General features: G+C 42.4%; 5 protein-coding genes across 5 annotated transcripts in view; 1 reads left to right on the top strand and 4 right to left on the bottom strand.

Annotated features, from left to right (window-relative positions):
* Positions 1-1312: 1312 nt before the first annotated feature.
* On the bottom strand, positions 1313-18607 carry MRPL1 (mitochondrial ribosomal protein L1). Its single transcript, XM_032224732.1, is given in 17 exon segments — positions 1313-1625; positions 1628-1678; positions 1680-1711; positions 3745-3826; positions 6055-6155; positions 7456-7567; positions 10138-10209; positions 12640-12695; positions 12698-12722; positions 13763-13812; positions 13815-13916; positions 13919-13957; positions 13960-14014; position 15205; positions 15955-15988; positions 15991-16059; positions 18556-18607. Coding segments are annotated over 17 exon segments (987 nt in total). The 5' UTR covers positions 18593-18607; the 3' UTR covers positions 1313-1556.
* Positions 18608-27145: 8538 nt separating this feature from the next.
* On the top strand, positions 27146-69302 carry CNOT6L (CCR4-NOT transcription complex subunit 6 like). Its single transcript, XM_032223795.1, has 12 exons — positions 27146-27516; positions 46707-46828; positions 48417-48603; positions 50014-50099; positions 52239-52328; positions 52611-52679; positions 52807-52964; positions 54664-54818; positions 55926-56077; positions 62332-62559; positions 63997-64199; positions 65763-69302. The coding sequence occupies exons 2-12, from the start codon at positions 46717-46719 to the stop codon at positions 65973-65975; spliced, it is 1653 nt and encodes a 550-aa protein (XP_032079686.1). The 5' UTR covers positions 27146-27516; positions 46707-46716; the 3' UTR covers positions 65976-69302.
* A 5572-nt stretch (positions 69303-74874) lies between these two features.
* On the bottom strand, positions 74875-83806 carry LOC116513299 (interleukin-8-like). The gene is made up of 4 exons (XM_032224317.1): positions 83743-83806; positions 79238-79376; positions 77991-78074; positions 74875-74902 (listed from the first exon to the last, which is right to left on the bottom strand). Exons 1-4 carry the CDS (start codon positions 83804-83806, stop codon positions 74875-74877), a joined length of 315 nt encoding a protein of 104 aa, XP_032080208.1.
* Positions 83807-92432: 8626 nt separating this feature from the next.
* Positions 92433-97702, bottom strand: CXCL13 (C-X-C motif chemokine ligand 13). The gene is made up of 4 exons (XM_032223630.1): positions 97606-97702; positions 96481-96607; positions 94400-94483; positions 92433-92688 (listed from the first exon to the last, which is right to left on the bottom strand). The coding sequence occupies exons 1-4, from the start codon at positions 97667-97669 to the stop codon at positions 92664-92666; spliced, it is 300 nt and encodes a 99-aa protein (XP_032079521.1). The 5' UTR covers positions 97670-97702; the 3' UTR covers positions 92433-92663.
* A 22736-nt stretch (positions 97703-120438) lies between these two features.
* Positions 120439-121896, bottom strand: part of CCNG2 (cyclin G2) — a 13840-nt gene continuing 12382 nt past the window's right edge. The window contains exon 8 of the mRNA XM_032224186.1: positions 120439-121119. Within this exon, the coding sequence (XP_032080077.1) occupies positions 120981-121119 (139 nt within the window). The 3' untranslated portion in view covers positions 120439-120980. The remainder of the gene's footprint in view (positions 121120-121896) is intronic.

Genomic DNA, 121896 nt, shown 5'->3' with positions numbered 1-121896 from the left:
CGAATGGCTTGCACCCATGCACGCAGCTTAGAAAAACGTGGCTAAAGAGTACAGCATAGAGACAGGTAGTCACTACCTGGGCCTGGAAGGCAAAATTGAAGCAAAAAAATGGCCCATTTTCCCACTCATTTCTGCCTTTCCCCGGCCGCCAGAAAGCTCTCTGAAAGCCTTCTACATGCTCTACACGGCCATTTTGGTGAAGGGTGGGGTTTCAGGAGACCAAAATACTGTATTCAGGTATAAGGCACACCCAGTTTTCAGCATCCTTTTTGAGGGAAAAAAAGATGCGTCTTATACTCCAAAAAATACAGTATATAGTGCAGGGTTAGCAAACCTGTGACTCTGGAGCCACATGTGGCTATTTCATCCCTCTGCTGCGGCTCCCTATCACCGGCCGGCTCCACAATGATAGGGCTTTTGGTTAGGACAGGTAGGAGGAAAAAGGACTCTGCGCTAGGAGGAGGACTCTATGGTGGGGGAACTGGACTTTCGCTCAGCTTCAGAATTGAATGGGGGGCTTCCGGTTAGGACCTTTGTGGCTCTTTTGAGTGTTTAAGGTTGCCGACCCCTGGCATAGCGCAATATTATGCAATATTAGGGTTTTTTAATTCAATTGTATAGAATGTGAAGGATGCTTGCTTGAGTTTGTTCTTTACGTATAATGGACACTGAAGATGGCATTTAATTTCACTGTACGAGGTGCAATAAACTAAAGATATATCGATGTGTCTGTGGATTGAAAACACACAACTAAAACAGAAACCAGAGGGACACGAGGCTTCCACGATTAATCAAAACTGTACACAAAGCTTTCATTTTTAATAAAACGTGCAATGACATCTTTTTTACAAACGGAGAATGGTTTGCACTGAAACATTAGTGTCAGCGCAGGCAGGCTCTCCAGACATGCTGAGCCTGTAATATTAGTACCACATTTTTGGAAGTATAAGACGCACCCTTTTCCCTCATAAAAGAGGATGAAAATCTGGGTGCGCTTCATCACTGAATATAGTTTTTTTACCTCAAGAAACGCTGCACCCTTCACCAAAATGGCTGTGCATAGCCTTTAGGAAGCTTCCAGAGTGCTCCTGGGGGCTGGAGAGGGCAAAAATGAGTGAAAAAACGGGCTGATTTTTGCCCCCCCCCCCCCCACCGGAGCACTCTGCAAGTCTCCTAAAGGCTACTTATGCCCTTTTTTGGGGGGGGGGAAAACAGGCCCATTTTCATGAAATACGGGCCGTTTTGGAGAGGTCTACAGATTGCCAAAACCTTTTTTTTTTAATTTGCCTCTTCAAAATCTTGGTGCATCTTATACTCGTGGTGTGTCTTATACTCCAAAAATACGGAAATTCTAAGATATTTCTAGGCCCCAAATTTTGGGGACTGATGATCTAACAGCGCTGAGGAGCTTTCATTTTGGGAGACAATTCAGTGATCTCCGGAATTGATGCAAACTTCCCATTCGGGACCAGAAGTTGAAGGAAACTCCTGGATGAAGCTACGAAGAACTGCCCTTTACCAATTTTTATAACAAGGGAATGTCATTTCTGCAGCTTCTAATCATCTGGTTCTCGCTTTTCTTCTTCGCTGAGCTTTTCAGCTTCTTCCGAGTTCTGTCCCAGAGCTCCTTTGGGGAGAAGAATTGTTCGACTTTCACATCTAAGGCTTCGCTGGTTGAAACTTCGAATGCTCATACTTGTTACAAAAGAACCTTAAATTTAAAAGAGAGAGAGAGAGAGAGTGCAAGCAAGAGGGAGAAGAAAGAATTCAGCTTAGTTTGGTACAATGATCTAACATGGACAACATTGTGCAGAATCATTGAAAATAGTGCTTAAAATGGCAACTCTAAGTAAGAGTATATTAGACTAGAATAGCAGAGTTGGAAGGGACATTGGAGGTCTTCTTGTCCAACCCCCTGTCTAGGCAGGAAACCCTATACCGTTTCAGACAAATGGTTATCCAATCTCTTCTTAAAGACTTCCAGTGTTGGGGCATCATAACTTCTGGAGGCAACTTCTGTTCCACTGATTAATTGTTCTAACTGTCAGGGAAATTTGTCCTCAGTTCTAAGTGCTTCTCTCCTTGATTAGTCTCCACCCATTGCTTCTTGTCCTGCCCTCAGGTGCCTTGGAGATAGTTGACTCCCTCTTCTTTTGTGGCAACCCTGAGATATTGGAAGACTGCTATCATGTCTCCCCTAGGTCCTTCTTTTCATTAAATTAGACATACCCAGTTCCTGCAACCGTTCTTCATATGTTTTAGCCTCCAGTCTCCTAATCATCTTTGTTGCTCTTCTCTACACTCTTTCTAGAGTCTCCACATCTTTTCTACATCGTGGCGACCAAAACTGAATGCAATATTTCAAGTGTGACCTTACCAAGGCATTATAAAGTGGTATTACCCCTTCACGTCAATCTTGATTCTATCCCTCTGTTTACGCAGCCTAGAACTGTGTTGGCTTTTTTGGCAGCTGCTGCACACGGCTGGCTCCTATTTAAACGGTTGTCCACTAAGACTCCAAGATCCCTCTCCACAGTTACTACTATTGAGTGAGGTACCACATATACTGTACCTATGCATTTTGAGCTTCTCATATGTCAGTGGAAGAGATTTAAGCAGGTACATATGTGTATCTTCCCAAGCTACTTACAATCCAGATTTGAAGTTCGGGCAGTGTCCCCTACCAGTCAAATAATCACATTTTGGGTGCTCAGCAACTGCCCTCATTTATATTCTCCCATAGCCACGTGACCATGATTTACAACTTAAAGCAACAACAACTAGAAACCAGGATTTAGTTCCAGTTTCTGGCAAGAAATACCCATTGGCGAAAATATATTTGCTTCACCCCCGCTTTGTTCACTTAACAACCTGCAGTGATTCAACAACTGTGACCAGAAAGGTCATAAAAGCGGGAACAACTCCCTTAGCAACTGTCTTGGTTAGCAACAGAATCTGAGGCTCATTGTGATCATAAATCAAGGACTACCTATACATGTTTGTCTTCCAGACTCTGCAAAAATAATAATAATAATAACCCACAAACCATTCTAATCCTGTGTGTTCCAGGAGTTGTCCTTGCAGGAGAAAAACAGCTTAACTGATACCTCAAAAGAGCTGGAACACTCAGTCAAGTCCTTGAAAACAGTCACAAATTGTTCTGACGCCAACATAAAAAATGATGCGGTGTGCCCTGACCTTAAAACAAAATTCTCAGAACCCCAAACATTTTACCTTGGAGTTCAAAACATCTGATAAGGGTCTTCAAGGCCCTTCCAACATTTCCAAGATAGGAACTTCCTGCACAAATGTTTTCCATCCTGGCAGGGAGAAATTATTATTTTTTTCTGAGTAATTCTGCAGGAAACAAAAAACAGGACTTTTCAGCATTAATAATTCGGCCACTTTAAAGCAGAAGGTTCTTCTCAAAACTCCCAAAACAACTTCTTTAAAAGAATGCAAAAGTGTGGGGTTTTTTTTAGAAATTTCCCTCTGAAGGGAGGGAGGAAGATGACTTGCAGATGTGAAGCAAAATAATTAGCAATAGCGCTTTTAAGCAATTTTGCGCTGATATTTTCCCTGTTATTGTTTTATTGTTTAGCATGGCAATGCATATTATTATTTATTTTTACTGTTTTCTCCTTGCAGCTAGCAAAATGGTACCCCCACTCCTCCAACTTATATTCATTTGGGCAATATCACTAGCTATCAGCATCGATTAAGAAATTTTCAAGAGCAGCTCACCATGTTTCAAAGTTTTGTGTTTGCAAATGTCCTTAATAATACTGTCCAGATTGGCAAGAATCTGATCATTAGGCATGTCCAGCTGAAAAAGGGAATGAAAAAAATAAACGAAAAAGTAAACAATAAATGCTGTCAGGGTTTATAAAAACTGCGGGGATCAGGGTCAATATTTTATCAATGCATTTTCTCATCAATTAAAGGCTGCAAGTGCTATTAATATCATTAGTGTCTTTAGCCCAGTAATAGCCTGGGTATGTTCTAATTTTCATTCAAATTCAATCACTGTAAATTATGTAGAGAGCAGTATTTCTCAATTTTGGAAACTTTTAAGGTGTGTGGGCTTCAACTCTCAGAATTCTCCAACCAAAGGGAAGTTGGACAACTGTCTTGGTTGTTGTTGTGATTAGTTGCGAAGTCATGTCCTATGGACAATGTTCCTCCAGCCTTCCTTTCCTCTACCATCCTCTGGAGTCCATTGAAGCTCACACCGACTGCTTCAGTGAATTGAATTGAATTGAATTGTTTATTATTTAGGCCGCCCTTTTCCCTGAGGGGACTCAGGGGCTTGCAATTCATGGGAAGGGGAGTGCAAGACAATATACACAATACGTGAATAAACAAAATAATAACAAAAACACAACAGTCATTCAACATTCGGTGGGGCGGCGTGATCCTTATCCCCAGGCCTGACGGGATAGCCAGATCTTAAGGGCTGTGCGGAAGGTCTGGACGGTGGTGAGGGTACGAATCTCCACGGGGAGATCGTTCCAAAGGGTCGGAGCTGCTACAGAGAAGGCCCTCCTCCGCATAGTCGCCAGTCGGCACTGACTGGCGGAGGAACTCTGGGAGGCCTAATCTATGCGATCTAATAGGTCGAAGGGAGGTAATTGGCAGAAGGCGGTCTCTCAAGTGACATCCATCCAGCACCCTCATTCTCTGTCGTCCCTTTCATCTCTGCCCTCCATCTTCCCCAGCATGAGGCTCTTCTCCAGGGAGCTCTTCCTTCTCATTAATAGGCCAAAGAATTTGGTTTAGTGGTTTATTCGACTGTATGCCGCCCTATTCCCGGAGGTACTCAGGGCGGCTCTGACAAACCAGAAGGAAGGGAGGATACAATACAAAAGTAAAAAGACAAAAACAACAACAATACAAACCAATTTAAAAAGTCACAACACGCACAACAATTTGAGTAGGGGTGGAACTCAGGAGCCCCAGGCCTGCTGGAACAGCCAGGTCTTAACAGTTTTTTAGAAAGCCTGAAGGGTGGTGAGGATCCGACTCTCCACGGGGAGATCATTCCAGAAGGGCCGGAGCAGCCACAGAGAAGGCCCTCCTCCGGGTGGTCGACAACCGGCATTGGCCTGCAGATGGAATTCGGGAGGAGGCCTAAACTGTGGGATCTGATGGGTCTATGGGAGGTAATTGGCAGAAGGCAGTCTCTCAAGTACCCAGGTCCAATACCATGTAGGGCTTTATAAGTGACGCTAGCGCCTTGAAGCGTATCGGAGACCAATAGGCAGCAGTGCAGCTCACGGAGGATAGATGTAACGTGGGTGTACCGAGGCGCACCCACAATCGCTCGTCGCGCTGCATTTGAGTTCTTCTTCAGGATCTGGCCTTCTAAAGAGCAGTCCGGGTTGGTCTCCTCTAAGACTGACCGTTGGATGGCCTTGCAGTCCAAGGGACTAAAGCAGGAGTCTTCTCCACCAACCCCAAGGGAAGTTGAACAACTGTCTTGGTTTGCTATGGAAATTCTGGGCTCAATTAAGTAAGTTGATGACTACCAGTAAAGATTTATTTAATGGCCGAACTTCAACCCTTTTACCAACCCAGAATGAGAAATGGGCAACTTGCTCAGATTTCAGGAAACAATAATAATAGCAAAAAATAATAAATAACAAAACATCATGATTTGCAAATTGAAGTGGAGCACCCATGGAGGAAGAAATCAATGGTTGTACCAACAGTAATAGGAGCTCAAAAACCTGTTTTTTTGGCTTTATTCTGGGCCATTTTTAGTCCAAAAGCACCCCCCAAAACAGCCTTTTTCCGGCCCGTTTTTAGGTTGCTCTGGTGCCCGCGAAGACCAGCTGCCTGGCGCAACATATGCGCACCAGAAGCCAGAAGAGCAGCGGCTACGGTGCACGTGCCCACAGAGAGGGCTCTACGTGCCAACTCTGGCACGTGTGCGATAGGTTTTGCCATCATGGCACTAACTACTATGTTCTGCTGAAGGACCCGTTTCAAAAAAAGCAGAAATGGAAACAAGTGTGTTTGGTGCTTATTTCATATATGCCTCGTAAAGCGTACCATTGCAAACGGGGTTTGAATGAGGTTGTCGTCGGTCACTGCATATTCATGGCAGACTTTGAAGAAATTAAGCGTCTCGGGGATATTGTAAGTAATAGTACCTATTCGAAAAAAAAGAAGAGAAGAAAACCCCACAAAGTAAAGTTAAATTCAATGTTCCCTACTGTATTTTTCGGAGTATAAGACGCACCTTTTCCCCCAAAAAAGAGGCTGAAAATAGGGGTGCGTCTTATACACCGAATACAGCATTTTGTTTGCCTCCCGAAACCCCACACCTTTCACCCAAATGGCCGTGCATACTCTTATGGAGCTTTCAGAGAGCTCCTGGGGGCTGGGGAGGGCAGAAATGAGTGAAAAACGGACCATTTTCTGCCCCCCAGCAGCATTCTATAAGCCTCCATAAGGCCATGCATGCAATTGTTTGACAAAAAAACCGGGGCCCGTTTCACGTAAAACGGCCGTTTTTTGCTCATTTTTGCCCACCCCCACCCCCCTAGGAGCACTCTGCAAGCCCCCCCAAGGCTATCATGCTTTTTTGGGGGGGGAAACGGGTCTGTTTCGTTTTTGGGAGGTTTGAAGCGTGCACAAACTTTTTCCCCCCTTTTGGAAAGCTCTTTAACTGATTGATGAGGAATTACATGAATCAATGTTGTACCAGCAAGAAACACATACCTATCTACTGTATTTCTCTCTCTATTTCTCTCTCTCTATCCCTCCACCTACCCTACCTACACACATTCACTCTCTCCCTACCTATCTACTGTATGTCTCTCTCTCTCTATTTCTCTCTCTATCCCTCTACCTACCTACACACTCTCTCTCTCCCTGCCTACCTACTGTATTCTCTATCTCTCTATCCCTTTAGCTACTAACTACTCCCTCTCTCCCTATCTACTGTATTTTTCTCTCTCTCTATCCCTTACCTACCAACCTACCTAATCTCTCTCTCTCTCCCTACCTACTGTATTTTCTCTCTCTATCCCTCTACCTACCTACCAACCTACCTACTTTATCTCCTACCTACCTATCTACCGTATTTCTCTATCTTTCTATTTCTCTCTCTCTATCCCTCTACCTACTTCCTACCTACACTCTCCTATCTCTATTTTTTTTTCTCTCTCTATCCCTTTATCTACCTATCTACCTAACCAAGTTTGGTTGAAATTGTTCGAGGCGTTCCAGAGTTATGCTAGAACCTAATACACACCAGCGCACACACTTTTTATATATATAGATAACAGCATCAGGATTTTTACATGCATAAAAGTGGAAAGATTTGATACCTTTTTTCTTCTCCCTTCTAACTCAGTTATTAGTTGTTATTATGTTTATCTCTTTCCTTTAAAATTTTAATAAAGTTCTTTTTTTTAAAAGAAAAAATAAATAAATATCCTTTCTTACCATTTTTGATGGAAGGGTACTTTTGTTTCAGAAAATTCCTTAAATGGGTAATTTTTGTTGTTATGTCAGGCACTGCGATATAAAAATCTGCCCTCAATGTCCTCATTAAAATCTGCAAGTCCACAAATAAAAAGATTGGCAAGATTTACCATTTTGTCAGTTATATATGCAACAGCAGTGCCTATTAAAAAATTTTTTTTTCCATATCCTCTTTCCGACAAATGTAGCATGAGCAGACATATAAAATTAACAGTAGTTTAGATTTTTTTTTCTTAAACACAACGCAATCTCTTTGCAACCCTTAAATTTGAAGGAACAGAATTATGAGCAAAAATTAAAAAAAAATAATGATCTTTCGGCTTCATTCTTCACATTTGTGGATTGCACATCAGTGTTCATCACCAACTGATATCCTCAAAGGTGCGCCAGGTACAGGCGTGATTTTCGGAAGCTGCAGAAGCCATGTGAGAATGAGGTACGCTCTCGTGTGGCCTCAAGAAGTTGTGCAAGGGAGCCAGAATGGAGCCTCCAAAATAGTGTGAAGAAATTGCGTAGCAATTCAGAGACACTAACACAGATACTGTGTTTCCCCCAAAATAAGACAGGGTCTTATTTTCTTTTGCCCCATGAATCTGGTCTTGGCTTATTATACGGGGAGGGCTTATTGTTTTTGGGGTTGCCGGACAGCTGCTCCCTTGCGAGCGGGGGGCACAGCCAAGGCATGTGGTGCTCTGCCCGCTCCCAGCTCCATGGCTTGGCAAATTAGGGATACCCCCTAGGTCAGTACATGGAGCTCTGCCGGCTGGAGAGGGCGGTTACGCGAGCGCCTGTTCCGCCCCCAGCAAGCATGCCTCCCACCCTCAACGTGCCCTGGCCCAGCCGCCGCTGTGACTCCGAGCGTAACCACTTCCTCCGGCTTCCAACACTTCCAAAACTCGGCTGCCGAGTCTTCCAGCAGCGGCCTGTTCTAGGACTGCGCTCTATGGTTGTGGGCTGGCTGCCGGAAGATTCCGTCTGTTGTAAGTTGAGGACTACCTCTACATAGGGAGTAGGTTAAACTATCCCCCCACTATTCAAAATCGGTCATTTTCCAACCTTAACCAAGAAACGTTTAACATTCTTCCTGAGTTATGCACAGGGGACATCCATTAGCAACAGAGAGTTCTAAAAAGGAAAGTGAATGTTTAAAATAAAACTCCACGCAGAGTTTTGCTCAGCAGCTTCAAACAATTCACGCCTATGGCTTGAGTCGAGTTGTGAGAGATGCTGCAAAGCAGAGAATAAAACTGCCTGTTTATGTTAAGACCTTCAAAAAACCAGAGAATTACGTTTTGGACACAGAAGTTAAATTCTTAAGTCTCTTAGCAGCTGTTGGTGTTTCTTTTTTTTTTTTCTCCTGAAAGAATAACTTATATTTATGGCTTACCGTATTTTTCGAAGTATAAGCGAATCTTTTTCCCTCAAAAAAGATGCTGAAAATCTGGGTGCGTCTTATACACTGAATACACCATTTTTTGCCTCCCAAAATTTGAATTATTGCATTTATATGCCGCCCTTTTCCCCGAAGGGGACTCAGGGCGGCTCACAATCCAAGTCAGGGAAGGGGGTACAGACAAGAAATAAAAGACGGAACATAACAATACACAATTTAAAACACACAGCAGTCATACCATTCGAGAGGGGGGCAAAAGCTCTTTAGCCCCAGGCCTGTCGGAACAGCCAGGTTTTAAGGGCTTTGCGGAAGGCCTGGAGGGTGGTGAGGGTTCGAATCTCCACGGGGAGTTCGTTCCAAGGGTCGGAGCAGCCACAGAGAAGGCTCTCCTGGGTAGTCGCCAGTCGGCATTGGCCGGCGGATGGAATTCGGAGGCCTAATCTGTGGGATCTAATCGGTCTATTGGAGGTAATTGGCAGCAGGCGGTTTCTCAAAACCCCGCCCCCTTCACCAATATGGCCATGCAGAGCCTTTAGGAGGCCTCCAGAGTGCTCTGGGGGCTGGGAAGGGCAAAAATGGGTGAAAAATGGGCGGTTTTTACTCCCCTCCCCCAGTCCCCAGGAGCACTCTGCAAGCCTCCTAAAGGCTATGCATGCCCTTTTTTGTCAAAAAAAATGGGCCCATTTTCAAGACAAACAGGCTGTTTTGGGGAGGTCTGCAGTGTGCAAAAACTTTTTTTAAAAAAAATTTGCCTCTTCAAAATCTTGGTGCATCTTACACTCCAGTGCATCTTATACTCTGAAAAATAGGTACATCCCTTGTCAAATGTATGCAGGATCTGGGGAATTTCCTAAGAAGCCAAAGGGGGAAAAAATCCAAATAAGATTTCTAAAAGTCAGAACAAACAGATTTTCGGTGATTTATAGGCGTCTTAGACCCCCCACCCCCACCCCCATCTAGAACTAGACAAAACAAAGTCATTCTTGGCTGCAAATAGGGAGAAATAATGTCAATTGCTGAAACCAGCAGCTGTAGAACTCAAACTTTCATTTCAGCAGAATTTATGCTTTCCAGAGGCCAGGCTTTTGACACATCTGCAGTTTTCTGGACAGAGCCCACCCAGGGTCTTGCCTATGGTAGAAGGGATGAGCCAGTCCTAACCTCTGACCCCAGAAAAACATACGAAGAAATCAGAAGAGCTGATTTCAATTGTGATTTTTAAAAAAATGCATATACGTATTTTCAAATACCGGCTTAACTAACTCGGGTCCTCCTACAATGGTGGCTCCGTTTTCTGTTGCTAGCTCTGCTTCTTTTGGGTCCTGGAAGGGAAAATAAAAATGATTTTAGCTAGAAGACGCCGGGGAGGCTCGACTGACAATGGCAACGGAAGCCAAAATTTCTGCCGCTAAGCGAGACAGTTACGTGCGTTTTGCACCATTTTACGATTTTTCTTGCTAAGAGTTGTTTAAGCGGATCCCTGCCGTTTATTAAGTTAGCAACAGATCTGTTTAAGCATCTGGTTTCCCTGTTGAGTTTGCTCATGGGGTCGCAAAAGGGGGATCACGTGACCCCCCCCAGGACATTGCAACCGTCATGCTACTGTATTTATCAGAGTATAAACACACCTTTCCCCCCTAAAAGAGGGTGAAAATTTGGGTGTCGTCTTATACACCGAATGTAGTCCCATCCACCCACTGTCCCCCACCCTTTGGCTCCTTCACGCCCAGCAATTTACCTCCTTGCGGCAAACGGAAATGGGGCTTGCGGAGGCGCAATAGGCTATGGCAATCCCTGCAGCCTGAAACAGCTGATCATGGGGAGGCCCCTGCTGAAACTGAAATTGAAATGAAACTTGCTGTTTGCTGCAAGGAGGCAAATTGCTGGGAGAGAGAGGCAGATTTCCCCCCCTTCTAATCAGGCTAAACTGAAACAGGCTGTTTGCTGCAAGGAGGTAAGTCCATAACTATCAATGCCTATAGAAGTTCAAATTATTAGATTTATTTTTTTAAAGACTGCTTTATTATTGTTCTAGACAACTTAGCAAAATGAAGAAGCTTTTTGAAACAAAAGTTTGATCCGAAGAGGCCCAGTGCTATTGTACCTTCTTTTAAATATTAGAGAATAATGTATACTTCCAGAAAGCCACATCAATTTTAACATGTACAAGGATAGTCTGAAATGTAACACCATAAACAGTGTATATCTTCTGTACTGTTTGCTGTTTGTTGCAAGGAGGCAAATTGCTGGGAGGCGGAGGCAGATTTTTCTCCCTTGTTTTCCTCCCCAAAAGCTAGGTGCGTCTTATACTTCGGAGTGTCTTATACTCCAAAAATATGGTAGGTCGCACATGGCTCTTAGGAGCTCAGTTTTCGCTGGCAGAGCGCTGCAGGAAGCCATTGTGCTCGAAAACAGTGTGCGGCCCTCCCGAGCTCCGTTTTCACTGGCAGAGGCACTGCGGGTTCATCCTTTGCTGTCTCCAGAGCGGATCCGCAGGTCAGATCTAACTACCCAGTGAGCCAGATTGGCCCCAGGGCCTCGAGTTTGACACCCCTGCTCTAAGAATTTCTATCACCCATATCTAAGGATACATTAACGCAGCCTGGGTATTTCATGGCCCGAGGGCCACATCCTGTCCTTGGGTGGTACCAGCCCAGCCATCATGGGGGGAGTGTGGGACATCAGCAGCAGTGGGATGGGGCATTGGCAGCAGGGGGTGAGGCAATAGTATGGTGTCATGAAGAGAGTGGAGCTGTGTCGACGGTGGGCGAGTGGTGAGTAGGCAGTGTTGGCATTGTTATGTTATGTATGTTTATTTCATTTGTATGCCCCCCTTTTCCCCGAGGGGGACTCGGGCGGCTCACAATCAAAACAAGGGGAAGGGGGGATACAAAAATTTGACAACAACACAAAAAATAAATAATTAAAAGCGCAACAATCATACCATTCCAGATAGGGGCCGGTTCTTTAGCCCCAGGCCTGTTGGAACAGCCAGGTTTTAAGGGCTTGCGGAAGGCCGGAGGTGGTGAGGGTGCGAATCTCCACGGGGAGTTCGTTCCAGAGGGTCGGAGCAGCCACAGAGAAGGCTCTCCACCGGGTAGTCGCCAGTCGACACTGGCCAGCGGATGGAATTCGGAGGAGGCCTAGTCTGTGGGATCTAATCAGTCTGGTGGAGGTAATTGGCAGCAGGCGGTCTCTCAAGTACCCAGGTCCAATACCATGAAGGGCTTTATAAGTGACGACTAGCGCCTTGAAGCGTATCCGGAGACCAATAGGCAGCCAGTGCAGCTCGCGGAGGATAGGTGTTACGTGGGTGAACCGAGGTGCACCCACGATCGCTCGCGCGGCTGCATTCTGGACAAGCTGAAGTCGCCGAATGCTCTTCAAGGGCTGCCCCATGTAGAGCACGTTGGGGTGGTAAAACATTAGGGGGTGGGATGGCATCAGGGGCAGGACAGTGGCAGCCCTCCATAACCGTCCCAGTTTCTCATCTGACCCCTTGGGGAAAATTAATTGCCCAGCTCTGTATGGAGGGATACCCAAGATCACTTTTCTGCTTTCACTAAAGTGCTTTTCTTGCTGTTCACACATTAAAATCAAATAAATTGAGTCTCTACACATAAAGTAAATTTCTGACACCTTAAGCAAACCTCATCCACTCTCCTCATGTCTCGTGCGAACAGAGGGATGCGGTATGCCAATGTAACATGCACGTGACTGAAGTACTTTTGGCTCAATGCTCAACAGCTCACCTGTGTGAATAGTAAAATCTTGGGGATGGCATCTGTGAAACGGTAAGGCAACAAAGTGTACTAATGAATGGTCCCATAGTTTTCTGGAAGTATAAAGAAAGAAAGAAAATCCACATTATCTAATTCAACAGAACAAATACGGATTTGATACATGAGACATTTATATAGTAGTATAGCCTGTTTGTCATTGTACAATATGTGTATATGTATTGGTCTTTTTGTTAATACAACTTTTTCTTTTTTAATGTTTTGTGTTTGGGGATTTTTTTTTACTCTTTGGATTTTTTAAAAAGAGTTTTGTATTTTAACTTGTTTGTTGTTTGTTTGTTTGTTTGTTTGTTGTTTGTATGTATGTATGTATGTATGTATGTATGTATGTTGCAGAGTAACTCTGGAACGCCTCGAGCAATTTCAAAAAGTTGGTACATAGCTGACTTACTCTCTGGAAACAAATACTGAGGGGGGTAGGATACCCTTTGTGTGTGTTCCAGTATAACTCTGAAATGCCTGGCCGTTAAGGAGAGCGAGCATGGAGTCCTAGAGCGGCAATTGTTTGTGATGTCATGGGAGGGAGAAGGGAGAGTGGGCCGTTAAGGAGAACGAGTGCGACGTCCTAGAGAGGCAATCATTTGTGATGTCAGTTCCTTCGCAGCTTCCTCTGGAAAGCCAGCCCTCCACTGGACCAATGGTGAAGCGCCGGATGGATTTGGGGCAAAATCCCAGGATCGTACATAGGGCGGGAAAGAGGAGTGCATGGGACGGGGAAGGGCGGATGAGGGATGGGCATGGGTGTAGGGAGGAGAAAGACCCTTCTCGATGGCTCCCTGTCAGAAAACACTTCGATGTCTATAAATATGGGAGAGAGAATTATTTTATAGATAGATAGATGGTAGATGATAGTAGATAGATAGATAGATAGATAGATAGATAGATAGATAGAGATAGAAAGATAGATAGATAGATAGAGAGAGAGAGGGAGGGAGGGAGGAGGAGGGAGGGAGAGGAGAGAGAGAGAGAAAGAGAGGAGAGAGGGAGAGAGAGAGAGAGAGAGAGAGAGAGAGAGAAAATAATTCCAGTTACCAACTAAGGCTGTAAAAAGAGAATGCTACATACAAGCCAATACCTTCCTTTCCGATTCCATATCCAAGGTGATGTGTGCGTACAATTCCTGGTGGGAGGTGTAAAATCCAGTGTTTGAAATTTCTTCAAAAGCTCTAAAGCTGCTTCTGTGTCATAAACCTGTTTTTGATAACACCAGGTCAAATAGACATCATCCTTGGTTCAAGCGGCAAAGGCAATTTATAACGGTCTTCCTTTCCTTAGGCTCCGATGCCTTCTTTTTTTCCTGAGAGGCTCTTCTATATTTCTAGGTAACCTTTAAGGAAATAAAAATAGATTGTTTTATGCAGCTTGGCCAAATGAATAATCACAGTATTTTTTTTTTAAATAGCATGAGCGTTGCTTTAATGCACACCAAAACTAAGAAGAAAAGGCAACAATATTGCAATATCTAGAAATCTGCTTAATTTGAGAAAACTTTGCTATATATCAAAATAGAGCCGAGGTGGCGCAGTGGCGGGTTAAATGCAGCACTGCAGCTACTTCAGCTGACTGCTAGTTCTGCAGTTTGGCTGTTCAAATCTCTCACTCTCGGTGTTGACTCAGCCTTCCATCCTTCCGAGGTGGGTAAAATGAGGACCCGGATTGTTGTTGGGGCAATATGACTTTGTAAACCGCTTAGAGGGGGCTAAAAGCCCTATGAAGCGGTATATAAGTCAATGCTATCGCTATTGCTAAAATAAACACTGGTGACTAGTTATCATTATTTTCAATTATGAGACATACAGGAAAAAGAGAAGGAGAGATAAGAAATTAAATATAAATTAAAAAGATTTTCACATTCGTGGATTAGAAAACTAGAAAACATTAAACAAAGTTCCAGATGAGCTGCTTTCATTTCTATTTTAATAAGCTCAGCTCTTTTCATGACAAACCTGGAACTACAGTAGAAATTTAAATTAAATTAATAATTTAATTGTTCCTAAAAATATAGATGATGCCATTAATATGAGTAGAAAATGAATTAAATTATTAAATTTTAAACTTTGATCATCCATCCTGAATGAATTCATCAGAATCAATAAAATCTGACTCCTTTAATATTTTTAATTATAACTAGTACTCCATGGAGCCAGCTTCTGAACATAATTAAAAGCACATCTATATTGTTTACAAAGTACAAAACATTATATTTATAAATGCTTACATAAGAAGCAAATGTTTCACAATTGGCTGTATACTGTAGAAAAACAGTGTCATAATCATTGAATCTGACAAATATTAGTATATTTATAATGGATAGTGTGCAGTACTTTATTAACAATAGATTAATATCTGAACTCAGATACTAATGAGTTTGAAGTTTGTCTGGCCCCACATGTTTATTTATGATACTATGTTCTTGTGGCCCAGCAGGAGCCGTTGGAGCTGCCACCAGACTCCAACAGCGAGGGGCCCTAGGAGTCGGCTCTGGAGGATGTGGAGGACCCTGGACAGGGTTCCAACTCTGAGCAGGGCGCAGAAAGGCTGGTTGGCCACCAGGAGGCGCCTGAGCCTTGGACCAGTGGGGAGGAGACAAGGGAGTGTGAGCCTGAGACCAGCAGTGAGTTGTTCCTGGATGCATCGAAGAGCTAATAGGCGTAAGGAACAGTTGCGCAGTTACAGGAGGTAATTGCACTCAGCTGGTGGTCATTAGGCTCCTCTCCAGACTATAAAAAGACTACCTGTGCACACGCCCCTCTTTGCAGAAGTCAATGCATTGACTAAAAGTTGGAGAACTTTGTAACTACCTTGGCAGGCTGGATTGCTGCCAAGGTTTGTCTGAGTTGCTGCCAAGGATCTTATCTGTGTGTTATGTTTGGCTTTCAGCCACCGAGGTTTGCTTTTGCTATTAAAGTACATTCCAGTTAAGCTTGTCTCGGCAGTCGTTACTGAACGGAGGAGGGGGTCAGAACACTATGTTAAGGGTAGTCCTCAACTTAACAACCACACTTGGAATAGGAACATCAGTTGCACCCAATTTTATGACCTTTTAGCTGCGATCATTAAGCAAACCACCATTGTTGTTAACATGATTGTTAAATGAATCTTTCCCAATAAGTTTGCTTTTCAGAAATCAGGGGAAAATCACAAATGGCAATCATGATCCCAGGACTACCTGTATGTATCTATGTATATGCATGTAATTTTGTTTGTTTGCTTGTGTGTGTGTGTAAATATTTCTGTTAACTATTCAAATTAATTCCACTTATTTACTTTGCAGCATACTTTCTACTGGGAACAAGTAAGTGGTAGAACAAGGAACCACTGCAGAATACTGAACAATTCTAGAGGAAATATGGTTAGGACTCTGAGCAAAAACTGTGGAAAGACAAAAAGAATAACAATCCAAAAATGAACTATACTGCTAGTTGTCACTTAACTGTTGGCTTTTCTAGACCCTTGTAACAGAAAAAGATCTATAGACAACACAGCTTCGATATTTGCAAGTATTGCAACATGGTTTGGCAGAACTAACTAGACTTTCCCGTTCTCAAATGTAAAATATATTTTGAATAACTGCTGGATGGTGGTGGTTTTTTAATTAAAAATTACAACTGTTTACCTTCATTTCATCTGCAGCCAAATGAGACACCGAAGAAATCAGCTTTCAATTTAGAATTGCTCTCAGAACTGGCTGTATTTTATATATGAGCATAACCTAAATGTCTGTTTCTTCAGAAGAAGTCATGGATGTTTCTTTAGAATTATTCACTCTTAACCAGCCTCTGTAATTTTTGATTGAGGAGAGAAGAGGGGAGGCTAACCAGCACTTTTAAAAAAAAAAATCAGGATTTGGAGAAATTTGCTGTATTTTAGATTTCACACAATTTCATCAACTTCCTTACTTCAAAATAGTTTATTTACTTCCATGCCCAAAGATACCCCTAAAGAGAGACTCTGTGAACAATTGACACACCGATTTATAATTAATCCAAAAACAATTAGCTTCTCATTCAATGAAAGAAAAACCCTCTGTCTGGGGATGTTTATTATTTAAACTGTATATTTGTTAATCACCCTTGCCAACAAAAGTGCATATAGTCAAAGCTATGGTTTTCCCAGTTGCAATGGATGGCTGTGAAAGTTGGACCATAAAAAGGCTGAGCGCCAAAGAATTGAGGCCTTTGAACTATGGTGCTGGAGAAGACTCCTGTGAGTCCCTTGGACTGCAAGGCGATCAAACCGGTAAGTGTGAGATGAGATCAACCTGACTGCTCTTTAGAAGGTCAGATCCTGAAGAGGAAACTCAAGTACTTTGGCCACCTAATGAGAAGGAAGATGGACTCACTGGAGAAGAGCCTAATGCTGGGAAAGATTGAGGGCAAAAGAAGGGGACGGCAGAATGAGGTGGCTGGATGGAGTCACCAAAGCAGTCGGGGTCAGCTTAAATGGACTCACTCCAGGTGATGGTAGAGGCCTGGAGGAACGTTGTCCATAGGGTCTTGATGGATCGAACACAACTTCGCAACTAGCAAGCAATAATTACTTGTAAGCTGCCCAAAATCATCTTATAGGAAGGTAAAAATTTAATAAATAAATATTGCACATTGTTATACAATATATACATTTATATAATCATAAATTATGATGGTAGGTTCAGCCAGCTATTAATTAGATCCATGAATTTGCTAAAGCTTTCAAGGAGATGACGTGTGTTTGTAGAATATTTATCCTGTAAACCTTATTAACACTATTAGATATTACCATTTTTCATGAAAAGCCTATTGTCAGAAAATTAAAAAAATGAAAAGAATGATTTTTGCAAACATCTTTAATATTTGGCAAGTGATTAAGAAATGCTGCTCTACAGCAACAGTCCATTCTTTCCCCCCCCACTAGAATTCAAATATTTTCTTTATTTGAAATACAAACATTGACAGCATGCAAAAGTAGTTAGCTATCCTTTCCAAGTCATTTATTTATTTTCATATATTGAGAATAAACCAATGTACCAATAAGCTAACTTTTTCATTTCATGTCTAAATTAGAGATAATTGTATCAGTAATGTAAGGTAGATTATTTAGTTCATCTCCATAAATAATGTCTTTCATGTTACTCAATCCTATCCTAAGCCATGTTTAGAAAATGGACATAGAGGAACAGAAGACTCAAGGACTATAAATGGAAACTTCAATGCATTTAACAATTCTTTTTTTTTCTCGATATCATTCATGTTGATCCAATTCACATTAACATTATTACTATCACATTAATCAAATTATATAGTCTTGTCTGTTAAAATATACACTCAAAGAAAAATACCTAAGATCTGTCAACTTCTAATCTACTATTTTCATTCATTCTTTTATGCATTTAAAATCCCAATGTAGACGGAAGATTTTAAATTTGCAAAGCCATCAATTGTCCTGTCGTGCAACATACCGTAGGAGATGCAAAGAATTAAAGAATTGAAAGTCTAAGTTGCAACTCTTAGTAAACTTCATATCGGATCAAATTTTTTAAAAAAACAACAACCTCTGGGAATTAAATATTGTACATTTTGAGGTACATGCTAGGTACAGTTTATTTAATTTACACAGCCATAACAGCACCAAAACCTGTGATACAATACTTACAGGAATGAAACTACCATAAACAACCATGAGAAAAATACCCTGCTTCATTTGAATATCCTGGCAAGAAACCATAGCCCCATGCTAAACCCACCGTTCTGTGGGAGTCGGGAGGGGAGGAGGCATATCCATATAATACATTATTATTAATAATGTAAAATCCCAAGATGAGACATTTGGAGAGAAATTAAGCTGGGAATGAGGAAAAGGGGCTTCTACGGATTTGATCCACACTCTCACCTCTCTGCAAGCAGCATCGGACTACAGGCAGCGCCATCTTGGCCAGCCCAAAAAAAAGCGCAGAGGTGCTTTACCAAAAGCGGTCCGGGCAGCCACGCGGAGTCGGCAAGAAAGGTTCCGCCTCAGGGGGAAGGAAAAAAAGGAACAGAGAGGTGGACAGCGAATTGTTGCATTAACGGGGTCGCTCAAGCAAAGGGTGTTCTGGTGCTTGTTTGCATGGGACTAAAGGCTTATAACAACAAGAGTAACAGAGTTGGAAGGGACCTAGAAGGTCTTCTAGCCCAACCCCCTGCTTAAGCAGGAAGCATGGCTTATTACTTGCAGTTTCAACTCCCTGTAGTTTGTAAACCATTATTTATGAACCAAGAGCAGTTTATTGATTGAAGTTGAACCATGGTTAAATCGTGGTTTAGTGTATGTAAACTCATTGGCTTTGCAGTGGGTATTGTTTTATAATTGATACATTTGTTAATGCTAATATGCTTTTCCATCTATCAGTTATTGTAAAGAACATTACAACATGAAAATATTAAGTTATTGTCCAGGAATTACATTTCATATTGTTTTCAACATTATTACAGGTATCCTAATGTTTACCAACGGTAATTGGTACTGGGAATTCTGTCACTAAACAATGTAGTCATAAGGAACAAGGTCATATGACTCTTGAGGCACATCAGTTCTGGCTGCTCTAGTTGCTGTTGTTAAATCCCACTATTTTTAAAAATGTTTTTTTTAATCTTGCTTTTTTGTTTTTTTTACAAATAACTCAAGGTGGCAAGCCTATTCAACACACTTTTCCTCCTATTTTCCCCCGCAACAGTGTGGGAAGAAACATCTATCTGGTTCAGTTCCAAGCCAGGTGAAAGGTACTGGAAACAAGATGGAGGCTGGAAGATGATTGGAAAAAGGGCCCATTTATTGATGAAGCAGAAGTTGTGTGATGCTGACCAGCTGACCATATTGAGTTGAGAATGGGGGGGGGGTGTATTTATACCTTCTCTTGGGCTTTGCACTTGAACTTCCTGTTCCTGTGCAAGAACATGTATTCTATTGGCTGTTGGCAGATTCCCGTGGTGCCATGTACAAATCCTAGGAGTTTGTCTGAGCTACGATTGGTTGAGGTTTGGGCCAGGCAATGAAGGGGCTTGTTGGGCATTTCTTATTGTGGCTGAGGGTTAACCCTATCTTTGTTCAGACCTTGCTGCAGGGAATTTGCTTATGAATAGAGCTATCTATCTATTTATCTCTTAAGTGCTGACATCTGCTGAGGGGTATTAAGAAAGGTGGGGGCTATTAAGGGTGAGTCTGTCCCCTGCCTCTTTAAAAAAACATTTCTCCATTTCTCATCCAGGGAAATATAATATTCTGCCTTTTTAATATTTCTCAAAATATTGCATTCTTCTAGGAGAAAGGCGGGTGCTAACTTTCTACACTAGCGACCCTGTGAAGGTAAATTAGGCAGAGGAAATGGCTGGTCCAAAGTCTTCCAGCTGGCTTTCATGTCTAAGAATCTTCAGTCTCTTGGCTTTTAGCCAGGTGCCTTAATTACTAGATCAAACTGAACTGCCACTTACAACGTCTTGTAAGTATAAGTGTACGAGAGCCGAGGTGGCGCAGTGGGTAGAGTGCCGTATTGCAGGCCACTTCAGCTGACTGCTATCAGCAGTTCAGCGGTTCAAATCTCACCGGCTCAAGGTTGACTCAGCCTTCCATCCTTCCGTGGTGGGTAAAATGAGGACCCAGATTGGTGGGGGGGGATATGCTGACTCTGTAAACCGCTTAGAGAGGGCTGAAAGCCCTATGAAGCGGTATATAAGTCTAACTGCTATTGCTATTGTTGATTCTCCATTGATTCTCCTTGTCAGAATTTTGATTTGCAAATCCTGAGGGACCTCCAGGAATCCTTGGGCCACACTTAAAAAAAAACTTTTCTAGAATAAGGGAGTCCCCGTTAATCGCTCTCAACTATCAACTCACAAAAACTCACAAAACTCTGTGCTGGACCAGTCACTGACTCTTGGCCCAACTCACAGGAGGAAAAACAACAACAAGAAGAGCAAATGCTTTTTGCTGCTGAATGAAAAGCAGAATATAAATGTAATATAGTCTAATTGACCAAGCCAGTCCTACCCTACCTTTTGATATAGCAACATGTCTTTATTGAGTTTTTGATTCTCTGAGCTTCATTGTTTGCTTATAGATATTTCATTACCCAACTAGATAACATTGTTAAGTCCAATTGAGGGGGAATTCACTATCTGTGGCTTCCTCTTTGATTATACAGTATTTTCCTGCCTGATTGATGTCTGGCATTGATCCTTGCTTATCTCAGCATTGGCTGCTGAGGTAACGTGTTTAGTCTTTTTGTGAAATACCAAAGAGGAAACCACAATACAGCAGGCAAACTATTATACAGATAATCTTTGACTTGCAACCACAATTGAGCCCAATTCAGTTGCTAAACAAAACGTTAACTAGGTTTTGCCCCATTTTATGATCTTCCTTGTCACAGTTATTAAGTAAATCTGGCTTCCCCATTGACTTTGCTAGTTAGGTCATAAAAGGTTATCACATGACCCGGGACATTGCAACCGTCATTACTGTTGTGGCCCAGCAGGAGCTGTTGGAGCTGCCACCAGACTCGACTCCGACAGCGAGGGGCCCTATGAGTCGGCCCTGGAGGATGTGGAGGACCCTGGACAGGGTTCCGACTCCGAGCAGGGCGCAGAGAGACTGGTTGGCCACCAGGAGGCACCTGAGCCTTGGATCAGTGGGGAAGAGACAAGGGAGTGTGATCCAGAAACCAACAGTGAGTTGTTCCTGGATGCATGCCATCGAAGAGCTACTCAGCATCAAGAGCAATTATAATTACAGGAGGTAATTACACTCAGCTGGTGGTCATTAGGCTCCTCTCCAGACTATAAAAAAGACTGCTTGTGCCACGCCCTTCTTGCAGAAGTCAACACTTTAACTAAAAAGAAACTAACTTGGCAGGCTGGATTGCTGCCAAGGTTTGTCAGACTTGCCGCCAAGGTCCTTATCTGTTTGTTTACTTGGCTTTCAGCCACCGAGATTCTGGTCTTGTTATTAAAGGACGTTCCATTTAAGCTTGTCTCGGCTTTGTTACTGGACAGAGGAGGGGGTCATAACACATTACTATGAGCCAGTTGCCAAGCATCTGAATTTTGATCACATGACCATAAGGATGCTGCAACAGTCCTAAGTGCCGTTTAACTTTGAATGGTCACTAAACAAATGGTTGTAAGTCAAGGACTACCTCTATATATGCAGGAAGCAAATCCCAGACTCACTGGCACTGATGTTGTTCCCTAGTTGGGCAATGAGACATCTGCAAGCAAACAACCAAGCTCAGAGAGCACCAAGGACACCACAATGCAACCCTGAGCTACAAATATTATTCACTGAAATATCTTTATGCCTGGATTAAATAAATGTTACTTCCACCAATTGTGCAGTAAACTAAGTGCTTTTTTTCATTAATTACTTTTTGGAGGAGGGAAGACCCATAACACTTGAACAACTAATCCCTTGAGGTTTGATAAAACACAACATCTAAGAAAGTTACAGAACTATCATTACAGATTAACAGGTTCAGCTCTCAGACCCTTAATGCTAGAATGTTGGTTTGGACAGAGAGGTCACCAATGTGAGATCTGCAGAGGCAGCATAAGTAGAAGAGCCCTATCATTTTACCCGAGTGGCTTAATGGGATTCTTGCGATGTCTTTTGTCGACAAGGGACACATTGGCCAGGTAATAAAAGACAATGTTAAAGTAGTAATTGCAGAAGTAAATCTTGATCTTTACTCCCTCAAGAGTCATGTATTCGCTTTTTTCCTCAGACGGACTGGGAAAAGGTATAATACAGCAGGATATTATGTTATCAGAGACAACCTAATAGATTGAAATCTAGCAAATGATCCCTGCGGAGGCAGACAGTGGATGGTGATTCTGTTGCAGCTTGTAGCAGAAAACCTATGATTATTAGGAGTTGGGAGTCATCCTGTCTGAAAGCAGCCTTGTCAGGTATCCTGAGATGAAGAAATTAATCATTAAGCTCCTGATTTTGTGAAATATCTGGACCACTAGTTTATTCCTAGTCAAGAAGTCGAGAGATCCAATCAGTTCAAATGTCTTCTCTGGCGCTTGGCACAACCACATGATGTTGCACTGGCATGCACACTGTCCAAACTGCCCAAGGAGCTGCTGATACAGTTCTACAAAGGAATTATTGAGTCTGTCATCTGCACCTCCATAACTGTCTGGTTTGGCTCTGCAACCTAGCAAGACAGACACAGACTTCAGAGGATAATCAGAACTGCAGAAAAAACAATGACTACCAACCTGCTTTCCATTGAGGACCTGTACACTGCACGAGTCAAAAAGAGGGCTGTGAAAATATTTATTGTACCCTCAAAACGACGCTATAGAGCACTGCACATCAAGACAACTAGACACAAGAAGAGTTTTTTTTCTTGAACACCATCACTCTGCTAAACAAATAATTCCCTCAACTGTCAAACTATTTACTAAGTCTGCATTACTATTATTATAAATCTTCTCATCGTACCTATCACCCATCTCCTCCCACTTATGACTGTATGACTTGTAACTGTTGTTTGTATCCTCACGATTTATACAGATTGTTTCCTAGTACGATTTGTAATGAATGTATCTTTTCTTTTATGCACACTGAGAGCATATGCGCTAAAAATTCCTTGTGTGTCCAATCATACTTGGCCAATAAAGAATTCAATTTATTCTATGTGTCATGGATGTTGAATTTCTGGCATGGATTTCCTTAACAACAGCAACCTGAGGTGCTGGAATTTCCATTGCTAAGCAATGCAGCCATGCGACGCCGCTGAGCTACAGGAATTCTGGTCTCGCTGTTAAGTGAGGACTAAATGTATTGCAAAATGTGGAACTCTAGGACAAAAAAATAAAATTACACAATTGGAATTCATGACAATTGTTTGACAATACAATAATTGCAATGTTAGGATTTTTAAAATTATTTTTTACAATGACTACTACACCATTTCTCTGTATGGGACAAAACACCTTTTTCTGGTATGGATAGAAGAATGTGGTGATCCAACACAATTTCTCAAACCATTAGCACACCTACTTCTCTTCTTTGACATATAATCTTGCAGATTTTAGATCTGATACAACTTATTGCCACAGGCTTCATTTGTCACCTACAGTATCACTGTGGGCTGCAGAAGTTGTGCACAAAAATAGTCAGACTACAAATATGACCCAAGATTGAAAAATTAATGCAAGAAAAGGTTTAAATTCATTTTGGAGGAGGAAAAGGGTGATCTGAGCAATATATTATTTGGAAGAAATAAATTACAGTGTGGATCCAATCAGGTTTCACGTAAGCCAAGATTCCCTCAAAATATGCCTGCAGAATCTTGAAGGTCAAAAAGAAACCCAGCCCAGCGTGAGTCATTTCCAGCTTTAATAATTATCTTAATTATAAGCGTTCAGATTTCACAGGTTACAATTATTTAGGACAGTTGCAATGATATCAGAATACAATTGTCAAACTCTGCTTGGTTTTGAATAAATTATCCGGCACTGCTCCAAATCAGGTTCAACATGATTTTGGAGTGGGTTTTTCCAGTTTTCAGGTGTATTTTGACAGCACTTTATTACCATTTGTTACAATCTGTGAATATTATACATAGAAAACTCCAATTACAAAAAGGCAAAACTATGTCTTAAAGGGCTGACCATCTATATCTCAACAGTAGGACTAAAGAGGGCCATTTAAGTCATGCAGATGTGGTTGAATTAAATAAATAAATCTGTTTCTTTTCTACCAGAGTTGAAGACTAAGAAACAAAGCCAAGGGTTATTATAAGCATAAAAGAGAAGGTGGGGATCACCAATGCTTTGACAATTATTGGATTCCAGACAGAAGAAGCAATTAGAAAAATATGATGGAAATAAAGAGGTTACTCCTTGACTAGCAATCACAATTGTGTCCACAATTTCTGGCATTTAAATGAACTTGGCCCCATTTTAAAATCTTTCTTAACAACCAGTTGTTAAGTGAATCACTGCAGTTGTTAAGTTAGTGACACGGTTATGAAGTGACAAGTGGCTTGGGTTTTTTTTGTCAAATTGCAAAAGGAGATCACATGATCCTTGGATACTGCAACGGTCATGAGTCAGTTGCTCAGCATCTGAATTTTGATTACATGACCACAAGTATGCTGTAACGGTTGTTAAGTGTGAAAAATGGTCGTCAATTTTTTCAGTGCCGTTGTAACTTTGAACGGTCACTTAATGAACTGTTTTGAGTCAAGGTCTACCTGCATCAGATATTGACTAAAAGAATTCAAACTTGCTTGGGATAAACGCGTCTATCATCTGACAAAAAGGTAAAAAATAAAATAAGAAATAAAGATACAACAAAAATAATGAAAAAGTAATAAATGAAAAAGGAAAACAAACAATTCTCAAAAGTGCAGTGTTAATGGACCACTCCTTCCTCTTCTGCATCAATTTTCTAAGTTTCTATAATTTTGGCAGTTCTAAAATAGAAATAGGCAAACGTATGGGTCTTGCTCAAATTCCTTCAAAATCCCAGTGTAACTAGGATTATTCTATCTGCCTCTTTCCTGCATTGCACTACTTAGAGAGACAAAAGGGGATATCAAAAAACAGCTTTCCCCAAATTACTTTTGGCTCGTCTACATCTTCCAGGCAGCATTCAACAGCTTATCTCTGGAAAGATTCTCTACTTCTGATCCTATAGCACCAGGCAGCTGGTCTTCAGGTTTCCGGCATGCGGATGCACACCCAACCAGCTGGTCTTCACATGCGCCAGAGCACTGGAAACCCCAAAGACCAGTTGGCCGCATATGCATGCCTATTTTTGGGCCATTTATGGCTGTTTTGGGGGCAGTTTCACACTGTTTTTCAGGGCTGTTTACACACAATACAATAGTAGTGTTGGAAGGGACCTTGGAGGTCTTCTAGTCCAACCCTGCTCAGGCAGGAAACCCTATACCGTTTCAGACAAATGGCTATCCAACATCTTCTTTAAAACTTGTGTTGGGGCATTCACAACTTCTGGAGCTGTTCCACTGATTAATAGTTCTAACTGTCAGGAGATTTCTCCTCAGTTCTAAGTTGCTTCTCTCCTTGATTAGTTTCCACCCATTGCTTCTGTTCTACACTCAGATGCCTTGGAGAATAGCTTGATTCCCTCTTCTTTGTGGCAACCCCTGAGATATCGGAACACTGCTATCATGTCTCCCCTAGTCCTTCTTTCTATTACACTAGTTCCTGCAACCGTTCTTCATACGTTTTAGCCTCCGGTCCCTTAATCCTCTTTGTTGCTCTTCTCTGCACTCTTTCCAGAGTCCCCACATCTTTTCTACATCGGCGACCAAAACTGAATGCAGGATTCCAAGTGTGGCCTTACCAAGGCATTATAAAGTGGTATTAACACTTCACGGGATCTTGATTCTGTCCCTCTGTTGATGCAGCCTAGAACTGTGTTGGCTTTTTTGGCAGCTGCTGCACACGGCTGGCTCCTGTTTAAATGATTGTCCACTAGGACTCCAAGATCCCTCTCACAGTTACTACTATTGAGCGAGGGTACCACCTATACTGTACATGTGCATTCGTTTTTCTTGCCTAAATGTAGAACCTTACTCTCTTCACCGTTGAATTTCATTTTGTCAAATAGTGCCCAATGTTAAAGTCTGTCCAGATCCTTCTGTATCTGAAGCCTGTCTTCTGGAGCGTTGCCTATTCCTGCCAGTTTGGTGTCATCTGCAAATTTCATGAGTCCCCCATTTATTCCCTCATCCAAATCATTGATGAAGATGTTGAAGAGTGCTAGGCCTAAAACAGAGCCTTGGGGTACTCCACTGCATACTGCCCTCCATGTAGATTTTCGGGCCATTTTCAAAAAACGTCCGAAAAGGCCTGTTTTTTTTGGGGGGGGGGGGCGTTTTCTGGCGCTCCAGCACCTGCAAAGACCAGCTGGCCAGCGCACTTGTCCACAGAGAGGGCTCTGCCGTGCCACCTCAGGCAGGCGTGCCATAGCTTCGCCATCAGCTCCCTATATCATTCCAGCCCAATGGCTCTTCAGTGGCACACACACACACACACACACACACACACACACGCCTCAGAAAGCGCGGGAAGGAGGGAGAGGAGGAGGGAGGGGGCGCGCACGAGGGACCCGCCGCGCGCCCCGCGGAACTGGCCCGGGCTGAGAATCTCGCGCGCGCGCGCGCTCCCCCCTCACGAAAGAGAGCGCGTTCTAAGAGGCGCGCGCGCGCCCCCCTCTCTGCCCCTCCCAGTTTGCCCTCGCCTTTCCACTGCGCGAGGGGGGGGGGAGAGGAGGGGGGGGGAGGAGGAAAGCGCGCGCGACGGGGGGGGGGCTTCGAGAGTTGGGGGCGAAGAGGGAAGGAACGCGCGCGCGCGCCATGGCGCGAATTGGGCCTGCGCGAGGCGCGGGAGGGGAGGAGGAGGAGGAGGAGGAGGACGGCGGCGAGGCGGGAAGAGAGGCGCCGCCGCAGGAGGAGGAGGAGGAGACGGCGGGGTCTGAAGCCCTCCTACTTCTTCTTCACGCCGCGGCGTCGAGGCAGGCCAGGCTCCACCTCCGGCAGTAATCCCCGCGTTGCCGTCGCTGCTGCTGCTCCTGCTGCGAGGCCTGAGGAGAAAAAGAAGAAGGAGGAGGAGGAGGAGGAGGGAAAGACGGGCCGGGAGGGTCTCCGCCTGCCCGCTTCACCGTCAACCTCCCCCTGCCGCCGCCGCCGCGTCAGGCCCGTGGCTTCTTCGAGCCCGCCCTGCGCTCGCCCCGGCCCGGCCGCTGCCTCCTGCATGTCTTTCTCGCCCTCAGCCCCGCCGCCTGAGCAGCCGCCTCAGCCCCGTCGAGAGACGCCCCGGGGGCTGGATGCAGGTGAGCGGCAGGCGGGCGACGGGGGCCTGCCTGGTCGGCGGCGAAGGAGGAGGCCGAGCCGGCCTTGCTAAGGCAACCCAGGCGTGAGAAGGGAGATCAGCGCGTGTTAGTCAGGCCGGGCGTGTTGGGGGGAAACACGCCGCCCGAGCACGCGGGGTTGGTTGGGTGTCAGCCGAGGTCCTGCGTGTGCAGGCCTGTGTGTGTGTGTGTGTGTGTATTTAGTGTGTTGCTGGTGTGTGTATCTTTACAACTTTTCTGCCTTTTCGTGATTGCGTTTGAGGGGGTTTTTGTTCCGCAACTTTACCCTTTTCGGTGTTTCCACGCGCGCGCTGGACGCGTGGAAGAGGCGCCTTTCGCTGGGGAGAAAAACGAGACACTTCTGGCTCTATCTATCTATCTATCTATCTATCTATCTATCTATCTATCTATCTATCTATCTATCTACATCTATCTATCTATCTACATCTATCTATCTATCTATCTCTATCTATCTATCTATCTATCTATCTATCTATCTATCTACATCTATCTATCTATCTATCTATCTACATCTATCTATCTATCTATCTACATCTATCTATCTCTATCTATCTATCTATCTATCTATCTATCTATCTATCTATCTACATCTACCTATCTCTATCTATCTATCTATCTATCTATCTATCTATCTATCTATCTACATCTATCTATCTACATCTATCTATATCTATCTATCTATCTATCTATCTATCTACATCTACCTATCTCTATCTATCTATCTATCTCTATCTATCTATCTATCTACATCTATCTATCTCTATCTATCTATCTATCACTATCACTATCACTCACTCCTTAAAAGTTACTCAGGCTGCACATGCGAACCAGAAATTGGAAAGCTTTCTGGTTTCACTAAATTTCACTTTTGCGCCCTAATGTGGTTTTGTTTCCCCCCCCCCCTTCCCTCCAGTTGCCGTTGCGAGCCTTTCCCTGCAACAGGATGGAAAAAACAAGGACGTAACTTTATTTCGAATAGACAATCTGGGCGAAACTTTATAGGTTTTAGGGGATTGTGAGTGTTGGGGGGGGGTTGTTAAAGGACGTTTCCTTACAAGGGATCTGGGACGTGTGCTTCACATTGCATGACATTGTCAACACTTGACATGTTTTCAACCAAAGCTGTTGTAAGATAGAAGGAAACAATGCTCACCTCTCTTTAAGACTTTGTGTAAGTGTGACATGTAAATATATCCACTAAAATGTGGTGTTCCGGGTTTTTATTTATATAGGCTTTTATATCTTTAAAGATTCATAGTTAATGTTTAGAGTGTTTGTATTCAATGGGGGGAAAAACTGAATAGTGTGGAATATCCTGTTCACTCCAGAGGAAGAATTTTGTGTTGGCACCTGTATTTTCTTCGGTATGCCTGTGGACTGAAACAAGTTGTGTAAAGGGTGACTGTGTGCACACATTTATCTTAAAGTGTTAAGCCAGATGTACAAATCCTGGGTGATGGGGCAGCTGTTTTGTGTACATATGTAAACCATTGCTTTTCTGTCCAGGGTAAACCAGTTCTATGTATTCAGTCAGTTTTTTCTGTCCTTGTCGTTGATTGACTAAGTGTAATTAATGTGTGTATGTGTTATCTCCTCGCCTTTATAAGAGCAGCATTTCAACTAGTCATTTTTAAAATTTTGCGGACAGTTGCCTTCACGTGGCAAATAAATTTAGTAATAAATTTATAAATAATAAATAATCACTCGTGAATAAGTTAGCATGCAAATACAGCTCTGTGACTTACAACCATTTCCTTAGGGGCCATTCAAAGTTACTGAAAGGCACTGAAAAAAGTGACTTATGACTGTTTTTCACACTTAACGACTGCTGCAGCAGCAGCCCCATGGGTTATGTTAACAAAATTCAGACACTTGACAACTGACATGTATTTATGACGGTTGCAGACACCCAAGTTACATGATCACCATTTGCGACCTTCTGACAAGCAAAGTCAGTGGGAAAACCAGATTCACTAAACAACCATGTTAATAACAACTGCAGTGATTCACTTAAGAACTGTGGTAAGAAAGGCCATAAAATGGGGCAAAACCCACTTAACAACTGCCTTAGCAATAGAAATGTTGGGCTCAGTTGTGATTGTAAGTCAAGGACTAACTGTATTTAGGATGGAGGATAGACTATTAAATAAGAATGTGATTTCTTGATGGGTTTGTCAAAACTAGGGGCTTTTGTCTTCTTAATTGTCTATTGTTACACATTTTTAATGGCAGCAAGTAAAATGAATTTTAACCTTTTGCATTTGCTTGCACTGAATGGTTTTCTTTCTATTGTTCATTATTGTATAGTCAATTGTCCAATTAGAATGTCAAACAATCTAGGTATGTTCTGTGATATTTCAGAATTGGCCTATTGGGAAATTTCAATAGTGTTCTTTAGGCTTTCTGGATGAATGGCAATTCAGCTGCTTACATTTCAAGTTCAATTCCAGTTTCATTTATTTATTTAATAACAACTCAAGCCAAAGAACATATATAATACTTCTTTCTCCTTCTATTTTCTCCACAACCACCCTATGAGCTGATATGGGCTGAGAGAAAGTGACTGGCCCAAAGACATCCAGCTGGCTTTCATGCCTAAGGCAGGATTAGAACTTGTGCTTTCCCACTTTCTACCTGGTGTCTTAACCACAAAACCAAACTGTCTCTCTAGCCTAGCCCTAAATTAGAGATGAAATGGAAAATAACATGAAAATCTACACTGATCTTGCTTTTTCTCAGTCTATGATCTGGAACATTCATGCTCAGCAGAGCATTTTTGTAGTTTAAATATCCAAATTAGCTAAAATTATCTTATCAAGAATATTCCATTCTGCTGTATTATTTTTCAGGTATCTGTATCCTGTTTTTACTGCGAATCGCTGCCGTTGTTAAGATAGTAACATGGTTGTTAAGTGAATCTGGCTTCCCCATTGACTTTACTTGTCAGAAGGTTGCAAAAGGTGATCACATGACCCTCGGACAGTGTAACCATCATAAATACAAGCCAGTTACCAAGCGTCCAAATTTTGATCACATGACCGGTCATAATTGTGAAAACCAATCATAAATCACTTTTTTCAGTGCTGTTGTAAGTCCCTAAACAAATGGATATAAGTCGAACACTGTATCTGTCTAAAAGGGACTGTTATATCTGTAGCTGACTTGAGATGTTTGTATAGAAGCCCTGTATTCTCCCTTTTATCTGATTTTTCTATACAATATGAAATAGCACTGAGTTATTTTGATCTTTCAAGAGAGAAAAATCAATATATATTCTGAGCTCAAAGTTGGTTTTGACTGATTAATCTTGACTGTTATTCAACTGCAGTTCAGTTTTTAAATTTTCCATAACCCCAGTGAAATTTCCTATGTAAACAAGTAAGAACTTAATAATATAGCAGACACAACTAAATGCACATGTTGCTCATAAAAAAACTTAAATAGTTTTCAAGGACTAATCATTTTAACCTGTATTGTGTCTTGCTCTTGACAAATTCAAGTGACACATTTACTTTATAAAGATTGCTATTTGGAGTTGATTTAGGAAAGGTTTTATTAAAAATAACATTATTGGTAGAAAAGTAACTGGTCCTCCAATAGAAACCTAACTGTCAAATAAATGAAGAGCAATTTGTTTTTCTGAAATCATTAACTATTGATTTCTAAAAGCCCTCTTTGAGGGAACCTTATCCTGTGAAATTAACAATAAAGTATTAATCTGATTTTTAAAAAAATAGAGTAATAATGGCTGAAAAACTTTTAACTATATGTCCAAAATACAGGTGGTCCTTGATTTACAACAGTTCATTTGAAATTACAAAGGCAATGACTGTTTTTCACACTTAACCACCACTCCATAGTTACATGATCTCCATAGTTACATGATCAAAATTCAGGCACTTGGCAACTGACTCATATTTATGATGGCTGCAGTGTCCCGGGGTCATGTGACCATCTTTTGCCATTTTCTGACAAGCAAAGTCAATGGGGAAGCTGGATTCATTTAACAACTGTGTTACTAACATAACAACTGCAGTGATTCTCTTAATAACTGTGGCATGAAAGGTCATAAAATGGAGCAAAATTCATTTAATACACAGCAGCAGAAATTTTGGGATCAATTATGGTTGTAAGTTGAGGAGTACTTTAACATAAAAATACACTTTACTATTTCTGTATGGGTTGTTTAATTGAGAGAGACTGTTTTGGTTGATTAGCTTTATTACAGTAAAACTTTAAAATAATCTGACAATAATGGTGGGATCTTGACATACATTATACAAGATTTTCTGCTCTCAGTTGAATCCTTTGACATACTAAGACTATACAACAGATGTTTTTGAGCAATTGGTGTTTTTCTTAGAATAAGGGTTGCAGACATTCAGGCTGCACATTAACTGCATTTCTTATATTAACTTATTTTTTCCAATTCTTTTATTTGATTTGGAAATAAATAAGCATTTACTAAATAACCAGGACTTATTTGCGCAAGTTAAGTTTCAAAATTAAATCTAGTGTTCAGTTTACTCAATTCTCTAGGGTTTTTTTTTTAGCGCATCATCATTCAAGGTTGCTCTAATCAGTACAGTACATGCATCAACAGATCATAGATTTCAACTTTTGTTTTGTACTCTTGGTGAGTTTTTTTTTCTCTTAGGGAAAAATGTGTTTAACTTTATGTTTTTACAATAATGGCTCGATGTCCCACAGTACATCATAACTAACCCTGTGGTGTAGATAAGTCTGTTTTGTATTCTTCAACTCTAGGGAGAAGTTAGAGATAGGGAATCCTATGTCCTTGCAGTGTATATGATAAACCTGTTTGGCTGACATCTAGAGCCATGGCAAGAAAAGCTTCTTGACCCATACTTCATTTTAGGTCTTATTTATAATTTTAATGATTTTTGAAGATGAATTATATGTCTAATTTACAAACCTGTTCTTTTAGATTTGATGTGGCTGACTTGCTGTGCTTAACTTTGTAGCATTAGTACAATATTATCTCTCTAGAAAAATTAAATAATGACTTTGAATGGTATCCTTGGTTACTGGAGCAAGAAAAGTGGACGCTGTGGTCAGTTTCTCCACAAACGTGGCACAGAATTGAGTGTGGTGTAAATCTATGAAATTATTTAGTCTGTTATTACTTGATTCATTTTCTAACACATCCTTCCAGAGTAAATCTGTTCTAAAAAATATGCTTCTGAGTCACTAGTTTGTTGCGTCAGTATTGCATAATGCTCAGTTTTTAGTTTAGTTTAGTTTATTGTCATTATTATCATGACTTAACAGTCCTGTTACTAATCAAACAAAATTCACTTACCGGTAACTGTTTTGTTTAGCAACAGAAATTTTGGGCTCAATTGTGGCTATAAGGTTAAAGGTTATAAACCTTTATAATGTTTAGAGGATTCTTTTTTTATTTCTTTAACTGCTTCATTCAATCTATAGATTGCAGTATAAATCCCCAATAGCAGCCAATAAATTATTTGAAGCATTTGGGTGGTAAATATTCCACAATACTTGATGAAAAGGAGTCTGATCTTATCTAAGTTCCTTAGATAACTTGGTTTAAACTAATTGACTTTGCCATGTTTACCTCCCTTAAAATGCTTCTCTAAATCAGTGTTTTTCAACCACTGTGCCGCGGCACACTAGTGTGCCGTGACATAGTGTAAGGTGTGCCGTGGGAAAATTACTTTATATATAGTCAATATAGGCACAGAGTTAAATTTTTTTAACATTTTCTAATGGTGGTGTGCCTCGTGATTTTTTTCATGAAAAAAGTGTGCCTTTGCACAAAAAAGGTTGAAAAACACTGCTCTAAATTATTTTAAAAGAGATCCAAGAAGTTTGATTAGTTTGCTTAATGTCTGTTTTGGGCACATTGCTAGCAGTCATAATAAAAATAAGCACATAGTCTTGCTGGCTAGCCTTGATGAAGGATGAAGGACAGTCTGCAGTCTCGCTTCACCAATCTTCTAGACATTTTAAGGGTGTCAGCAGACAGATGGATGAAGTTGATTATCAATTTTGGATGTCTGGGTTTTCAAAAAAGCCTTTGACAAAATTCCTCATCAAAGACTTTGAATAAATTACCTCCATTCTTCATACTTGGTATGAGGTCATTACCATAAAATGTAGTGCTCGATTTTTGTCATACTTAAAAGACATACATTTGATCTGGAAAATTCAATTACTTGATTCATCGGGTTCCTTTTTTGAAGGAAAACTCATACATGGGCTTTTTGGCAAACGCGAGACAATAATCAATGTTCTAGCTGAACATGGCTTCCATCTTCCTGTTTGCTCATGAATGCCATTTTTACCCAGTGATTTTCTTATGACGGGCCCATTAATGCTGACTTTGATTGAGGTAAAAGAGTCCCGGAGAGCTCTGAATGTTGTTCTGAGATTCTTTGTGACTTACTGAATAATTTTATGCTGCACTCAAGTTTCAAAGTTGTCCCCAATCTTCTCCATTTCAAGGCTGTGTCTCTAAATATAAATCAGTGAAGACTCAGGAGTTTTGCAAATGATTTTATAAACTTTTGTGGGCTCAAAAGCATGAATTACTTTCTAACAGAGGTGTTCAACCTTTAAAACTGTTATTTCCCAACCTTGGCAAAAATTTTTGGTGTATGGACTTCGATTCTCAGTATTCTCATTAATGCCAGGGCTACTGAATTTGGGGGTTTGAAGTTCCTATACCTAAAAATGGCTGAAATGGGGAAATACTGCTCCATATTAAGAAATTTACAAGAGGAGAGTAAAAGTTTGTGAAATTTATAGAGTTCGATTGTTAGGCTAGACATATGAATACTTCATTAAAATAAGTTCCTCCTTTAATAAAATTGATTGAACTAGGGGTCGATACATTTTTCACATTGGCATATCTCACAGTTTGTTTTTATTTATGTTTATATAATATATGCAACAAGTACCAAACACATAGATTATAGATAATAATCTGTGTTTGGTATCTAGCTCAATCCTCTGCTCAACTCAAGAGACTATATAATACAGCATTGTCAACAGATTTAGCCTATGTTGAATTGATGGAAAGACTCCATAGATGGAAATGCTAGTTCCTGCGGCAAGCTGCTTTTCTCTTTGCCTAGGTCCCACCACACATTGCTTCTTGTCCTGCCTTCAGTGCCTATCCATTGGCATTGACATTTTTTCTTCTTCTGACCCCTTATTATCTTGATTCCTTTGGACACAGTCCACTTTGTTAATGTCAATGTAAAATATTCTATCTGAAGCTTTATTTACTCAGACTTCCTTTATATATTTAGTAGGGTCTACCAGTAACACTACCAGTGGCAAAGATTTTAAAACAATTCCAAAAGGGCACAGATACTTCACACAGAATTAAATGGATTGCTATCTGTTTAATAACTAGAAAGCAAGGCTTAGAAATAAATGGGTAGCTTTCTCAGGGAAGAAAGAACTGGAATTTCTCAATTTCTCAATATTGAAACCAAGGATTTCCAACTTGTTCATAAATCATCTTGATTTGGGATAAGCAGTGAGTTTGGGGATGAAAACAAAAAATAATGGTAAAGAAGACTAGAAAAGTTTCAACTGAATAAATATTAACCAAATAGCAAATGCAATTCCGTTTAAATATAACATCAAGCACTTTTTGTGCGGGGTGGGGACCCAATTTACTTCGCACATAACATTAAAATGTTGCACTGGCATTGGAGAAATTCAGATTCGACCTACTGGCAGCTATGAAAACTCACTGGGTGACTTTGGGCCAATTGCTTTCTATCAGTTCGATGTACTGTATCTCACAGGATTGCTGTTGTGAGTTAAAATAGGAAGAGGGATGGTGTGTGTTCTAACCTGGGCTCCTGAACAAAAGATGTTCCATCATTTACATAAAAAAGATAATACACTGATTGGGGTCTGAAGATGCCTTTAACCATTGGCATCATGTCTATATAATTTTGCAATCTTGAATATTTAGGCCAGTTAACCCTGGAGAATGCCAAATCAATAGTAAAAAGAGAACCAGGGATATTGATTCGATGCCTTCTTCACCAAGTCCTATAGTTGCACAAAACTTTAATAGATATGCTGTACTATTGTCCTATTTTTTTCATTAGCAATAACAAATTATTGTGTCATACTGTTTCTCTTTTTTTACTGCAAAAGTTGGTCAAAGGCAATAATAAAGATTTAATGTAAAAATGTTTTACATTAGGATTGACCATTAGGAAAAGGACTGAAAACTATCAACAGTTATGCCTTTATACAAATTGATTGCCATGCCTTCATCTGGAATATTGTTTATCTAGTTGTGGTAGCAACATTTGAAAAACATTTGTGCTGGAAAAGTACCAAAAACTTCAACTTAAGTAACCATGGGGCTCAAACACTTTCCATACGAGAAAAGGCTAGAATATTTAAGTGTCTAGGTTGAAAAAATGGGGAAGATCTGACCAAAATGTATAAAATCATGCATGGACAGACAGCAGTTTTTCTTATTAGGAAACCATTAGGATCAGAAGTAATGAACCTGAAAGGAAGGAGTTTTAAAACCAACAATGTAAAGCAGGAGATTCCAACCTTGGCCACTTTAAGACTTGTAGACTTCAATTCCCAGAATTCCCCAATGAACCGTGCTCTTCAATTCTGAGAGTTAGAGCGAGAGAGAGATCCCCTTTTGCAATCTTCTGACAAGGAGAGTCAATGGGGAATCCAGATTCATTTAACCAGATTACTAATTTATCAACTACAGTGATTCACTTAACCGTGGTAAGAAAGTTCGTAAAATGGAGCAAAACTTGCTTAACAAATTTCTCACTTAACATAAATTTGGACTCAATTGTGGTTGTAAGTTGTAAGAGGACTGCCTGTATATCCCTTTCTTCTTGACTGCCTCTTTTGTGACCGAGGAGGATGGATTGGATTTATTATGAAGTCTCACTAGAAGATGGATCCAACAATTCCACCTTATTTAGACTAACACGAACGTCCAAGCTGCCCAAAATTTGAGATGGGGGCAATTTCACAGGAGCATGTTAGATGCTCCTCCCATCAGTTCTACAAGTTGCAAGTTTTAATAGGTCAACTACAATGCAGATTAGTAGGAATCGAAGCGCTTTGGGCTAAAGGGAGGAGTTTTGTTTGATAGGACATGAAGAAGCTTTTTAGGTCCTGCCTTTTCAACTTTCGATTTTACTTTTTCCAGTAGAAGCAACCCTTTCCTCTTGGATCCATCTTCGAGTGAAAAGTACTTTTCAGCTGGGTTGGTATGGCACAGAGGTTAGTTTGAGCAATCATCCTTTGCTGTGTGGGGGCATCAAGATAGTGAAAATTATAGGCAAAACAAGAGGGGATATTTGAAATCCTTTTGTGTTCCATCTTTGTAAAATACTTACCAAAAAAAAAAGAGTTTTATCAGCAGGAATACCGGATTAATTTTAGGAACCAGAGTTGATTATGTGACTAGTATGAACGTTTTAAATTTAGACACACATTTCATAATGTTTGTATCCTTTAAAAAGATGCTTTGTTTATTAAATTTGTTTGCTTTGAGGCATTTTTCTTTGTCATGTACACTTTTAACTTTTCAGCTCATCAGATGAATTTCTTAGTATGAGTTGTTTTTAAGCTAGATGTTATTCTATAGTGCAATAAGAAATCTTGCTCTAACTGAAATTGAATGTCAAAAGAAGTTTTGAATTATAAATTTGTGTCTGATCATTGCTGTTATGTATAATTCTAAAGCTGGGTTTCTGAGGTATGGCAGAATTTGGGATGGAGAATATTTTCTCAGAAATAGCATTATTCACAGGTCACAAAATATCTTCCAATAGCCTGATTAGAAATGGCAATAGTTGTTAATGGCAATATTTTAAAAAATGGTTTTTTGATTAAGGAAATGTATTAAGTTTGTTGCAGTTGGAACTTTCTGTCTTGTGACTGCAGGTATAAAATACAAGGCTTTTTCCTTGTTCAGAAATAGCTTTAAAAGCTTGCTTGAATATAGCATTGCTTTTCTCAACATAGCTGAGATGTTTGACAGTGTGAGATTTTGGGATGTTGGAGAAAGAGTTTTTGCAAAGCAAGTCAAAACCTGTTTATACGAAGGCTACTTGGATCGGGTCCAAGTTCTATGTGGATCTGTGACAGTGTAGAATGAATTATTATTACACACTTGTGTGAAAGTATCATATGATCCTGCCTTAAGTTGCTTTGCCATCTGCTTTAGAGTGTAATAAAATTAAATTTCTTTTTTTTTTCCTTTTTGGTTCTATAGTCTTTTTAAAGGGGAAGGAAAATTGAAATGGTGCATTTTGCAGATTTTCACTACGGCAGATTAACTGAATGGAGACTTGTTTGTGTGGACCTCATTTTGCTTCTCAGAATAAGCTGCTCCGGTTTCCCTGTTCGTTCCAAGAAATCTGAGTAAATGAAAAACAAATGAAAGAGCCGCTCAATTTTGTTCCTCTATAGATTCAATAGCTTCTACTTGGGTTAAGTAAAAAGAGGCTATAAAGTCATCAATTGAAGATATTTGATGACTAAGTTGTTGAGCAATTGTACGTAAGACTTATTATAGGCATCAATTCATATAGCAACCTAAACCTATCCTTATTTAAGTCAAAACAACAGATATTGTAGAAACTCTATTCTATAGTATATTAAAATAGTCATCCAATCTGTGCTTTCAAAGACCAATTTGCAGCTGAGAACCTTGTTTTGACCCAGGAAAAGCCTTGCACCACTTGGTGACCTGACACTGAATTAACAGAAGTATTTAATGTCTTTGGAACAGAAGACACCTCATATGTGGGCACAAAACCTTGATTTATAGACCAGCCAACTGCCAGCTAATTACCCTTATTGCTTTGCTGCTCTCCGTCTGATACGTGGATTAACAGTTCACTGTGTGATCTTTTTTGTAATCCCGTCCAGATTTCATGTTGTAAAAATCTGCTTACTGAAGCTGTTAACCTTGAGTAAAGTTTAAGCAGTCCTTTCAAAGTACTGAGAGCTTAAAAAGGGGGGGGGGGATTTGATGTCTGGGAAAAGTCCCAGGGGTTTATAAATGCCTTTTCCGCTCACAAACCAAAATAAACAGGATAGAACTAAATGACCACAACATAGAATTAATGCATGCCAGATTAATAATTGGAATAGCTGAGTGTGGAAGTAGATGACAAGGCAAGTCTTTCCAGTAGTTCATTTATTTAGATTAGTTGCTTTCACCCTGGCTTTTTGGATGTTGTCGAACTCTATTTTCTGCTGTGCTTCACCATTTATTTATGCTGTTTAGGGTTGCTTGGGGTTCTAGCTCCATAGCAACTGGATAGTCACAATTTCTCCTTCCTACACAGCATATATATTACCATATATAATTATACTTATTTCCCATTTCTGCCCCCCCCCCAAAAGTAACTATGCAGTTACTACACTGCATTCCTTGATGTTTGATCAGGTTGGCCAGGTAGATAATAAGGGAAATAAGCGTTCCCATAGGTAGCCAAGACCTATGCCATGTAGAATTTTATAGGCAATAACCAGGGCCTTGATTCTACATGGCACCCAATGCAGCTTGGGAAGCAGAAATGTTACATAGGCAAAGGGAAGATATGCCCATCGCTGTCTGCGCTGCTTCATTCTGGATCATTTGATGTTTCTGGATGGTCTTCAAGGGCAGCCCCATGTAGATAAGAAAGATTGTGGAGTTTAAGCCCGATTCTGTCATAATCAAGCTTCTGGGAACATTGTTTTCTCCAAGGAAGTGCAAAAACTTTAAGGAAAATGTCCGTTCATACACAAACACTATAAGTCAGTGTTTCTCAACCTTGGCAACTTGAAGACGTCTGGACTTCAACTCCCAGAATTAACCCGGCCAGCGAATGCTGGCTGGGGAATTCTGGGAGTTGAAGTCCAGACATCTTCAAGTTGCCAAGGTTGAGAAACACTGCTATAAGTTGACTAGTCCTAAACTCTTTCTTACGCATTATCAATGAGATGTGTTTTTCATAGTCTGTCACACTAATGTGCATTATAGCCTAAGCATGAATAACAACCGTTTGTGCCATAGATTTAAAACAGTGCTATCCAGAATTTCAAAACTGGATAGCACTGTTTTCAAAACTGGCCTTTTTCGGTGAACGCAAGCAGATGCTGTTATTGTGCAGATAGAAGAGAATATTTCTAGTTCATGGTTGAACTGTGGGGTCCTTGGTGCTCTCAGCAGAACATCTGCAAGATAACCAAGCTCAAAGCACCAAGGACCCCACACATGCTGATAATAAGGTTGGCTGGAGATTGCATAAAACATAAAACAGGATTGTGGGCTGAAGTTCACATCTCTATCTTACTGACCTAAGAGTTGTGCTAGAGGCATCTCAAGGCCAGTACAATGCACAGCATATTTCCTTAAGATAAATCATTACAGCTTGCTCTAAAATCAGGTAGGTTTCCAAACTGCGGCAGAACTAAGATAAGCTTCTAATACATTTTGGTCTTAGCAGATGTCAAGTTGCTCTTTGATGAAATGTATTCTTCACTGAGAAGTGAATTATAGTATATTTCCTCCCTTCCATTGAGTCCCTGTCTAGTGGTTGAGAAGTTACATACCAGAATAGCTCACATCCACAGTAACTTCTGACTGTTTACTCTGACTCAACAGGCTACATGGGCTTGTCCCCCCACCCAAAGGAACTATTTCTATATTCTTTATTATATTTGCTATAAATTGTTCAAGGTGGGCTTTCCACAAACATTGGTGGGGACAGTATCAAAGAAGAGAGAAAGTGTTTTAGACACTGGAATATATTTATAGCTACCTATCTATGATGAAGGAACAGACTGGCTACCCAGCTGGTTTCCCACATATTTTATTAACGTTTTAATTACAAGGTTTTGAACCACCCTTGTTTTCTAATGTAAAATGAAGGAGGCAGAGCCTACCTGTATTATAAATTCAATCCTTTTAGGAGCCGAGGTGGTGCAGTGGTTAGGGTGCAGTACTGCAGGCCACTTCAGCTGACTGTTATCTGCAGTTCAGCAGTTCTAATCTCACCGGCTCAAGGTTGACTCAGCCTTCCATCCTTCCGAGGTGGGTGAAATGAGGACCCAGACCGTGGGGGCAATATGCTGACTCTGTAAACCGCTTAGAGAGGGCTGAAAGCCCTATGAAGCGGTATATAAGTCCAACTGCTATTGCTATTGCTATTGCTTTTAGGTAAATATCAAATGTATGGCACAGCCTTAGGACTTCTTCATTTATACTTACAGTTTGAAATCTACAAATAGAAGCTACTGCACCATAGTTTTATTTGGAAGAGATACCACTGTGTCATTACAATTTTAAAAGTTTACATCAAGAGTAGAGAATAAAAATTAATATGTGGCCTAGTGTAAAATTGCTTAAAAAGAGTATTTCAATACATAGTCAAAGCTTGTTTTTAAAAAATGCAAGATGAAAACTTAGGAAGAAATTCTTTTAAGTCTTTAAGAACAGAATTCAATAATTAATTTTTTGGCAGCTTTTTCCATAGCTGAGCCTACTCTGTGGAAAAACCTCTTCCCAGTGGCTCATTTTCTAATAAGCATTGGAGCTACTCTCTAAAAAATCCCGTCCCTGGAAATATTCAATTTTTAGCTTTTGGGTTTAAACCAAGATATTAAATTCAATTTGGAAACAAGCTGCCTGCCCTATCTATCTATCTATCTATCTATCTATCTATCTATCTATCATCTATCATCTATCGTCTGTCTGTCTGTCTGTCTATCATCTATCTATCTATCTTTCTATCTTTCTATCTTCCTTCTTTGGTCGCCCATCTCAGTCAATGACTCTCTTGCCTATATAAAGCTAATATTAATATGTATTTGCTGTTCGGTTTATATCTTTGTAGTTTCTGGTCTCCATGTCACTTTAGACATCAATCCCTTTCACCCCAGTTGTTAGGATGTCTAGTAACAACTGGGGATCTAAGGTTGGAATAGTTCCAATGGTTGTGTGCTGTAGCAGTTGGAAATTTCCAAGTGGTCTTTAAAGGCAAGATGTCTTTATGCATTGTAACAAAGAGGTCTTTAAAGACATCTTGCCTTTAAAGACCATTTTCTTAACTGCTGGTTAAGAGCAAGATGAAGAAATCAGGTGGAGCTCTTAAAAATAGTAAAACTCCAGATCCAAATGCTTGTGCATCTGAATTTAATAGAAATCTGGTTTCACAGACAACAATTCTCCAGGCCATGTGAGATGGAAAGCCTTCTTAGACTTTCTACCCCAAATCATTTAATTTGAAAATCTTGGATTAACTAAAAAAAAATTTCATGCAGAGTGTATGCATTTCACATTGAGATGGTGTCATTTCTGTAAGCCATCAAAAATCTAATTACAATGGTACAGGTAGTCCTTGACTTATGACTGTCATTCAGAACTCAATTATGTATGTAAGTTTTTTCTGGTCGTTAAGCAGGTCAACACATCATATCTGTAATCACACCCAATTTTATATCCTTTTTAGTCATAGTCATTAAGTCTAGCCATTGTCCACAGTGGGTAAATGCTGGTTTCTTGCAAAAAAAAAAAAGTTGTAAATTGTGATTACATGACTGCTGTAAATGGTCATAAATACATCGTCTGTTGCCAAGAGCCCTAAATGGGATCACATGATCATGGAGAGGGTGTGGCCACTGAAGACTAGGTGTCCTCAAACTTTTTAACAGTGGGCTGATTCACGGTCCCTCAGACTGGGGGGGGGGGGCTGGACCGGCTAGGTGGGCGTTGCTAGACGATCATGTGACTGGGTGAGCGTGGCCAATTTAGCAGTCCATTTTGCCTTTGTCCTTGCTGTACTTGCCCCTTCCCTACTCACCCACCAGCATCCTGAAAGGCTGTTTTTAAAGCATTTTTAAAGACTTTAAAGCACTACTTTACAAGCTGGCAGCAGAGCTGGTTTTCAAGCCAGCAGCAACCCCTCCCCTAGTCACCCGCCGGCCCTGGATCACATGGCTGCACTGGTGAGAGCACCCCTCAGTCAGCTGGTCCTTCCCAGCACCCTTTGGCCTTATCTTCCGCAGCAGTAGTGTGATCAGAAGTGCAGCTCAACCGATGAAATAACTAACCAGAAATGCAGCTGGAGTGGATGCTCACTGGAAGATGATTAAGGCCAATGGCGAGGGGGGGGGGGGGCTGAATCCCACCACTCCGCGGGCCGGATACTTTGCATTGGCAGGCTGTATCCAGCCCGTGGGCTGTAGTTTGAGGATCAGTGCTTAAGATCGTCACAGCATCCTTATGGTGATGTGATGAAAATTCAGATGCTTGAGAGCTGACTCATATTTATGACGGTTGTAGTGTCCCAGGGTCATGTGATTCCCTTTTGCAACCTTTTGACAAGCAAAATCATTGGGGAAACCAGATTCATTTAACAGCCTTGTTCCTAACTTAACAACTGCGGTGATTCGCTTAACAACTGTGGCCAGAAAGGTCGTAAGATGAGACAAAACTCACTTCACAACTGCCTTGCTTAGGAACACAAATTTTAGGCTCCATTAATCGAGGACTGCCTGTAAAATGTTACCAGCTCATGGATTAAAGCGCAGTGTGATATTTGTGGCCAAGCGTTAAGGATGGATAGCACACGATAATTAAGCCAGGCTCAGTTGCAAGAATGGTTTTGTGTGTTCGTTTTTAAAATGAACGTTTTTTGTAAAGTTCACATTTGGGTGTTGTTCCTCTGAAGTTGTATGGAAAAGAGGATTTGACTGTAGTGATTATGGTTAGATCCAGAATGGTGGCTATTTTAAGAAAACAATCCACCCACTCCCTTTGTCCTTGATACAATTTGCTTCATTTGGGAATGCAACCCTTTGGCAGCTTGTGATTTCAAGGATGCCCTTGTAAATCTATAGCCTGGAGTGTCGCTTTGTCTTCACTGTGTACAAATGCCAGTTGCTAAGGTACATATTTTGTGCGCGTATATTTTTGTGTGTCAGCCAAATAGGGCCACTGTGCATAAAATTCTTTGAAAACTTTTGTGTTTGGACGTAGTAAGCATATATTGTTGACTAGGGCAAAGAACAATTTACCATTAGAAGTATATTTAAAAACAACAACAACACACATAGCAGCATATCCTAATTCTGAATGGAGCCTGACGATGCACAGCTGTTTGGAGCAGATGAGCTCAATCCAGCTATTGAGTTATAGAAAGTTAAATTTCATTTGCTTAAGGAGATCTATGTCTACAGTCGCCTGTGCATGTCTATACAGGTAGTCCTCAACTTACAACAGGTCATTTAGTGACCATTTGAAGTTACATTGGCACTGAAAACATTTACTTATGACCTGTTTTCACACTAATGACCATTACAGCACCCTCATGGTCACGTGATAAAAATTCAGACCGTTGCCAACTGACTCATACTCATAACGCTTGCAGTGTCCCGGGGTCACGCAATCACCTTTTGCAACCTTCTGACAAGCACAGTCAAGGTGGAAACCAGATTCAATCGTGCTGCTAACTTATCAATTGCAGTGATTCACTTAACCACTGTGTTAAAGAAATGTCATAAAATGGGGCAAAATCCATGTAACAAATGTCTCACTTAGCAACAGAAATGTTGGGCTCAATTGTGGTCGTAAGTCAAGGATGATCTGGATCTGATCCAGGATTAGGGCTCTGAGAAGAACACATCTAGAAGCTGACAATCTCTAGATTTCCTTTGCCACAGACAAATGTATAATCAAGCAAAATGATTCCTGATTTTGAATTTCGAAATTCCAAATTTCAGGTTTATTACTTTTTCCTAGTTTCTTCTCCAACTTAAATGCAGGAAAAAAAAATAGAAATTTCCTCTTCCAAAATTCCACATCATTGTTCTAAACATAAATGCCAGCTTTTGCCATTGTTATGCTAAGGAACAGTGTAATTAATTATGTGCTATATTTCATAATTGAAAGCCTTAATTTACCCTAAGTATTAATTTAGACCACTTCTGTGTGGCAAAATAAAAAATTAAAAGTCTCTAAGGAAAAAGTGGTTAGTATTTCTAGGAAATTAATGTTTCTATTTTGAGAAAAAAAACTTAATGACTCTAATTAAATTGCCACAGAATGGCATTTCTATAGAGATGGCAGATTTTTTAGAAAGTAAATTACCCATAAAAGTTACTTATAATAAATTTATCATTTTTGGTTCACATTACTCATCTTTTTGGCATGAGATAATAGCTTTTAAATTTGTTTGTAGGAGCATGGTTAGATACACAGTACAATAATACATACTTAGAGGAAGGTATTGAGCAAACTTTTTGTTTATTCTATTTTTACTTCAGAAGTATTTACTTAGTTAGATATGATGATAGTATTTTCACGTGAAGCAGATCCAGTGAATAGGTAATGTGTATAAAATTATGCCCATGCATTATTAAAATTATTTCTATATCATTTTTCTGTGCACTTAGGCTTTAGAGTGACATACTGTTTTTAAAATGCAGTAACAGTAATATCCTATAGAAGAGCACATACAGTGATATCATAATATTATAAAGGGAAAATATTTTAAATTAAAAAATCCAGTAGAAGCTACCAGATATAGGACATTCATTGAGACTTAGTTTGCAATGGTGTCTTCTTCCAAAATACTCTTTTGAACTGGTCACCAATTCCCCCCCCTTTTTTTTTTGATAAGTCCACCATCACCCTAAATTTATTCTTTGCCATTGGGGTATTTCTAGACACCTTCAGATCTGCCTGCTCCAAAATGAATCTTGTCTTGAACCATAAGATGGTTGCAGCAAATGAATTTGGTAAATAAATAAAATCTGTCTGACAGCGAAAGATAGAAACTACAGCTTGTAGAGGGTCTTGCTACCAAAGGAATTTCATCTGCTGGTACCCAGGACAGGACTTCCTCAGTGGTGGCCCCCTCTTTTATGGAACCGTTTGCTTTTACATAAAGATTGCTTCTTCCCTGCTGGGATTCAGAAGAGCCAATAAAAACATGGCTAATTGATAAGACCTTAACACTGTTGTTAGGTTGAGCAGTTCTTTCATTATAGCATAATTTCAGACTTCTGCTTTTGCTCTTTGTTTTTCATGCAAGTCTCTTTTTCGCAAGCTTTTCAAAGCCAGTCCAGAATGGATGGCACAGTACAGGTAATCCCCGATTTACGACCACAATTGAGCCCCAAATTTCTGTTGCCAAGTGAGACAGATGTGTAAGTGAATTTTGCCACTTTTTACAACCTTTCTTGCCACAGTTGTTAAGTGAATTGCTGCAGGGATTAAATTGGTAACCCAGTCGTTAAGTGAATCTGGCTTCCCCGTTGAAGGTAGCCAAAGGTGATCACACGGCTTCTTAACACTGCAACTGTCATAAATATGAGTCGGTTGACAAGCATCTTAATTTTGATCATATGACCTGTTGCTGTAACGGTCATAAATGTAAAAGAAAAAAGATCATAAATCACTTTTTTCAGTGCTGTTTCAACTTAATGGTCACTCAATGTACTGCTGTAAGTCGAGGGTATGTAGTAATAAATACAACATTTTAAGACTCTAGAGAGTGGCTCCCATTATGGCTAGCTTAATTTTCACTGCAGAATTTTACAGCAAACAAGCTGTCAGCGTTCCAAGTATCATGTAGAATTAAATCCGAGTCCAAGGCAAAATGATCCTTAAAAGTTCCAATTTAATAAATCAGACATCTTAGCACATCTGTGGAATCCCAATTATGGATGTTACATTGGATTTCACCCAGTTGAAAGTTCATGATCTTATCCACACACCCATAAATTCATCACATGATCCAATCATCTTCTTCCACGCTGGCATCTCCACCCAGCTGCTTCCGGTCAGGTGCAGAGGTGCGGAGACAAAAGATGACCTTGGGCTTCTAGAAAGGAATAACAACAACACATCCCACAATTCTACTCTTTTCTATTCCCCCCTCCCAACTCCTACACTAATGAAACAGCATAATGAAATAAGAGAGAGAGTGGCAGGCCAAAGATGCTTAAAGGGATATAACTGCAGGCCTGACACAAGCCTTTCGTGACATACTGTATGTACAACAGTTATCTTCCATGCTTATAAATCATTTAATGATGAGATGTGTTGTTATAACTTACAAGCTGTAGTAACGAGACACTGTTTCTTTCAGACTAACAGGGATGCCAAAGGAAAAATATGATCCTCCAGATCCTCGCAGAATATATACCATCATGTCAGCAGAAGAGGTAGCCAATGGGAAGAAGTCCCACTGGGCAGAGCTGGAAATCTCGGGTAAGGAATTCAATAAATGACCAGATCGAAAGAAAGTAGAACAATGTACTCCCTGTGATCTGGACTCTTATGCTCCTATTAAACCTCTTTATGGGATCGTGTATGTATTTAGTAGATCCTTTTTGTACAGGTAGTCCTTGACTTATGACCATAATTCAGGGGTGTCAAACTTGATTTCATTGAGGGGGGCATCAGGATTGTGCTTGACCTGTGGGTGGCGTGGCCAGCTCAACATCACTTGCTCCTGTGGTGGCCCGAGCACTCTGCCAGTGAAAACGGGCCCCCGAGCTCTGTTTTCGGCTGCGACAGCCTCCTGCAACCCCCTGCCAGTGAAAACAGAGCTCGTGAGGGGCGCATGCTGCCCTCCTGAGCTCTGTTTTCACTGGCAGAGGCACCGTGGGCTGGTCCTTCGCTGTTTCCAGGGAAGATCTAAGCATGCCACAAGCCTGATCCGGCCTGCGGGCCTTGAGTTTGACATTCCTGTCATAATTGAATTGGGAATTACTGTCGAAAATCATGCCGGTCATCCTGTGATTGACCTGATTTTATTACTTTTTTTTGCAGTGGTCATTAAGTGAATTGCCATGGTCTTTGAGCAAATCTGCAGTCATTAAAACATGCTGTGGTGGTTAAAAGAACCCATTGTCCACAATGTGTATTTTTTGTTGGAAACTGGAAATCAATACAGTCATGTGACTGTGGGATACTGCAGATAGGGATAAAGTTGGCTGGTAGCCGAGCACCCAAAATGCAATCATGTGACTTGGGTGGTGGCAGCCACCAGAACTTCAAATCCAAGTCATAAATACCTTTTCTTTGGTCCATCAGCATTTCAAAGCGACTAGTTGTAAATCTAGGATTACCTGTATTGGCAAGTAGGGTTTCCTTTATCCCGTATTTGTGACTTTCATTTTTTCCTACTCAGGAAATGTATCCTTGTTAAATACTTACTTTAATCCAAATGCACAGAGAAGAATTTTTTAAAAATAATGGGTTTTTTTGTAGAAGAGGCAATTGTTAATATTTAATTCTTTGGTCTTGACATCTATCTTCGCCTGGAAGAAATAACAGTTTTTGCCTCTTCTGTTAACCAATAGAAAATTCTGATACAGAATAATTCTTAATTATTTGTTTATATATATATCTTACTGATTTTGTCCACTGTGACCATATGTGCCTGTCAGTGGTGGGTTTCAAAAAATTTCGGAACCTCTTCTGTAGGTGTGGCCTGCTTTCCAGGTCCACTGGTGGAACCTCTTCTAACCGGTTCGGTAGATTTGACGAACCGGTTCTACCGGTGCGAACTGGTAGGAACCCACCTCTGGTGCCTATGTGAAAGAGTGTCAAACTAGCTAAAGAGACAATTAAGAATTATTCTTGAATCAGAATTTTCTATCTGTTAACTGAAGAGGGGTGTGTGTGTGTGTGTGTGTAGTAAGATGTTATTTTCACACTGAATAGGATAAATTCTGTTGGCTTGAAATCATTGTTTGGTACACGATTGGTATGTTTTGTTGCAAGATGAAGTATATTCGTTGAGCTTGTAGAAGAAAACTCTTTAACTCTCTCTACCTGTTTCTGATTTTAGGTAGAGTGCGCAATTTAAGTCCATCGCTTTGGTCACTAACACACTTGACAGCTCTCCACCTCAATGACAACTATTTAACTCGCATTCCACCTGATATTGCCAAGCTTCATAATTTGGTTTATCTGGATCTCTCATCCAACAAACTCCGTAGTTTACCAGCAGAACTAGGAAACATGGTTTCTCTCAGGTGAGGAGTCTCTAGTTCTCTTCCTAACTAATTTCAAATCTAGAAGTGTCTTTGCTGATGTTGTTTTGGCTACTGTAGTGAAACAAACAAAATGTTAAAAAAAATATGATATTTATGTAGTTATTTACCAAGCACATCTAAATTATATTAAAGTAACCAAAATATCTTTACAATCCCCAAGGCATGTAACAACTTTTTTTTTTGCAATTTGTTTTTATTTTTAAACATAAAAAAACAACATAAAAAAATTATCATCCATTACATACAGCATGTCGTTTGGTTACCAGTGTTTTTGCATCCATATTCTCAATTACATTTACAATCACAGATTTTTCATCTAATATAGCTAGATACCTCACTTTCATTGTACAACGTATATTCAATTACAGTTAATATTTTTTTTAAATAAACCTAATTCCCTTACATTCTTGATTGTCTGTTTAATAACAATATACCTTTATATAATCACATATCCCGATATGAAAAAGATTTACCAACCATTTATATTTGTATATCACTGTTTTCAATTATGTATAATCCCACCAATCAACTATCGAGTATGCTTATGTTCATTATTGTCCTTGTACATCATACATTCAAACAAAGATGAGCACCTTTTGAGCACCCCGAATGTTTGGAGATTGAAAGTTGAAAAAATTTGACACGCCCTACGTTACTGTATTGATGCAAGAATTTTTGTACTTTTCTTTTACATACTTTTGGGTGGGGTAGTAATATTTTTAAATTTGTGCTCTTTGGCATAAGATGAGCAAGAGCATTGGCGAAGGAGGATGATTCAAACTATGGATAAATGTCTTTACATATGGTAGAAAACTCAACATGGGACTCTTATTTTGGATAATAGTTTCTCTTCTAATGTGCCATTCTGGCATTTTTATGTACTTTGGAATGAGCCTAATATCTGCAAAACTACTTGTTCAAAATCTTTTAAGAATTTCTAAGCATCCTAGTCAGGATGTTTATGATCTTGAAAAACAAGCTCGGCTACTGTTCTAGAGCCAGAGGTATTTTTTACATTCCCCCCACCCTAAAAACTGGACAATACTTCTTCTAATGTTTTGTCCTACTTTATCTGATCCTTTATTTCAGATTGTTTAGTCAGTAGCCCTTAGCCTTGGTTACATTTGTGGGCTTCCTTCAGCTTTTGATTGATCCATTGTGATAGCAAATCGTAAATAGAAGTTGTTATTTTGTTAGTACACCTTACGATCCAGCACTCACTGTACACCTTTATCCTCAGAAATGGTTGGTTTAGAGGTTGGCTGAATATACTAACACAGATGCTCTGATGTGTTTTCCACCTCACTACTTAGAAAAGTATCCCAATGAATGCAGATGTGTAAAACCTCTTTTAAATTGTCTTTATTAAACAATTTGCTCTGGTTTTAGGGAATTGCTTTTAAACAACAATTTGTTACGAGTTTTGCCTTATGAACTTGGACGGCTCTTCCAGCTACAAAACCTGGGTCTGAAAGGTAAGGGGTAGTAATAAATATATTTTTATGTGCTTAAGTGGACACTTCATCACTGGAGGTTTTAAAGAAGGGACTAGAAAGTCACTTGTCTGAAATAGTATAAGTTTTCCTGCTTCAGCAGGGGGCTGGACTAGAAGACCTCCAAGGTCCCGTTCTGTTCTATTCTACTCTATTCCCCTTTTGTCTGACCTTTTTCCTCCTATGTTAACCTCTTCGAGGCAATATGGGTTGTCCTTGACTTACAACCGCAATTGAACCCAAAATTCCCATTTGCTAAGTAAGAGAGTCATTAAGTGACTCTCCATCCATCGAAATAAAAGGTTCCAAACAACCAAAAAAACACCTCAAGACTGATATCTAATTTGATTTTCCCCATCTTACGACCTTTCCTGCCACAGTTGCTAAGTGGATCCTTGCAGTTGTTAAATCAGTAACAGAGTTGTTAAATGAATCTGGCTTTGTTTATCAGAAGGTGGCAAAAGGTGATCCCCGTCGTAAATACATACCAGTACCATTGTTACTTTGAACGGTTGCTGAACCGGTTGCTTGTAATAAGTCGAGGACTACCTGTGTATATTGTATATATACTACATATCCTTAGCCTGATTCTTTATTTCTAACCTTTCTATATTTCTAACATCATCTCCCATCCTGCCTAGCCAAATCTGGGGAATTATGTCAGTTAAAATCAAATTAGATATTAGTCTTGAGGTGTTTTTTTGGTTGTTTGGAACCTTTTATTTCGATATGATTTACTTCTGCTGTTCTGCGTATAGAATTTTTGCACTAACCACTACAGATCTATATTGTTGCCCAAACCTCAACATGTGTCCATATAGTTTCCAGTAATCAAGGTTAACTCCGGAAACACTTGGATTAATCACATTTAGAGAGAGTTAGCAGAGCAGGCAGGGAAGGCTAAAGTTATTCTCCTGTTAGAAACAAGATCAGCCAGGTAGATTTTCCTTAAAAGAGCAAGTTCTGTTGGCAAATGGAATGCCTCTTTGAAGCCCACAAGCAGTCTTTGCTTTTGTTTCCAAGTTACATGTTTTATTGTACCGATAAAGTTTTTGACCTGTTTATCAGCCCTAAAAAAGAATCTAAGCCAAGAGGAATGTCTTCAAGGACAGAGCTGCCTTTGAATTATACTTTGAAAACTCCAGTTGCAGATAAAGATAGGAAAACATTGAACGCTGTGGTTTTTCATTAATCTACTTAAGATGATTTCTGCCCATATTGTTTTAGTTTCAGCCCCGTGAATTTAAAAAAAAAAAGTTCCAAATACTTCGCCAAATATTAAGAAAATAAATTTCATGAAGGACAAAAAGCAGAAAGGCTCTGTTTTGGAAGACAGAGCCAGATAAATAGAGTTTGAGATAAGCTCTTCATTTAATGGGGCGATGGCAAAATATTTTCCGACTGTCCTTCTGATTGTGTACCAAAACGGATTTCACAATAACTCCTGCTTTCCTCTCAGTACTACTTTATGCCTTGTTAAGACCATACTTGCATCCAGTTTTGGTCACCACAATGTAAAAAAGATGTTGAAACTCTGGAAAGAGTGCAGAGAAGAACAACAAAGATGATTAGGGGGATGAAGGCTAAAACATATGAAGAACAGTTTCAGGAATTGGGTATGTCTAGTCTGATGAAAAGAAGGACTAGGGGTGACATGATAACAGTGTTTCAATATTTGAGGGGCTGCCACAAAGAGGACCTATTCTCCAAAGCACCTGAGGACAGGACAAAAAGCCATGGATGGAAACTAATCGAGAGAAGTAACCTAGAACTGAGGAGAAATTTCCTGACAGTTAGAACAATTAATCAGTGGAACAACTTGCCTCCAGAAGTTGTGAATGCTCCAACACTGGAAGTTTTAAAGAAGAGACTGGACAGACATTTGTCTGAAATAGTTCAGGGTTTCCCGCCTTAGCAGGGTGTGGACTAGAAGACCTCTAAACTACCTTCCGAATCTGTTATTCTGTTGGTTTACTTGTGTCTTTATGAAGCATTTTCTCAGGGAATGAAAATGTTATCATTTTATAGTAAATGTTACAGGATTGTTGTAGTAATGTTACTTCATTCAAACAGAGAATATTGTGGAAGTCATTTCTTATAAAAATCTTGCTTTGATTCCAGGCAATCCTTTATCACAAGATATTCTCAGCCTCTACCAGGACCCAGATGGGACACGTAAATTGTTGAACTACATGCTTGACAATCTAGCAGGTAACAATTCTTTTTAAACGCTGATACCAGCAATCTTTCCTACTTAAGATATATAAGCTTTGTTAGGGGAATAATTTTATATTCGGAGTCCTCCTAAAAGGATATGTGTGCTCTCTGAACACACTATTTTATGCCGAATGCTCTTGCTAAGAAGAACTGGCTACTTGGTGCCACGCGGGTGCCATGTTTATGCCATGCATGATTATGACATTAAATTCCAGTTCTTCAAGGGATTTGGCTTGCAAACTCTCATTAACATTCAGTCTCTTATCGTTGTTTCAGTTCATCCAGAGCAGCTGCCTCCAAGGCCATGGATTACGTTAAAAGAGCGAGACCAAATTCTGCCCTCAGGTATTCCTTCACTCATCTTTGATTGCCAAGCTGTATTCTCTCTCTGCTCCAACTAACTCAACGCATCATTGTGCTTAACAGAAGAGCCCTTATACTTTTTTTTTTGTGTGTGCTTTCTTTTCTCCAGCTACGTTTACTGTCATGTGCTACAATGTATTGTGTGATAAATACGCTACCCGACAGCTCTACGGCTACTGTCCTTCCTGGGCTTTAAACTGGGAATATAGAAAAAAGGGAATCATGGAAGAAATTGTGAACTGGGATGCAGATATCATTAGCCTTCAGGTAATTACAACTAAAATAGGTCTATTCTAATGTAGCGCTTGACTCCCAAACACCTGTTTATACAGATATAAAATTGTTTTTAAAATTGTTTCTTGGAGGAAAGGGACAACAGTCCTTTGTGAGGGGAGGTTGGACCGAGAGAGGAGGAGGGCATCGCAGTGGACTGCTGTGATTAAAGGTGGATTTGAACCTGGGTGTCCTCAGCCATTTGTCTGAAATGGTATAGGGTCTCCTGCTTGTCCTCCTGTTGGACTAGAAGACCTCCAAGGTCCCTTCCAACTCCGTTATTCTATTCTGTTCAGTTCAGTTGTTCTCTATCGCCTTAACTATTACAATACATTGATTTCGGGTGGGTCTGGATCAGGGGTGTCAAACTGGATTTCTTCGAGGGCCAGATCAGCATTGTAGTTCTCTTCTGCGGGCCAGCTGGGGAGGGTTGGGGGGGGAAGGAGATGTGAGATGGAGGTTTTGGCTGGCAGCGCTGTAGGACGCCGTCCAGACAAAAAACTCGGCATGGAGGTCCCCTCCCCCTCGGCTTCCCATTTTGGCTGCTAGAAGGACCACAGGCTATCCTTTGCTATTTCCAGGCGAGCCCTGTGGGTCAGATTTAAGCACCCCGGGGGCTGGATCTGGCACGCGAGCCTTGAATTTGACACTCCTGGCCTAGACGGTTTCCTTGGATGCTTTTCAAACTTTTAAGATGTGTGGACATGCTGGCTGAAAATTCTGGGAGGTGATGCTTCTTACCCACCTTGCCTAAGAGCACATGTGTATGTGCTTGCCCACTTCCCGGGCAAGAAGGGGGTGCATGTCCACGCTCGCTTGCCCGGTTCCAATTGGCTCAAGGTCCGGTAGTGGGCTGCAGCCTGGGGGTTGGGGACCCCTGCGCTGGTCATTGCCAACTGTAGGGGGCGATACTTATCTCCACTTCAAGGGTCACTGAGCAAGGGCTGTAAGAGCATGACCTCCCAGAGTGCCGTTACCTTGCCTAAGGCGGAACTAGAACTCACCGTCTCCTGGCATCTTAACCACTTGTGAGCATCTTTGGAGCATCATGGTGGCCATTTGTTGGGTTCCTCCTCCTACTGAGGTTTTTGGAAATATCGTTCAAGGACAGGAGGGAAAATAGCTACCCAGGCATCAATCAGATAAGTTTCAGAGATGATCTCACACGAGCCCTTTCTAACTCACAGGGAGTGAGGGAGGCACATTCACACTTGCAAGATTCTGTTACAGGTAGTGCTCGGCTACAGAGGGAACCAGAACTTAAGTGAGTCACCACATGACCAGACTTTATTTTATGTCCATGGTGGTTAATTCATTAAGTGAATCTGCCTTCAAAGGTTTTTTGTGTCGTTGCTGTGAGTAACGAGAGATTGTCCTTTCTGTAGTCCCAAATGTGCTTTTTTTTCCCAAGAGGCAATTGGACTTCCTTGTTTTGCTCTGAAGAAGCTTCTTGGATGAGAAGCGAAATGTCTTCAGAGCAAAAACAGAAAGTCCAGCTGCCTCTTATAAAAAAGCCCCTTTGGGGCATCCATGACCTGGGATGACTGGGAATCTCCATAGACATTCCTTTCTGTAGATTCTCTGCATTCCAGCGTAAAAGGTTTTGAGAAACAAGTAGAAGCCAAAAGTCATTGCTCTTTTTTTGGCACAGTTTTCTCTTGGGCACCAGTAACCCTGCCGTATTCACTTCCAGGAAGTAGAAACCGAGCAATACTTCACCCTCTTTCTGCCAGCATTAAAAGAGCGTGGATACGACGGATTTTTTTCTCCAAAGTCACGTGCCAAAATCATGTCTGAGCATGAGCGAAAACATGTGGACGGTTGTGCAATATTCTTCAAAACCGAAAAGTAAGAGATTCATTCCTTCGTGTTGCGGCTCGAGTGTGCAAACAGCCCTGTTCGTTCCCAAATCGGCATCTGCTCTGGCCACACAGGCAGCAATTCTGAAATCACCACATCCATATAAAAAAATGCAGAAGGAAGGCTTAGAATTCCTGCTAGTCATTTTTTTTTTTAATTTCTTACAAATAACAGCCCTTTTTCCAGATTTTTATCAAAATGTAAAATACAGGAATACAAAGGAAAATGAAAAACAGTGGGAAAATAGAAGAGGATTTGGTTTGTTCTTAGGTTTGGTCTTATAGAAATAAATAAATAAATAAATATATGTATATATGTATATATTTTGTTGTATTTGTGCTGATAAATAAATAAAGGGAGACTAGTATAGATCTATTTCAAGCTATTTAGCTCTCATCAGCTAGCCATACCCTTACTGGGATTTGTACCTGGGCTATATTACATACTAGGCAGACATCTTAGCCATTAGGCCACAGGCTCTTATCCATTATCAGCGAAGCCAGGGTGAAAGGTATCTATTAGATTTTTAGGTATCTAATAGATATGTATATATGTATACGTATGTATGTGTGGGGGTATATGTGTTCCAGCATAACTCTGGAACGCCTCGAGCAATTTCAACCAAACTTGGTACACAGATGATTTGCTCTCTGGAAACAAATACTGTGAGGGTTAGGCACCCCTAACACCCCTCAGGGTGTGTGTTCTCTTAAGATGCAGCCTGTTGTGCTATACTGCTGTACTGGCTTCTACTGTAGAGCGCAGTGGAGTTGCCATGTTAACGGCTTCACAGTACTCCACAAGGGGGCTCCCTCTGGTAAGGGGGAAAATCCAACATTAGAAATTACATTTGGTCTGGACATTTCCCCCCTATAAATAAACACCTGGACAATGCCAGGTTATCAGCTAATATTATATAAAAGTAAAAAGTTGAGGTTGTATATTATTACCTTATTCTACTGCACCAAAAGGAGTTGGAAGTGAATGTTTTTTTTCTTTTCCCCTTTTCAAACAACAGTCATTATAGATTTGTTTGTTTCTCTTTTTTTTTCCAATTGGTGATTTATGTATGGATGTTGGGTTTTGGTTCACCAGGTTCACACTGGTGCAGAAGCACACGGTCGAGTTCAACCAAGTGGCGATGGCCAACTCGGAAGGATCCGAAGCTATGCTGAACCGAGTTATGACAAAGGACAACATCGGAGTTGCGGTTGTGTTAGAGGTGCACAAGGAGCAGTTTGGGGCAGGTTGGTGTTTTCGTGTTTTCATCCAAACGAGAGGACGGTTGCAGGCTGGATTTTATTTGTTACATTTATAGCTGAGCTTGTCTCTTTTAAGAGTTTGAGTTGGCTTCATGTGGGTCTCCATTCCCCCCCCTCACCAATCCTGCCACCACCATAACAGCAACTGAAAAAGAATGACTAGCCCAAAGTCATTCTAGGCTTCTGTATCTTGAGGCTAGTCTAGAATCTGGAAACTACACAACCAGCTTCAGTAATTTGGAGACAGGAGGGGCCCTGCCTGTGAGTCACTCTTGATTCACAATGACCGCCTGGACAAGTCCCTGCAATTTTCATAGCAAGATTGTAGAAGTGCTAGAAAACGTAGAAAAGAATGTTGAGACTCTAGAAAGAGTGCAGAGAAGAGCAGCAAAGATGATTAGGGGACTGGAGACATGAAGAACGGTTGCAGGAACTGGGTATGTCTAGTTTAATAGAAAGAAGGACTAGGGGAGAGATGATAGCCGTCTTCCAATATCACAGGGGCTGCCATAAAAAAGAGGGAGCCAAACTATTCTCCAGAGCACCTGAGGGAAAGACAAGAAGCAATGGGTGGAAACTAATCAAGGACAGAAGTAACCTAGAAGTGAGGAGAAATTTCCTGACTGTTAGAACAATTAATCAGTGGAACAACTTGCCTCCAGAAGTTGTGAATGCTCCAACAAGAAGATGTTGGATAGCCATTTGTCTGAAACGGTATAGGGCAGCGATGGCGAACCTTTTTTGGCTCGTGTGCCATAAGGGGGGAAGCGCAGGGCATGCCGCACCATAATGCAATGTGTGACCACCCCAGTGCGCATGTGCGCATGAGAAGTGCCCCCCCCATTTTTTGCAGGGTTTTTCGCCCTCCCCAAACTCCAGAGGCTTTATAGGAGCCTGGGGAGGGCGAAAACAGCCTCCCCTGCCCCCCCCCCCCCAAGAGGCCCTCCGGAGGCTTCAGGGATCTTCAGGAGGCCTCTGGAGGACTAAAAAGGACCTTACGAGCAAACCGGAAGTCACTTCTGGTTTGCTCGTAGCGCCGGTTTTGGCATGCTGGCCAGCTGACAGGGCAACACCTCGCATGCCCTGACAAATGGCTCCACGTGCTACAGGCGCGCCATCCCGGGTATAGGATTTCCTGCCTAGGCAGGGGGTTGGACTAGAAGACCTCCAAGGTACCTTGCAACTCTGTTATTGTTTTTTTTTTTTTTTTAAATATATTTTATTCATTTTTCACATTCCATTTGCAATCACTTATATACAGGGTATTTACTATAAGAAAAGAAAAAAAAAAGAAAAAGGGAATAAAACGAACAAATAAAAAGGAAACACAACTCTTCATTCACAACCCCACCTAACCCTTCCATCCTCCATACACCCCATCTACCCCCTCCAACTTTCCTTTCTCCCTCTAACACTCCCCTCCTACTTCCCTTTCCCCTCAAACCTTCCTTCTCCCCTTACTCCCCGGACACCCTCCTTACATTCCCCTTACTCCTTCCTTACTCCTCCCTCTTCTTTCCCTCTACCTCCCTCCTTGGTGTATGCCTTTATTTGAGTGTTGTTTGATCTGATAAAATGAACCAAGGAAAAAAAAAAAAAAATAAAAGAAAAAAAAAGGAACCGCCGTATATAAATACATTCTTGTTCTTATTAAGACTATGTTAACACCCCCCCACCCCACCCCCCACAAATCCCCATCCCTAATCCTCCCGACTTCCCAGGGCCCACACCTGGCACTACCTTCTGTCTAAAATATCTTGTATACATATGGATTGAAAAAAATAAAAGTAATATATCAAAAAAAAGAAAAACAGAAAAAAAAAGAAGAGAGAAAAGAAAAGAGAAAAGAAAAAAAAAGAAACCACTCTTTGTGTTGATCTCAGCCCCCCATCTTTATCTATGCTTAAATAGTATAAATCATTCTATCTGTATTTTATTCTCGTCTCTTACTTCTTTGCTATTTACCCCAACCTTCTGTAGATTCTCCCGTTCCTCTTCCTAAACCTCGTGATCCCTTCCGATAAAATTTAAGCAGCGTGGTTCATGCCATATATTCAGATATAACTTTACAGACGAGTAATCAAACTTTCCCTTCTAGTAAAATTTAAACAGCGTAAATGATCTTTCTTAACCCCCTTTTCAAACAGTAATTCAAAATAATCTAGCCAAGCTTCCCCTTCTTAGTAAAATTAAGCAGCGTAGATCAAATATTACTTTACACAGGAATCAATTTCTATCTTAAGATAATTTTTGTTTAAAATGTAGCTCAGAGCGATTTCGACCAACTTTCCCTTCAAATAAAAGTTAAATAGCATGGATCATTCCTTGTATTCAAATAATACTTTCAGCAAGAGTCAGTTAACCTTCTATTTTAAAGTAGTCCCTTCTAACAAAGTTTAAACAACATAAATCATTCCACATTCTTTTTACACTTATCTTAAGATAATCCCAACCGGCTTTCTGTTCTAATAAGCTTTAAACAACGTAAATTTTACCCTCATCCCTTGCTTGTCTGATGTTTACCACTATCAAATTTATGCTAACGTTAATTTAAAATCTAGCTCAAAGTAGTTTCACCCAGCTTTCCCTTCTGATAAAAATTAGTCCGCTTTTTCTACCGGAGAGAGGTCTCAAACCCCCATTCAGTCCTCAACTTTAGCAAGCATTTTGAAATGTCTAAATTCTCGATCTCCGTTTTTCTGCTTCTCCGAGGGAGGAGGGGCTACCCCCTCCATCTTGCAGCCACATGGCCGGCCGCTTGCCTTCTCCTTCCGCTTGTCTCTCCTCTCTTCCAAGCGCGTCAGGAAGTCCCGCCTTCAGAGTCCTACAATAGAAATCTTGAGCCTCCGAAACAGAGTTAAGACGAAATCTTTGATTCTCAAATGTAACCGTGATGCCGGCAGGGGCCTCCCATCTGTATCGAATCTGTTGACTCCTAAGCTCCTTAGTTAAAAAGGTGTAGTCCCTTCTTGCTTTCAGCATCTGAAAAGGAATATCTTTGAAAACAATCAGGTCCTGGCCGTCAACTCGGAGACTGTTATTATGAAACTTTTGTACAATCGCATTTCTAGATTCTTTTGTAGAGAAATGTATAATTATGTCCCTCGGGAGCTGTCGCTGTTCCGCTATCAATGAGTTCTGGCGATAGATTTTCCGAATCTGCCAATCAAAGTTAAGTCCCGGGCTTCCCAGCGCATGGCTGAAGGCTTCAGCAAAGGTCTGTTTCAAATTCTCTTGCTCCTTTTCACGGAATCCTCTGACTCTTATTGCAAATGCCTTCCTATTAAAATTTATCATCATAAGCTGTTCTTCATTGTCTCTAATTTTTTGTTGTAAAATTTGAATATTGGTAGTCAAATTAAAATTAGCCTTCTCCAGACTTTCCACTTTGTTCTCTATTTCAGCAGAGTAATCTGACAGGGCAAACACGGCTGCAAACGTATTCGCCTTCATTTGATTAACTTTAGACTTTAGATCATCATATAGTTCCAATACAAATTCCTTAATTTCTTGTTTAAAGGCATTAAACATTTTAAAGAGATATTCCTGTGTTAAAAATTCTCCAGTAGAGGGCATAGGAGACAAAGGCTGTGATTCCAGTAAAAATTCTTTAAATTCTTTAGACACATTTGTAGCAAGACGCTTCTTTGACCTGGGTGCCATAATAAATAAACAAGTAAGCAGCGCTTTGCTCCCCTCTATTTCCAAAGAAGAAGAGTTTATTTTGTTAAGGAGCGGTCTGCAGGAAGATAAAACCGGCTAAGTACATCCACTATCAATCATCCACGGAGAGAAATCGCCATTTTGAAGTCCATTTAGACAAAGAAGTCTCTAAGACATATGGTGCTGGTATTTAAGATAGTAATAAAAGCATAAATCTCACAGGGGTGGGACCCGCCCGTATCAACTCTAGCTTGAAAAAACTTTGTTTTGTCCTGGGGGGGGCTAGCCTGTCTGGGGCTGCCAAAAAAAAAAAAGGCAGCTGAGAAGAGCTGGCTGGAGATAAAAGCTCCGCTCCGGATCTAATCTCTTTCCACAGCCCAAAAAGAGAAAAAGGCTGTGGTTTACGAATAGACCCTAGCCTACGGAACTATCCTCCCTGCCCCTTTCTTAGCCAAAAAGGGGTGCTATCTATGATCTTATTTAGATATACAGACCAGATCTCTGAGGAGCTCGATGGAGCCCTCCTCGGCAACAGGCCACGCCCCCAGGAAGTCCTCTGTTATTGTATTGTGTTGTTTTGTGACTGCCTCCTCCTAGGGCTGAGAGGGGGGGACACGACTGGTCTATTCACCCAGATAACGTCACATCTAAGGCAGAACTGGACATCGTTGTCTCTTGGTTTCCAATCTAGTACCTTAAATACCATATTTTTCAGAGTATAAGACACACCTTTTCTCCCCCCTAAAAGTGTGGAAATGTTGGTGAGTCTTATACAGCAAATACAGCCATTTTTGGCCTCCTGAAGCTCTGCCCCTGTATCCCATATTTGCGGGAAATGGGCCATTTTTGCCTTCCCCCAGCCCCCAGAAGCACTCTGCAGGTTTCAGCAGGGCTAGGGGACGGCAAAAACGCCCCCTGTTTTTGCAAAAAATGTCCATTTTTCCCCCCCAAGAACAGCATTTTTGCCTTCACAAGCCCCGCTGAAGCCTGCAGAGTGCTCCTGGGGGCCGGGGAGGACAAAAACATTTTTTCTTACTTACCTCTTTGAAATTCTGGTGCGTCTTATACACCGGTGCATCTTATAGTCCGAAAAATATGGTAACTGCATCAAACTGGCTCTTTTTGTATCAATGCCATTAGCTTAAGTGAAGCTGACAAAGCACAAGATTGGAGGAGGATGCTTGGGGGAAAAAGGAACTGTGCCACCTTGGCAAGCTGCTCCAAGGCCATAGGACTGGAAGGAGGAGGGAGCCGCATACCAACCTGGGCTTAGACTGACTGTTATGGAAACATCTTGCAGGAACTTGATTGGTGGTCAGCGAGAGGCAGAAAGAGAGAATTTCGTGATTTTGGAGGCGAATGTTCCAGTTCTCTGTTTGCCTTATTGCTTTACACTTGACCCCTCATAAAATTATACCTTTCTCAACAAATGCAGCCAAAGAACATATTTTTTTTCTTAGAAGTTTAAGCTGCGACAGGTGGGACATCGACTTTACATGGGGCTCTGCGGGAACAGAGCTTCCAAGGGAGAAGATCTGCTCATCACAGCCAAGAAGGAGAAATCATTATCTGTATCTTTTCAGAATTATTTGGGTGGGTTAAATTAAGCCTGGAAGAAAGAAGAGGGGTTGGTATCCTTTGTAACATTTATCTGGAATGACTGGAGAATTCGGATGGGAAAGCATTTATTTACCTCCCTGGTAATCTAGGCGGGGCCATGATTATTGTTAATTGGAGTCGTAGGACAGGCTCCCTGCTAGGGAGAATTAAAGCAGGAATTTTCAGCCATCTGCACTGGGCCCAGAGGAGTGGTGGGTTGCAGGCGGTACGCCCTGGTACGGGCATACCCGGTGCCTGCCGGGAGCACCAGGTACCGTTCCGGTATGGTGCTCCCGAGGACTCACCCGCCCGCCCGTGCTCCTTACCTGTATTTAAGCTCTTCCGCGCACAGAGCATACGGTGCCTGCGCGATGCTGTGCTGAGCAGCTGGAGCATCACGGAGGTAAGGACGCACAGCCTGTGCTGTGCCAATGCATGTAGGTGACACCGGGCCCCATTGCACCGTACCGGTTGCAACGGGATCCGGAACCCACCACTGGCCCATAGTCACCATTTCTTCCTCCTCCTCCTGGGCCTCACAGCTTGGTCTCATTCTCACCAGCACTAAGCAGAGCACTTATTTCTCTGTCCACCTGGTGAATCCCTTGCAAAAATGGCCACCTGAGAAGCCGGGGAGCTCTCACGAAACAGGCCAAATGGATGACCCCTCTCTGCTTCTGGCCAGGTGGATATATTTTTTGGGGGGGACCTGATGATTTTGGCTGATGGGCCATATGCGGCCAAGTGAGGAAGGCAGGTCCAGTTGAGGTCCCTCTGCATCGTATCCTGCCTGTAACCACTTTGTGTTCCTGGAGGTATGTGTGTTATATGTCAAAATAGGCAGCAGGGGGGAAATACATTGTGTGAACAAATTCTACCCCATTTATAAGTGCCCTATCTGGCTACGACGCGCAAAAGACACACATTATCTCAGGATGAATTTGTTTTAATTCTGACAACTATGCCTTTGATCTTAGGTATGAAACCACTTCATACAATGGACGGCCAGCTGCTTATAATAGCAAATGCCCATATGCATTGGGACCCTGAATATTCGGATGTAAAGCTTGTCCAGACGATGATGTTTGTCTCTGAACTTAAGAATATCCTTGAGAAAGCCTCTGGTCGTCCCGGAAGCCCAACAGCAGACACAAATTCCATTCCTATGGTGCTGTGTGCAGATCTGAACTCACTGCCTGATTCAGGTGATTCGGAAGCAGCTGCCTTAACTGTGGAGTTGATCCACGCCTTTTATTTTTTTAAGAATAATTTTAATCTTTGTGCAAAACTTAAAAATATTCTTAGAAGAACCACTGTCAATGTTTAAGACGCTATGTTAATTATGATTGTTACTTGAGTGAGAGGGAATTAGAAGATCAGATATTTTAATGCCTGCTGTATTTTTTCCAGAACCTGTTCTTTAGGTAATAAAGAACAAGATAGATCAAGCAGTAATGGCATCTACTTTTCTTTATGTAGCAATAGCAGTTAAACATATACCGCTTCATAGGTTCTAAGCGGTTTACAGAGTCAGCATATCGCCCCCACAGTCTGGGTCCTCATTTCACCCACCTCGGAAGGATGGAAGGCTGAGTTAACCTTGAGCCGGTGAGATTAGAACCGCTGAACTGCAGATAACAGTTAACTGTAGTGGCCTTCAGTACTGCACCCTAACCAATGCGCCACCTCGGCTCGACTTACCTCAGAGTTTTTAAAAAGGTGTCTCTATATGATTAAATTTGAAAAAGGAGGTTTATTAGGTAATGCAATCGTTTTGAGTAGAAGAAATGGATCTAAGCATTGGTTTTGAGATTAAAATTAATATCTAGAGAATATCTGATCAATTAATAAGCTTGTTGCAATATTTTTATTAAGAAAATGCTTAGAATAGGGAAAGGTGAGATGTATATAAGAGAATCTGAATTTTCTTGGAGAGAGGAACATGCTAGAAAATGCATTTCTACCAAAATAATTGAAGCCCGATTGCGTGGTTATTAGCCACTCCAGCTTTTGCCAAAGTATAAAAATGAGGTTTCAATTGGATAAATAAAAAAAGTAATTGGAAAAAGGCAGCCTGTCATTGGACCAGGTCAGCTGTAGAGAAAATGTTGAAATGTTCCGAGTATTGAGATGCACACCCAAATTTTGTATTTATTTCTTTGGAAGTTTATTCTCTCCTATGCAGTAAACACAGGATTGCTGCTTCACCATTAAATTCTGATCTGTATTCTTAAATCAGCGTGACTTAACTTTTCAAAGCTAAGCTTTCTCCGACACATTTCTCAGATTGTATAGAATAGTATTTTAATATTGGCAGAGATTTTTGAAGTAGGCTGACCTGCGTGAATATGCACAAGTCGTTGGTCAAACTAGCAATTTCTCATTTATTGTACCAGTTATTTTTATCCATAAACAAGAATGTGGCAGGACGTTAAGCAACTTTCTAATTCCAGTGCATTAAATCCAGTTAGCGGGTCTTCAATAACAATTGTGGCTCTAACTACTGAATAATATATATATATATATTTTGTAAATGTTCATACTTGTCTAAGGAAAAAGAAATTGTTCGCTTGCTGTTGCGCAGTAAACATTGAAGAGTTACAGTGCAATTCAGTCTTACAACTGTTGGTTATTCAAACCAGGTGTTGTGGAATACTTAAGCAATGGAATAGTGGCCGACAACCACAAAGACTTCAAGGAGCTGCGTTACAACGAGTGTCTCATGAACTTCAGTGGCAATGGAAAGAATGGGGCTTCTGAAGGAAGAATCACTCATGGTTTTCAACTCAAGAGCGCCTATGAAAACAACTTGATGCCTTATACTAATTACACTTTTGATTTCAAGGTAAGTGTGGTTTGATTCTTTTTTTAAAAAAATAGTCCCAAAAGAACTGTAAAACCCGCACTATCCAAGGTAGTTTGTGAACTCCCAGGTGGAAAAAGGATGACTGTCCATAAATCTGTCCAGGTAGTCCCCCTTTGCCACCGTATTTAAAAGGAGATGTAAATTCTGGATCAGGACACATATTCAGTCTGATGTTTTTGTAAGTTAATGCTCCATAGTGGAATCCCATTTTTAACAGTTGAAAGGTTGCTTCGTTGTTGCAAGTTCTTTTTTTCACATTAAGCTAAATCTAAATCTCCAATGACCGAATGCTGTGGGATTCTGATTGGCTTGCCATCTAATTCAGGGATCTCCAAATGTAACTTTTAAGGTGCGTGGACTTCAACTCCCAGAATTCCCCCATCAGCATGGCTGACTGAGGGATTCTGGGAGTTGAAATCCACGTGTCTTAAAGTTGCCATGTTTGGAGACGCCTGGTCTAATTTAACTGAAGGGAGACCATCATATGTCTCCTCACTTAATGAACAGTTGCTTAACAACTATTCAAAGATACGACAGATCTTCCCAGAGCAACTTACAACCCGGTTGCAGAATTCCAGTGGCTGCACAAACACACCATGGTCATGTGATCATGGCTTTAATTTACAGCCATTTACAGCAGCCCACAATCCACATGACTGCGGTTTTGGGCTTTTTTCTGCCCGTTTCCAGCATTTACTTCCAGATTCTTACAAAAATGCCCATTGAAGGAAACAGGTTCACTCAACAACTGTTGAAAAAAAAAAAAAAAGAAGGTCATAGAATTGGGTTCATTCACAAGCCCTTAGCCTCCATGACTAATTCTAAGTTTAGTTACAATCATCAGTTGAAGACTAACCGTACAGATGCCAATGTGACCTTCACGTTTCATGCAGTTATCATTTTTTGTAACAACAAACCAACATTTCATCGCCTCTGGGAATTAAATCAAGCCAGTGGGGGCTTTATATCCCTCCCTGATAGGTTGATCAAAGGACATGCAAGTTTTCAATCTGAAACCACCCATTTCATGTGCCTTAATATTTAAGGGGCTGAAAAGGAACATTTTCTTTCTTTAAAGGTGAACATTACCTAATCCAGTGATAGCGAACCTTTTTCGCTTCGGGTGTCAAAAGGCACACACGTGCTCACTATCCTGCGTGCTCACGTGCCCGCACCCATAATTGAATTCCCCCTTGTCCATGTGTGTGTGATCCCCCCTCCCGCTGCCCCACACATGCGCACACGGCTTTCTTGGAGCCTGGGGAGGGTGAAAACAGCCCCCCCTCCCCCGGAGGTCCTCCGGAGGCTGGAAACGCCCTCCCAGAGCCTCCGTGCAAGTCCTGTACTTACCCGGCATTGCGTGTGGACTCCTGGGAAGGGAAGGGCAGCGTGGGCGGGCTCTCATGCCCGCTGATATGGCTCCACAGGTGTCACGTGTGCCATTGGTTCGCCATCATGGACCTAATCTATTGGGAGGTTTGTGTTTTCTGTCTGTATTTATACTTTCTCCGCCCCTCTCTCCCTCTCTCTCTCCCTCTCTAGGGTGTAATTGACTATATTTTTTATTCCAACACTCACATGAATGTGCTTGGTGTCCTGGGGCCTCTGGATCCTCACTGGCTGGTTGAGAACAACATCACTGGGTGCCCCCACCCTCACATCCCTTCCGACCACTTCTCACTGTTGACTCAGCTCGAGCTCCACCCTCCATTCCCGCCTCCGGTCAACGGCATCCATTTGCCAAACAGGAGATAGCGCTGCTCTCCCTGGAGGGCAGGGACACCCCCCCCCCTTTGTCCCTTTGTTTATGGACTTGTACAGTTGTAAATCAAAGTCTGTAGGAGTGAAGTATGGCCAACCTTTTTAATAGCTGCTGCTTCATGCTCCTTTCCGTTTTCGTGTGTGTTGACAGTACAATTTTGCACATTTTTTTCGGTGCATATTGGTACCACTTGGCACTAGGGCTGGAACCAAAGTTGTTGTTCGTTCCCTTTTTCAATGGGTTTTTTTTTTCCCTTTTTGGTTTCGTTCTGAAGGTACAGACCCAAAGTATAGACAGAGAAAAGGCGGTGGGCTTTACGTGTTTTTAACAGAAAGCTGCCTTAATCAACAGTCAAATCAAAAAGGAGGGATTTGCTTACATGTATACATCCATAGCTAAAGTTTTTATAATCCCCCCCCCATTTTTTTAATCAGTCATAGCCAGATGAGTCCTTCCCCCTGCTCCCAAATCACTCTTTTTTTAAATAAAATAAAATTCCCCTGCACTAGATTAGACAACATATATTGGCCCCGTAGGGCAGCTGTTTCTCAACCTTGGGAATTTAAGATTCTCCCAAAATGACTTCAGGGCTGACAATATGGACTTCAACTCCCAGACCACCTTAAAATTCCCAAGGTTGAGAAATATGGCTGTAAGGGAATTTGTGTATCATTGGAAATAGCACTTAACTGTTTTTAATGTTGATTCCGAGTTCAAATTTGTTCACTTCCCATTTGAGCTAACAAAGTAGCAAGATGTTAGTCTTCCTGCCATTTTAAAAAAAATAAAAAAAATTGCTCTATGCAGGAGTGAGCTTTTCCAGAAATACCTGATGGTAACTGGCACTAAGTTGCCAGGGTGTTATGCCCTGCTGCATCACCCCCATTTCTGAACTCTTAAAAACTTGCATGCTCTGATGTGAAATTCACCGAATCACCTCCGTTTGCACTAAGGGGCAAGGATGAGTCTGAACCTCTGGCTTGAAGCCATGTTCTCTACCAGGAAAGTAAGAAAGTGTCTTTCACTCGAAGGGAATGACAAACTGGATCACTTCAGAGAAACACAGGTAGCAAGACGTGGGAACCACAATAAATTCAGGACATCCAATTAAATCCTGCATTTAAAATCGGTGATGAGAATCTTTCTGCGAAAATGTCCACCGTATACAAAGAGATTCCAACCCAAACTCGACCCTTCTTTTATTTTTTTTTTGTAAATTATAAACCCCTTCCACTCCCCTTTTAAGGTATTTTGTAAAGAAAGGTTAGTAGAAGTGAAGTGGGAGATAAATGTTTAGTTCCACCGGATTTTTTTTTTCTCGGTGCAATTTTTTGTTTCGATACAAGAAACGAGAATAATGTTCACCTAACCATTCCCTCGGCATTTTTCCCTTCCTTTTTTTTTCTGAACCCTTGTCGCCAAATAGCCATGTCATGCTTTTAATTCTTTTTGTTGTTGTTTCTTTTCTTTTTCTTCTATCAAGTTAGGTTGGTTTGTTGTTGTTTTTTTAAAAAAGGGAACCTGCTTGTTTGTTCCCAGCTGTTAATTTTCTTATTTTAAGAAATTTTTAAAGCATCCTCTTGCGTGCATGTGTGCTTCTGGTGGCCATTTTAAAAACCTTTTTTTTTTCCCTTTTCTTTTTTTCCAGAGGGTGGAAAAAAAATTATTATTTTAATGCCATCTCTTTAAGAGAGAGATGAGGTTTTTATCCACTCAGGGCAACTGCTATTGTGATGGGTTTGAGCAGAATATTAGGGCTTGGCTCTTTCAGGACAGGAGAAGAGATACTAATCAAGCAAGATGGTGGATGTCTGCTCCTTGGAAAGGGGTGCATCTTCCATCTTGCCTGTTTTGATCCGTTGCACCTGTCACTGCTGCCTCGCCGTATCAGCGAAAGAAAAACATTTAGCAGTAAGGCCCTAAATGCAGGGGTGGGGAAATGATGCCCCTTTTACGACTTGTGGACTTCAGCTCCCAGAATTCCTGAGCCAGCATGGCTCAGGAATTCTGGGAGTTGAAGTCCATAAGTCGTAAAAGAAGCGTGTTTCCCTACCCTCCCCCCCTACCTTAGTGGGTAGAGTTACACTTCATTTTTTTCAACAGCAGCAAACAAAAGCAAATCTGTTTTTATGTTTTGGGGTATTTTCTGCTTGCTGCTATACGAGATTCCTTGAGCTTATATTTTAAACTTTTCATGCACTTTACTATTTCTAATCTGGAAAAAAAACATGTGATATTTTTAATAAATGAGGTTTCCATTATGTGAATGAAAATTTTTAAAGGAGCTATGTTTGTCTCATGAATACGCTAAAAAAAACCAAAAAAGGAAAATAAAAAGAGTCAAGTAGTTAATTTTAAATCCTAAGGAACCGTTCGCTACGGTAGCCTTTAAGGTATCTCCTTCCCCTCCTTTCTGTTTGACTAACTGTGTCTGAAATAACAAAAGGGAAAAGAGAATCGGGCTCCGGATTGTTCCCTCTTGCTTGTTAAGAGGGATGGCGGTGGAGCGGGATGAATGACTGAAGAATGCAATCCACTTTCAAAAGGAATTCGTCTCCATCCATTGCAACTTCTTGCTGCATTAAACATAGTAGAAGAAAAATATTAAGCAGAGCAATAGTCCTTCAATAGGCCCAATCATCCTGTGGCTTAAGCACTAACTTTCTTGGTTTGGCTGTTCTTGCAAGTCGGTGCAGCTAACAAAACCTCAAGCCGCATGCTCTGTGGTTTGTTTAACGGCGGTATGTGAACCAGGAATTCTGTTATTTCTGAGTTTCTTTTTGTGGCTGGTTCCAAGGGAAACAAGCTAGAGTTTCGGATTCACACAGTGCATTAAACATATCCCCAGAGGTGCAGGCCGATTCATTTCCGGCTCGGCCTTGTTGAAGCTGAACAACTCTCGTGTAAGAAAACTCAAAAATGACAGCCGCACTTCAGAGCAGGACTTTGGTAGAGCCATCTGGCCTTTCAGTGTGTTCTTTTTACAGATCACTACCCCCCCCCCCCACTGTTGGCTCCCTTTGGTGGAGGGAAGGAGGCATCTCACTCACTGCACACCAGCTAACAGTTTTCAAGAGCAGCTCTGTTTTAACCTGCCCCCCCCCCAAAAAAAGGCTAAAATCGAATTATGAAGCATGAGAAGGTTTCTCTCCTTTCAAAGATCACATTCCCCCACCTTCAGCATTGGTGCAGGTATTTTCTCTTACATACCTCAAAAAACAAAAAGGGTTCTATATAAAAATGGCCATGTATATAGATACATTATATAGATAGATAGATATAAATGGACAAGCCAATTACGATACAGTACTGGGAAGTCAACTAGCATGACAAAACTTAATTTTGTGGACATTAACCCCTTTCGGTTTTGTTTTTTTTGTAAGGACGCAATCTTTTGAGAATCGGTCTTTCACATTTGTGAATGCAAATGTATTCCCCAAACTCCTGTTTGCTTCTGTAGGGCTGGAAGAAGAAAATTCCCAGTCCAGGTTTTGCTCCTGTATCATTTTGGAGGCATATATTTTATTTTATTTTAACTTTTCTTTTGTGCTCTGGAGGTATGCACTAACACATTTCCCTCCTCCTCATACGTGCATGTTAACTAGCAGAGTGAGCAATAGTTCCCACCATACTTCACTCCTAAACTATTTTTGGAGATGTTTGTATAAAATGGAGTTTAAAACAAAAAAATTCACCTGTGATTGTATATGAACTGCAAAGGAGACGGTTTATTAAATAATACCCAAAAAAAAAATCACACCATGTTTTGTAATGTTGTTGGGAGGATAGGAAGCAGGAGAAAGAATTAAAAAAACAACAACAACTGGGAACATTTGTATACCTCTTAAATTCCTTTTGGGGTTTGGTTTTAGTTTAGGTAATCGATGTGGTCTGGAACAGCCCTGATTTCTCGGTGCCTTTTTAGAAATTGCACAAGGCTTTGGCTTTAGGTATTCATAAAGCAATCATTGCATTTGTCTCAGTCCAGGAAAACACAAGGAAAATAGTCCTGTTCCCAAGGAGAACCAAATGAAACTTTTAAGACAAGTTGATGTTGAAGCGCATCATAAGACAGGGTGCCCCAAAATTTGCCTGGCAAAACAGCCTCCATTGCTTCTTTTGCTGCTCGCGTGTGAATAAAATGGAACTGAAGCTGCCCAAGTTGCATCTGAGCCCATAACTTTTCTTTCTAAAATAAGGATTTGTAAGAATATTGGATTACCTTTCTTTCTGCTGGGCAACCATAAATGGTGCTATCTGAATGTTGAAATGTTGGTTTTGCAGTGCTTTTAGAGCCTCAGTTGCGAGAGTGATTGGATAGAAGCTAATTTAAACACAAGAGTGTTACTGAATTTTATCTATTTGTAACTGCTGTGGCCTGCCAGCGTCCAGCAGAGCTGGCAGCCGATTCGGAGAGTGAGGAGGTTGGGGAAGAACATGGGCCAGTCCTGGAGTCTGGGGAAGGATCTGACGAGGGCTCTGCGTCTGAGGCAGAGATGGGGCCCTTTGACAGTTATCAGCTGTCTTCGGAGGCAGACAACTATGAGGCAGACGAACAGCTGGAGCCTGTTCCCAGTGTGCGCATGCGCAGAGCTGCCAGACAAAGGGAACAGCTAAGGAACAAGGGTCGACTTGGGAGTAAGGCCACAGGTGGATGATGGATGGTCCCTCTCAGAGGGAATAAAAGAGGAGCGAAAGGGGAGTGGAGTTTGCAGGAGACAATTAGTTTATTGCTGCGTTCTTGCCAAGTATTGTGGCGTCTGAAAGATCACCGCCTGGTCACTCTCCAAGCCTGATAAAGGTCGGTAATTGTGAACTATCTCGAAAGACTGCGGGGAGAGGAAAAACTTTGCTGGAGAGGAATTCACTGTAAATTAAATAAAAAGGACGAGGACTGCTGGGGAAACCTAGGTCAGAACAGTTAACTCTATTCAGTCAGCTCTGGTTTAGCACAATCAGATCAAAGAATGGTTCTACATATGAACATTTGGGATGGTTACGGAAATGACATGATAGCTGACGTTGCACTAGACATTCCTTTCACGAGCCTCAAGCCACCCCTGGACCTCAGATTCTTTGCAAGCAAAACAAAATCCGTATCTACTAAGTGCTGACGTAATATATCTTTAGTAGAAAACTAGATGGGTCAAAATCAACATGGGGAAAAGCCAGCTCCAACACAAATGGAATTCATCGCATCGCAGCATCTCCTAATGCCCTCTTTTGCATTATTTCCTTCAGAAGTGTTGGATGTACTCGCTTATGGGATTATGGGTTTTGAAGGGCTGTTCAAAACAGGCACCTGGGCATTTGCATCGAAAATGAATCCATGAAAACTTTGCCGTTGGTAACAATGGTCAGAAAGCTTGTTTATTTTTTTTCCTGCCTGTGCATAGTTCTTAATAAAGAACAGAATTCATCTCAGTAATCGATATACCGTCTGGAAATAAGCCATTTTATTCTTTTCCCCTATGTTTATTTGAATAAATTCTTTGCAGCTCATTGTTACCCCATAACCATCTAGCCGCCTCTTTTCAGAAAGTGACTTAATGGATGGGATCCAAATTTAGGGGTGGACCCATTAAAATCTATGCATCTCGAGATTCTCATTGGTTTCATTGGGTGTGTCCTTTAAGTATAGCCAAATCTGGATGCCAACATTTGCTTCGACGGTGCAATCAACGGGATAATTGCTGCTATTGTGGGAGGGGTCACTACTTTCCATTTAGAGGGTTTATGTTGGAGAATGTAAGCTCTCTCAGTTGGCAAGGCTTTATATGTTTCCTTTAAAAAAAAAACTTTCCCGTCATTATAGTCAAAGGAAAAGAATATATTTGGACTAACCAAATGGCTAGTTTAAACGCCCACCCAATTCACAAGTATAAAAAAACCTGGAGGGCTGCTGTGCCTATTCAGTCTGTGCCCCCTGCCCCAAGATACTGAAAATTGTCACCTAAAGAAGGTAAAGGTTCCCCTTGCACATATGTACTAGTCGTTCCTGACTCTAGGGGGCGGTGCTCATCTCCGTTTCAAAGCTGAAGAGCCAGTGTTGTCCGAAGACGTCTCCGTGGTTATGTGGTCAGCCATGACTCAACGCCGAAGGCGCATGGAACGCTGTTCCCTTCCCACCAAAGGTGGTTCCTATTTTTCTACTTGCATTTTTACCTGCTTTCGAGCTGCTAGGTTGGCAGAAGCTGGGACAAGTAACGGGAGCTCACTCCGTTATGCGGCGCTAGGGATTCAAACCGCCGAACTGCCGACCTTTCTGATCAACAAGCTCAGCGTCTAAACCAATGAGCCACCCCCGATGGTATTTGTTTTAAAAAAGCATTGTTTTAATTCCTTCTTCAAGATCAGCCTTCTCACAAAAATAGGGAATTTTTTACTTGGTATTTTTTTATCTTTTGATGAATAAGAAACAAGAGAATGTCCTTCGGTCTATTATAGGTACTAGGTCCCCGTGGACCACATTTAACCCACCTGTGGCCTCTTGTGTGGACAAAAAGTTCAGATCTATTTTTAACATACTCTCATTTCTGTGCGCAAGCCACACGCACCAAGAAATTGAAGTGTATGAGCCACACAGGCTAAGAAATTGAGGTGCTTATCAGAAGCATTTTACTGCCATTTTCCTTACAATCTCAAAGTTATAATCCACTCAGAAGTCAAGTTTAATGACGTTTTAAATCTGCTGGGCTCCTATTATTCCTTGTGTTGGTTAAAAAATAACATTCAGTTGACAGGCACAATGTTCACCGTGTGGATGAATATATACTTTAATTTTATGAATACAAACATTTTATAATTACGTTCTATTAAAATAGTAATTATATCGGTGTACAAATAATTTACAGCAATTCCGTTAATGTGGAAGACAAAGAATGGGAAGAGATTGCAAAAATCTCTTTTGAGATTTGCAACAAAAGAAGGAAGAAAAATTGCAGAAATGTAAGAAGTCCACAATGGAACAATTTTTACTGAGTGAGCATCAGACACAACATCCTGAGGGCTAAGAAAGAATTTAGATTTAGAATCTAGATTTCCTAAGTTTGAAACAACTGTTACCAAGCATCCAAATTTTGATTGTATGACCATGGGAATGCTGCAACGGTCATTAAGTATGAAAAACAGCGATAGGCTGCTTTTTTCAGTGCACTTGTAGCTTTTAATGGGTTCTTAAATGTGTAAAACTCATTTTAATCCCTTTTAAACCCTCCAATGTGCAAAATGGGGTTTAGAAATACGAGTGGGCATAAGCCACTAGGCTACTCTGATGGCAGTTCTGGGCAGCACAGACAAACATTTATCCCTGTTTGCTAATGTAGGAAGTTAAAACCCACCCTTCTAGAAAAATGAAATATCCTGGGGAATATTGAAAAGGCGGAATATTATATTTCCCTGGATCAGAAATGGAGAAATATGTTTTTAGGCAGGAAACAGACTCACTCTTAATATCCCCCACCTTTGTCAATGGGCCATTAAAAGGCCTGAGTTGGTCTATTCTACATAACAAAGATATCCCCCTTCAGCTCCAGGGTGTTGGGATTAAGGCATAGCATTAGCTCTTTACCCATCTCACCACAGGGCACCTGGGAAGAAGCAACGCTCAACCAAACTTGGACTCAAAACACAGCCTAGAGAGTTGCCCCTGCATGGCCCCATGGGAGTCTGGCAACCAATCAGAATACAAGCTCAAGATCAAAGGCCAGAGAGGGCATAAAACCAGGGACTTTCAGCATCTCTGCCCCTGTTTGTTTTTCACTCAACATCTGGAAGCCTGTGATCCCCCTTTTCTTCTCAGGAGCTCAAGCCATGTGATCCTGTCCACCATTAAACCATCTTTCCAAGCAGCCTCCATGTTTCCTGTGTCTTTTTCCCCACTTGGAACTGAACCCAGAAGGACATTTCTTCCAAAAACTAATTTGCTCAAAAAAAAAAATGTTTTCTAACAGTGAAAGAAGAAAAGATGAAGAACTGTATCATCTCCAAATGTCGGTGGCTGCATAGCTTACACCTTTTGCACAGAATTCATGCCTTTTAATAAATTCAGTTAGTTGGAAAAGGTGGTTTTGCTTTTTTGTTTTTTTAATGGACACAGGGGCTCCTGTTTTGTAATTATTATTATTTTTTGTAAAGTAATCCTCTTGCCAGGCTCCATTATAAAGATCTGTTTTACAAGAGTTGTTTCGAAACTCCAAATGTAGGCCAAAAAAGACTGGTGGCACTTTTTGCAAAAGGAATACATTTTCATCACAAAGCCAACACAACATTAGGCATTATACTTTGTGGCAAATATCTAAAACATAATACATTGTTGATATGTGCCACAAATGGAGCAATGCACAGTGGTTGAAAGTTTAAGCCAGAAAGTGTAGACAAGGCTTGGCTACCCATCAGCCACAGCCTGAAAGGTGAATTTTCACATGAAATTAAACCTTTATTTTTTTATCAACTGCCCCCTTTCTGAATGGTTTGTGAATGTCCTTTTCTTTTCAGCAAAACGGCTCAGACATTCTCGCGGAATACAAAATAGAAAGAAAATATTTGAGGGAATCTTGGGATATGAGCAGGATTATGACTATGAGAAGTTCTGAGGGGAGAGTACGTCATAATTATTAAAAACTAACTAGAAGCAAAACTGCTGTAAAATCGTAGCTCTGGATGGAAACAGCGGAGTAGATGCATAGTATAATTATTCAATAGTAGCTTTGCTAGAATTGTTATGTTTCCTTTAAGCAAACACACAATATCTTGCGTTTTATTCTAAAACAGAACGGCCTTCTGCCACCAACTTTTTCCAAGGAATGACGAAATTGCCACTTGAAACGGATGCAATTAAATCTATACATGTGGAAAGATAAACCTGGTGTTTGCAGGATGGGCTGTTTTTTCTCAAGACATCTGAAGGATGTGTTCACCCCTAGAAAAATCCATTTGCAAATTAGCTGGAATCAAAGCAAATGTGTTGTTATTACATAGCCTAAAGTTTCTGATGATTTTAAATGTTAAAAACAGTCAAGTGTCTTGCAAGGAAAGATACAAAACTTAAAAGGGCCTACAGTATATCACAGAAGTGAGTAACCCCCCCCCCCTCACATTTTGTAAATATTTAAGTATACCATAACTCCTCATAGGAGCTGAATCCTATGTCATTTTTGACATGGTTCGCCAAGAAATATCCACTATATTGTTGAAAACGTTCAAACCACTTGGTTTTATATTGCTAATCCTTTCAGTAACCAACATGATAGGCCAATAATATGATTCTCCTATATTGTAGAGGGCTAGACAAGAGGATAAGGATGATAAAATATTTTTTTTGCGGGCGGGGGGGATCCAGGACATTGTTCTGTGGATTGAGCAGTTTCACAAAATAAGATGTACATTTGTACAGGATAATGTACGGGGACTCCTCACTTAGTGACTGGTTGCTCTGTCTATGACCAGCTGAAATTAAAACAGAGAGTTACCCTACAACCTAGTTATGATGATGGCCACATCCCCCCCCTCCCACTGTCATCACACGATCCCATTTTGGGTGCTTGGCAATCGGCTCGTCTTTATGGCTATTTGCAGCATCCTGTGGTCACGTGACTGATTTTTGGCAGATTTTACCAGTTTCTGTCATTTTACTTGCTTTCAAAAGGATATAATGGCAATAGCAGTTAGACTTATATACCGCTTCATAGGCCTTTCAGCCCTCTCTAAGCGGTTAACAGAGTCAGCCTATCACCCCCACAGTCTGGGTCCTCATTTCACCCACCTCGGAAGGATGGAAGGCTGAGTCAACCTTGAGCCGGTGAGATTAGAACCACTGAACTGCAGATAACAGTCAGCTGAAATGGCCTGCAGTACTGCACCCTAACCACTGCGCCACCTCGGCTCTGGGCAGGGGTAGGATTCAAAAATTTTAGCAATCGGTTCTCTGCCCAGTTGCTGGGTGGGCATGGCCTACTCGGCCTCCTGCACCATGGTGGGGGGGGGGCATTTTCACTCTCCCCAGGCTTCAGAGGCTTCCGGACTCCGGAGGCTGGAAATGGGCCGTTTCCAGACTTCCAGAATTTCTCGGAGGCTCATTGTTTGCCCTTCGAGAGTCTCCTCAGAGTCCCTGCACTTAGACAAACCGGTTCTCTCGAACCGGTACGAACCATCTAAACCGCTCTCCTGACCGTGGGCCAGTTGCAATCATGCGACTAAAGGGAGTAGAGGATCTGGCTGTCAGAACTTCGAACCCAAGTCATAAATATCCCTGGGAAGGTCCTAAAAATTAAATGTGACCATTCATAAGTCAAGGACTACGTGACGATTACATGGAAAACCTCTGCTTTGTTCCCTTTCTTAATCTTTGCCTCAGAATCCCCTTGTCTTCTACTGTACAGTAGTGGCCAAAATTGTGGAAACCTTTTGGGGGAAATGTACAGTATTTTTGAGGTTTGATGGCTTAATAACACCACTTTCCCTCCCCCTTTTTTGGAGTAGAATCATAAATTTATATATCAATGGAAAGATAATTTAATCAAGAAGGTAATACAATAATGTTTATGAAGGATCTGCTCTTAGAATAGCAGTTAAAAGAAGAAAAGTGAAACACACGGAAAAAAACGAGATATACAAAAATTGTCGCCATAGAAAAAACGAGATATACCATAAATATCACCATGTCAGTTAATACTTAGCTGGGTAACCTTTAACATGAATTACATCCTTACAACGTGCTTCCTGTGGAGTGAACCAAGTCTTTTAGTTCTGCAGCTATTATAATGTCCTACCAAGATTGAATGATTGCTTCTATTAACTGGCTTTTATGGTTCCACCACAAAACCGCGGTAGACAAAAGCACGCTCGATGAAAGTGCGTACGTGACGTCATCACAGCGCGACAAAAACATCGCGCTGTGAGCGGTAAATTTAAAATTAAAGCGAAAACCTTACCCTAACCCCCCCAAACCTAACCCTAAACCTAACCCTTAACCTAAACCTAACCCTTAACCTAACACTAAACCTAACGCTAAACCTAACGCTAACCCTTAACCTAACGCTAAACCTAACCCTAACGCTTAAAGTAACCCTAAACCTAACCCTTAACCTAAACCTAAACCTAACCCTTACCTTTATGTGAATCGGCTTGCTTTAATTTTATTTTAATTTTAATTTAATTTATTTTTTAATTTTTTTCGTCGTGCTGCTGATGACGTCAGGTATGCGCTTTCGTCGAGCGCGCTTTCGTCGAGCGCGGTTTTGACGGGTCACGGGCTTTTATTGCTTGCTATATTTGGCTGTAACTTCATAGAATACAGATACGTGAACAAACTTTGTTGCATTACATTCTTGATTAAATTGATTAAATTATCTTTGCATTGATATATACTACCAAAAAATGGTGTTATTAGTCATCAAACCTCAAAAATACACTTTTCTCAAAAGGTTTCCACAATTTTGGCCACTACTGTATGTCTACCAATATACATAATGGAAAAAAAAAAAGTTTTGGACTATGGCCACTTCTCACATACACTGAGACTAATCATGTTGAGAGGCGGGTGACTGGCCCAAGTTCCCCCAATATCTAAGGGAGACAGTCTCTCTGCTCCCAAGCCAGGTCCTTCATCACCCCACAAGGCTGGCTCTCGGAAACCTTGGTCTGGTGGTTAAGGCACCAAGCTAGAAAGCAGGAGACTGTGAGTTCAAGTCCCGTCTTAGCCATGAAATCCAGATTGGGTGACTTTGGGGCCAATCACCAGAGATTTCTGAGTTTTAGTCCCGCCTTAGGCATGGAAGCCAGTTGGGTGACTTTGGACCAATCAACAGGAGACGATGAGTTCTAGTCCTGCCTTAGCCACGAAAGCCAGCCAGTCACTCTCTCTCTCCCTCTCTCTCAGCCCAACCCACCTTACAGGGTTGTTGTCGTGGGGGAAATAGGAGGAGGAAGGTGCGTTGAATAGGTTTGCCGCCTTATTTGCAAAAAATAAAGGCAGAGTACAAATAAATGAAAATATGCAAGACTTGTACCTCTGGGTCAACTTTTGAAGCAATGAAATCACCCAAGGAGTGTCAGGGTGGACACAATATTTCCATCTGTTTATCAGAGTAAATCTGAAAGAGAAAAGAGGCTGTTAGTCTTCCCAGTTCAGAGGCCCCTCAATCTTTTGCGCACCAGGGACCAGTTCGGTGGCTAGAGAGGTTTTTCCACACACCGGAGGGGGTCATGGTTTTGCCTGCTGCCTGCGTCCCGCGGATGGCACTTCGCTTGTTTGCGTGGCCCAGTTCCTGGTGTGCCACGGCCCAATATCAACTCACGGCCCTGGGGGTTGGGAACCCATGTTCAACATGACGAGCTCCCTCTAGACCAGGGGTGTCAAACTGGATTTCTTTGAGGGCCAAATCGGCATTGTAGTTCTTCTCTGTGGGTCGCGGGGGGGGGGGGGGGGGCAGGACTGGAAGAGAGACAGGATGGACATCAGAGATGGTATTCAGCAGGTTCTGACCCGAGGTGGGTTCCTACCGGTTTGGACCAGTTCGGCCGAATAGTTACTAACTTGTTAGCCTGGAACCGGCAATGACCCAGGCCACCCACACCCGCCATCTTGTTTTTGGCTTCTGCGCATGTGCAAAAAGATTTCTTTACTACTGCGCATCCGCACGGCACGTCCCTGAGCGAATTGGCAGGAGCAGCAGCCAGAATCCACCCCTGGTTCTGACGAGTTCTGGAGAACTGGTAATGGAAATTTTGAGTAGTTCGGAGAACCGGTAAATACCATCTCTGGCTGGCCCCGCCCCCATCTATTCTCTGCCTCCCGAGTCCCAGCTGATCGGGAAGAAATGGGGATTTTGCAGTATCCTTCCCCTGGAGCGGGGAGGGAATGGAGATTTTGCAATATCCTTCCCCTGCCACACCCACCAAGCCATGCCACGCCCACCAACCCACGCTCACCAAGCCATGCCACGCCTACCAACCCATGCCTACAGAACCAGTAGTAAAAAAAATTGAATCCCACCACTGACAGACACCTCCTGTTGCACCCTGCCAGTCAAAAATGGCCTGTGGAGGGGCACATGCCCTGTATTTGGCCTTCACGCGAGGGCGTGAAGCACGCCGTTTTAGCCTGCAGAGGCACCGCAGGCTGCTCCTTTGATATTTCCAGGCCGGCCCCTTTGGGCCAGATCTAAGCAACCCGTGGGCCGGATGTGGCTCATGGACCTTGAGTTTGACATGCTAGCTCTTAAGAGTATTCTACTCCAGATTGAAGCTCACTTACATGACCTCAGTTCTTCGGCAGTGAATTCCTCTGGGGATGACCTGAATGGCTTTCACTTGCTTGGGACCAAAAAACATCGAAACGACCCTTAAGCACTTGCATCTTCCCAAGTGGGCAACATGCCCTTCCATTGCCAGACCTGTACACAACATTTTGTTGCAAACCAATACACAACATTTTATCGTACGGCCATTATATTCTTAGTATATTCTTGACATCTTAAGTTTTTCCTCCAAAGTGCTTTCAATATCACATAGTATAGAATAGAATAGAATAGAATTTTATTATTTGTATGCCGCCCTTCTCCGGGAGGACTCGGGGCAGCGAACAATTCAAGGGGGAAAAAGGGGAACATAAAAAACAAAATACAAATAATAAAAGTAAGCAACAGTCGCACAGCCATACATGTCGAGAGGGGAGGGAACTCATCACCCCCAGGCCTGCCGGCAAAGCCAGGTTTTGACGGCTTTTCGGAAGGCCTGGAGAGAGGTGAGGGTCCGAATCCCTGCGGGGAGTTCATTCCAGAGGGCCGGAGCTGCCACAGAGAAGGCCCTCCCCCGGGTAATAGCCAGGTGGCATTGGCTGGTAGATGGCACCCGGAGGAGGCCGACCCTGTGAGATCTAATGGGTCTGTGGGAGGTAATTGTCAGCAGGCGGTCTCTCAAGTTATACCCAGTATAACTCTTTCGCTTCTTTGGATCATCGCCCTCAAGTCATAAGCGCTACAGGCCAGGAGTGGGTTCTAGATTCTTTTACTGCCAGTTCTCTCAGGGACGCGCTTCGGGCGCATGCGCCCATGCGCAGAAGTAAAAAAGCAACGTGGCGCTGCCATAGGCGCCGCTGATGAAGTCAGTTTGGGTGTGTGCACAGTTGAATTACTACCTACTCAGTCGAACCGGTAGGAACTCACCTCTGCTACAGGCTGAAAGAATAGCTGTGAGCTATTGTTTCAATTACAGTTTAATGGATAAACCACCATTAACACAATAGACAATGTCGCGATGTGTTGGTTTTTTCGCTTCGTTGCTGAGCATCATGGATGAGTTCCAAGGTTGGGTTCTGGAAGCCGTGATTTATGACTGAAGTATGTAATAAGCCCCCAACGATTCTTTACCAGGCATTCCTCTAACAAACAATGGGTTAGAATAATATATAGGATCTTGGCCATTGTGACTGCATAAATCCCAAATCTGTGTTAACTCATCTCTTTAGATGAGGGCCCAATCTCTCTATATAAAAACGGTTGTGTCTGTGTGTGTGTTTGTGTATGTTCCAGCATAACTCTGGAACGCTTCGAGCAATTTCAGCCAAACTTTTGAGGGCCACCTGTGCAAGCATTTCGGCACACACACTCTCCTTTGGTAACCCCCGCCACATTAACACATGCACAACACTTTGTGAATACCATTTGTCAAGCGAATCTGGCTTCCCCATGGATTTTGCTGGTCGCAAAAGGTGATCACGTGACCCTGGGACACAGCAACGTTCATAAGTATGAACCAGGTGCCAAGGACCTGAATTTTGGTACTGCAGAGGTCACAGCTGTGAAGAACAGTGATCAGTCACTTTTTTCAATGCTGGACAGTAAATGAACTGTTGTAAATCGAGGACTATATGTATTGAGATTTTTTTTTTTTTAGAATGACTGGCAAGCTGGCCTGCTAAGATTATACTGGCCACTAGAGGGCATCACATTCCTATTTATGGCAGAATGTTTCTCAATTCATTTTATCCATCTGAAAGCGGTAGAGGTTATTCTGGTTTTATGACCAAAACTGATCCCAAAAGATCTGTTGCTAAGCAAAACAGTTGTTAAATGAGTTTTGCCCCATTTTATGACCTTTCTTTTCCACAGTTGCTAAGCCACAAAGTGACTTATATGACCCTGCAATTGTCATAAATATTAAGAAGTTGCTTAGCAGCTGAGTTTCGATCACGGTAAAGCTGTACCCGTCGCAAGAGTGAAAAATGGTCATAAGTCACTTTTTTCAGTGCCATTGTGTCTTTGAACGGTCACTAAATGAATTGTTGTAAGTTGAGGACCATTTGTGCAAGCATTTCGGCACAGACACTCTTTTGGTAACCTCCGCCGCATTCACACATGAACAACACTTTGTGAATCTTATATAAAAATGGCTGTCTGTGTGTACGTTCCAACATAACTCTGGAACGCCTTGAGCAATTTCAGCCAAACGTCGTACATAGATAACTTACTCTCCGGAAACAAATACTGTGGGGGGTAAGACACCCCTAAAACCCCTTGTGTGTGTGTGTGTGTTCTGTTAAGATGCAGCCTGTTGTGCCTTAAAATGGCTTCTACTCTACAGTGCAGTGGAGCTGCCATAGTAATGGCTTCACAGTGCTCCACAAGGGGGCTCCCTCTGGTAAGGGGGAAAATCCAACATTAGAAATTACATTTCCCCCCTATAAATAAATTCCCCGGGCAACACCTGGTTATCACCTAGTTGTTGTTGTTTTAATAAAAAAAACCTCTTTGATCTTTCCTTTTCTATCGTTCCCCCCCCCCCCCCAGGGTATTTTGATGGCTTCCCATGCTGTAACGCATCTTAATAGGTTCTTTTTAACCAGCTATTTTTGTGCCTTGGAGTGTGGCGTATTATCAAGAACAGGGGTCCCCAATTCCTGGGCCTTTTCAGGATCTAGATCAGGGGTGTCAAACGGCCCGCAGGGTGCTTAGATCCAGCCCGTGGGACCAGCCTGGAAATAGCAAAGGAGCAACCTATGGTGCCTCTGCTAGCAAAAACGTGGCATGGGGGCGCATGGGAGGCTCCTGTACACCACATTTTAGCCTGGATGGCCTCCTGCAGCATCCTGCCGGCCAAAATGGGGAGTGCCCCATTTTGGCGGTAGGGTGGTGTAGGAGGCTGTCTGTTCCGTCTCCTCAACCCCCACTGGCCCAGCCCGCGGAAGACAACTGCAATTGCTGATCAGGCCCTTCGAGAAATCCAGTTTGATACCCCTGATCTAGGTAGCACATCCGTCCATCCGTCCCCCATTCAGCAGAAATAATTGCCTTCCACAAAACGGGTCCCAGGGGCCAAAACACTTGGGCAACCCTGATCTAGAATGTGCAAAAATCACGCTTGAAATTCTCCAATCCTTATCTAAGGGTGCCATCATGTGTCTCAAATGGCCTTTTAGCGTAGTTCCTTTAAAGCCACATTTCAGGGTGGAACAGAAGTCATGGTGGAGAATTCATCCACAGAGAGGAAGGGCGTCCAGCTATTTTTCCAAAGCACCCGAAAGCCAGACCAGGAACAATGGATGGAAACATGATCAAGGGGATATTCAACCTGGAGATAAGGAGAAATGTTCTGACAGTGAGAACAATCAATCCATGGAACAGAAGTTGCCTTTGGAAGTTGTGGAAGCTTCATCACTGGAGGCTTTCAAGAAGAGACTGGACTGGCATCTGTCAGAAATGGTGTAGGGTCTTTTGCTTGAGCTGGGGGTTGGACTAGATCAGAGGTCGGCAACCCTAAACACTCAAAGAGCCATTTGGACCCGTTTCCCACAGAAAAGAAAACATCGGGAGCCACAAATCCCTTTTGACGTCCAAAATGAAGATAACACTGCACTCTTTGCCCATTTCTCCCCACATATTAAGCATACCGGTAAACCAGTCTTGTCAACAGGGAAAGTAGATGAATCTGCCCACCTAACATTAAAGGTTCTGTTTTCTTCTGAAACTTTTCTTGGATTTATCCATGGTTGGCCTTACTGGGGGGGTCGAAAAGCTCAATAAATTGTGTGCCAGCGGGTGTCACACATTGGCAGTTATGAAGCATATTTCGAGCAACAGGGAGCTGCAGGAGTGGGAGAAAAGAGCCGCATGTGGCTCCAGAGCCGCAGATGGATGACCCCTGGACTAGATGACCCACAAAGTTGTCCCAAAGTTTCTTTTTTTTTTCCAAGAGGCTGGACGTCTTGGTTTTTTTTTTGAAGACGTTTCGCTGCTCATCCAAGAAGCTTCTTCAGCTTTGACTGGATGGTGGGGGCGAAATGGAAGGATTTCAACAGTTCCAAGAAGGCTCCACACCTGATTGCACCACTCAGGTGACCCCGAGGACACAGATAAATCTCCAGGTGACAAACAGCTTGCTAAAAGGGTGCAAAGGACCAGCTGTCTGCAAGGAATATAAATCCTTCCATCTCCCCACCATCCAGTCAGAGCTGAAGAAGCTTCTTGGATGAGAAGCGAAACATCTTCGAACAAAAACCAGAAAGTGCAGTTGCCTCCTGAAAAAAGCACCTTTGGGACCATCAGTACAATGACTTGCCTTCAGAAGTTGTGGGTGCCTCCCACACTGAAGGCTTTTAAAAAGAGATTGCACAACCACGTTTCTGGAATGGTAGTCTCCTGCTTAAGCAGAAGGTTGGACTAGAAGATCTCTAAGGTCCCTTCCAACTCTCTTATTCTGTATCAGGAAATGGGTTCTGTAAGCCCAAGGGGATCAAGCTGAAATGAAATAAAAGAGACTTACCATAGATTTCATTGATGCGGTTGGCTATTAAAGCCAGCGTTAATATCAAAACCAGGCCCTTCATCACTGCTGGATTGTAGGATTCCCAAGAAGGATGGTTTGAAGAAGTGTTTTCCCCTTATAAACCTTCCCTTCCTAAAAGGAACTTGCAGATATGGCCTTAAAAGACTGGTTGAAAGAAAGAAAAAATCCCCTTGTGAGTATATGTGTCTTTGTCTATTTGTATAAACGTCCGGGCAGAATTATTTTTCCTGAAGCAGAAGTAATTGTACCATTTTACCGGCTGACTAGGGGGGAAATTTAAAAGGGGGAAGTTTTCTCTACAGGCCCCAGAAACCTTCCTCCATTGTATCTGGGCAGCTGAGAAGGACAGTAGTAACTGTGAGAGGGATGTTGGTTGGAGTCCTAATGGACAACCATTTAAATAGGAGCCAGCCGTGTGCAGCAGCTGCCAAAAAAGCCAACACAGTTCTAGGCTGCATAAACAGGAGGGATAGAATCAAGATCACGTGAAGTCTTAGTACCACTTTATAGTCCCTTGGTAAGGCCACACTTGGAACACGGCATTCAGTTTTGGTCTCCACGATGTCAAAAAGTTGTGGAGACTCTAGAAAGAGTTCAGAGAAGAGCAACAAAGAGGATTAGGGGACTGGAGACTAAAACATATGAAGAACAGTTGAAGGAACTGGGTATGTCTAGTTTAATGAAAAGAAGGACTTAGGGGAGACATGATAGCAGTCTTCCAATATCTCAGGGGCTGCCACAAAGAAGAGGGAGTCAAGCTATTCTCCAAAGCACCTGAGGGCAGGACAAGAAGCAATGGGTGGAAACTAATCAAGGAGAGAAACAACCTAGAACTAAGAAGAAATTTCCTGACAGTGAAAACAATTAATCAGTGGAACAAATTACCTCCAGAAGTTGTGAATGCTCCAACACTGGAGGTTTTAAAGAAGATGTTGGATAACCATTTGTCTGAAGTGGTGTAGGGTTTCCTGCCTAAGCAGGGGGTCAGACTAGAAGATCTCCAAGGTCCCTTCCAACTCTGTTATTCTATTCCATTCCATTCCATTCTATTCAACAACTATGGCAATAAAAATCACAAAATGGAGCGAAACTCATTTAACCCCTGTCTATTTACCTTCTCAATCAAACTGACTCTCTTTCTATGAAGGCAAAGTCTCCTTCAAGTAGTAACTTGGTGGGGACCTCCTGCGTTGTGATCTTGGCAAAAGTGTTGATTCCCTGCCATTTATGTTGTGTTGTGTTTTTTATTTTACTTTCCCCATCTAGTCTACAATCCTGGAGATTGCCATTATGGACACGTAGTCTTCTCTTCAGAACAGAGAAGAATTGGCAAATCTGTTTCTCAATAACATCCGTGGTCATCCATGGTCAACCGCTTAAAACACGAATGGGGAATTTCTGGCCCACAGGTCACTCCAGGCTAGTAAAACTCTCCTGTGTGTAGCCCATTTTGACCAACTTTTTTTTTTGAAGCCCTAAAGGATAATAATCCACCCAACACTGAATTAAAACAGTTGAGCAGGCTGTTCGGACCGAGGCTTCCCGAGAGCCTGAAGCAAACTCCTTGTCCCGACAAAAAAAACACCCTTTTATTAATTGCCTGTGAATTCTGCTCATTCACATCCAGCAAAGTCTTTCAAGGGAGGATTTAAAGTCACAGACCTTATCTGGCTTGGAGAGCTGCCAGGCCGATCTCTGCAAAACTTGGAAACTCTGCAATCGGACATTTTGCTCGTGAAGCTACTTGGCAGAGATAAGGTATCGGCAGTTTCACAACCACAGTTCTCCTCCCGCCCCCCCCTGCCCCCCATCTATAAGACGCCCCTCCATTTTTAGGTAAATATTTTAAAGAAAAAGTATCGTCTCATACACGGGGAAAAAACGATATTTTCTGCATTCACTTTTCACAGGGGGCCATGAACTAATCAAACTGTCTGAGGTTGGGGTGTACACAATGTCACCCCCCGCTCCCCAAGATGAAGTCTAAAAAAGCTTTGTTTCTGTCTCTACAGATTCTTTCAAGATTGTATTTAGCAATAGCAATAGCAGTTCGACTCATATACCGCTTCATAGGGCTTTCAGCCCTCTCTAAGCGTTTTACAGAGTCAGCATATCGCCCCCCACAATCTGGGTCCTCATTTTACCCACCTCGGAAGAATGGAAGGCTGAGTCAACCCTGAGCCAGTGAGGTTTGAACTCTGAGATATGTAGTTATGGCTGTTGTAACATGCTAGGATCACGTGGTCCCTCCCCATTTGCAACCTTCCCCGTCACCTTCCAACGCAGCAATGTCAACACTGAAACTGGATTCGCTTAGCAACTATGTGATTCACTTAACAACCGTAGGAAAAAGGGGGCCGTAAAATCCCGCGTGACTCATTTAACAGTCACTTCACTTAGCAGTGGAAGGGCCAGAAACATCGCGGACGTAAAAGCAAGGACTACCTGCAGGGGTGGGATTCAGCCAGGTCGGACTGGTTGGGGGCAAACCGGATGCTAATTTTACATCTGGTTCACCGAACCGGTAGTTGGAATGACTGGCTGGCCACGCCCACAGCTCCCATCCACGAGTCTCCACGGAGCCTGTTTTGGATGCCAGGTAAATGCAGGGCCCATGTGGAGTCTCTGGGAGGGCGAAAAACGGGCCTCCCAGAAGTTCTGGAAGTCCGGAAATGCCCCACCCCCCCCCGGCCGTGGTGCAGGCGGCTGAATAGGCCATGCCCCTCATGGCCACGCCCACCCAGCAACCAGGCAGAAAACTGGTTGCTAAACATTTTCAATCCCATCCCTGACTACCTGTAATGTACATTCATTAATGGCACGTATATTATACCATGTGTTACAAAGATGAAACAACAAGGAGAGATTTTGATGCTTTTGGGCATTACCATTTCCACGACGAGAGAAATACCCCCCAATACAATGAAGCTCTTCTCTTTTTGTCAGCAAATGGGAAAACTTCCTCTTTGCCACTGTCTTCAAAATTGGCTCTTTTCAGGCTGTTATGAAATCCTTTTTTTCTTTTTTTAGCAGCTTGGAATATCCGCAAGAGGCTAAGTGGGGGCCGAAGGAAAGTCCCTCCAGGTGTCCGGCTACGAGGATGCTATTTGCCTCCTCCTTAAGTTTCTTTTTCCTTACAGCCTGAGAGCAGAAGTAGCAGAAGACCAAGCGATACACAAAATAACACACACCTACTGTTAAAGAAAGCCCCTAACAAAATCCGCGGGTCCAGTAGACAGAACAAGCCACCTCATCACCCAATATGGTTTCTGCCTTGGAATTTTGACCAGCCATTTACATTCTTCTTCTTTTTTTTTGCAATTTCTTTTTATTTTTAAACATAAAAAAAACCACATAAAAAAAATCCTCATCCATTACATACAGCATGTCGTTTGGTTACAAGTGTTTTTGCATCCGTATTCTCAATTGCATTTACAAACACAGATTTTTCATCTAATATAATATAGCCCTTCATGGTATTGGACCTGGGTACTTGAGAGACCGCCTGCTGCCAATTACCTCCAACAGACCCATTAGATCCCACAGATTAGGCCTCCTCCGAATTCCATCTACTGGCCAATGCCGATTGGCTACTACCCGGAGGAGGGCCTTCTCTGTGGCTGCTCCGGCCCTCTGGAACGAGCTCCCCGTGGAGATTCAGACCCTCTCCACCCTTCGGGCTTTCCACAAAGCCCTAAAAACCCGGCTGTTCCAACAGGCCTGGGGCTGATGAGTTCTTGTCCCTGCTCGAATGGTGTGGCTGTTGACTGTTTTTTAAAAATTGTGGTGTTATGTTGTCCGTTGTTTTTTCTTTTTTTCCTTTTGTACAAACCCCCCCCCCCCCTGATTTGGTTGTGAGCCACCCTGAGTCCCTCTGGGAAAAGGGCGGTATAGAAATACAATAAAATCGAAATCGAAATAGATACCTCACTTTCATTGTACAACGTATATTCAATTACAATTAATATTTTTTTCAATAATCCTAATTCCCTTACATTCTTGATTGTCTGTTTAATAACAATATACCTTTATACAATCACAGATCCCGATAGGAAAAAGATTTACCAACCATTTATATTTGTATATCACTGTTTTCAATTATGTATAATCCCACCAATCAACTATCGAGTATGCTCATGTTCAGCCATTTACATTCTTGAACTACAAGGGGTGCTCGACTTACGACCACGATTGAGTCCAAAATGTCTGTGACTGACACATTTATAAATCGCAATAGCACTTAGACTTATATACCGCTTCACAGGGCTTTTACAGCCCTCTCTAAGCGGTATACAGAGTCAGCCTGTTGCCCTCCCCCCATCAATCTGGGTCCTCATTTAACCCACCTCAGAAGGAGGGAAGGCTGAGTCAACCTTGAGCCTGGTGAGATTCGAACTGCTGGCAGTGGGCAGTGAGTTCCAATATTGCATTCTAACCATTGCACCACTACAGCTTTCTTCCTTCTCATTTCCATTCCTTCCTTCTCATCTTCCTTTCTTCCTTCCTCCGTCCCTCCCTCCCTCCCTTCCTTCCCAAACTTAGACCTATATACTTTGAAGCCATCTCTAAGCGGCTTACAGAGTCAGCCTCTTGCCCCCAACAATCGGGATCCTCGTTTTACCCTCCTCGGAAGAATGGAAGGCTGAGTCAACCTTGAGCTTGGTTAGATTCTATCTGCCAAATTGCAGGCAGCTGGCAGTCAGCAGAAGTAGCCTGCAGTACTGCACTCTAACCACTGCGCCACCAAGGCTCTTGTTAAGTGAGTTTTGCCCCATTTTACGACCTTCCTTGCCACCGTTGTTAAGTGAATCACTGCAGCTGAGAAGCTAGTAATACCATTTGTCAAGCGAATCTGGCTTCCCCATGGATTTTGCTGGTCGCAAAAGGTGATCACGTGACCCTGGGACACAGCAACGTTCATAAGTATGAACCAGGTGCCAAGGACCTGAATTTTGGTACTGCAGAGGTCACAGCTGTGAGGAACAGTGATCAGTCACTTTTTTCAATGCTGGATAGTAAATGAACTGTTGTAAATCGAGGACTATATGTATTGAGATTTTTTTTTTTTTTAGAATGACTGGCAAGCTGGCCTGCTAAGATTATACTGGCCACTAGAGGGCATCACATTCCTATTTATGGCAGAATGTTTCTCAATTCATTTTATCCATCTGAAAGCGGTAGAGGTTATTCTGGTTTTATGACCAAAACTGATCCCAAAAGATCTGTTGCTAAGCAAAACAGTTGTTAAATGAGTTTTGCCCCATTTTATGACCTTTCTTTTCCACAGTTGCTAAGCCACAAAGTGACTTATATGACCCTGCAATTGTCATAAATATTAAGAAGTTGCTTAGCAGCTGAGTTTCGATCACAGTAAAGCTGTACCCGTCGCAAGAGTGAAAAATGGTCATAAGTCACTTTTTTCAGTGCCATTGTGTCTTTGAACGGTCACTAAATGAATTGTTGTAAGTTGAGGACCATTTGTGCAAGCATTTCGGCACAGACACTCTTTTGGTAACCTCCGCCGCATTCACACATGAACAACACTTTGTGAATCTTATATAAAAATGGCTGTGTGTGTGTATGTTCCAACATAACTCTGGAACACCTCGAGCAATCTCAACCAATCTTGGTACACAGATGACTTACTCTCTGGAAACAAATACTGTGGGGGTAAGACACCCCCAAAACCACTCGGGGTGTGTGTGTTCTGTTAAGATGCAGCCTGTTGTGCCTTAAAAAGGCTTCTAGTGTACAGCACAGTGGAGTTGCCATAGTAACGGCTTCAAAGTATTCCACAAGGGTGATAAAGGGGAAAATCCAACATTAGAAATAACGTTTAGTCTGGACATTTCCCCCCTATAAATAAATACCTTGGCAATGCCAGGTTATCAGCTATTAGTTTATATCTTCCATCAAAATAGGCTGTTGGCATTTTTTGAAAATGAATTTTTTTAAAATATAATTTTATTCACAGTTTTTTTTCTTTAACCTCTGTAAGTGCTTGGTGAACAGTGTATTGCCTGGGTCAATATACTTTATGCACATCTAGTAATAATAATACTATTTAAATATACGTCCTCATAATCTTTCAACTTCTAACATCTGTGTATACATGGTAATTATAATGTATTCTACTATATTTCAATATACCTTCACCAAAAAATTAATAAGAGTGGAAATTCTAAAAAGGGCAAGAGATGATGGATAGATATAGAATACTTCTTAATATGGTGGCTTTTTTATTTTCTTTTTTTTTGTATTGAAAATTTTAGGAAAAAAAAACTTTTACAAATGTTTACCTCCCACCCCACTGCCCTCACCACCCGAACCTCACCACCCCCCAACCTTCCCCCCCCCCCCCCCCGGCTTCCCAGAACCAATACAGGGTATAAATCTTTAACAAAGATATTCTAAAATAAACTTAAAGAAACTTAGTATCATCTTTCATTTGAGCTTTAACTCCTCTTTCCTAGGCTAACTCTAAACAGATTATATCATTCCTTGTTTCTTCAGTCATAAACTATCTGGAATTTCTTAGTCCCATATTTATTTTGAGCATAGTCAATCCATCTTCTCCACTCCAGTTTATATCTCTCATTTGAGTGATCCTTGAGATATGATGATATTTTAGCCATCTCTGCTAGGTTTGTTACTTTTAATGTCCATTCTTGAATAGTAGGCAAATTTTCCTTCTTCCAGTATTGCACCACCAACAGTCTTGCTGCCATTATTAAATGCAAAATCAAGTTGTGGCTGTTTTATTAAGAGTGAGAAAAAAGAGGTAGAAAGTAGGAATTGACAACAGAATTTTCGAAAGGCTTCCTGTCTCAGGAAACGGGATCTAGAAAACTGTAAATAATGTGATATCCCTTGTTCATCTTTAAAAAGTAATCAATGGATGAATTTGTTTGCTAAAACTACTCTCACCATTCTCATTAGATCAGGAGCTGCTGAGTGGCACAAATTATCATGTTCTAATTTGGGAGTCCTTGATTTACAAACACAATTGGGGCCGAACTCTCTGTTGCTAAGTAAGGCGGTCATTGAATGGGTCTGATTTTAATGACTTTTTTTTTGCCATGGTTGTTAAAGGGAATCACTGAAGTTGTTAAGTGAATCACATGGTCGCTAAGTGAATCCGGCTTCCTCCATTGACTTTGATTGTCGGAAGTCAGCTGGGAAGGTTAGAAAGGGAGACCACATGACCCACAGCCCACCGTCATAAGTACGTGCCAGTTGCCAAGCAATTTTGACCCCACGACCCTGTGATGATGTGTGAGGACCAGTCGTAACTAACTTTTTTCAGTGCTATTGCAACTTCAAAAGATTGATTGTAAGTCAAGAATTACCTGTATTTATCTTTTTTTAGGATTGTAGGCAAGAGAGAGAAAGAGAGCAGTGGTGTAGGCTTACAATGGCTGTGTTTATCGTTAATTCAAAGCAGGAACTTGGACCTTTTAATTTCAATAATAATGTTTCCACAGAATTTGAAAAGGAGAAGTTTTTTGCATTTAACAGCAGAGTAATTTCTTCCTTGTTTTCGATTATCAGAGAACTAAAAAGGAAACTTCAGTGGTGTTTTTTTTTTTAATTTTATTGATGCATTTTTCTTTAACATACACGAGTATGTGAGCAGCGTATTGTCTGGGTCAATTTATTTATAAATAATGATAGTAATAATAATAATATTTACTTCTACATAGTGGTATTCTTCCAACTTCCAATTTCTATCTCTATTGTCTAACCCTGGGGTCAGCAATCTGTGGCTCTGGAGCCGCATGTGGCTCTTTCATCCCTCTGCTGTGGCTCCCTGTTGCGGTCGGCTCCACAATTGATAGGGCTTTCGGTTAGGACAGGTGGAGGAAAAAGGACGCCACGCTAGTTGGAGACTTTATGGTGGGGGAACCGGACTTCCGGTCAGTTTCAGAATTGAATGGGGGGCTTCCAGTTAGGACTTTTGTGGGTCTTTGAGTGTTTAAGGTTGCCGACCCCTGGTCTTACCATTGGTAAAACAAATCCCATGTTAAAAAATATTCTGTATCTTCTTTATCCTTTATCTTTAATGTTAACCTATCCATTTCCCCACAGTCTAATTTTTTTTTTAATTATAGGAATTTCCTCATTTTTCCAGTGTTGTGCAAATACAATTCTCGGCCCTGTCAAAACATGTAATATTAAGTATATGTTCCCTTTGTCACAGTTTTCTGGTAGTATACCTAACAAAAATATTTCTGTCTTTAAAGCTTTAAAAACTTTAAAGATTGAACAACTGTTTTGTCTGAAATGGTATACTTTTCTTCCTGAGCAGGGGGTTGGACTAGAAGACCTCCAAGGTCCCTTCCAACTCTGTTATTCTATTCTATTCTATTCCATTCCATTCTAATATTCCATTCTATTCTATTCTATTCTATTCCTATCCTATCCTATCCAACATGTCAATAAAAATCACAAAATGCAGCAAAACTCATTTAACCACTGTCTCACTTAGTAACAAAAATTTAGAGCTCAGTTATGATCATATGTGGAGACAAAAATAGTACTATGCCACAGATTTATTTGTGTGTGTGTGTGTGTGTGTGTGTGTGTGTGAGAGAGAGAGAGAGAGAGAGAGAGAGAGAGAGAGAGAGAGAGGGAGAGGGGGGGCATAGTACTATTTTTTATAATTATATCTATTTAATATTTAATAACTTTGTCATTCTCACACACAATTCAGATTCAGACTCCAGCTTGTCTGTTCACATTGTTTCCGGATTTCCAAAAGTCCAAAACTCTCTTAAACAATCATTTCAGGAAAAAATTAGACACAATCAACATTCCACACAGCAGAAAAGCGAGAAGGTTCACATTGGGGATCGAGGGGGCACAGCTGCATTGGATTTTCAAGGCCAAACTTCATTTCAAGATGAACGTTGGCGTCCATTCCTGTAGGAGAGAGAGAGAGAAGAGTATTATAGTGGTTTGCCATGAAAATTGAGCATCAATGTACTGAGTTGACAAAGCTTAGGATCACAATTATGCCCAAAATTTCTGTTGCTAAGCAAGACCGTTGTTAAGTGAATTTTGCCTTTCTTTCTCCCCCCCCCCCCCAAGTTTTAATTTTTTAATTTTATTTTTTATAAATGTATCCAATCAATGCGTGAACAGTGTGGCACCTGGGTGTCATACTTTCTAATACAAACAAAACTAATAAATTTAATCATAACTGTTACATTCAATCCGCGTATGTATTTCTAATAATAATACGCATTTATATTAGGTTGCAATCTATCATTGTTCAGTTGTTCCACATTTTATCTTATTATTACTTTCATTTTATTATGTATACATAACAATAATGTATACACTAATGTATACGCTAATATTCCCCCTTCTCTTATTTCTATCGCTTATTCTAGCTTTTAATCGTGTCACCCTTTATTAAAAGACTTTTCCCTTTCTTTCCTATCTAACTCCTAATCATGTCATCTACCTAACAAAAAAAGCGATAAGCAAAGAGAGAGAGAGAGAGAGAGAGAGAGAGAGAGAGAGAGAGAGAGAGAAGCAGATCAGAACAACACAAAAGAGAAATCATCCATCCATCATCTCTTGCCCGCTTCAATACTTTTAATTGCTATGCTTTTGAAAGGGAGGGAAAGGGAAAAGGGGATCACAGAATTAAATAATTTACTCAAATACGGGGGATCTTTGACTTACAACTACCATTGAGCTCAACATTTCTGTCGCTAAGTGAGACATTTATGAAGTGAGTTTTGCCCCATGTTCTGACCGTTCTTGCCACGGTTGTTAAGCGAATCACAACAGTTAAGTCAGTAACATGGTTGTTACGTGAATTTGGCTTCCACATGGACTTTGTTTGTCGGAAGGTCACAAAAAGGGATCACATGACACACACCCCCCAGGACAATGCAACTGTCATAAATACGGTATTTTTTGGAGTATAAGATGCACCTTTCCCCCCCCCAAAAAAGAGGGTGAAAATTTGGGTGCGTCTTATACACTGAATACAGCATTTTTGGCCTCCCGAGACCCCGCCCGCTTTGCAAAAATGGCCATGCATAGCCTTTAGGAGGCTTCCAGAGTGCTCCTGGGGGCTGGGGAGGGCAAAAACAAGTGAAAAATGGGCCATTTTTTGCTCATTCCCCTCCCAGTCCCCAGAAGCACTCTATAAGCCTCCTAAAGGCTATGCATGCCCTTTTTCTGGCAAAAAAACCGGGCCTTTTTCCGTGAAAAACAGGCCATTTTTGGGAAGTCTGCAGAGTGTAAAAACTTTTTTTTAAAAAAAATTTGCCTCTTCAAAATCTTGGTGCGTCTTATACTCCGAAAAAAAACAGTGTGAGTCAGTTGCCAAGTGTCTGAATTTGGATCACGTGACCCCGGGGAATGCTGCAACGGTCATAAGTGTGAAAAACCATCATAAGTCACTTAAGTGCAGCTGTAACTTCAACCGGTCACTAAATGGACTGTTGTAGTTTGAAGACTATCTGTACCTGGGAATTCCAGGGCTATGAGCTAATCTATGAAGCTGAAAATATTTTCCCCACATCAATATTTTCCAGAGAAATAAAACACACTGCATGGATGCCTTTAGGATCAGAACTCAAGCCCCAATTTGAAGCATTTTGATTTCACTTACACATTTTCCATCATGCTCAATAAATTGTTCACCCATTTGGCTTTGGAATCAAGGCAGATTTTCTGCTTGTTCTTCAGGGTAAGACTGTAAAGCAAGAAAATTGGGTGAGGTGAGTTTTTACCAGGAAATAATAGTCATAGTCATAGTCATGGTAACTTTATTTGTATGCTGCCCTTTTCCCTGGGGAGACTCAGGGTGGCTCACAGTTCAAAAGGTGAGGGGAAGGACAAACAATTTACAACATAAAGACACTACATCATTTAAGAACACAACAGTCATACAATTCGAGTGGGGTTAGAGTCTTTAACCCCAGGCCAGCCGGGACAGCCAGATTTTAAGGGCGGTGCGGAAGGTCTGGAGGGTGGTGAGGGTCCGAATCTCCACGGGGAGTTCGTTCCAGAGGGTCGGAGCAGCCACCGAGAAGGCTCTCCTCCGGGTAGTTGCCAGTCTACACTGGCTGGCTGATGGAATTCGGAGGAGGCCTAATCTATAATCTATAAATCTACCTGCGGGGGGAAGGCGTTTTAACGGGAGCTATAAAAATGAAGAAGTCCATCCAGCGTGTTAGCAACCAATCAGAGAAATTCCTGATTTAGCCGTGCAGACAATTTAACTTAAATCTGAAGGGAGCCAAAGAAGAAAACGTACAGATCTACTTAAAAAAAAACACATCTGTATCACTTTTATAATAGAAAAGGGGAAATTTGATAAGGTTGGATTTTGGGCTCTTAAGTGCCCCCAGTCAGGGTATCCAAAGGGATGGGTGTTTAAAAAAAAAAGTCACAATGATTGCAACTGCACAATTGAAACTTTGATCCTTTGATGCATTGCAACACACACAGACACACAAACTTTGATGCATTGCAACACACACACACACACACACACACAATTTAACTATGTTTAAAGCAGCGGTCACCAACTGATAGTCCGTGGTCCACAAGAAAATTTTGGTGGTTCACAGAAAAATTATTTGCATTTTTTTTTATATTGCACTAAGTCAGGGGTCCTCAAATTACGGCCCCTGGGATGGATATGTGCAATGAACATTTATGTTGCTGCAGTGAGTCTCCCGTTTTAATATCTCCTTTGAGTTCAACTTCTGGTGAAGCAGTGGGTTTACTACTTGTTCCTTCTTTGAGGATATTTTCGTCTTAGTTCCCAGTCTGTCTACTGCCTGAGACTTCTTGCTGGACTACCCTCCAAGTACTAATCATATCTGACCCGGGGTTAGCCTTTACAAGATCAACCAAGGTTAACTAAATGGGCTATATGCCTTCCAGAGATGCTTCCATAGATTGCATGGAGCTTATTTTCGAATAAAGCTTGCAAAAGTAGCTCCTTATCATGGCAAACTTTCATCTGGTTAAACTGCACTTAGTTATCCATCATTTTGCTTGGAAAGAGCTAGTATAGCCATAGCAATAGCACTCAAAACTTATATACCGCTTTGCAGTGCTTTTACAGCCCTCTCTAAGCGGTTTACAGAGTCAGCCTCTTGCCCCCAACAATCTGGGTCCTCATTTGGCCCACCTCAGAAGGATGGAGTCAACCTTGAGCCTGGTGAGATTTGAACCAGCAAATTGCAGGCAGTCAGCAGGCAACAGAAGTAGCCTGCAGTACTGCACTCTAACCATTGTACCACCGTGGCTCATGTATGACTTAAAACAGCACTGCCTGGGGGATAGCAATAGCAATAGTTAGACTTATATACCACTTCATAGGGCTTTCAGCCCTCTCTAAGCGGTTTACAGAGTCAGCATATTGCCCCCAACAACAATCTGGGTCCTCATTTTACCCACCTCGGAAGGATGGAAGGCTGAGTCAACCTTGAGCCTAGTGGGATTTGAACAGCCAAACTGCTGAACTGCAGTCAGCTGAAGTAGCCTGCAGTGCTGCATTTAACCACTGCGCCACCTCGGATGCCGGGAATTGATCCACATATCTTCAAGATGCCAAGACTGAGAAACTCCGATTTATGGGGAAGATAGACAAGGACTAGCTGTACTTTGGACAGGGAGAAAGTGCCCAGAATAAAAATTTTCAGATTCTAAATTTTGCATAAACCCAAATAAACTTACATGATTTCCAATTTTTTGCAGGCAATCCCAGCTGGAAATATCTCAACTCTTGCATATCGTGCCGGACGAATGAAGGTGCTGGTGACTCTGGCACATTTGCAGCTTAAATTCAGGGGGTCAAAGATAGCTGTAACATTTCAGAAAATATTATAATTAATTTTAGATGCACAACAGAGTATTCAAAATGATGAGGGGCCTGGAGGCTCAAACATATGAAGAACGATTGCAAGAACTGGGTATGTCTAGTTTAATGAAAAGAAGGACTAGGGGAGACATGATAACAGTCTTCCAATATCTCAGGGGCTGCCCCAAAGAAGAGGGAGTCAAGCTATTCTCCAAAGTACCTGAGGGCAGAACAAGAAGCAATGGGTGGAAACTAATCAAGGAGAGAAGCAACCTAGAACTAAGGAGAAATTTCCTAACACTTAGAACAGTTAAGCACTGCTATTGCTATCAGAAGGGTGAACTCCAAATGTGACTGCATCTTTGTGAAATTGAGTTGGTAGAAGCCCAACGAAAATGTGGAAGCCAGATTCATTTTACAACCGTGTTACTAACTTAACAATTGAGTGATTCACTTAATAACCATGTCACAAAAGGTCGTAAAATGGGGCAAAAGTAACTGAACAAACGTTTCGCCTAGCAACCAAAATTTTGGGCTCAACTGTGGTCAGGTCAAGAACTCTCTGTACTTTAAAAGTTCATTCAATGCCCCGTTTTTCTTCATCTTGCCGGACCATCTCTCTCTAATGTGGCTCAAAACCTAAACTTTGTTTTTTGGCAACATTTTAGTAAAGTGGGTGAGTAAATTCCCAAATCACAACAAAATCTAGTGCCAAGCATTCCAAACAGATTACCAAGGTGCGTTGTAAATTAATTCTGTAAACTTCTGAACCTCTTTAAAATTCTAAAACCATCAATGCTATTATCAGGATGAAAGGTTTATTTATGTTATGAAGCCCACGGCACAAACGCTAAAAAAGCACATCACCGCCACGTCCTCATTGCGCAATTATAAAACTATGCTATTTACACATTCAAAGGCAGACTACTTATGCAGTCGGTGCACGATGGAGAGCGAAGCCGAAGAAGAGGAAGAGAAAAGCTCGGGAGGATACTACTTACTTGCACCAGTGAGGTGGCAGGCAATAAGCATAACGGAAAGCCCAAGGAAGACACGAAAACTCATTCTGGCTGCAGAAGAAGGACTCACACTGTTCTCTGAAAGCTCACTCAGATGGGGTTGCATTGTCCAGCCACCTCCAATTTATTTCCTAGATCCCCCACTACACGTCACGAGCAAAGGGCTATTTTGGGAACACATGCAAAATTGCATCACACCCCATTTCCCACACATTTCCCTCAGAATTTGCAGTGCTGAGGTTTGCACTTTGATAAACAAACCAATGCTTAATTTAGGAATTGAAGAAGCAGCGCCGAAAGAATAAAGAATCTATTGTTCAATGCGAAAGGTAAATATAACCTCTGTTAGAAAAGAAACTTACCAACTCAGAATCGAAACTTAATATTACCTACGGCACGGCTGGTCATCCTGAATTTGCAACCGTTCCTCTAGGGACCGTTTCAAAGTTACAACAGCCCTGGGGAAAAAGTGACTTACGACCGTTTTTCACGCTGACGACCATTGTAGCATCCTCAAGGTCACGTGATTCGAAATTCGGACTCTTGGCCACTTGGGAGAGGTCGTCCTCGACGTACGACCTTCCGTTTAGTGACCACTCAAAAGCTACAACGGCACTGAAAAACTAGACTTGCGACTGTTCTTCACACTGACGCTGTTGTTCAACTGGTCGTTAAGCGAATCTGGATTTCCCACTGCCTTGTTTTGTCAGAAGGTCGCAAAAGGAGATCACGCGACACTGTGACCGTCATAAACTGGAGTCAGTTGCCAAGCATCCGAATTTTGTTCACGTGACCATGAAGACGCTGCAATGGTCATATGTGCGAAAACCGGTTATAAGCCGTTGTAACTTTGAATGGCCACTAAATGAACTGTTGTATGTTGAGGATTAGCTGTACGAAGTGGCAAAACCAGAACTAAAGTGGGGACATGGAGCGAAAGTGGGAAGCTAGTGAGCAATGAAAAAATTAGCTACACAGAGACACCGTATTTTTTGGAGTATAAGATGCACCAAGGTTTTAAAGAGGCACATTTAAAAAAAAAAGTTTTTGCACTCTGCAAACCTCCCCAAAATGGCCCATTTTTCACGAAAACGGGCCCATTTTTTGTAAAATAAAAAGGGCCTTAGGAACTTTATAGAGTGCTCCTGAGGGCTAGGGGGGTTAAGCGAACCTGGATTTCCCATTGACCTTGTTTTGTCAGAAGGTCGCAAAAGGAGATCACGTGACACAGAGACACTGGGACGGCCAGGGGGGGGTTGGACTAGAAGACCTCCAAGGTCCCTTCCAGCCCCTGTGCTTCTGTGTTGTTTTGAAATAACAGCACAAAGGAAAATCTCTTCACAAATCCCCACCGATTTGATTTGAATTGAGATGAAGTGGAAAGGCCCTTGTGCCAGTAAAGTCAGAAAACTGAGCAAGCATTTTTTGCCTCTGTTTCCCCTTCTGATGTTCTGTTTGCACAGGGGAGCCATTCTTATCCATCTGGCTTCAATAAGAGAGACGGCCATCGACTTCCTCTTTGGATAAAAGCTGGTTGTAGGAAGCTCCCTCTTCTCATAGTTGTTGCATCTAAAGAGCTTAATTCCTTTTCTGATAGGGGATTTACAGCTACCACTGAAGGAAGAAAAGATCAGCAGAAATGCATTAACGGTAAAAATGTGATGAGGGTATGGGAAAAAGGCAAATTTAAGTCACGTTAGATGACCTCTAGGACCGATCATCAAGATTTGGAGAAAATACGGTACCCACCGTGGAAGAACAGATGGAGAAATTGACGGAGTTGGCCGAGAAGGCCAAATTAATGGCTTTCCTCAAAGAATACCATATTTTTCAGAGTATAAGACTCTCCTCCCCTCCCCAAAGAGGGTGAAAATCTGGATGCATCTTATACAATGAATACAGCATTTTTGGCCTCCCGAAACCCCGCCCACTTTGCAAAAATGGCCGTGCATAGCCTTTAGGAGGCTTCCAGAGTGCTTCTTGGGGCTGGGGAGGGCAAAAATGAGGACAAAATGGGCTGTTTTTTTGCTGATTTTCACACACACACCAGCTTCCAGGAGTTCTCTATAAGCCTCCTAAAGGCTATGCATGCCCTTTGTTTTGACAAAAAAAGGACCTGTTTTTGTGAAAAACGGGCCGTTTCGGGGAGGTCTGCAGAGTGGAAAAACTTTTTATTTTAATTTGCCTCTTCAAAATCTTGGTGCATCCTATACTCTGAAAAATTTTGTTTCCACTAGCTAGAAAACGATTCTAGCTTTTGCACTCGAGACAGAAAAATAATATTGAAATTCTGACTTTGGGATTTGCCAGATTAGGAATGTTTGTTGCAATTGTGAGTTCTCACCATTTCGGACCAGTTCAGTTGAACAGGTAGTGGTTAATTGGCGGCCTGGGTCTCTGGAACCGGCAGCGGCCCAGGCCTGCCATGCCCCCAAACCGGTTCTCCCAGCAGCACCAAAGGTGCCGCCATCTTGATTTTGGCTTCTCCGCATGCGCAGAAGCATTTTTATAGTACTGTACATCAAGCATGCACACTGCACGATCACGAGCGAACTGGCAGTAGGAGCTGCCGGAACCCACCCCTGGTTTGTTGCTATCGAAAGAGCTAGTATTTATTCAAAAGTAAAAAGTTGAGGCTGTAATTTGATTATCTTTATTCTACTGGGTTGGAAATGGGGAGCGTGGCCTAGGGCAGGCGTCCCCAATCCCCCCCGGACCACAGCTCACTGCCAGGTTGTGGCCTGATTGAAACCCGGCCGTGGGAGAGATGGGCAGGTGTGCATGAAGCTTCACTCGTGTGAGCAAAGGGCATTTGCACTCCCGCACAAAGCTCCTCTTGCACGAGTGGAGAGCATTCACGCTCCTCCGCAAAGCTGCATTTTCGTGAATGGAGCTTCGAGTGTGAGCAAATGTGCCCCCCCCACTCACACGAATGGAGCTTCATGCACAAGTGCATGTTCCTGCCGCTCGCATGAGCTTTGCACATGAGCACAAGCACCCTCCACTCACGTGCAAAGCTCCCTTCACACGAGGGGATGCACGCGCCCACCACTCGCACAAGTGGAGCTCTGAGCACGTATGGCTGCCACTTACATCCCTCCCCCGCTGGGTAGGACCAGCAAGCTGGAAAGGTTGGGGACCGCTGGCCTAGTGGGCTTGCCTCCTACTCGGAAGGGTGAGAGTTCGATCCTAGGTAGCGGTAGGTTTTTCCATGTCTTGGTACAAAAAGAAAATATCTGCTTTGAACTCCGATAGGTAACAGGAAGGGCATCCGGTCGGTAAATGCTCAGGTCCTTCCAATCGCCACAACTCTACCCCGAAATAAAGGATTACTACAGGGTTATAAAAAGGGAGTTTTTTTTTTCCATTGAGCTGAAAATAGTTGAAAAAAGCCAATGCATTGTTCTCCTTTTTTTTCCACTTCACATTTCTCCCTCACTTTCCCCACCGCCATTTCCCCACTATTTTTATTTTCCCTTGTATTTTATATTTGGACAATCTAAAAAGAATCATACATTTCAGCAAGATTTGGAGAAAATACAGCTTATTGTCTCAATTGGATTGATTTTTTTAAAAAAATCACTTAGTATCTTCGGAGTTGGTTCAGGTTTAAGTGAAGTAGACATTTATCAATATCCCGCAGGATAGGAAGAAGTCACTTCTAAGTCCTTAAATCAACGACCACTTTCAGAAGCTCTTAACTAATTAATTAACGATGATTAATTAATCACCGTTCCCTTCTGCGTTTCCTAAATGCATGTCCAGAAAAACCCCTCTTTGTCACTACCTTTAGCCTTTCCACTTTCTTCCGTGTTATTATTACATCACCGCTTCTAGATAAGTTCTGAACAATTGCTATTATTGCATCCCCACTTCATCATTGGTTCTTTCCAATGTGTGTTGGAAATGTGTATTGTTCTTTTCTTGTGTATTCGGAGAAAGGGGGCGGTGGAATTATTTCAGATTTTATTCAGAAAACGTGACTCAGGAAGTGGGAAAGTCAATAGTATACAACAGGAATGCAGGCCAGTGACTCATTAAAGCAGAGGTGTCAAACTTAAGGCCTGTGGCCCAGATTTGGCCCCTGGGCAGGGGTGGAATTCAGCCGGTTCGGACTGGTCCGGGTGAACTGGATGCTTAATTTTACATCTGGTTCGCCGAACCGGTAGTTTGAGTTTGAGTTTATTAGGACTTGTATGCCGCCCACTCTCGAAAGACTCAGGGCGGCTTACAGAAAGGAAGGGAGGGGAACGTATAAAAATTAAAAAGTACAAACATTAAACATTAAAATCACACAACATTTATAACATAAAATGGGGCTGGATAAATCAACAGCCCCAGGCCTGCTGGAAGAGCCAGGTCTTAATTGCTTTGCGGAAGGCTGGGAGAGTAGTAAGGGTCCGGATCTCCACGGGGAGATCGTTTCATAAGGCCGGAGCAGCTACAGAGAAGGCCCTTCCCCGGGGGGTCGCCAGCCGACATTGGCTGGCAGATGGAATCCGGAGGAGGCCTAATCTGTGCGATCTTATAGGTCTCTGGGAGGTAAATGGCAGGAGGCGGTCTCTCAGTTAGCCAGGTCCTAAACCATGAAGGGCTTTAAAAGTAACAAGTTGTTAAGGACTGGCTGGCCCCGCTTTTGTTAAGTGAGTCTCCCCCACCCCCTGTCCACATTTTACGACCTTTCTTGACGTGTTAATTAAATCACTGCAGTTGTTAAGTTAATAACATGGTGGTTAAGTGAATCACGTGTCCCCCATTGTCAGAAGGTCGCAAAAAGGGGATCACATGACCCAGGGATACTGCGACCGTCATAAATGTGAGTCAGTTGCCAAGTGTCGGAAATTTTGATCACTTCACCTTGGGGATGCTGCAACGGTCGCTAAGTGTGGGTCATAAGTCACTTTTTCAGTGCCGTTGTAGCTTTGAGTGGGTCCCTAAATGGACTTGTGTGAGTTGAGGACTACCTGGATGAGGTTCACGGAAGCTACGCGGAGACATTTGACTCTGGTGAGACTTGACTAATGCTGTTTTATCATAAAGGTAAAGGTTCCCCTTGCACATATGTGCTAGCTGTTCCCGACTCTAGGGGGCGGTGCTCATCTCCGTTTCAAAGCCGAAGAGCCAGCGCTGTCCGAAGACGTCTCCGTGGTCATGTGGCCGGCATGACTCAACGCCGAAGGCACATGGAACGCTGTTACCTTCCCACCAAAGGTGGTCCCTATTTTTCTACTTGCATTTTTACGTGCTTTCCAACTGCTAGGTTGGCAGAAGCTGGGACAAGTAACGGGAGCTCACTCTGTTACGCGGCGCTAGGGATTCGAACCGCCGAATTGCTGACCTTTCTGATCAACAAGCTCAGCATCTTAGCCCCTGAGCCACCGTGTCCCACTGTTTTCATCATATGGTACTATAAAGTTCCACTTTTCGGGAAGACCCTATTCCATGTATTAAGTCAAACTTGGAAAAAAAGGTTCAGTGTTCTGAGATGCTTATTGTCTTTTGAACTATTGTGGGGTCCTGGGTATTTGATAGACACCCCCTCCCCTCCACCTCTCCCCAATTATCTCCTCCCAGCCCACCAGGTGATGGCATTTTGCGTGACCCGTCAAAACCGCGGTCCACTAAAGCGCGCCCGATTAAAGCGCGTACCTGACATCATCAGCAGCGCGACAAATACGACCGCGGAGAAAAAAGGGCGCTTTAAAAAGCACTTTTAAAGCAAGCCGATTCACACATAGGTAAGGGTTAGGTTTAGGTTTAGGGTTAGGGTTAGGTTTAGGGTTAGGTTAAGGGTTAGCGTTAGGTTAAGGGTTAGGTTTAGGGTTAGGTTAAGGGTTAGGTTTGGGGAGGTTAGGTTTACATTTACGCGTTAATTTTAAGTTTACCGCTCACAGCGTGCTGTTTTCGTCGCGCTGTGATGACGTCACGTACGCGCTTTCGTCGAGCGCGCTTTAGTCTACCGCGGTTTTGTGGTGGAACCGGCATTTTGTAGGTTCCCCTCTATTAAAGAAACGCACCTGATGGGATGAATTTAAGCCCTGTGACAGTTGACAAAGCCGAACAACAAATGTTTAGCAAGTGCTTGAAGCGCATAAGTGCCCATGAATGAACTCTAGAGGGCGTTTGTGGCTGGCTTCAAGAGGAAGTTGGGCAGATAAGTTGGAACTGGGTAAAAGCTGTGGTTTACAATGTATATATTACCGATGAAATGGAACAGAAGTTTCCCCGGGCAAATTTTCCTCTTAACATTGCTAAACTAACTTCTGTGAATGGTGCCGGGGGGGGGGGGGAGAGGGGGGCTCGGGTTTGATTAATTCTCCCCCACGGTTGGGAACTCAGCTTTTCCTTGAGGCAGGGGGAAAGGTTCAAAATGTTCCTCTTGCAGGATTTTCTGCCTGAATTTACCCGTTCGTTGTTTTCACCCTTTTTCAGGTTCTCAAAAGAACCTTTGGAGGTCTCCCCTTCCACAATCCCAGATTGTGAGCCCAATCCTTTGACAATCCCTACCCCTTCCACGCACACCTGAAGATCTGTATTTTCTCAGCTGGTAGCATTAAGGCGTGTAGAACCGTGGCACGACAAAACCGCGCTCGACTAAAGCGCGCCCGATTAAACCGCGTCGCTGACGTCATCAACAGGGCGACAACAGCGAGCGCGGAGAAAGAAGGGCGCTTTAAATAGCGCTTTGAAAGGAAGCCGATTCAAGTTAAGGTAAGGGTTAGGTTTAGGGTTAGCTTTAGGGTTAGGTTTACGGTTAGGTTAAGGGTTAGGGTTAGGGTTAGGTTAAGGGTTAGGGTTAGGGTTAGGGTTAGGGTTAGGGTTAGGGTTAGGGTTAGGGTTAGGGTTAGGGTTAGGTTTAGGGTTAGGTTTAGGGTTAGGTTAAGGGTTAGGGTTAGGTATAGGTTAAGGGTTAGGGTTAGGGTTAGGGTTAGGTTTAGGTTAAGGGTTAGGATTAGGATTAGGTTTAGGGTTAGGTTAAGGGTTAGGTTTAGGGTTAGGGTTAGGGTTAGGGTTAGGTTAAGGGTTAGATTTAGGGTTAGGTTTAGGATTAGGTTTAGGGGGGGTTAGGTTTAGGTTTAGGGTTAATTTTAGGTTTAGTGTTTACAGCATGCTTCTGTCTCCGCGCTGTTGTCGCCCTGTGATGATGTCAGCTACGCGGTTTCGTCGAGCGCGCTTTAGTCGAACACGGTTTTGTGGTGGAACAGTGTAGAACGAGGCTCCTTCCTCATCCAACATTCCAGGAACCAGTAGCAGGAAGAGCCAGTTTAACAGAATAACTGGGCTGGAAGGGACCTTGGTGGTTTTCTAGTCCAGCGGTCCCCAACTGGGGGTCCGTGGACCGCTGATAGTCCGTGAGAAAATGTTGGTGGTCTGCAGAAAAATTATTTTTATATTGCACTAAATCAGGGGTCCTCAAACTACGGTCCCTGAGCCAGATATGTGCAATGAACATTTGTGTTGCTACAGAGAGTCTCCTTCTTTTGGGGGGAGCGGATAGGGGGCAGAAATTCCGACTTGGGGTCTGCTTCAGCCTCCTGGTGTGGGGCTTTGGGTGAAGGCTGGAGGGAAGTGCCGCTGGTCGCGAAGAGCAGGAGGGCCTCATTCCAGTGGGACTGCATCATGGCCTGGAACTGGTTGACCATCTCAGCCCGCTGAGCCACCAGGCGCCGGTACCTGGCTTTGCACTCCCGCAGGTCTTCCCTCTGCTTGGAAAGCCTATGCTGGCAGTCCTCCAGTGATGGAGCACCCACAATTTCTGGTGGCAAGCTGTTCCACTGGTTAATTGTCCTCCCTGTTAGGAAGTTTCTCCTTAATTCCAGCTTGCTTCTCTCCTTGATTAGTTTCCATCCATTGTTTCTTGCCTTGCCTTCTGGTGCTTTGGAGAATAATTTGACTCCCTCTTCTTCGTGGCAGCCCCTTAAATCCTGGAATACTGTTATCACGTCACCCCTAATTTTTCTTTTCTTTAGACAAGCAAACTTAAATCCTGCAGCCGTTCTTCATATGTTTAAGTCTCCAGGCCTATGATCATCTTCGTTGCTCTTCTTGGCACTTTTTCCAAAGTCTCAACATCTTGTTTGTAGGATGGTGACCAAAATATTAATTTTTCAATAGTCACGCAGCTGAAATCTGAGTCCTGATGGATTTGTAAATGATAAATTATTGCTTCTCACAAAGCTGGACTACCTGGTGCTTGAGGAAACATGCATGGACTCTTGAAGATTGGGCGCTATCTAACAAAATGAAATTCAATGGTGAAAAGAGTAAGGTTCTACATTTAGGCAAGAAAAACGAAATGCACAGGTACAGTATAGGTGGTACCTTGCTCAATAATAGTAACTGTGAGAGGGATCTTGGAGTCCTAGTGGGCAATCACTTAAATAGGAGCCAGCCGTGGGCAGCAGCTGCCAAAAAAGCCAACACAGTTCTAGGCTGCATAAACAGAGGGATAGAATCAAGATCACGTGAAGTGTTAATACCACTTTATAATCCCTTGGTAAGGCCACGCTTGGAATACGGCATTCAGTTTTGGTCGCCATGATGTAGAAAAGATGTGGAGACTCTGGGAAGAGTGCAGAGAAGAGCAACAAAGAGGATTAGGGGATTGGAGACTAAAACATATGAAGAATGGTTGCAGGAACTGGGTATGTCTACTTTAATAGAAAGAAGGATAGGGGAGCCATGATAGCAGTCTTCCAATATCTCAGGGGTTGCCACAAAGAAGAGGGAGTCAAGCTATTCTCCAAGGCACTTGAGGGCAGAACAAGAAGCAATGGGTGGAAACTAATCAAGGAGAGAAGCAACTTAGAACTGAGGAGAAATTTCCTGACAGTTAGAACAATTAATCAGTTGAAGAACTTGCCTCCAGAAATTGTGAATGCCCCAACACTGCAAGTCTTTAAGAAGATGTTGGATAGCCATTTCTCTGAAATGGTATAGATTTTCCTGCCTAGGCAGGGGGTTGGACTAGAAGACCTCCAAGGCCCCTTCCAACTCTACTATTGTATAATTGGTGGACACAATACTTTGATGGGATTAAATGCAAATAGAAGTTACAACTAATACAGATAGTCCTCGGTTACTGACCGTTCAATGTTACAATGGCTCGGAAAAAAGCGAGATTTGACACAACTTTTACAGCATCCCCTGGGTCACGTGATCAAAATTCAGACACTCAGCAACTGGATCATATTTACGACGGTTGTAGCGTCCAGGAGTCACCTGATCCACTTTTGCAACCTTTGGACAAGCAAAGGCAATAGAGGGAAGCCAGATTCACTTCACAACCAAGTTACTAACTTAACAAGTGCAATGATTCACTTAGCAACTGTGGCAAGAAAGGTTGTAAAATGGGGCAAAACTGACTTAACAACTGTCTCGCTAAACAACATACATTTTCGGTTCAATTGTGGCCGTAAGTCAACCTGTTCTGAGAGCCTGATAATGTGTTATGTGCTAGTCATTCCTGACTCTAGGGGGCGGTACTCATCTCCGTTTCAAAGCCGAAGAGCCAGCGCTGTCCAGAGATGGCACACGGAACGCTGTTCCCTTCCCACCAAATGTGGTTCCTATTTGTCTACTTGCATTTTTACGTGCTTTCGAACTGCTAGGTTGGCAGAAGCTGGGACAAGTAACGGGAGCTCACTCCATTACGCGGCTCTAGGGATTCGAACCGCCAAACTGCCGACCTTTCTGATTGACAAGCTCAACGTCTTAGTCACTTAACCACCGCTTCCTTTAAGGAGATAATAGGAGAGTAAATTATTGCAATAATAAAAAAGGACAATAACAAACTATCTTAAGTTCTGAAGAAGTTTCCAACACAATTCATGAGAAATCAAAAGGGGAAGAAGTTTTCATAACAATAAATTTTGGAGTAAAATAGAAGTCTTTTTCATATCATGCTTGCTGAGTGGGGCGGGGGGAAATACCCCACTAAGTGTTGTGGGTCTGCACTCTCAGTGTTACATTTATCTCGTGACTAGCCCATTGCTGAAACAGCCAAAATCTTTTCCAATGTACAAGTGGTGTTTTCTCTCATCTTATCCCTAAAGTGGCATAAAGGAGCCATGGTGGCACAATGGTTAGAATGCAGTATTGGAGGCAGACTCTGACGACTGCCAGCAGTTCAAATCTCACTGGCTCAAGGTTGACTCAGCCTTCCCTCCTTCCGAGGTGGGTAAAATGAGGACACAGATTGTTGGGGGCAAGAGGCTGACTCTGTAAACTGCTTAGAGAGGGCTGTTATATAAACCTAAGTGTTATTGCTTAGGAAGGAAGGAAGGAAGGAAGGAAGATAAGAAGGAAGGAATGGAAATGAGAAGGAAGGAAGCTGTAGTGGCACAGTGGTTAGAATGCAGTATTGGAGGCAGACTCTGCTGACTGCCAGCAGTTCAATTCTCACCGGTTCAAAGTTGACTCAGCCTTCCATCCTTCCGAGGTGGATATAAGTCGAGGTGGCGCAGTGGTTAAATGCAGCACTGCAGGCTACTTCAGCTGACTGCAGTTCTGCAGTTCGGCTGTTCAAATCTCACCGGCTCAGGGTTGACTCAGCCTTCCATCCTTCCGAGGTGGGTGAAATGAGGACCCAGATTGTGGGGGTGATATGCTGACTCTGTAAACCGCTTAGAGAGGGCTGAAAGCTCTATGAAGCGGTATATAAGTCTAACTGCTATTGCTATTGCTATAATGAAAACCTAGATTGTTGGGGGCAAGAGGCTGACTCTGTAAACCACTTAGAAAGGGCTATTATATAAGTCTAAGAGTTATTGCTCAGGAAGGAAGGCAGGCAGGCAGGCAGGAAGGAATGGAAATGAGAAGGAGGGAAGCTGTAGTGGCTCAGTGGTTAGAATGCAGTACTGCAGGTTAACACACTGCCCACTGCCAGCAGTTCGAATCTCACCAGGCTTAAAGTTGACTCAGCCTTCCATCCTTCTGAGGTGGGTAAAATGAGGACCCAGAATGTTGGGGGCAAGAGGCTGACTCTTAGAGAGGGCTGTTATATAAGTCTAAGTGTTATTGCTTGGGAAGGAAGGAAGGAAGGAAGGAAGGAAGGAAGGAAGGAAGGAACAAATGGAAATGAGAAGGAAAGAAGCCGTGGTGGCACAGTGTTTAGAATGCAATATTGCAGACTTCCCCATTGATTTCGCTTGTGAGGTCGCAAAAGGGGATCGATCACATGACCCCCCCAGGTCATAAATATGAGTCAGTTGCCAAGCATCCGAATTTTGATCACATAACCGGGGGGGCGGGGGGAATGTTGCAATGGTAGTAAGTGTGAAAAATAAGTCACTTTTTCCAATGCTGATGTAGCTTCGAACAGTCACTACATGTACTGTTGTAAGTCGAGGACCACCTACATTAAGCATCAACGGTTCTTCATCATTCCAGGGCTTTTGAGGCAGGTTAGTCCAAATATTTCCCGGTGTTCTATCCGGGACAGAAACAATTGTTAACTCTGTATTTGCACTGCCTTCTGCTGACATGGCTGTAAAATATGGGAAATTCATATTGCTTACAATAGCAATGCAATACAATAGCAGAGTTGGAAGGGACCTTGGAGGTCTTCTAGTCCAACCCCCTGCCTAGGTAGGAAACCCTACACCATTTCAGACAGATGGCTATCCAAAATCTTCTTAAAGACTTCCAGTGTTGGGGCATTCACAACTTCTGGAGGCAACTTCTGTTCCACTGATTAATTGTTCTAACAGTCAGGAAATTTCTCCTCAGTTCTACTTCTCTCCTTGATTAGTTTCCACCCATTGCTTCTTGTTCTACACTCAGGTGCCTTGGAGAATAGTTTGACTCCCTCTTCTTTGGGGCAGCCCCTGAGATCTTGGAAGATTGCTATCATGTCTCCACCAGTCCCTCTTTTCATCAGACTAGTCATACCCAGTTCCTGCAACCGTTCTTCATATGTTTTCGCCTCCAGTCCCCTAATCCTCTTTGTTGCTCTTCTCGGCACTTTCCAGAGTCTCCACATCTTTTCGGGATTGGGCGGCCTATAAATTTATTAAATACCTATAAATTTATTAAATACTTTTTTACATCGTGGTGACCAAAACTGAATGCAGGATTCCAAGTTTGGCTTTACCACCAAGGCATTATAAAGTGGTATTAACACTTCACGTGATCTTGATTCTATCCCTCTGTTTATGCAGCCTAGAACTGTGTTGGCTTTTTTGGCAGCTGCTGCACACGGCTGGCTCCTATTTAAAGGGTTGTCCACCAGGACTCCAAGATCCCTCTCACAGCTACTACTATTGAGTAACTGCTACATAACACTGCTACGATGCATGCATTGAAAATTTATCCCGCTGCCGGAACTGAAAAGTGCTTAAAAACGAGTTTAACATATCTCAGAAAATGCAACTGCCATAATTTCCAAGCGTGTTCTAGATCCGTGAGAGGGAACCTATGGCATGTTTGCCACAGGTTGGCACACGGAGCCCTCTCTGGGCACGCAAGCTGTCGCCCCAGCTCGGTTCCAGAGTGCATGCAGGCGCACCTCCCATTAACCAGCTAATTTTCAGGTCTCTGCTGCACATGAGCAGGAGGTGTGTGCCCCCCACCCCCACAGCCTGTTTTTTGGTCCCAGGAGGCTTCAGGGAGGCCTGCTAATGGGACATGGGGGGAGGCGCGCAAGGAGGTGTCACACTCGCATTGCATTATGGGTGTGGGCATGTGCGCAGGTGCTTTCGGCACACGACAACAAAATTAGCCATCTGTGTTCTAGATGTTTCTGGTTCAGGGGTGGGTTTCAGGCGGTTCGCGGCAGTCCCCGCGAACCGGTTGGTCGGCGAACCCGGAAGTAAGTAACTTCCGGGAACGCCGAAGGGTCCACCCGCCCGCCCGCGTTTCTTACCCGGTTTTGACGAGTTCTCCAGGAGCAGCTGGAGCATCGCACAGACGCTAGTACGCATGCGTGCACTGCGCGCGTGCACGAGGACGCCGCCGGCCCCGTTCCAACCGAACCGGTTGGAACGGGGCGAGAAACCCACCCCTGTTCTGGTTGTTGTTGTTTTTGATTGTTGCAGAAAAAAATATTACAGCAGGGCTGTTTGGTGGAAATTTGTGACTTGTGCGTTCTCTTCATTCTAATTCATTCATGTCCATTCTTGAAGCTTCACTGCATTCCCAGGGATCATTTCTTTGTAAGAATCGCAAGTTCATTTTCTTACAACGTAATGGAAACGGGCGACAAAAGAGAAAGGGGAACTGGGTGGGAGAAAGTGATGAGAACGTGCCTGATATACAATCTCTGTTTAAAATATTTAGAGACCTGGGTGAGATCTCGAAGCGTGCGTTTGTTTCCTTGTAGGTTATTTTGAGCGAGGTTATTATTGAATTAGAACGTGGAATCTTGTATCAAACTGATCGACTGATTGTCACCCTGAAGGGATTTTCTCTGTGTTTGCTTGAAGACATTTCGGTTCTCACCCAAGAAGCGTCTTCAGTTCTAAATGAATGGTGGAGAATGGAAGGATTTAAACTCCTTGCAGTTGCCTGGTTATTAGTAGTATCTCTGAGAGTCCTTGAGGCCATTTGGAGGTTAATCTATGCCCTCAAATAAACACAGCAGTTCCACATCCTTCTTCTCAGTTCGAGAGCAGTTCCAAGAATGGGTGCAATGGGTGTAAACAGGAGATAAGAGTTGAGTTTATTGATCTTGTATGCTGCCCATCCCCGAAGGACTCCGGGTGGCTTACAATAAACAAGGGAAGGGGATAAATAAACAAGACAACACCTTAAAATATGCAACATTCACAGTTACTGTGGGGCTGGATATTTCACAAGCCCCCCGGCCTGCTGGAGCAGCCAGGACTTGGTGGCTTTGCGGAAGGCCGGGAGGGTAGTAAGGGTCCGGATCTCCACGGGGAGGTCGTTCCAGAGGGCTGGAGCTGCAACAGAGAAGGCTCTCCCCCAGGGAGTCGCCAGCCGACATTCGCTGGCAGATGGAATCCGGAGGAGACCTAACCTGTGAGATCTAATCGATCTGTGGGAGGTAATCGGCAGGAGGCGGTCTCTCAGGTACCCAGGTCCGGAGGTGCATATCCCTCCCCCCTCTGTTGAGTGAGGGCTGCTCAGTCTTGGGGTACATGGCGGTCTTTGACCGCACTTTCAAACCAGCGGTCCTCTCAGTCCAGAATTTGGACTGATTGATTGATCCTGTGCCATCAAATCATACAGGAGTGGGTTTCGGCAGGCACTACTGCCGATTCGCTTGTGGGAGCGTTGTGTGGGCACATGTGCTTGATGTGCTGTGCAATAAAAATTGTTCTGCGCATGCACAGAAGCGAAAAACAAGATGGCGGCGCCTCCGGCGCCACCCAGAGAGCTGGTTCAGGAGCGTGGCAGGCTTGGGTTGCTGCCGGTTCCAGCGACCCAGGCTGCCAAACCACTACCGGTTTGGCTGAACCGGTCCGAACCGGTAGGATCCCGCCACTGAAGTCATAGCTGACTCTTAATGACCATATACCATATTTTTCAGACTATAAGATGCACCGGAGTATAAGACGCACCATGATTTAAATTTAAAAAAAAGTTTCTGCACTCTGCAGGCCTCTCAAACCCTCTGCATGCCTTGTTTTTTGCAAAAGAATGAGGGGCATGCAGAACTTTGGGAGGCTTATAGAGTGCTCCTGGGTGCTCGGAGGGGCGGGGGGAAACGGCCCATTTTTTGCTCATTTTTGCTCTCCCCAGCCCCCAGGAGCACTTTGCAAGCTTCCCAAACCCTCTGCACATCCATTTTGGGAGTTTTGGGAGGCCAAAAATGCTGTATTCAGTGTATAAGACACACCCAGATTTTCACCCTCTTTTTTGGGGGGAAAAAGGTGCATCTTCTACTCTGAAAAATACAGTCAATAGATTTTTTTCCCCATGATGGTCTGTTCCTAACATGATCTTCCAATTGTGCACCTGTGCCATTGCCACTGTAGCTGAGGCCATCAATCTTGGTGGCTGTCATCTTTTCCTCCTCTTTCCTTCTGCCTTTCCCAGCATAAGAGTCTTCTCCAGAGAGCTAGGTCTGTGCAATAGGTCCAAATTTTGGACTCCAAAATAACATCATTTGAGCCTGGTCATTTGTGCTTCAAGAATTGGATATGGCTAGTTTAATGGAAAAGAAGGACTAGAGGAGACATGATAGCAGTCTTCCAATATTTGAGGGGCTGCCACAAAGAAGAGGGAATCCCGCTATTCTCCAAAGCACCTGAAGGCAGGACAAGAAGCCATGGGTGGAAACTACTCAAGGAGAGAACTAAGAACTAAGGAGAAATTTCCTGACAACGGGAACAATTAATCAGTGAAACAACTTGCCTCCAGAAGTTGTGGGTGCTCCATCACTGAAGGCTTTCAAGAAGAGATTGGACAAAGTTTACCCAAGGAGAATAAATTGAAACCTTAGCAAAAGTAGTTCAGTGCGTAGAGGGAAACCACAAGGAGTTGACAGTAGAGCAAGCCAGCATAATTATTGAATTGTTTTAATTTTTAAACCAGGCAAATTCTTTGGCCTTTTTTCTCAGAAAGAACGAAGCTATCTAACCAGAAAAGAAGAGGAACTGAAACAAAGAATAACCCTGTATCTAGAATGCCACAAAAACAACAGAATAAGGTGATTTGCCTTGAGGTTCGTTCCAAAGAAACAGCTAGCACAAGTATTAAAAGATGCTAATGCTATATCATCAAATATCAGCACCAGCTTATGGCAAAGAAACAAGCCAACTCACGCACTGCATGGCTGCAGTTATACCTAATTATTAAATGCCTTGGATGCAAAATCATCCAACAAGGAAAAAACCCAAACGGTGCACTACCAAAATGGAAGATTGGGCTGAAAATTATGTTCAGCATACTAAGATCAAATGCAAGCAACAACTTGCCAAAATAAAATAAATTGGCGAAGAAGAAGGCCAACAAATACCTTATCTCACCCCCTCGTCCCACCCCAAAGAATGCCGAGCCAAAGATACTTTACAGAATTTCTTGACAGGTTCTTGGCAGCAATCCAGCACAGACAAGCCTTGGCAGCAATCCAGCCTGCCAAGCTAACACTACAGTTCTCCAACATTAGTTAATGCGTTGACTCCTGCAAAAGGGGTGTATGCACAAGCGTTCCTTTTATAGTCTTTAGAGGAGCCTAATTACCACCAGCTGAGTGCAATTACCTCCTGTAACTGCGCAACTGTTCCTGACGCCTATTAGCTCTCCGGTGCCGGGCATCCAGGAACAACTCCCTTGGCTCCTCCCCTCTGTTGACGTCCGGATCACACTCCCTTGTCTCCTCCCCCACTGGTCCAAGGCTCAGGCGCCTCCTGGTGGCCAACCAGCCTCTCTGCACCCTGCTCGGAGTCGGAACCCTGTCCAGGGTCCTCCATATCCTCCAGAGCCGACTCATAGGGCCCCTCACTGTCGGAGTCTGGTGGCAGCTCCAACGGCTCCTGCTGGGCCACAACAGGGATGTATCACCTAGAAACAAGGAAGATCAAAGAAGCAGCAAACATAATAAAACAGCAAATACAGCCAAGAAGATCAACAGATATAAAGCTCAAATTAAACTCTAGGCAGAGTCTCTAATTTCAGTTGAATGAGAAACATCTCCCCCAAGCCATCAATGGAGAGACTGCAGTGAATCAGCCAGCACCTTACAATGAAGAAGTAAAGTAGTTCCAGACCAGGGGTGTCAAACTCAATTTCATTGAGGACCGCTTCAGAACTGCAGTTGACCTCGGATGGGGGGGGGAATGCCAGAGGTGGCCTACAGGGCATGCCAGAGGTGGCAAATTTGGATGGATGGGGGGGGGCATGCCAGAGGTGGCAAATAGAACCCTCTCTGTCGACATGCGCACCATCACCAGCTGCTGTTTGTGGGCTCTGGAGCGCCAGAAAATGGCCCAAAAAACAGCCTGAAAATACCCCCCAATGGCCTGAATACGGCCTCCAAAACAGCCTGAAAACAACCTCCAAAATGGGCCAAAAATTGGCATGCGTGTGCCAGCCAGCTGGTCTTCGGGTTTCCGGCACACACATGCGCGCCAGCCAGCTGGTCTTCGCGAAACCTAAAGACCAGCTGACTGGCACACGCATGCCAATTTTTTTTGCCATTTGGGGGGCCGTTTTCAGGCCATATTCGGGGTGTTTTTCAGGCTGTTTTCAGGCGTTTTTTGGCCCTTTTTTCAGGTTGTTTTCCGGTGCTCCGGCGCCCACGAAGAGCAGCTGGCAATGGCATGTGTGCCCACAGAGAGGGCTCTATGTGCCACCTCTGGCACGCGTGCCACAGGTTCGCCATCACGGTTCTACACCATTTCTGACAGATGGCAGTCCAGTCTTTTCTTCAAAGCCTCCAGTGATGAAGCTCCCACAACTTCCGAAGGCGACTTCTGTTCCACTGGTTGATTGTTCTCACTGTCAGGAAATGTCTAGGTTGAATCTCTCCTTGTTCAGTTTCCATCTGTTATTCCTTGTCTGGCCTTCAGGTGCTTTGGAAAATAGGCTGTCCCCCTCCTCTCTTTGACCTTTGACTTTGGTCTAGTGCAGGGGGGGGTTTCCTGCCAGTTCTAACCTCTTCTATAGAAGAGGTTCCACAAATCTACCATGCCGTTTAGAACCGGTTCCAGCTCCCTCTCCCTGCTTGTCCGCACCACACTTGCCCTGCCCGCCACTCACTGATTGGCTGGCTCACCAATCGCCCCGCCCGCCTCTAAGAGTCCTATCTAAACCTTAAAGTCTTAAAGCTATCAAGTTTGAACACCCCTGGTTTTTTTTTTCCTAAAGAGTTAGCGGTGCAAAGGTCTTGTAACTTGACAGCTTTAAGACTTGCACACTTCAATGCCAGAGTTCCTGAGCCAACATGACTGGAGGAGGAATTCTGGGAGTTGAAGTCCACAAGTCTTAAAGCTGTCAAGTTTGAACACCCCTGGAGTTTTTTTTCTAAAGGGTTAGAGGTGCAAGGGTCTTGTAACTTGACAGCTTTAAGACTTGTACACTTCAATGCCAGAGTTCCTGAGCCAACATGACTGGAGGAGGAATTCTGGGAGTTGAAGTCCACAAGTCTTAAAGCTGTCAAGTTTGAACACCCCTGGTTTTTTTTTTAAAGGGTTAAGGATGCAAGGGTCTTGTAACTTGACAGCTTTAAGACTTGCATGCTTCAAATGCCAGAGTTTCTGAGTCAACATTTTGGTTGCTAAGCAAGATGTTGTTAAGTGAGTTTCACCACATTTTACAAGTTGGCCATGCCCACCCAATCACATGACTGTCAAGCCACTCCCACTCGGTCACATGGCTGGCAAGCCACTCCTCCCCGGTCACATGACCAGCAAGCCACTCCCACAAAGCAGGCCACACCTACAGAAGAGGTTCTAAAAAAATTTAAAACCCACCACTAGTGGTTAAGGAATGAGACTAGAAAATGGGAGAGTGTGAGTTGCAGTCCTGCCTTAGGCATGAAAGCCGGCTGGGTGACTTTAGGGCAATCACCAGGCGACGTTGAGTTCTAGTCTCGCCTTAGACATGAAAACCAGCTTGGTTACTCTGAGCCAGTCGTTCTCTCTCAGTTCAACCCACCGTCACAGGGTTGTCGTCATGGGGAATATAGGAGGAGGAAAGTGTGTTGGATATGTTCAGCCCCTCGAGGTATTTTTCAAAATAAATGTATAAATAAATAAGCAAACAATTTACAAATACCTAAATAAGCCTCACATTGAAAAGATATACATTATCTTTTCTCTTCGAGAGTAATGGGCCATGATGGCATAATGCCAGGGGATGCTGAACAAAACCCCCAAGTGCCAGGCAGTTGATGGATGTAGGCCTACTTTCAACGCACATCTGGAAACCAACAGCTACTAAGACTGTACACCGGAGGTCCCCAAACGTGGCAACTTTAAGACTTGTGGACTTCAACTCCCAGGATTCTCCAGCCACAAGTCTTAAAGTTGCCAAGTTTGAAGACCTCTGTTGTACACTGTGTTTATGGGGCATAAGTTAGGTCCTAGCTATATGTCCTGTTTAGGAAGATAGCGCCATCTAGGGGTCTTTAAGTGCAACTGGTATTTAAGCCAGTTGGTTTAAGTCCCAAATATGCTTTTTTTCCCCAAGAGATAACTAGACTTCCTAGAGTTTTCTTTGAAGGCATTTCGCTTCTCATCCCAGAGGTTTCTTCAGCTCTGACTGGATGGTGTGGAATTGGGGAAAAAAACACCTTTGGGACAACCTGGATGACTGAGAATCTCCAGAAGATATTTGGTTTAAGGTTTAAGCCATCCTTTCCACCTGGTGCACTTCAAATGTATTTGGATCAACATTAGTCAACAGAGTGTCATTAGCTGTACGTATCTGTTAGGGTGGTAGGAGTGGTGCAGTCAGTGGCCTAGAGGTGGAGGACTCGCCTCACAATCAGGAGGCTGGGAGTTCGATCCTAGGTAGGAGCAGATATTTCTCTCTCTGGGGACACCGAGAATATATCTGGTGATCAAAACTCCTCATTGGTGACAGGAAAGGCATCTGGCCATTAAAACACTCAGCTAGATCTATTCAGTTGCGCAGACTCCACCCTGCAAGAGATTATGGAGTCATTAAATGAAGATGATGATGATCTGTAGAGTTAGGAGGAGTTGGAGTTAGGTGTTAGGAGATCTGTAGGTATTAGGATATGCAGAGCAGAGTTTAATGGCAAAAGTGCATATTTGTAATATGGACTAGTTCGCTATTTGTTAGAGAGTCACTCCTCGGTTTTATAACCCTCGACTGTACAGAGTTATAACAGACCTCCGCAGAGTTATTTATAACTCGTTTTAGAAGTTCTGACGGGTGCACCCTTCCACCTTACCCCTGTGCTCATATAATCCCGCAGCAATATATATATATGGTTTCTAGTGTTTACTTCGCCATGGCTCAGTGGCTAAGACGCTGACCTTGTCAATCAGAAAGATCGGCAGTTCGGATCCCTAGCGCCGCATAACGGAGTGAGCGCCCGCTACTTGTCCCAGCTTCTGCCAACCTAGCACTTCAAAAGCACGTAAAAAATGCAAGTAGAAAAATAGGAATCACCTTTGGTGGGAAGGTAAGTGTTCCATGCGCTTTCGGTGTTTAGTCACGCCGGCCACATGACCAGAGTCTTTGGACGGCGCTGGCTCTTCGGCTTTGAAACGGAGATGAGCACCGCCCCCTAGAGTCAGGAACGACCAGCACGTATGTGCGAGGGGAACCTTTACTTGTAGTGTTTACTTCTGGTTTCCAACAAAGCCCATTGGGAAAACTGGGGTTTGCTTAATGACTGTGACAATCATTTCAACATCACCACCAACAAAAGATCATGTTTGGGTGTCATCAGATGGTAACCTGTTTAATGACCGCCATGACTTAACTGCAATTGTTTTCAATTAGTGGTGTTGACCAAGGTCTCAAAATTATTTTGTACTTGAGTCGCCAAGAGGGGACACTCTGGGGTGAGATATGAATGGTGTAAAATAATTGAGGGTAAATACGGCCAAGCTTGATTTTGGAGGTATACCTGCAATTATTTACATTTGTGTATGAATTGTTGGTGGAAGGTAACAGCGTTCCGCGTGCCACATGACCACAGAGACGTCTTCGGACAGTGCTGGCTCTTTGGCTTTGAGAGGGAGATGAGCACCGCCCCCTAGAGTCAGGAACGACTAGCACGTATGTGCAATAAGAACCTTTACCTTTGAATTGTTAAGAGATATAGGATAGCATTCCAACGTATGTCAAAATGCCGGCATCCTATCAGGCTATGGTAGTTTCATGACCAGAGCCTGAGCTGCTCCAGAACTTCGACGGGGAGTCCTCTACTTATAACTGTTCATTTAGTGACCCTTCAAAGTTACAACACTGAAAAAGCGATTTAACAAGTTTTTTGCACTCAACGATGATTGCAACATCTCTACAATCCCAAAGGTGCTTTTTTCAGGAAGCAACTGGACTTTTTTTCTCCCTTTGAAAACGTTTCGCATCTCATCCAAGAAGCTTCTTCATCTCTGACTGGATTAGTTGGGACTGGAAGGATCCAGTCGGAGTTGAAGAAGCTTCTTGGATGGGAAGCGAAACATCTTCAAAAAGAAAAAACAAGGGAGTCCAGTTGCTTCCTGAAAAAACCACCTTTGGGACAACCATGACCTGGATGACTGAGAATTTCCAGTCATTTCTACCATCCTATGATTAAAATTCAGATGCTTGGCAACTGACTCGGATTTATGACGGTTGTAGCGTCCCAGGGTCATGTGATTCCCTTTGGCAACCTTCTGACAAGCAAAGTCAATGGGGAAGCCAGCTTCATTTAACGTTACTAACTTAATAACCGCGATTCACTTAACGACTGTGGTGAGGAAGGTGAAAAAATGGGGCAAAACTCACTTAAGAACCGTCTCGCTTAACAACAGGAGCTTTGGGCTCCATTCTGGTTGTAAGGAACTTGTGTACACGTTAGCCAGGTTAGGATATGGATTTGATTGGCTATGTAATCACCCTCCTAAAAATCACTTTATTTTCCACCAGGTTGTTTTCTTAAATGCGTCTAGTCTGGTTATGTGTCTTGCAGGATATCAATGTCAAGGATGGTATTAAAAATCTCTCCAAGAAATCGAGGATAGGTTCATCACAACTTTGTTAATTTTTTTCTTCGCTTTAGGAAATGCCATCCTTGTTATAATTAAGGTTCTCTTAGTTAGAAGTTAACCACTTCTTTAACAATGTGTTCTGGTTTCTGATTTTTGTCCTGTTATACCAAAATCACCACAGACTCAAGATTGGAAAAAAGAAAAGCATTTGGTTTTATTGAACAGAAGCAGAGAGATAATCTTGAGTTATTTTTTTGAGCAAAAATAGCTTTCAAAAAAAAACATTCCGACACAATCTGGTCGTACCAACCCCCACCCCACCCCGCCTTCCATATACATTATTTATATCATATACAAGGTATAATAAATTAATATCTACATGCAACATATAGAAAGGAACGTACACTGTAAAAATACAATATTTTTCAGCTTGTTTTGTTTTTTAAGTTTTTTTTTTACAGGTTTTAATTTACATTTTTACACTTTTTTGTAAACGGGTTTTTTTTTCCTTTATAAAAATCAGATCACACCACACGCTATCAAACATTCACCTCTGCCTACATGAGAAAAAACACACAAAGGATCCTAACTTTTATTGCCGCTTCATTTCAACCACAGCATTTGCCTTCACATTATTAATACAGACTAAATGACTTCTTTTGCTTACTTTGCATATATTTGAAGGAACTAAAGTAAAACAATCATAAAAGTCTGCGTTTTAAGGGGGAGGAAAAAGGCAAGCAATTAAATGCAATGACAACCGTTTAATCAACTTCACATTTATCAAAACTTCTCCATTATCAACTGCCTTTCCACTAACCATTTTCACTTAAGCATGCAAAAGTTAATGATTATAGATTTACTTAATAACAAGGTAAAAGAAATACTGAAATAAGCTAACGGGAGGGACAGTGGGCTTTATACTGAAATCCAGTACTTTCTAAATTTTAATAGTATGGTTTATTTTTTTTAAAAAAAAAAAACAGTAATACTAAGGTTTGCTAAAAACATTTTGCTTCCTAATTTGAGGATTTGAAAGCTCATCTTTAGAAATCTTAAACACTAAAATATGCTTCAGCACATCGATGTGGATTGGTTTTGCGTGTTTTAAAAACAAAGCAGCTTATTTATTTCTATTTTTTAAAAAAACCACCAGCATTTGTGATTAAAACAAGCCTCCTGAAACCAAAGTATTTCTCCAGGAATACTTTCTTTAAAATAAAACATAACCACCCCACCCAAAAAAAAAATATTTAAAATCTTTTCAGAAAAGAAATTCATATACGTTCTCTGCAATTTTGTCTATCCACCAAAAATGCTCAGATTCAATCTTTTTTTTTTTTTCAGCAGAAAATTTTCAGCACATGGCCGAGCTTTGAAGCTCTCTCTTGTGATCCGGGTGGCAAATCTGTGCTCCTCCTGTGATCGTTTTCTCGCCGAGAAGAAAGGTTTGAAATGGTTCATTTGATCCCTTCATGCCACATCAGACTTACCATCATACAAAGGTAAAAAAAAGCACAATACGTATTTTGAGTACTCCATGAGATCTTGTACCAAAAGTACAAGGGATGCTAAGATCAGCTTTTGTTTTTTCCTCCCAACCAGCGGCGTAGATTTCGACCCCCAGAATTCTCAGCTGCAACAACGGTGGGTTCTTTGGGGGGGGGGGTGTTGGACGATTCTGGGGGTGGAAATCGGCCCTTGGAAGGCACCCCAAGTTGGGAGAGGGCTGGTTCAGATACTTATTGCCTAAAAATACTACGATGCGCTTAAGAGCTCAGCCTAGGAGACGGAGTCGAAGGAAAGAGCCTGCCACTTGGATTTTGGTTTGAGGTCGAAAAAGAAGGCGCCCCCTCCGTCGCTGGAAGGAGAGCTGCTGAGGCTTTCTTCTCCGCAACTCATGTCTTCACAAGAGTCCTCACTGTGGAAGGAAACAGGGAAGCTAATTAGCAATCGCAAAGAAAGGTTGAAAAAAAAAAGAGTAACCAAGTACAGGCAGTTGTCGACTTAAGAGCAGTTCACCTTCGGTTACAACGGCACTGAAAAAAAGGGACTTATGACTATTTTTCACATTTATGACCATTGCCTTGTGGTCACATGATTAACATTGGGATGCTCGACAACGGACTCCCATTTAACAACCGCGTTACTAGTTTTAACAACTGCAGTGGTTCACTGCACAAATGCGGCAAGGAAAGTCGTAAAATGGGGCAGAACTCACTTAAGAAACACCTCACTTAGCAACATAAATTTTGGGCTCAATTGTGGTCGTACGTTACCTACCATGTTTCCCTGAAAATAGGACAGGGTTTTATTTTCTTTTGACCCCCGAAATAAGCGCTTGGCCTTATTTTCGGAGAGGTCTTATTATTTTTGAGGGTGCAGGAGGCGATGACCGTGGTCGCCTCATGGCTGCTGCTGTGTTGCAATATTTTTGGGGAGGGCTTATTTTAGCGCATGCGCTCAAAAGCCAGACTGGGCTTATTACCCAGGGAGGTCTTATTTTCGGGGAAACCGGGTATATTCATCACATATTATTCTCTTCTGAGTCAGCCAAGTTATTGTACCTTCTTCCTTACCAAAGTATTTTTTTTTTATTAAATATGCTCAATTTTCTAGCAAACTCTGCACCTAACCATATATTTGAATCAGTGAGAATTTGGCTTTGCAGGCTTCAGGATTTTAAGTGCAAAAGTGA

Source organism: Thamnophis elegans, chromosome 9 (assembly GCF_009769535.1).
Source record: "Thamnophis elegans isolate rThaEle1 chromosome 9, rThaEle1.pri, whole genome shotgun sequence".
In the NCBI taxonomy this organism is placed as follows: Eukaryota; Metazoa; Chordata; class Lepidosauria; order Squamata; family Colubridae; genus Thamnophis; species Thamnophis elegans.
This window is presented reverse-complemented; position numbering and strand designations above follow the sequence as displayed.

Coding starts and splice junctions, on each gene's coding strand:
- CXCL13 (XM_032223630.1), bottom strand. CDS start 97,669: ATGAGTTTTCGTGTCTTCCTTGGGCTTTCCGTTATGCTTATTGCCTGC. Junction 94,484..96,480: donor TGCAAAAAATTGGAAATCAT/GTAAGTTTATTT, acceptor CTTGCTTTACAG/TCTTACCCTGAAGAACAAGC. Junction 92,689..94,399: donor TTGAGCATGATGGAAAATGT/GTAAGTGAAATC, acceptor TCTCTCCTACAG/GAATGGACGCCAACGTTCAT.
- LOC116513299 (XM_032224317.1), bottom strand. CDS start 83,806: ATGAAGGGCCTGGTTTTGATATTAACGCTGGCTTTAATAGCCAACCGC. Junction 79,377..83,742: donor CCGCATCAATGAAATCTATG/GTAAGTCTCTTT, acceptor TGTTGTGTACAG/GTCTGGCAATGGAAGGGCAT. Junction 78,075..79,237: donor TGCCGAAGAACTGAGGTCAT/GTAAGTGAGCTT, acceptor TTTCTCTTTCAG/ATTTACTCTGATAAACAGAT.
- CNOT6L (XM_032223795.1), top strand. CDS start 46,717: ATGCCAAAGGAAAAATATGATCCTCCAGATCCTCGCAGAATATATACC. Junction 50,100..52,238: donor ACAAAACCTGGGTCTGAAAG/GTAAGGGGTAGT, acceptor CTTTGATTCCAG/GCAATCCTTTATCACAAGAT. Junction 54,819..55,925: donor ATATTCTTCAAAACCGAAAA/GTAAGAGATTCA, acceptor TTGGTTCACCAG/GTTCACACTGGTGCAGAAGC.